The sequence below is a fragment of the Acomys minous genome (genome assembly GCF_964271855.1).
Source record: "Acomys minous genome assembly, chromosome: 5".
Lineage (NCBI taxonomy): Eukaryota > Metazoa > Chordata > Mammalia > Rodentia > Muridae > Acomys > Acomys minous.
In genome coordinates, this window is record NC_140494.1 from 104845514 (window position 1) to 104985434 (window position 139921).

Sequence of the window (139921 nt, forward strand, 5' to 3'; positions counted from 1 at the left end):
CATGGAATGTCTCGTCCCCTACCTCCAAATAAGCAAGCAAGCAAGCAAAAAAAAAAAAAAAAAAAAAAAAAAAAAAAAAGAAATAAAAAACTTTAAACCATGTGAATTCATTGCTGATGTTTGTAGTAGAGGTTATTTCTCATAATAATTCAGATTTTGAGTCTGGAGAGATGGTTTAAGAGCGCTCTTCTAGAGGACCCAGTTCAGTTCCCAGCACCCACATGATGGCTCGTCTGGGACTCTGTGGACATGAGAAATGCACATAGTTCACAGACATACATGAAGGCAGAACACTCATAAAAAGAAAGAAAATTAAAACCCATATTAAAAACAAACAAACAAACAAACAAACAAACAACCCCCAAAACTAGGTGCAAGTAAAGCGCTTGCTTTACACAGGCCACAAATATAGTGGCTTGAGTTGACTGGGCCTTCCTGTAGCCCCAGTGCTCAGGATGAGGAGACACGAGATCCACTAAGCCTTCTCAGAGCTCCTTTGTTTGTTTGCTTGTTTTGTTTACTGAGACAGGGTTTCTCTTTATAGTCCTGGCTGTCCTGAACTCCCTCTGCAGACCAGGCTGGCCTTGAGCAGAGATCTACCTCCCCAATGCTGTGGTTCAAGCTTTGGGACACATCTGCCTGGCCTTTGTCTTGTTTTTAATATGTTGTCTTACTATGTAGCCCAGGCTGGCCTTGAACTTGAGACCACCTTGGCTTAGTCTTCTGGTTGCTGGGATTGTAGGCATGAACCACAGCACCCAGCTACTTATTATCACAACTTTAATTATCCATTTTTATGGCCACCTCCTTAAGGATCAGCAATTGTTTCTGGATATTCTGTAGCCTATATTTTGCGATGTAATTCTCCGAGTCTTTACACTTAATACAAAGTTCTAGAAAGATGAGTTGGCAAGGTGGCTCAGTGGGTAAATGCACTTGTTGGGAGAGCCTGACAGCTCAAATCCAATCTGTGGAACTCACAATGAAAGGAGAGAACCTATTCTGACCTCTGTATAAGGTGCAACACACAGACAGACAGACAGACAGACACACACAGACACACACACACACACACACACACAGAGGAACTCTGGGAAGATCAATAGGTAATGTCATCAGAATTATTTGGATCACGGCCTGTGCTCTGGAACCATAGGTACCCTTCCTTAATAGGCCAATGAAAAAGGTAAATTAGTAGAAAAAATGAGGAAAAGAACATCTATTCAATATGGCCTCATCTGGACACACCTGCACTCCCTCACTCAGGCCTGTCTTTGTGTCCTGTGTGAGATTTAGGTTTAAGGTCTAGATGTGGTCTTGTGCATCACAGACCCAGCATTTCCTTGGTGCCGGCCCTCCTGTGAGTTGGTCTGATGAGTCGTCAGAATCATGGGAAATCTCTTTCCTCATAGCAGCTCCCACTTTGGCTGGCAGCACACTCTGGCCTTCTCCTTCCCAGCAGGAGATTCCTGGGGGGAAATTCCAGGTTCTTGGAGGCCATTGTTTCCTTAGTCAGCTAGCTGGACAGCCAGAAGGAGGGATGCAAGTGTCTCTTCAGAGTGTCTTCATTCCTGCCAGGCCGGTTACAGCGAGGTGTTAAGAATTTGGTTCCTGGAACCACCGTGAAGGTGTTAAGGCTCTTTCTTTTCTGTAATCTCTGCTCCCTACCTGAGAAGTCAAGGTGTGTAGAGTCAGTCCCCTGGGCTTCCTGCAATCATAGGAGTGACCACTGATGCTGGCTCTTCTGTCCAACTACGCCCTGGCAACAAGCCCTTTCTTATCGTTTGAATTACAGACACCCACTTCTCCCACCCACGACCCACTTGTCATGACACTTGTGAGCCAGCATATCTGCAGCCCCTTCTCCCCAGAAATGACTACTTGGGGAAAAAAATTACACCATCGGACTAGTTGGAGGTGGGCCGAAGGCTGCTGACGCTGAGGCCAGGGTGGGGAGGAGGATGCCGACCTCGACCTCATCATCAACTTGCTGATGAGATGGGCAAGACCCAACTTGCTGGGAGCTTCTTTAGTTCCCTTGGCTTGCGTGATTCTGTACGCCCTCTAATTTCAAGTTCAGCTTTCTTCCAAAAGCTGATGTCTGTTTTCAAAGGCAAATGCCCTGTCCCAGTGGTGTTTACGAAGTATGATGTTTAAGGGCAAATCTTTTCTTCCATTTTACCTAGCCAGGTAAGGTGCTCAAGGAGAGTCCATCTTTCAATCACAGACATGTTCTCCTCTGCTTTGCCTACTGTTTGGGTTCAGTGAATGCTTCGTGGAGCGGTGTTTGTTTTGCTCTGCTTGAACCCTTGTGTGTGTGAGCACTGTGCTTAGGTCCACTACCCCTCAGTACCACTGATAAGTCACTACTCCTTTTCCCTTTCACACTCACCTAAAATTCCCACTACTTATCAGATTCCCCCCAAATTACTAGAATTTGATGAGGTCTTTGAACACACCAGAGACTCAGCTCGATGTGTCCTTGCTGTTCTGCCTCTGGTATCTTAAATTTGTAGGGTTTTGCTTTGGTTTTAGTTTGCTTGTTTGTTTGTTTGTGAAGCTGAGGATTGAACCCAGGCCTTTGCTTATGCCAGGCACCCACACTGCCCCCTAGGCCCTGTCGCTAGCTCTAAGCTTCCTTTGGAGAGGAGAGAGTCTTGGGACTCAGACTTAAACTGCCGGGCTCCATGACTACAGCGTGATCACAGGCAGGTCCTTTGGTTTCCTCACGTCACTTCCTTGCCTGTAAAAGGATTGATAAGGTGCTTTAGGAGGTTGTGAAATATGAGGATAGTGAAAGGATTTTATGTAACTGTGTCCTTGGTCTAGTGCATGAGTACATGACAGGAATGCCAGAGCCTAGTTGTCTTCACCTTGGCCCATGGAGTCCTGCTCTTTTTTGTTGTTGTTTTTTTTGCTTTTTTTTTTTTTTTTTTTTTTTTTTTTCCTGAGACAGGGTTTCTCTTGTAGTCCTGGCTGTTCTGGACTCGCTTTGTAGACCAGGCTGGCCTCGAACTCACAGTGATCTTTCTGCTTCTGCCTCTGCCTCCTGAGTGCTGGGATTAAAGGTGTGTGCCACCACACCTGGCTCGGAGCCCTGCTCTTTTAACTGGTCCTTATTTCCCAGGATTCCTAGGTACCTCACCTCTCAACATTTTCATGTTGTCCATTGCCTGTGCACCTATGTACATCACCTGGAAATGTGATCTCTCTCTCTGTCTCTCCCTCTGTCTCTCTTTCTGTGTCTCTGTCTCTCTTCTCTTCTCTTCTCTTCTCTTCTCTTCTCTTCTCTTCTCTCTCTCTCTCTCTCTCTCTCTCTCTCCTTGTGAGGCTAAGATCTTATCATTTTCCTCCCTGAATTCCGAGAACACAGGACACCTGGCCATTGCTCGAAGCTGTTTTTGTGGTTGGTTGGCTTTTGTAACAGAAGAGCAGTGGTCCTGGGTTTCCATGAGTTTTCTCATCAGCCTCTTTTCTTTTGGGAGAGATACTGAGAAGAGGAAGAGTCTAGTGTTTATTTCACTTAACTCGGGAAGAGTCCCCAGAGGGCAGAGGAGGTAGGGTGAGGGGAATTCCTCAGCACACAGGACTGGTGGATCCTAAGAAGGGAGGTCGGTGTGGTAGAAAGCAAAGTTGGCTCAGGCGCTGACCCGCCAGTCAGGCAGATCTGGTTTTGAATCTGACTGGCTCATTAGTTATGTTACCATGGTTACACTACTTGATCTCCAAGTTTCTACTTTGGCCAGCTTTTACTCACCTTTCCACTTAGCAACTGTGTTAGACTTTCTGTCCTGAAGACGTTTGTCTGTCTCTTGTCTCCTTCCTTCACTCTAGAACAGTGACCTTTCTGTCCTGTGATACAAATAAAACAGAATAGAAACCATTAAGCGAGAACTTTTTAATTTAGGAGGATGCTCCTCGTTCCCCCCTCCCCCCCCCACCCCCCACCCCCACCCCCAGTCCAAACACAAACGAGGACCCATACTTTTCTGTCTCGGCCTTCTTGCTTTCTACGTTACCCATATTCACAGCTATCCGGGGGTTTTTCTGTCATCTGCATGGACCATACGAACTACCTTCTGGGCGGTGAAAGCAATGTGTCAGTCATTATAGTGAGATCACAGGTATAAGCCAGGAACAGCCTAAGCGACCAGAACATCCTTGACTGCTTTCAGTGGAAGGGCCACACTTTCTCCAACTGCTGGCCCATCCCTGTCAACATTTGGACACGCTAAAGCCCTCTTTGGACAAGGGTTCCTCCCCCCCCCCTTCCTCCCCTCCTTTTTTCTGTCTACCCTCAGCCACCCTCCTACTCCCCAGCTTCCTGAGCTCTTACAGGTGTGTGTCACTGACAACCTTAAGGTCTTTTGTTCCCAGAATTAACAGATCCCCCAAATTAGGAGGCTTTTTCTAGCTCAAGTCTCCTTCCAGATACCTCCTGCTCTAGCTGCCTCTGTAAGTCCTGTCCTTTGAACCAAAGCTTATCTCCAGTTCCTCCCAGCCTGCCTCCAGGTGGCCTGGCCAGCCCCACTTTTCTATTGAAATGGCTTCTCCGCAGCTCACCAACCTCAGGATCTACTGGGCACTTTCTGTGCACTATCTCTAGTAGTCACTGATCTACGATGTGGAAGTCAATCTTTGGAGGCTTTCCCACATGAAAGAGAGGAGGGACCTTTATAGGCAGAAAGTGGCTGAAGGAACTAGAAACAGGAAGGGAAAGCCAGACTGTTTAACTCTTAGGTACTTTCCTTATAGGGCAGGGATGGAGGGGAGGTCCCAGTGTCTCCTGCCCGGGTTAGTTGCATTTCTTCTAGTTGGTTGTGTAGACTCCTGGCTGTTGCCGTGGTTTAAATTGGCCCGTAGCACATCTGAGATTGGCTAAGTGGCTGCTTGCAGAGTGGCTGCTCCATTCTGGTCTGGTCTGGTCTGGTCTGTTGGTCCACCAAGCCTGATGGAGGAGGCTAATTCAAAGCAACTGCCTCTTATAAGCTTTGTTTCAACACTTCTGCCTGCCTGTCCTCTGGGAACCTTGAACTACCCCTTAGACTCTTTATTATGGAGGAGGCAGCTCCCTTTCACCTGTGCTGGCAGCCAAAGGATCAGCCTTCAGCTTTCCACAGCTGTAGCTCCCTAGCTCCTTAGTACCTTGCCAGTTTTTTTGTTTGTTTGTTTGGTTTTTTAGCTCCCCCAGTTCAGGTGGAGTCACTCCCTGACTGCTGGAAGCGGCCTCTTGCCTCCACTTACCCTTTTCCAGCCGAGCGATCTTTCTAACTCACAAATCCGACACCTTAAACTTTTTCCTTGCATTCCGATGCCTCTAGATAAAATTCAAATTCCTGAACCTTATCAGAGTGGATTCCAGATTCGATTTCCAGCCTTATCTCTCCTCATCTACTCACCTTTATCCCTTGTCTTCCACCCAGAGTCAACCTTTTCAATTGCTGCCCTTCTTTCCTGTCGCTATACTGTCCCCTACCTGGGATCACCTCCCACCTTCCCACCTCCACAGCCTAGTTCGTGCTTGTCTTATAATTGGACAGTTGGACAACTGCACTGATTTGTGATTCTGTGTTACGTGACTTAACGATGAGCTGTCTTTGGTCTTTTCTCCAAAGGAAGCCCTCGTTACTCTCACTAAATATTTGAAAAGACACAGAGACCCATGTAGCAGCCAGAGACATTGTTTAATACATGAGTTTGCTTGCTTTTATCCTGTCTAATAAACTACAGTGCCTGCTCATTTTCCTTTCTTCTCTTTTTTGGGGGGGAGGCGGTGGTGGGTGTGGTGGTGGGTGTGATGGTGGTGGTGGGTGGGTGGTGGGTGGGGAGGGTAGTGAAAATCTGTAGCATAGCTCAGCAGGTAAAAGTGCTGGCCATCAAGTCTGATGACCTGGGACTCACACGGTAGAAGGAGAGAACTGATTGCAAGTTGTCCTCTGACCTCCCACACGAGCCTCATGACAAGTGTGCATCCTAGATGTCAACAACAACAATAACCATCAAGTAGCATGGTGTTTAAATTGCAGTAACCAATCGCATTGCTTGGCAACCGTCACCTGCTGGACTCTTTCATACCCCCACCCCCACCCTTCCTGGGCTAGTGCACCCTTCCAAATGGAAGCACCCGGACCATTAAACGCTCGCTGTGCACCTCCCTCTCCCCACAGCTTCTGGTGGCCCCAGTTTACTCAATGAACTTGATATATATATATATTTTTTTCTGGGTGTACCTCCCTCACAAACAGAATCAAACATACAGATTCTGTCCTTTTGTGATGAGCTTCCAGGAATCTCAGCTCCTGTGTGTGTGTGTGTGTGTGTGTGTGTGTGTGTGTGTGTGCGCGCGCGCAAGCCAAAGAGATCAACACTGAGTGTTTCCCTCAGACATTCTCCACCCTTGTTTGTTTTAGATAGGGACTCTCAATAAAACTGTGGGCTCACAACTGAGTTAGGCTGGCTGGCCAGGGAGCCTGGGATCAGACCGTTTCTGCCCAGAGCTGCAAGTACAGGCTGCTGAGGACTGAAGCTCTTTGTGTCTTCGTGCAGACATGACGGGCTCTTACCAGCTGAAGCAGCCCTCCAGAGCACTGTGGGGCTTTTTAAATTTCTTTAATTGCCAAACTGCTTTCCGTAGTGATGAAGTAATTTTACAGTCCCATCAGATATAGGCAAGGATTTCAATTTCTTTACCTTTTTGTTAATAGTAATTTTTTGTTTTTAAAATAATAGCCAGCCGGGCGGTGGTGGCGCACACCTTTAATCCCAGCACTTGGGAGGCAGAGGCAGGTGGATCCTTGTGAATTCGAGGCCAGCCTGGTCTACAAAGTGAGTCCAGGACAGCCAAGGCTACACAGAGAAAACCTGTCTTGAAAAACAAAACATAAAATAATAGCCTTCTAAATGGGTGTGGTCTTTAATTAAGGCTTTGCTTTGTATTTCTCTGATGATTTCCTAAGCTTACGAGTTATTTTATATATTATTTGGAGAGATGTCTATCCGAGTCCTATGACCATTTAAAATCATTTTGTTGCACACTATAAAAGTGTTTTTATATTTTGGATAACATTTCTTTGTGGTCTGTAATTTATTTAATGTGGCTTGTACGTATTTCTCACGGTCTTTGAATAGTTGCCTAAGTTAACTGTGTGGCCCTTGTTGGCCTGGAACTAGCTCACTATGAAGACCAGGCTGGCCTCAGAGTCACAGAGATCTTCTTGCCTCTGTCCCTCGAATGCCAGGATTAAAGGCTTGTGCTGCCATGCCCAGTTTAAGGCAGTCTATGTGTGTGTGTGTGTGTGTGTGTGTGTGTGTGTGTGTGTGTGTGAGTGTGTGTGAGGCCCACGGGACTCCTGTGTGGTCCGCTCTTCCCTTGTCCTCTGCCCTGATTTCCGAGCCACTGTTCTCTGCCACAGTTTCCGTGGCCTCCTTGCTTCTCTTTAACCTAAGCATCCTCTGATCTTCTGCGCTCATGAGTTCTTCTTCCCCAAATACTTCTTTCTCTTTTTTCTTTTTCTCTCCCCCTCCACAGGGTTTCTCTGTGTAGCCGTGGTTGTCCTGGACTCACTTCATTGACCAGGCTGGCCTCGAACTCACAGAGATCCACCTGCCTCTGCCTCCTGAGTGCTGGAATTCCAGGCTTTTGACACGGAGCCTGCCTGGCTCTGCTCTTCCTTCTCATTTTCTTCAGACTTTTCTCAAGCGTCAAGGTGTTCAATAGGTCTTCCATGACCATCCCCAGACTCCTTTGTTTGCTGTTGTATTTCTTGTACCAAGAACAGAGTCTGACTTGTCATAGCGGTCAAGAAGTGATTATTAGTGAATGGACGAATGGTATAAGCTTGCGGTTCACCCCTATGCTGACCTGATTCCAGATCTCATGGCTGCTAGCCAACTGTGCTGGTGCTTCCTCTCCTGGGGAACCTTCCTCTGGCCTCTGAGGCTTAAGGACTTCTCTTCTGCAGCTCTCTCATCATGACTTCTTAGTCTCACCGCGTTATAACCACCTATTTATTTGACTGTGTTTTCCAACAGATATCAACTTGAGGGTAAATCAAATTCCTTGTACAACACTTAGCTCACTTGCCTGGCAAGAGAGAATAGCGGGTACTTGAATAAATCTCTCTGAGCCTTGATTTTCTTGTCTATAAAATGTAGAGGACCTGCTCACCTCACAGTTTAGGACATAAGACACAGCGTTTGTAGAATGCTTGCCACAGTGCTGGGTCCGTAGTAGGTGTTTTCTAATTGGTAGTTTTCATTTGTGAGTGATAATTTTCTGTCATCATTCTAGCCGGGTAGTGGTGGCACGTGCCTTTAATCCCAGCACTCGGGAGGCAGAGGCAGGTAGATCACTGTGAGTTCGAGGCCAGCCTGGTCTACAAAGCGAGTCCAGGACAGCCAGGGCTACACAGAGATCCTCTCTTAAAACAAAACAAAACAAAACAAAACAAAACAAAACAAACAAAAATCCCCAAAACAAACAAACATAAAACCAAAAAACCTATTACCATTCTATTAGTTGTAAGACAACAAGCCTCAAACATTTATTTAATGACCAAAAAAAAAAAAAAAAAAAAAAAAAAAAACTCTGAACGAAGGAGATAATCCCATCAACATTTTATCATGAAAAAAGATTTCAAACATGCACAAAAGAGAGGATTTTACAGTGAACAGCTGCTCATCCCACCGAGGTTCTTCAAATAACATTCTGCTGTGTTTTCTTTACTGCAAATCTATTTACCCGTCCATTATTGTTTTTAAATTATCTGTAGTATTTGCATTATCAGTAGGCCTGGCTAGCAATCAACCAAGACACAGACACTTGTTATATTTTAAAATAGCCTTGGTTAACCTGGGGCAGGGCAGATATCAATCCTCTAAACTACCTCCCATAGTGGAACAGGCTTGGGATCCCTGCCTCAATCCCACGCCATCTGCTTCCAATAACTTCTATCAAGCTACCTCCCATCCATAATCCCAAATACTTGCTAATGTTCTTCATCTGGGCTGGATTCTCGATCCACGCCATCCATGGGCTTCTCCTCCAGCTAACCCATGGTGGGCTCCTCTCTTCCCTTCAGGTCTCTCTCCTTCCTCCTCATCGCCCCTCTATTTTTCTTCTTCCCAGAATTCCTCTCTCTCCTAGGCCCACCTATCTCCTTTGCCCTGCCCAGGTGGGACGGCTTTTTATTAATCAAAAGGTGGGTCATAGAGACAGCAAGCAGTAACTAGCACCAAAATATATTAGATCATCCCCCAACAATCCATCTCCTTTCTTGGATGGATTTTAAAACTAACTCACAGAGATAAACATGTTTTCCCCTAGATAATTCAGAATAAACGAGAACTTGGTATTTTCTTATAATCCTGCTTTATCTTTTTTGTTTTTGTTGTTGTTTTTAACAGAGTCATACTATGTAACCCTGGCTGGCCTGGAATTCACTATGTAGATGAGGCAGGCCTCAAACTTTCAGAGACCCTCCTGCCTCTGCCTCCTGAGTGCTGGAATCTGTTTTTGAATGTTAGAGTTCCATTCAACCAAAAAGTGTAGGGTTTAAAGAGTTTTAACCCAGTGTATAATGCTGTATATCCACTGCGGTTTTGACAAGAACCAAGAGGAAGGTGTATGTATCGAAGGTGTGGTCCTCACCTGGTGGTACCGTGGCGGGTGATAAGTTCACAAAGCTTCTGGCCTACTCGGTGGATTAATCCATGGATGCCTTCATAATTGGATACTACTGTTAGGAGGTGTCGAAAGCAGAAGGTTACATTTAGTTAGAGGGGAAAAAGGCGTGCTCTGGGAGAGCAGACAAGTTCCTGGGCCGTGAAGTGAGCAGCTTCTCAGGCCTGTTCACCGTGTTATATCTGCCTGTCATCAGCCTGAATGAAATGGCCCTACATGACCATGGACCCAAACCTCTTAAATTACAAGGCCAATAAAGCTCTTTTTTGTTTTCTCAGTTAAAAAATATTATTATTTAAAAAGTTACTTATTTGTTTGTTTGTTCCTGTGTACATGCGGAAGTTAGAGGACAGCTTTTGGGAATCAGTTCTTACCGTGTAGCTTTCTTTCTTTCTTTCTTTTTTTTTTTTTTTGGTTTTTCGAGACAGGGTTTCTCTGTGTAGCCTTGGCCATCCTGGACTCACTTTGTAGACCAGGCTGGCCTCGAACTCACAGCGATCCGCCTGTCTCTGCCTCCTGAGTGCTGGGATTAAAGGTGTACGCCACCACGCCCGGCCGTATAGCTTTCATTTGAGTTATGGTCTCTTTCTTGTTTCTGCTGCTGTCTACCTGGCCTGTGAGCCTCAGACGCCGTACTGGCCTCTGACCTCACTGCTGGTGCGCTGGGATCACACGTTTACAGCACCGCACCCCGCTTTCTATGTGGGTCCTGGGGCTCAAACCTAGGTCACTGGGCTTGTGCAGCAAGTGCTTTTCCCAGGCTAAGCTGTCTTCCTGCCTCTTTTCAGATATTTTCCAGAAGTGATAAGAAAGTGACTACTATAGCAACTCAAATGCTTATCAGAACGTAGAAGACTAAAATAGCTCTAGAAAGTTCTTGTGCCTTGCCAGCCTCCCCAATCTCCCATTCCTCCAAGACAAAACAATCAACACCATGATTTATTTTCTCACCAAAAGGCTCTTACTCCCTTTGTGTATCTGGTCAGCCTTGAACTTGCTATGTATCCCAGGTTAGGCTTGAACTCGCTATAGTCCAAGCAGGCCTCCAGCTTGTGATCCTCCTGCCTCTGTTTTCCATGTGCTGAAATAACATGGTGAACAGGCCTGAGAAGCTGCTCACTTCATGGCCCAGGAACTTGTCTGCTCTCCCAGAGCTTGCCTTTTTCCCCTCTAACTAAATGCAGCCTTCTGCTTTGTATACCTCCTAACAGTAGTATCCAATTATGAATGCATCCATGGATTAATCCACCATGTACTACCAACTCTGGCTTTCACCTAAGGTTCTAGAAGTATTCTATAAGCTCATATAAATGGAACCAGAGAGCTACACACTACTGTGTTCTTATTAATTTTGAGATTCATCCAAATGGTTGTAGTATCAGTAGCCTGTTCATTTTTATTGCTGATTAGTATTTATTGTAGGACTATTTTTTGGTTTTGTTTTGTTTGGTTTTGTTTTTTCAAGACAGGGGTTCTCTGTGTAGCCCTGGCTGTCCTTGGCTCACTTTGTAGACCTGGCTGGCCTAGAACTCACAGAGATATGCCCGCCTCTGCCCCCTCCAAGTGCTGGAATTAAAGATGTGTGCTACCTCACCTGGGTTATTTTTGTTTTAAGATTTACAGTATTCTGCTTGCATATGTGCCTGCACGCCAAAAGAGGGCACCAGATCTCACTATGGATGATTGTGAGCCACCATGTGGTTGCTGGGAATTGAACTCGGGACCTTTGGAAGAGCAGGCAGTGCTCTTAACCTCTGAGCCATATCTCCAGCCCCTTGTTTTTGTTTTTTTTTGTTTTTTTAGTCAGGGTTTCTCTGTGTTGCCCTGGCTGTCCTAGACTCACTTTGTGGACCAGGCTGGCCTTGAACTTACAGAGATTTGCCTGCCTCTGCCTCCCAAGTGCTGTGCTAGTATGCCCAGCTATTGTAGGACTATTTGATAGCATAGTGTCCATCCTTGTGTGGATGGTCCCCTGGGTGTTTCTGGTTTGGAATATTAATAGATAAAACTGCCATGAACATTCTTCTGGAAAATCTCCTTCTGACGTAAGATTCCATTCCTCTTGGGTCAATACCTTGGAACAGAATTGCTGGGGTGGTTGTTGGTCTAGCTATATGAGACAATGGTAGGCGTCCCCCCAAAGAGGCCATGGAGAAGTTTCTTAACCATTCTCCTCAAGTAAAACCGCAAATGGCCCAAAATTTCTGAACATTTTCTGTGTGCACTGAGCACAGGACATACCTCTTTATCCTTAGACCTGCCTATGTGGGCACGTATTGTCTTTTTCCATTTTATACCTGAGATAAATGAGGAACAGAAAATTAAATAACTACTTGAAGTCACAGAGAGAATAAATGGCTGAGCTTTGAGCTGAACCTGTGCAGATTAGACCCCAGCTTTGATGGCTCATGCCTCCTACAGTTCGGTAGGGGATGTTAAAGCAGCTCTCGCTTCCCATGGGAAATGAGCGGATTTCCTAAGAATGAAAGATGATCACAGTAACCACTTTGTTTGTTTGTTGTTTTTTCAAGATAGGGTTTCTCTGTGTAGCTCTGGCTGTCCTGGAACTTACTCTATAGACCAGGCTGGCCTCGAACTCAGAGACCCGCCTGTCTCTGCCTCCCAAGTGCTGGGATTAAAGGCGTGCAGTACCGTCACCCGGCACAGTAAGCCCTTTTAATACAGTAATTAACAAGAAGAATAGAAATGGTGTTAGTGAAGGCATAATGACAGTAAGCTGTCCCTTGTCATTTTGACGCAGCATGGGTGGCTCAGGGCATGGACAAATGCTTAGCGAGCTGCTTCCAAGTTATCTTCGATGTCCCATCTCTCCACCCTGCCCATTCATCCACCTTCTCTCAGGAGTAAGTGAGAGGTTAAATTTCCAAGTCTCTTCCTTGGGCTGACTAATAAGGGAATGGCGTCTCCACTCTGTAATTAAAAGAGGAGGTTAGGGGAGAGGCAGTAAAGGATGTGCTGCAAGGATGTAGGAGAGAGTCCCTCCCTCTGCTTTCCATGGATCCATAGAGCCCAGCCTCAGCCTCAGCCTCTATTTGGAGTTTGTCTAGGATACGTAAGGCAAGGAAGAGGTGACGAAAGGGGACACACCTATTGTTTGGGGACACAGAGGCCGGCTCTCAGCTAGTACTCTGCCATCTTCAGCTCCCTTTCTTTCTTTTTATTTTAAAATATAGTTTATTAATTTATTCATGTTACATCTCAATTGTTATCCCATCCCTTGTATCCTCCCATTCCTTTCTCCCTCCCATTTTCCCCTTACTCCCCTCTGCTATGTCTGTGACTGAGGGGGACCTCCTCCCCCTGTATACGCTCATAGGGTATCAAGTCTCTTCTTGGTAACCTGCTATCCTTCCTCTGAGTGCCACCAGGCCTCCCCATCTAGGGGACGTGGTCAAATATGGGGCACCAGAGTTCGTGTGAAAGTCAGACACTACTCTCCACTCAGTTGTGGAGAATGTCCTGTCCATTGGATAGATTTGGGTAGGGGTTCGAAGGGGTATTATCCTTGGCTGGTGCCATAGTTTGAGCAGGACCCCTGGGCCCAGATCTGCCCATCATAATGTTCTTCTTGTAGGTTCCTAGGATCCTCTGGGTCCTTCTATTTCCCCATTCTCCCATGCTTCTCTCACCTAGAGTCCCAATAGGAAGTCTTCCCCTCTGTCTCACTTTCCTGGTAAGTGAAGACTTTCATGGGACATGCCCCTTGGGCTAGTGTCCAGATATAAGTGAGTATATACCATTTGACTCTTTCTGCTTCTGGGTTAACTCACTCATTATGATCATTTCTAGTTCAATCCATTTGTCCACAAAATTCGGAAATTCCTTGTTTTTAATAGCTGAGTAGTACTCCATAGTGTAAATGTACCACAGTTTCTTTATCCGTTCTTCTACTGAGGGACACTTAGGCTGTTTCCAGGTTCTGGCTATTATGAATAAGGCTGCTATGAATGTGGTTGAGCAATTGTTTCAGCTCCCTTTCTTATCTTGAATATGTTCTCTAAAGCAGGGGAGTGGAAAAAAAAAAGATGCTGCGATTTGCAGTTGGTTAGGGATGGCTGAGAAGTCTCCAGTCTTCTGAAAGTAGGTACTTTCATCCTGGCTTCTAGGCCAGAGTCCATGAGAAAGCTGGGAGACCAAGTGCTGGTTGGCATCTCAGCTTCCTTCTTCCTTGTTCACCTCAGTCCATTCTTCTTCCCTTTTCACTCCCTGTGAGTTGAGATCAGAACCAGGGAGTCAAGCATGGGAGACATGTACTCCACCGCTGAGCCATAGCCTGAGCCTGGTTTTTATTTTTTTAAAAAAAATGTCTTTTAAAAATGATGACATAGCTATTTACATATGTCTGCTTGTGGCTTTGTGTGCACGAGTGCAGTGCCTGCAGAAGCTAGAAGAAGATGTTGCATCCTCTGCGGCTGGCGTCACAGGTAGTTGTGAGCTCCTTGATGGGGGTGCTAGAACAGAACTCTGGTCCTCTATACAAACACCAAGCAGTCCTAACCACTGAGCCATCTCTCTAACCCCCAATACTTTTGTTTTTAATGGTTCTAAGAAATAGCAAAGTAATTCAACTCTAGAGAGACTTCTTCACAAACACACACACACACACACACACACACACACACACACACACACACACACACACACACACCCTGCCACATACACACACCTTACTGGTTTAGTGTGAAGGATGCTACAAATGATGCAAATGAGGAGATGTTTACGGCAAGGTGAGTGGAAAGCCTAGGGAGCTTCCATACCCTCTCTGGCTGTGCAAGGACATTACATGTTAGCCACCTTCAGCTGGGACAATTATGAGGACCACACTCCTTAGATGACCAATAAAGATGCTGCCCAAGCATGTCCAGCTTTTCCCCTGGTATGTGGCTCCTCCCAGAATTCTGCCACCACAACCCTTCCGTCAGTCCCAACAGGAAAGCCCTGTTTCTTCTTCTTTCCAGAATTCCTACATATCTTTTAAGGACCAAATCAAAAGTCACAAGTGTAATTGTTTATACCCAGACACTCTTCCAAACGCCACGGTGCCAGACCCAAATGCCTTATTCTACTGTGCATGTCTAGATTAGCATATGAAAAGCATTTTAGCACGCACACCCCCTTTCCTTCCTCCATTCCTTCCCCCCCCCTCAATGTATAGACAGAATCCCACTCAGTCTAGTTTCTCTTCAAAGTCTTAGTTCCAAACACACAGCCAAGGCCGACTTTGACCTTCTGATGCTCCTGCCCCCACCTTCCGAGAGCTGGGATTACAGGTATGTCCTTCCATGTTCAGTTTTACGCAGTGTTGAGAATGGAACCCACGGCCTCCTACATGCTAGGCAAGCATCTACCAACTGAGCTACATCCCTAGCCCATAGGAAGCGCTTAATGCATTTTTTTTTTTTGCTCTTAGTCGGACTCTGACAGAAATCTTTGAGTAAACAAATACTTTGTTTCAACAACCCTAAAAGCTAAATTATATGTTTTTTTCCTTGCTTCACAGAATGCTGACTTCGTCTGATGTTGAAAATAGCAGGTATTTTTGTTTGTGCTCGCCAACACCCCCCACCCCCCCACCCCTCCAGGATTCTGGAAATTTTAAGTTTTTACAAATAATTGGTGCTGAGAGTGTCTTTATTTTACGCCTTCTAAACCTCCAGTGCATTTCCTGAATGCTGAGGCCTAAATATTCTCCAGTTACCTATGTTGATACTTGGAACAGATGACACCTTTAACTGAGGTCACATTACAAACCTTAATGACAGTCAGACTCTTCTCTGGAAAAGTTTAAAGAAAAGCAGAATCTTTGGACATTTCCTTTTAAGCATCACATCTCTCTCTCTCTCTCTCTCTCTCTCTCTCTCTCTCTCTCTCTCTCTCTCTCTCATTTGCCTAGACATAAACTATTCCTTAGGCTGCCCTCAGCCTCTACTATTGGTCTAAGTCCTGTACACTTGGTATCTTTGGAAACACCAAGGTGCCATAGGCTTCTTATTTGTCACTTTCTCATAACAGGTTCAGCCCTTGGGTGGGGAACAGTGAGTGACTTGGAGTCTCTCCTACTAACTGGAAGGAACTGGGCGTTCCCAAGCACAAAGCCAACAACTTGACCTGGGCTGAGGAAAGGGATCCGGGCAGCTGCAGCCCTCAGAGCGCGGCTAGCTGCCAGCTCTCAGGGCTTCTGGTGACGGGAGGGATTCCTCAGCTTGGGACAACAGGCTTCCTGTTCTGTTCCTCCTGGCCTCCCTCATTCTTCACCTGCTGAGTTCCAAAGTGCCCTTCAGCTAACTCCAGCTCTCACTGAATTTTGCAATGTGCTCTCAACCTAACCTCCCCCTGGCTCTGTCTTTCCTTTTGGAACTTCGTTTGTCTGAAAAGTTGAAAGCCTACCAAGATCAAGTTTCCTTCAATTACCCCTCCCCCCTAACCCGGATTCCTGAAGCTGACCCCTTCTGACCTACATATAGGAAAGGCTACATTTTACCACCGTGAAAAGGTCACTCAACATCCCAGAATTTTCAGTTTGGGCTGCTCAGAATGACCTAAACTTTTAGTTCTAGAGGCTGATGAAGGAGCCAGACACCCTTTTATCCAGAAACACTCATTACAACAACACATTGGTGTCCGCATGCTCCTGATCTCCCTTTGGGGCAAACCCCTGGGCTCCCCAGTTTAATGAGTAGGTCAGGGTGAGTGTCTGCCAGTTTTTGTCCCACTTCTCTCCCATGCTTTTCTTTTTTCTTCATTTCTTTTTGTTGTTGTTGGTTTTGTTTTATTTTGTTTTTCGAGACAGGGTTTCTCTGTGTAGCCTTGGCTGTCCTGGACTCACTTTGTAGATCAGGCTGGCCTCCAATTCATAGAGACCCCTAGCCTCTTCCTCCCGAGTGCTGGGATTAAAGGTGTGTGCCACCACGCCCAGCTTTTTAAATTCATTTGTATAGTTTACCTCTCTTTGGGTGGAATTTTGTCTCTTTTATTTTATCACCCACTTGATAGGACCCAGGGCCCTGTGCTCGAGCTTTGTTCTTGAGCTGCATGTACCCTTAGCCTGATATTTCTTTATTTTTCTCCTTAAGCAGGCCCTTGCTTCCCCTCCCAGCACCCTTTGCTCCAAGGTTCAGCTAGAAGACTATGGACAACTGAGGACTTTCTAGACAGCTGATCCAGGGATAAGGGAAACTCCGCTGTGTTCAGGGTCCCATCCCCCATCTGGCCTACTTCTTTAAAACTTTAAATTACATTTTAACTACCCCCCCCCTCTGTGTAGGGGGGCATTTGCACCATAGCTCATGTGTGGAGGTCAAAGGACAACTTTCAGTTGTTGATTCTCTCCTTCCACAATGTGGATTCTCTAGACAGAACTCTGATGAGGCTTGGTGGCTTGGTGGCTTGGTGGCTTGGTGGCTTGGTGGTGCCAACACTTATGGAGCTGTCCCCGCCCACTTTTTAAAGTGCTGTCTTGGTCTCCTGTTTTTGTCAGCTGGCTGCTGTGCCTCTTACCAGATTAAAGCCCTTTATCTCAACATTTCATACCTCACAGATAAGTGGCTGTCCTAAAAATGGCAGTTGAGATCTGGGACACGGGAAAGGTTTTCTTTCTGGATGACTTTTTTTTTTTCCTTGAGAGTTCACTGACTGATCACCCATATCAGGGTTTGCTTTGTGGACAGAGAACACGGGTATGTCAGAAAGATTCCCAGAGGGCTGTGGGTGTTGCTCAGTACCTGAGCACTTGCCTAGTAAGTGCAAGGTCACAGCTTTAATCCCGAGTATTGCCAGAGCTGGGCAATGACACCACAACTTCAAGGTCCAGCCTGGACTACATGATGAGACTGTCTCAAACAGTAAAATGGAACACAAAAAGATTCTGGGCAGTTGCTTACCTCCCGGGCTGACACTCTCTACAATGTCAAAATGGTACCCCTTTCCAGAGGGTTGTGGAGAGAAAACAAGAACCAGAAAAATAACCAGAAAAGTTCCTCAGCTGCACTGAGGTGAGAGAAAAGAACAGGAGAGCTGTCCTGAGCGGGGAAGGATCCAGCCTTGAGATCTGGTTTCATTCTGCTGAGTCTCAGGAGAGACTGGTGGCCTCAGGGGTGGCACTGGGTTTTCCGAGGGTCTTAAGGAACTCTCAGAAAGAATGAGTGCGTGAGCTAGGCCCTAGGCTGATGTGGCCCCAACGGTGGGAATCACAGCAAGCTACTTTCAACGTTAACTTCCTAGGCAGGGCTAAAGCCTGTTTTAAAAGGGTGTGTGTGGGCCAAGCCCAGAGCAGCCTGGGACATTTCAAACTGGCACCACCTCCTCTGGCTGTTTCTGAGGCCATCCGGAGGCCAGGGCTAGGTCAGATGAACGGAAAAGTAAAGAGAGGACCGTAGAGTCTGAGACCTTTGCGCAGAGGGCTGGAGTGTGGAGGAGGGTGGGAGGGAGAAGCCGGAGGAGGGCTCTGGGTGCGGAGGCCACACCTTTCATTCCAGCGCTGCGCGGGCCAGGGCGGGATGAGTCACGACCGGCTGGCTCTGCTGTGCACCTTCCGTAGGTGAGGGACCCAGACCTCTCTGGGGAAAAACTGCGGCGCCTGCTCATCCCGGCCTTGGCTTTGGCTGGCTGCGAGAGCCCTGGGTTTGCCGGGTCTGGCCTCTGGGGCCACGGGCTGGCTTTCCCTGATGTATGGCAACAGCCCTGCTCGAGTGCTTCCACTCCTCCTGGGTTTACAGCTCACAGGTAAGAACTGGCGGGCTTCTAGGGTTTTCTACCTTCACCGCCCACTCTATGTAAAGGCAGAGCTCATGGCTTGAAGAGAGCTGTTTGGAGCTCGAGCCCCGGTTCGTTCTAGTCCAAACTTCGCCGAAACTTCCATGCGGTGGGTTGCTTGGGCAGTACTTTGGGCAAACAGGTTTAGGTGTATTTGGCCGCCCGCGTTTCAGACAGAAAGCGCTTTCTGATCTCAGGTTACACACCATCTTTGTGTGGCTGCTCTCTACCTCGGGCTGCTGGTTAGATTTGGCCCTTGTATTTCCGTGGGAGGATTTTGTCTGCGACTCCCCGCAGCACCTAGATGATCAGAGCCGGAATCCTGCTGTGGTTTTGAAGCTGCCCCAATGCACACACTGGATTTGTAAATAAGCCACGTGGTGTAAGGGTTCCAGGGGTGCAGGCTAGTACAGCAGCTGGCGTGGATTAGCTTGCGGGCTAGTAGCGGCCCCAACCCCACATGCTGAACAATTTACCTGCTTGGAGACTTAAAATATGGATTTTTGTTTCTATTTTCAATCTTCTTTGCTGATCTTGGTAGTTTGTGGTTATTGTTCTGAAGTTGGTTCCGTGAAGCTGTGAAGAAAGTGAGAGCACCAGGTCGGGTCGATTTACTTTAACTGGCCCTCGGGATGGGAGGCTCAAAGTTGTGTGTACGCAGGAGTATACAGACTCCCGGGTGAAGTGAGTTTGAAGGTTGGCTTATTTGAAAAGTGCCCGCGGTTTCCTCAAGATGCGCCCGCTGTTAACCCTCTTCCTTCTCTTTATTGCAGCCCTTTGTCCTACAGCCTCTGTGGAAATTTACACCTCCGGGGCCCTGGAGGCAGTCAACGGGACAGACGTGCGGTTAAAATGCACTTTCTCCAGCTTTGCCCCTGTGGGGGATGCACTAACTGTGACGTGGAATTTCCGGCCTCGAGATGGGGGGCGTGAGCAGTTTGTAAGTAGACCCTTGTCACCTTCCACAGGACCCTTGACTAGGATGTATTAAGGCGATCCTTTTTTTTTTTTCCTTGCCTTTCCTGCGTCAGCCATAGGCATGGGGTTAAGTTGGGAGCCAGTTCTCCGGACATAGGTCTGAGAAAAGGGAAGGCAGGGCGTGTTCCAAGGAGCCGGACCATTGGTTAAACTTGATGATGTTTCTCTTCCACAACACCCCCCCCCCCATCTCACCTCCTGCCCTGGACCTCCTCTGGGGGGGGGGGGAGGGCTCACCCTTTTTCGTCCACAGATATTCTTTTGTTTTTGTTTTTGTTTTTCGAGACAGGGTTTCTCTGTGTAGCCTTGGCTGTCCTGGACTCGCTTTGTAGACCAGGCTGGCCTCGAACTCACAGCGATCCGCCTGCCTCTGCCTCCCGAGTGCTGGGATTAAAGGCGTGTGCCACCACGCCCTGCTTTCGTCCGCAGGTATTCTACTACCACATGGATCCCTTCAAACCCATGAGTGGACGGTTCAAGGACCGGGTGGTGTGGGACGGGAACCCCGAGCGCTACGATGCTTCCATTGTGCTCTGGAAGCTGCAGTTTGATGACAACGGGACGTATACCTGCCAGGTGAAGAATCCACCTGACGTTGATGGTCTGGTGGGGACGATCCGGCTCAGCGTTGTGCACACCGGTAGGTTTGGGGAAGTGAGAGCTGAAACAGAAGAAGAAGAAAAAAAAGTGCCATCTTTTGTGAAAATGGAAGGGAGAGGAGAGGGCCTAGGTCTTAACAGCTGGGAACTTCAGAGACGGAGGAGTCCTGGGGTAAAAAAAAATAAAGACTTTGGTCATGGAGAGAAACAAAATAACACAAAGAGATGTGGGGAATCTGTGGCAAGAATGACCTTGAGGTTGTGAAAGGGACAGGAAGCGACTGATAAAAGACTCACAATAGGTCTGTTCATTCTTTCACTTGTTCAAGATGCTTATTGAGTACCTGGTGTGCTAGGCACAATCCAAAGTGCTTGGTACACACTATCTCATTGAATCCTGACACACTATCAATCGCTGTTGCCAGTGTTTACTCTCTAGTGTTTACTCTGTACACTGTCAGGAGCTTCACATGATACATTTTATTCTTTTTGTTGTTGTTGTTATTTTGTTATTCAAGACAGGGTTTCTCTGTGTAGCTTTGAGTGTCCTGGACTCACTTTGTAGACCAGGCTGGCTCCAGACTTACAGAGAACTGCCTGCCTCTGCCTCCAGAAATGCTGAGACTATAGGTGTATATTCTACCCCCGACTTTCATTTATTCTTTTAGAAACAATTTAAAAAATGATCATTTTATGTGCATGCTTGGTTTGCTTGTATGTATGTCTATGCAATGCCTAGTGTCCATGGAGGCCAGAAAAGGGTGTCAGACCCCCTGGAACTGGAGTTAAAGATAGTTGTGAGCGATTGTGTGGGTGCTGGGAATCGAACTGAAGTCCTCTGAAAAAGCAGCCAGCGCTCTTAGCAGCTGAGTTGTCTCGCCAGCCTTATCTTACTTATTCTTTACGCATCTCCTGGGTCTGTTGTATATTTAGTATCTTTCATTTTACCAACAAAGAAACCGAGGCTCACCAAGAGTAAGTCACTTGCCCAAATTCATATAATTAGTAAAGGAAGTCACTTCAGACTCACACTGAACCATCTCAGGCTCTCAGACTGTTTTCCAACTAGTACACTGGGTTGCCTCTTCTACGGGACAGCATGGAAAATGATGCCAGGTTGCAAAGAACTTGTACCATAACACTTCTGAGTTGGAGAACTGGGATTGAGCCCTGGCTACTTGTGTATCACCTATACATAAAATTTCCTTGTGTCATCTGTACAATAAGAATAAAATAACAGATTTTGGCGAGGGCAAAACGATGCAATGAATTTGTGAAAGTCTCCCAAACTTTGAACTGTACTGAAAATTAGAACAGTTACATGTACTGAGCTCTTGTCATAGGCAGGCACAATTGTTTCATTTTTTAGACACTCAAGAAATGGACATTATTATGGGTTAACATAAGAGGAAACTGAGATTCAATAAATATATAACCCAGGTCACAGAGCTAATAAGATAGCTCTCTCTCTCTCTCTCTCTTTCTCTGTCTCTGTTTGAGATGAAGTCTTGCTATTTGAAAAAAGATCTCTATATATAGCTCAACCTGGCCTCAAACTTGAGATCCTCCTGCCTCAAACTTCTGAAGTGTTGAGGTACTGGGCCAGGTGTGGTGGCGCATGCCTTTAATCCCAGCACTCCAAAGGCAGAGGCCGTCAGATCTCTGTGAGTTAGAGGCCAGCCTGGTCTATAAAGCAAGTCCAGGACAGTCAGGGCTCTGTTACACAGAGAAACTCTTGTCTCAAAAAACAAAACAAAACAAACAAAAAAAGAGCTGAGGTAGTTAAGTACTCTTTACTAACACAACACATTGTTCAAAACATCCTAGTCTGTCAAGTGGTGTGATTGTCCCCTGTCACTCCTACCCAGTTCAGTTAGGAACTTTCTTTCTAGGCTCTAACAAGAGAAAGCTGTGTTGTCTGCATAAGTCATCTGAGTATTGAAAGAAGTAGTGCAATATCTTTAGACTTCAGTTTTTCTTTTTTTTCCTGATAGGCTAGGTAAACAAAACAAAGCAAGCAAGCAAGCAAGCAACCAACCAACAAACAAAAATAAACCAAAAACCCCAATCCATCAAAAAAAACAAACAAACACCACCAACAAAACACACACCCTCACACACACACACACAAAAATCTAGCAGTGGTTTTACATATCACTAGGTTTTTTTTTTGTGGTTTTTTTTTTTTTCGAGACAGGGTCTCTTTGTAGCCTTGGCTGTCCTGGACTCACTTTGTAGACCAGGCTGGCCTCGAACTCACAGCGATCCGCCCGCCTCTGCCTGCCGAGTGCTGGGATTAAAGGTATGCGCCACCATGCCCGGCATATCACTAGTTTTTGAGAGTCTACAAAAAGCTATGGCCCTGTTTTTCTGTTTTAAGAAATGGAGGTACACCCAAAGGGACTCCCCAATCTTCATGATGTGTCTTGGTGTTTTGCCTGCATGTATGTCTGTGTGCCTGGTGCCTGCAGAGGCCAGAGGGAGGCATTGGAAAGACTTTAAAGCCTGGCGAATGACTGACAGAAGGGGGAAATGAGTGTAACAGTGCAGGACTGAGCTGGGCATAGGTCTGACTAGGTTAGCAGAAACTTGAATTACTGGGCAGTTCCACTGACTCAGTGGTTCTCAGTACTTGGGTGTCGTCATCACCGCCTGGAAAACATGTCCAAACATGGATTGCTGGATTTACACCTCCCATGTTTGGGGTGTGGCCTGAGAATTTGACTTCAAAGCTCCTTGGTGGTGCTGTCTGTTCTCGCTTCTAGAGTCACACTCAGGAAGCCCTGATGTAGTCTGTGTCAGTCTCCCCCTGCTGCCAAAGGCTATGCAGTATTCATAAAAGCAGGCAAAAGGAAGACTCTGGTTAACAATCAGATACATCGCCATGGCCTTTAGATTTCACCTAATTTACAGCAGTCTTGTCTTTTTCTCCTCACAGTGTCCTTCTCTGAGATCTACTTCCTGGCTGTGGCCATTGGCTCTGCATGCGCACTGATGATCATAATAGTAATCGTGGTGGTCCTCTTCCAGCACTTCCGGAAAAAACGATGGGCCAAAAGGGCCGATAACGCTGAGGAGACAAAATCGTAAGGCTGAGTGAGCACCCGTGGGTGCTCTTAGGATGGAGTTTGGGATCTTTCAATGGGGCCAAACAACTGTTGAGCAGTTGATTTTCTTTTTAACCAAATGTGGGGGAGGTTCCTGGTTCACAGAGCAGATCAATTAGGGCAGTTAGCCTTTACCAAAGGCTTTTTGTTGTTGTTGTTTGTTTGTTTGTTTTTCCGAGACAGGGTCTCTCTATGTTAGCCTTGGCTGTCCTGGAGTAGCTTTGTAGACCAGGCTGGCTTTGAACTCACAGCGATCTGCCTGCCTCTGCCTCTGCCTCCCAAGTGCTGGGATTAAAGGCATGTGCCACCACACCCAGCTTACCAAGGGCTTCTTAATAGAGCTGGAGAGACAGCTCAGTGGTTAAGAGCACAGACTGCTCTTGCAGAGGTCCTAAGTTCAGTTCCCAGCACCCATATCTGGTGGCTTACAATAGCCTGTGACCTCAGGCATCAGGGAAATGCAACGCCTCTGGCTTCTGTGACCACCTGAGTACACATGAGCATGTGTACAAACTTGCATTCAGACACACACATACTTGGAAACAAAATAACAACAACCACAACAAAATTCAAAAGGTTTTACAAAAGCTCTCACCATAGAATTTCACTAGTGTGTGGGATTTGGGCGGTATAAAGAGAGTACACTTGTAAGGCTTTAAATAGCCTCTATAAAGTGAAGCACACTTGTAAAAGCTACAGGGCGAGGCACCCAGCAGTCACTATTGAGTCAGTGGCTGGAAAGTTTGCTCTGCGACAGCAAGTGTTCACTGAACATTCTAAAGTGGAGATAAAAGTTATAAGCTAAAAAATTCACCTATTTGGCCCAAAGAGATGGCTTAGCAGGGTAAGAACAGTGGCTGCTTTTGTAGAGGACCTGAGTTCGGGTCGCAGCATCCATGTGGTGGCTCATAAGTGCTCTCTGCTTTCTTCTTTAGACATGGTCTCTCACTGAATCTCTCACTGAACCTGTCTCTCACTAAGTGGCTGGACGGGCTGCCTAGCAAGCCTCTGGGATCCTCAAAGCACTAGGACTAAAGGGGTTCACTACCACTCTTGGGGCTTTTTGCACCGTACCAGGAGATCTGAGCTTAGATCCTTGCACAAGTGGTTTACATACTAAACTGTCTCCTCATCCTACTTCCTTTTTTATGGCTGTATGATATTCCACTACAATGGACACACCACATATTGTTTATTCAGGATGATGGATATAGTTTTTTTTTTCTTTTTTGGTTATTATAGCTAACATCAATCACTACAAACATACTCTACCCACATTTTTGTATGCACATACTTTCAATTCTCCCCGAAATAAAGGAACATTGTCAAGTCATTGATAACTGTTGAGTGGTTGGAGGAATTGAAAAACTTTTCCCTGAACAGCCAATACATTCCTATTGGCGGCTGTATGGGCTCTAGAATTTCTCCGTCTCACCAGCACTCATTATTGATTATTGCCCTCTAGTGGACACAGGAGGTGGCATCTCAGTGAGATTTTGATAGTCCTCATCCTCAGCCCAGCCCAGCCTGGCAATTGCTCCACTCTCTGAGTTCTCTTTGCTCCTTCTTGAATATTATCCATTGAGACACAGAATTTTCTGTTTTGATAGAGGCCAGCTCTTGTAAGGGTTTTCATTTTTAGCTGCAGTCTTACAGGTATGTGTGTGGTGTATTTTGGGTTAGGTTTCATGTACAACTAAGAGTCTCCATTCATTCATTTGCATAGGGATTTGTAAGTACCCCTTTTATTTTAAGTAGTAAATATTTACTGAAATAAATGCAATTGATCGTGAAGCATCTAAGGAATCCATTGATGGCATTCTGCTTTGAAGAGACTATCAAAAAAGAGGATTTCTAGGTCAACCAAAAACACCCTTTCCCCCTTCTTTGCAGAGGGGTAGACATTGGAAGTAAGACACTGTGGTAAAGCAGAGGGGCGCACTTTAACCATCCACAGTACTATATCAGATCCCAGGGGAGTTCTCTTGCATTCTGAAAAGTGAGTTTGGACTCGTAGGTCATGTGAGGGCATGATGTATGTGGCACTGGCAGTTTAGCTCTCTATAACTCAAATGGACTTGCGGGCGTATGTAATTCTTCCTAAAGCCTTGGTTTGGGGACCTCACCTGCTGCTGCTGTGGGACCTGCCACCTTTGCTTTTTGTCTTGCTCACCTAACATTTGCCTTGTGCCTCTGTTACAGAAAAGAAGAGGAAAAGCTCAACCAAGGGAACAAGGTCTCTGTTTATTTGGAAGAGACAGACTAACACTGTGAGGTAAGGGTCACACCTGGTGACTTCTTTCTTCAGGCTACCCAGCTGTTAGCCTATCTCTGGGAGGGATCTCTCGGGTCACTCTAGATGGCTAAGGGCATTTCCTCTTCAGAAGCAGAGCTCTTGGCCAGGCAGATTAGTCTCCTATTAGCCTCTTAGATAACTTCCCGTTCAGGGTACTCGTGTATATGATTATGAGGCCAGGCTTCTTCCGTTTAAAGCTGAGAGACTTCTAATGAACTTCCAATATGTGAAGAAATCGTGTATGTGTGTGTGTGTGTGTGTGTGTGTGTGTGTGTGCGTGTGCGCGCGCGCGTGTCTTCTGCACATGCATGTGGAGATCAGACAACAACCTTCCTTACCTACCATCTACCTTGGGTTTTTGTTTTGTTTGTTTGTTTTAACAGTCTTTCACAGGCCTGGGACTTGCTGTTCAACCTAGGCTGTGCGGCCATCAGGCTTCCTCCTCTCTGCCTCCCCAGTGCTTGGATTCTAAGCATGTGCCCAGGTGTTTACATGGTTCTGGTAACTGAGCTCAGACCTTTATTCTTACATGGCAAGCGCTTTACCAATTGAACCATCTCTTCAGCCCAATAAATCTCCCCCCCCCCCTTTCTTTCCGAGACAGGGTTTCTTTGTGTAATAGCCCTGGCTGTCCTGGACTTTTCTTTGTAGACCAGTCTGGCCTCGAACTCACAATGATCCTCCTGCCTCTACCTCCTGAGTGCTGGGATTAAAAGATGTGCACCACCACGCCTGGCCCAATAAATCATTTTTAAGGAAAAGGTTAATATTTGATAGTTTGGTGTTCATTATGAATCATTTATGGCATGATGGTAAGTGGCTAAGGGTCAGAGAGATGACTCAGTGGTTAAGTGCAGAGGCCCTGAGTTCAGTTTTTAGTACCCACATGGGGTGGTTTGCAACCATCCATAACCAGTTCCAGGGGAGTCAACACCTGCTTCTGAGCTGTAGGGGCACAGCACGCATGTGCACATACAAGTAGGCAGCTCAGACATTCATAAAATAAAATAAATAGATCTGAGAAAAGAGTAAAGAAAATTTAACAAACTAATGTCAAGTATAGTCTGTGTTTCTGTCAGAAGATACAAAAGTAAACAAATTACAAAAATTTGGGGGGCTGGAGAGATGGCTCAGGTTAAGAGCACTTGCTACTCTTCTGGAGGTTCTGAGTTCAATTCTCAGCAACCACATGGTGGCTCACAATCATCTATAATGGGATCTGGTGCCCTCTTCTGGTATACAGGTGTACATGCAGACACAACATTATATACATAATAAGTAAACCAATTTTTTGTTTTTTTGAGACAGGGTTTCTCTGTGTAGCCTTGGCTGTCCTGGACTCACTTTGTAGTCCAGGCTGGCCTCAAACTCACAGCGATCCCCCTGCCTCTGCCTCCCACGTGCTGGCATTAAAGGTGTGTGCCTTTAAGGTTAGATAAATCTTAATTATTATTATTATTATTATTATTATTATTATTATTATTATTATTATTAGAGTTTGTGCTGGGCATGGTGGTAGTACTCAGTTTTAATCCCAGCACTCAAGAGACAGAGGCAGGTGGGTTTCTGTGAGTTCAAGGCCAGCCTGGTCTACAGGGTAAGTTCCAGGACAGCTAGGGCTACACAGAGAAACCCTGTTTCAAAAACCAAACAAACAGCCAGGCATGGTGGCGCATGCCTGTAATCCCAGCACTCAGGAGGCAGAGGCAGGTGGATCTCTGTGAGTTCGAGGCCAGCCTGGTCTACAAAGTGAGTCTAGGATAGCCAGGCTACACAGAGGAAACCCTGTCTCAAAAAACCAAACCAAACAAACAAAGAATATTTTTCCATCTGGGTGGTGGTGGCGCACACCTTTAATTCCAACATTAAAGAGGCAGAAATAGACAGATCTCTGAGTTTTAGCCAGCCTGGTCTATAGAGTGAGTTCTAAAATAGCCAGGGCTACAGAGAAACCCAGTCTCAAAAAAACCCAACCAACCAACCAACCAACCAACCAACCAATAGAACAAAAACGATGTCCATGAGGTGTGGATGATGCATGTCATGTGAGCATGACGGGCACTGCCGGGGATTCCTCTTGCACTCTTCTCAAGGACATTATCCTTTAAATTTTTTGTATTTCAGGAAGCTGAGGACTTTTGAGGACAACATTAGTCTCTCTTGAAGTCAATGGAAACTTTTCCAGTGATGACTGTCACCCTACAGGTTCTGCAGCACAAACCTGCCTAGATGAGCAACGCCCCTGCCTGACAGCTTAGGGCTCTACCCGATCCGATGCCACCAGACTCATGCTTACCTTCATTGCTAGGGTTTGATCTCATTCCAGAGCGCACGTGGCTATTAACTTTTGTAAACCGAGAAGTTACATCTTTGCCCTTCCATATTCCTTATGGAGTGTGCTTCCTGTATTCATGTGTATATTGGCATCTGAAGGGTGAAAAGCCAGCTAGCTTGTCTGCCAGGACATTTCTTCTCATGTTGTAGTTTCTTTAGAACAGCACAGGGGTGTGCTAAGGAGTCTGGAAAGATGGCTCAACATGTAAAAACACTTGCTGCTCTTACAGAAGACCCCAGTTCAGGTCCCAGCACCCACAATGTGGCCCACAGCCATCAGTAACTCCAGTTCTAGGGGATGTGACACCCTCTTCTGGTGTCTGCAGTCACTCCGTGCATATGGTACGCATACATACATGAAGGGAAGAACCCCATATGTAAAATGAAAATAAATCATACAAAGGTGAGCTAAACCTCCCAACCCCAAACTCACACCGGAAGTCTGATTCTCATGGCTGTCCTTAGATAATGGATATATCTTGTTTTACTAATTTTTTTTTTTTTTTAGTATCCTAGGTTTACTTTTTTAGTAAAATCCTAGGGTTTTTTTTTAGTATCCAAGGTTTATAGGTGACAGTGCAAGGTCGCAAGAACACCAGGATACCAGCCAATGCTACCAGGATGAATCACTCGTCACCGTTTTCGTATTTATTTATTTATTTTTAGACAGGTTCTCACTATGTAGCACTGGCTGTGCAGAGTTGGGCTCAAACCCAGACACCCACTTCCTGAGCTCTCAAGTGCTGCGATTAAGGGTGGACCACCACATCCAGGCCAACTGTAGGTTTGTAATGAGCACAGACTGTCACCCCCACTTCATCAGACTCTGCTCAGTTGCAGATTGGAGTCATTAAGCAGTTTACTAGAAGGCTTTCTGATCCCACACTCAACTAAAAAAAAAAAAATTTAGACTGATGAAAAAGGCCAAACTGAAAGCAAATGACCCACCCCCCCTTTTTTTATAGTTGTATATAAGTGTGAGAACTGGAAGAGATATTTAAAGTTCTTTTGGTTTTAACTCACCTTATTTTAAGTAGAATTTGATCTGGACCAAAGAAAACTACCTAAAGGGAATGAACCAACTTTATCTTCCCTTTATTTGAGTATACAGCAGACTTCTCAAGTGGGCTATGGGAACAAGAGAGAAGGCTTTCTTCTTTGCGTCCAGGTACAGGGTGTGTGAACACAATTCACAGCAGTAGTGTTTGGAGACCATCTGAAACTTTAGGCCCAGGGTGAACCTATACAATGTGATGTTTCAGTCCACATTGATTGGGCTGCACAGATGATTTCTTTTAACAAATTGGATTTTCCAAAAGATTGTATTTCTAGACATTGATATTTTACCCAGTCTTTCAAAGCAAATTGGCATAATTTACATATAAATCATGGTCTTGAAATTCATTCCATACCTCTCGTTCTGCTTTTTATACTGCCTAAGGAAGTGTTGTTCCTGTTACCTTTCCCCCTCTTAAAAATTAAGACAGGATATCAGTGTGTAGCTCTGGCTGTCCTGAAACTTACTTTATAGGCCAGCCTGGCTTTGAAATAAAGAGATCCCACTGCCTCTGCCTTTCCAGTGCTAGGATTAAAGGCATATGCCACCATACCCTAGCCTAAAGGTTTTGAGACCTACTTTGAAGCTACAAGTTAGATCTGTGTTGTTGTTTTTTCTTTTATTGTGAATCTAACACCTGAGTATTTCTTTGAACAGATGGCCCATGTATGTTTCATACTTGTAATAAAGTAGTTAAAAACTCACGAGGACCCTCCAGCAAACTTGTAGCTTGTGTCTTGTCTGAATACTCACAGGGTTTCACAGTCTTGTTTAGTGTCTCCTTTCTAACAGCACTTTTGTACTGTAACTTATTTTTTTTATTATGCCCAAAGCATTGTGTAAATAAACCTTAGTAATGAAGAATTATGAATTCTATTATTTCCTTACATACAAATCTGCAAACTTCACATAGCAGTTAATAGAAAACAAAGGAGTATGTTTTATCTTTGATCAAGTTTTCTTAGTAGAGACGGATGAGTAATGGATGAAATTAACTTCTAGTAGGTGTATATTATTTCTGTAGACTTTACACATTGCTTTGGAGAGCTGGGAAATGGGCAAAATGATACCATACATTCTTTTGTTTCTGTTTTTTGAGACGGTTTCTCTGTGTAACTGCCCTGGCTGTCCTGAACCTCCTTTTGTAGATCTGGCCTTGAAGTCACAGAGACTCTGCTGCCTCAGCCTCCTGAGTGCTGGGATTAAGGGCATGTGCCACCACCCCGGGAGATATACATTTAGAAGACTCATTCTTGAGTCTAACTCTAACCCCAACTAGGGTCTTACTATGAAGCCCAAGTTGTTCTTGGTCCTGCTTCAGCCTTGCAGATCCTGGGCCTACAGGTTTTTGTCACACTGCTTGGCTTGGTTTGGGGGACTTTAGAAGCAACGACAATAGTTTTCCACTCTTATTCTCTTCACAGAGAAAACCATCGTCTTTCAAGTCTAGTCAAGTATGCCAGTTGAAAATGTTGCGGTTATTAAATATTTCCAAAAGCTGAAGCCTTTTCCCCCTTCTATTTTCATTAACCATGGCAGCTCTAGGAGAATTGGATAACTACACTGGTTAAGCAGGGTCCTTTTCCACCTTTTTTCAGCGTGTGTTAGGCTATCTCATTTCACATCAAGTACGATGATAATGATCTTCTTAATTTTGCAATACACAGATACACAAACCCTGGTTTCCTTCCCGCAAATACACACTGCAGTGATTTCACCATCTCTGCCACAGCAGTAATTTAATAAGCATCCAGTTCTGGATGATGTAATGGCTACATTAAAAGGAACACAAATGATGAAGCTTGTGGTTTTTTGTTTTGTTTTTTCAAGACAGCGTTTCTCTGCATAGCCCTGGCTGTCCTGGACTTGCTTTGTAGACCAGGCTGGCCTCGAACTTACGGCGATCCACTTGCCTTCAGACTCCTTAGTGCTGGGACTAAAGACGTGCGCTACCATGCCCAGCTGGAGCTTGCATGTATTTACCACAGCACCCAATAAAGATTTTTTATTCTGACCCTCTATGCTCGCTAATGTCTCCCTGAACTTCAAATGTATGTGTATCTTATTTTTAGGGTTCAATTTAGAGACTCTAAGAGATACTAGAGTCTCTGTTTTACAGTCGGAGGATGAAACGTTGTCCTTCAGAATCCATAAAAATAAAACCCTTTACCCAGTCTTTAGCCAATTTGAAGAAGAGCTTAATCAGATCCTTCCAGAGTGTCAAAGAATCGCTGGTCAGGGAAAGCAGGTGTGACTCTAGTAACAATCCATATCCATGATTGAGGTAAATCCGGGTGGCTATTTCAAAGATGACTCCTGCGAAGACGTCACTTCCGGTGCCACCTGCGTGGTCCCCGGGAGGCGTAAAGAGGGTGTGCAAGTGTCGGTAGAGCTGTCGGGATGCAGCAGCCGAGAGGAGCAGCTGGAGGCCGTGGCTGCGCTCTCTTTCCACTGCTGAGCATCTTAGTCGTCCAGGGTGAGTGCGCTAGCTGCTGGGCTCCACTTCCGGCTTGGGGGGGGGGCGGTCAGGAAAGATGGTCGCTTTTCCGGTTCCGGGTTGGGGGGTCTCAGGAAACCCCCCGCTCAGCTTCTGGGAGCGAAGGCGCGGGAGAGGGCGTGTGGGCTGACGTTCTTTCCCGTCTGGCACCACCCATTGCGGAGAGTTCGTTCCGGTCTGTCTCCGAGCCCGACCACATTGTGTGACTTGACGCTATCTTGGTGATAACCAGGACGAAACCACAGCGAACTCAGGCTTTTGCGGACGCTCTCTGTTCATCGGAGATTATCAGTGGTTATCAGCCAGGGTTCTGTATAGCTGTTACACGTTGTACCCTGGTCAGAAATGGGCAATTCTGTTCGTCCCAGTTATTTCGAGAGACACAATCGTGACTGGATAGCCTGGAAAAAAAGAACAAGAAGAGGCGGGGAGGAAAATCATGACTTGGTGATTTTATTCAGGGACTTTGAAGTAAAACATTTTAGAGAAGGGGTATAGTGTGATTTTTTCTTATAGCAGGCATATTGTTGAAAAAAAAATACAACTACCTTAGCGCTTTATAAACATTCTAAAATATAAGAAAAGTCACAATCATCCCTTTGAAACTCTCTAATTTTTGAACTGTTCTCAGCACAGTGTTGACATAATGACAATATTGTAAGATTTGGATAATTTTGTTTTCATGCTATTCCAGATTTCTAAATTTCAATCCAAACTAATTAGCTTCATTTCAAGGTGCAAATATTTTCTGATTATTTCTTCTCTGTGTGTTTGTGTCTTCCTAAGAAATGAAATACTAGTATAGCTTGCATTAGAATGAATTTTTGTAGCATTTTCCTGCAATTAATGGGCATTTCTGAAAGAGGTTTTTAGTATTGTATAAATATGAACACAGTAGGTGGCTGGGTCTCATCAGGTAAGGTGAGGAAGTTTTTGTTTATCTGGTGACTAAATCTGCACACTGCCAGCACACTCCCTGATTCTTCCCAACTACCTATGTCATCATAAGTGTCCAGTTTTTCATCTGAGTTCTTTTTGTAATATAGTCAGGGCTACTGTCATTTCATATAAACTCACCTTTTTTTTTTTTTTAAAACACAGCTAGGGTGTGTGGAGAGAAATGTTCAAATATTGTCCCATTGAGAAAAAAAAATCTAGAAATGGTGGGTCTTTTTGTAAATCTAGTGTCACTTCACACAGATGAACAGATCTAGCAAAACAAATGGTTCAAACATAAGTTGATTTTGGGGGGCTGGGGAGATGGAGCAGTGGGTGAAGGTGCTTGCCACGAAAGCCTGAAGACCGGGTTCTATCTTCAGAATCTATATACAGGTGGAAGGAGAGAATCAACTCTGACCTCTACACATATATACACATTCTAAGACTTTTTGGGTTTTTTTTTTTTTTTGCTTTTGGATTTTGGTTTTTCTGAGACAAGGTTTCTCTGTGTAGCCTTGGCTGACCTGGACTTGCTTTGTAGATCAGGCTAGCTTCAAATTCACAGCAATACACCTGCCTCTGCCTCCTGAGTGCTGGGATTAAAGGTGTGCACTACCAAGCCCGGCTCTAAGAAGTTTTAAAGTTATTAATCTCTGTGTCTCAGTCCATCCAAGATATGAATAGATACAGTTTTATTTTCCTTACTCACTCCTCTAACTCTTCTTGACAAGATTTATATTTTGCCTTTAAAACGAACAAACAAACTAACAAGCAAACAAACCAGGGGGCTGGAGAGATGGCTCAGCAGTTAAAAGCACTTGCTGGTCTTCCACAGCACTCTGGTTTGAGTGCCAGCATCCACACAGTGGCTCACAATGGTTTGTAACTCCAGTCTCAGGCAATAAAATGCCCTCTCTGGTCTCCAGGGACACCAGACATGCAAGTGCTGTACATTCAGGCAAAACACGCAGACATATAAAAAAAATAAAGGTTAAAAGAAAAGCGCATAGATTTGTTTGGCTGTAGTTCACATACTTGTTCAACCATTAAATATATAGTTTACTACTTTTGTTTTGCTTCTCGTGACAGAGTTTCTCTGTGTAACAGCCCTGCCTATCCTAGACTGGCTTTGTAGACCAGGCTGGCCTTTAACTCACAGAGATCCATCTGCCTCTGCCTCCTGAGTGCTGACATTAAAGGTGTGTGTCAACATGCCCGGCTAGTTCAATACTTCTTAATATGCACTGTTATGCAACCATCATTGCAACCAATTTTGGGGCATTTTTATCATCCAAAAGAAAAATCCCACACCTATTCCTACCTTCCTACAGGCTCTGGAAACTACCAATCTACGATCTTTATTTATGCCTTTGTTTATTCTGGGTATCTCATAAAAAGTGAGCCAGGCGTGCCCCTTTGTGACTAGCTTTTTCCCACTGAGCGTGTTTGCAGTGCTTTGTCTGGTTGTTCGTTGTTCGTTTGTTCATTTTGTCTCTTTTGAATAGTAGGTGCGATAGCTTTGCTTTCCCACTAGTGCTTATTTGCCACCCCTCTTCAGAGATAGAAGCCCTTAAATTGATATCTTGTTTGAACTGGCCTTAAAATTTAATTCTGATCCTGCTCACTTCAGTTGGTTGAGTATATAGAAAGGACAGGCTGGGGGTCTGGGGACGTGGCCCAGGGTACGATGGTGCGTGCCTAGCATGGGGGGTGTGGAAGAAGGAAGTTCAGGGTGAGCCTCAGCTGCAGGGTGAATAGGAACCTAACCTGAGAAACATGAGGCCCTGGCTGAGAACACAAGAGAAGGAGGAAAGAGGTAGGGGAGGGGGAAGCAATAATGATAGAGAGCCTGGTATTGCACTTTTTTTTTTATGTAAGTGAAAGTATATTCATTTAAGATGGGAAGATTTGCATTTTTGAAAATGGGATGTGTAAAATTAGGGGCTTTGTTTTGTCATGTTTAATTTCTTCCAGTTCTAAAGTTATTTTATTAGAAGGTGATTTTCCTGTCTCACCCTCTATTAAATGGTTTAGTTAATTTTCACGATATGTATGTGGTTGGCTGTTTTATTTGGCCAAAATAGATATTAAGCCAGAGCATGGTGATCCCATCATTTGGGATACTGAGGCAGGAGGATGAGATATTGGAGGCCAGCCTAGCCTTGGATACATAGCATGATCCTGTCTCAAGAAACAAAGTAAAATAAAACAAAAATTAAATATCTGAAAGGGTATTGTGCTAAAATGGGGAACTTTGAATGAATGCAACAGGATTAGAAAGATTAAAGAATGGATTTGATAGAAAGATAGAAATATGGAGAGGGAAGAAAAGGGTAGGAGAAAAGATAAGGAGAGAAAGACAGTGAGAGGGGGAGAGAGATTGACTGATTGATTGGTTGATTGAATGATTGATTGATTGATTGAATGATTGATTGATTGATTATGGAGAGCTGGCTGGAGGAACTACAGAGGTTCTGATGTCTAACTCTAGCCCTGATCTTGTCTTCGCTCTGAAGCAGGCTTTGGCAGCCATTTCCAACAATGAAATGACAGTCAATGCTCTGGGCTCTCCAGGCACCCATTCACTGCTGTGTCATCTCAGTTTCTGCCAAGTATGCGGAAGCAGCCATAAACACATCAATGTGGTTGCATTCTAGTAAAACTCAGTTTACGGAAAGGTTGAAATGTCTTAGCTGCTCACTTGGAGACCACTGGAGAGACTGATTGGTTTAGCTGATCTGGGTTACCTGCAGAGCTGGTAGTAGGGTAACCACTAATTACTCTGAGTTTGCTTCTTTCACATGAGAGCCATTTGCTTCCACTTGAGTCATGGGTCATAGGTGGCTGACACCTGACATACTGTCTTTGACATTATCCCTTAGGTATCAAAGGGATATACACTTATGCAGAATCGTTCAGGGCTCTCCCTTACGAGCCTGGTTTCCCTCTTTCACCGAGTGGATTTTCTAAGTAGAAATGAAAGTCATCCATGACACCGTCCTTCCTAGCATCATTTTCTCGTGAGAACTGTGTGCATTTGTGTGATATTTTTTTCCTCCTTTAGTGGTGGCACTCAGCACTCAGGAGGCAGAAGCAGGCAGATCACTGTGAGTTTGAGGCTAGCCTGGTCTACAAAGTGAGTCCAGGATAGCCAGGGCTACACAGAAAAACCCTCTCTGGGGAGGGTGGGAGGAGAACTGATCTCTTCCTGACTGGGTGCGAACAGAAGCATTGAGAGAAGCATTGGGAATCTCATAATGAAGGCACAAAGGAGAGGATTAGTGGGCAGTGAACACATGTTCTGACACTGGTAACCATGCCGATCCACCCAGTGTCTCCCTGCCTGCCTCCTTCCCTCTGAATTTTTGCCCTGATGGTGCTTGCATCTCAAGGAGGAAATGGTATTTATAAATCAGGTGTAGTCATGACATACGTGCTTGGGTAATATTGCATTATGGGAACTTCGAAGAAAGAGCAGAAGAGCTTTAGGGAATTTGGAGAAGACATCACCAAGTGGGCTGGTATGTGAGTTGGTGGCAAAAGCATGTGAATGTTGGGGTGTGGTGGGGAGCAACTCCAGCAGGATGGCAGGAATGAGGAGATCTTGCCAGACAAAGACATATTCTAAGAAAAACATAGAGACATGAAAGGATGCAGTATGTTTGGAAATGACTGGCCAGCCTGGCATAGTGAAAAGGGTAGGAAAAGCTGGCAGGTGTCTGAGAAAGACCATTCTTATTTAGGTTTTAATCCACAGCCCCAACAGGGAATTAGTTCAGGTTTTTTTAGTATGTGTGGTGTCTGCTTTAATAATAAAAGTTAATATCTGTTAAAAATTTTTAATCTCGGTAGAGGTTTGAAGTTATTGTACATATTGTCCTTGGCTGGTGCCATAGTTTGAGCAGGACCCCTGGGCCCAGATTCACCTTTCATAATGTTCTACTTGTAGGTTTCTAGGACCCTCTGGGTCCTTCTATTTCCCCATTCTCCCTTGCTTCTCTCACCTAGAGTCCCAATAGAAAGTCTTCCCCTCTGTAAACTTCAAACCACTACCCAGATCTAGCCAATGGACAGGACATTCTCCACAATTGAGTGGAGAGTAGGGACTGACTTTCACATGAACTCTGGTGCCCCATATTTGATGGCACTCAGAGGAAGGATAGCAGGCTACCAAGAAGAGACTTGATACCCTATGAGCATATACAGGGAGAGGAGGTCCCCCTCAGTCACAGTCATAGGGGAGGGGAATAAGGGGAAAATGGAAGGGAGGGAGGAATAGGAGGATACAAGGGATGGGATGACAATTGAGATGTAATATGAATAAATTAATAAAATATATTTTAAAAAGTGTTTAATCTCAAGCTGGGCGGTGGTGGTGCATGCCTTTAATCCCAGCACTTGGGAGGCAGAGGTAGGTGGATTGCTGTGAGTTCAAGGCCAGCCTGGTCTACAAAGTGAGACCAGGACAGCTAAGGCTACACAGAGAAACCCTGTCTCGAAACTGCTTCCCCCCAAAAAGGTTTTAATCTCAAGAGCTCTACTAAGAATTCTGTGTGTACTTGTTTGTTTGTTTATTTATTGTGGTACTAGGGAGAGAACACAGGGCCTTACACCATTCCACCACTGAGCTGTATCTAGGCCCGTGGATGTGTACAGTGTGTTGCATGTTCACAGAGATCCTAGGAGGGTCAATCTTTCCATTCACCAAATGGACAACTGCAGCCTGAGCAGCTCAGGGAGCTGTGACCTCACTCTCACCAGACGTCAGATGGGCTGGAGCTTGGTGCCGTTGCGGCTAAGTTCAAATCTACTCCTTTAACTTCTAGATTGTATTATGTTTTAGGCTAAAAACATAGGATGAGGGCCATGTGTAGTTTGTGGGTTCATTCCACCTCTTGGGTTTTAAACCTGACTCTCCGGGACTGAATAGGAGTTCTCTTCACGTTGCTGAGTCAGGAGCGAGAGCTGGAGAATGAAGGCTTTTTCTGGCAGAGAAATGAGCATTTACAAAGGCATATACCAAGTGACAAACAGCGTGGCAGTCAGAAAGAATGCTGTATAAGGAACCAGATGGCCATCATTTTTGAGCTGGGTCGGATTCTTATTAAAGGCCTTATTAGCGAGCTCTGCCTTGGTCTCCACCTTTCAGGAGGAATGTGACCAGACTAGATTGTCCACAGAGGAGTGAGAAAATGATTCAAAGCTATCAGAGGTAAAGACTCTGGGACAGTGACTCAGAATGCCAGCGGTAGGAAAAGTCACAAGCCTAGAGGAGAAAGAGAAGGCAGTATCAGCAGGCACGGGGCGTTTGCTCCAAGTAGGTAGGCTTTCTGGGTGTTGTACGTGTTTTAACCCATTTAATCCTCACAGTGACCTGGAGGTAAGCCCCATTTCCGCCCTGTTGAGCAAACTGAAGGAGTAAGGCAACGTGCTGAGCTGCTCAGGGCCAGCCAAAGGGCTGGGGTTTGAACCAGCCCAGAGCTTCTGACACCTTTGTGTTCAATCCTTATACTGTCCTGCCTGTGCCACAAGGACAGTGGCATTCCAGGAAGGGTGTGGGTTTGCTCTTTTCTGAAATCTTGCTGTGCTCTTTGCCCTTGGCTATGAGAAGAATCTTGGCTTACTGAGCCAGAGAAGGAAGCAGGAAAAGCAAAGGATGGTGTTTTAATTTCCTAAAACATGGCTGCCCAGTGGGACAGGTATATTTTTATTCCCTGCTTTCCCAACATCACAGGGGATCGGTTGGAAGAAAGTACCAGTTTTTTTTCTCTCTTTCTTGTGGAGAGATGCAGTGCCAAAGTTGGAAAGACCACACTCTGCAGGCTTTAAAAATGATGTCTTACTTTTACATTGTAGAACACATTCAATTATATATATATTTTTTCCTCTCCATAATTTACTTTGTTTTCTTTATGTTAAGTGTAGAACCTAGGACCTTCCAAGTTAAGGCAGGTGCTCTGCCACTGAACTACACCTTCAGCCAGCCCTCCATAATTTACTTTTAATAGGTGTGTGATTCATTAACTGGCTTTAGGTAGAGGGAGCATAGCTGGGTGTGGTGGTGCATGCCTGTAATCTCAGGACTTAGAAGGCTGAGTCAGGAGAACTGTGAGTTTAGACCAGCTTCAGCTATCTAGCAAGGCTTTGTCTCAAAAGGAGGAGGAGGAGGAGGTGAGGAAGGAGAAGAGGAGGAAGAAGATGCGTTAGGAGAAGGATCATCAGTTTTGAGCACTTAGTGTCCTTCCAGAGGACCTGGTATTCAGTTCCCAGTACCCACATCATGTGACGCACAAGCCTTGTAACTCCAGCTCCAAGGGATAATGCCTCTTGCCTCCACAGGCACCACGCGTACCAGCACTCTTGTGGACGTACCCATACACAGATACAGAGATACAGAGATCACACACACACACACACACACACACACACACACACACACACACACACACACACTTAAAAAGAATAAAAAATTCTTTTTAAAAAAGAAGAGGAGGGAAAGACTAGTTAGAACCTTCTAGGACAGTTTTAAAAGTAAATTTCCGATTTGTATTTTCTATCTTCATTTTGCTGTTTGTTGAGATACTGGTAGCTTCATGCTGTGACCATCCTGTGTTTGCTTGATTCTCCTAGACCTCATAAAGGCTGCTGTATATGGAGCATGCATGTGGGGGGCGGGTTGGGAAGGGCACAGGATGGGAAGGAGTGGGTATTGCTGCCTTTCAGTTATCATGAGCAACCCTTACTAATTAACTACAAGCCTATGTTTGGAAAAATGCTAGTGTGATTAGGAGTTTAATTTTTGCTCCAGTGTTTACTATGATTTAAGACTATGAAATGATAAGTGTTATTCAAGATTATTAGATCTTAGCTCCTTCTTCCCTGTGGATTTGTCTGAAAGTTCATTGATGGCGCTGGCTTTTTAGAGGAGATCCCAAAAAATGATTCAGAACCTCTGTAGTGTTCACTCACATTTGCAGAACCCAACAAAACGAATGCATTGTAAATGTCTGGGCTTGCTCCCACTAGGTGTGCGTGCTGTCCTTTCTTTGGAGATAAGTGCAGATGCTCATGTCCGAGGATACGTTGGAGAAAAGATCAAGTTGAAATGCACCTTCAAGTCCTCTTCAGAGGTCACTGACAAACTGACCATAGACTGGACGTACCGCCCTCCCAGCAGCAGCCGCACAGAATCTGTAAGTGTGGGCTTTCCAGAAGCTTACTTGAGTACTTGGCATGCTGGCACACACCAGTAATTTCAGCATTAGTGAGGTAGGAAGAGCAGGGGTTCAAGGCCGTCCCTCAGCAGCATAGCAGGTTTGAAGCCAGCTTGATCTACATTTAAAAGAAAAGAAAGAAAGCCTGTGCCATAGTTCAGGGAGTAAAGGTATGTGCTGTGGAAGCCTGACAGCCTGAGTTCGATTCCTGAAACCCATAGTGGATGGAAAGAGCTGACTCTCAAAAGTTGCCTTCTGACTTCCATGTATACACCATAACACTATGGATCCTACGTGCACCCTCACATGCACACAGACATACACGCGTGCGCACACACACATACACACACACTCATACACATGTACACACATGCACACATACATACACGAGTATGCACACACATATCTCAAATACAGTTAAACTTAGAAAAATATGTAAAAGAAACTTTTAGGCTTCTGGAGTGAGGCAGGCTTCTGACTCATATGATATTTGTTTAATCACATAGAGCCTTTCAGTCTGACATGTAAGACTCTTGTACGTTACCTTCAAGGAAAAAAATGGTCAGAAACCAAGAGGAAATGTGGTTTAATTTTGTTGCCTTGTTGTTTCCTTCTGTGTGGCGTTACAACTTTTAGATCTGTTGTCCTAAAAAGGACATGGGCTGCAGAAATTCTCCACTCATATCACAGACATCCTTTCTCTGAGAGCTGCTCTCTCAGTGGGTGTGTCTGTCTGAGAATCCGTGCTCTGTAGCTTTACCTTGGCTTCTTCACTGGTTGTGTAAACATCTACAGTGATTTATATAGCAGCCATGAAGGAAACGGTGGCACGCTGTACTGGTGACAGATGCCATTGGTGACAGACAGATGGTCTTGCAATATTAGAAGCAATATACTTTAGTCACACTTATAAAGCATATTTATGGTTCAAATTCCATTATGGGTGTTTATTTAGCGATTACAATGCTGTAATGTGTACAACATGGTATATATTATAGTTCCGTCAGTTGCCTTAGGTCAGGATGGCGGCTGTTTAAGAATGCATTTGAATTGGGCCTGGAGAAATGGCTCAGCAGTTAAGAGCACTTGTTGTTCTTCCAGAGAACCTGCGTTCAAGTCCCAGCATCCTGTAACTTCAGTTCCAAGGAGATCAGAGGCCCTGTTCTGGCTTCCATGGGTACCAGTCGTGTACTGTACACAGACATACAAACATACGGGCAAAACACCCATACATAAAATTGTTAGAAAAAGAATGTCCTAGCCATATATAAATTGGATCTATCTATCTATGTACCTATGTATCTATCTGTGTATCTATGTATCTATCTATGTATCTATCTGTGTATCTATGTGTCTATCTATGTATCTATGTATCTATCTGTGTATCTATGTATCTTTCTATGTATCTATCTGTGTATCTATGTATCTATCTATGTATCTATGTATCTATCTGTGTATCTATGTATCTATCTACCTGTCTATCTATCATCTATGTGTATATGCATGGCCACTTCAAGGTATGGAAGTGAGAGGACAACTTGCAGAATCCTCTCCTTCCAGAGAGGGTGGAACTCAGGCCGTCAGGCTCAGGGGCAGGGTGCCTTTACTCACTGAGCCATCTCACTGTCCCTAGACTGGATTTTGGAAAGTGCTCTTTATTCTGTTTTCCTTCATTGGAAGAGAGATTACTTTTCATCTTAGTGAGTACGCTTTGAATTGTGCATTAGGAGCAGTTACTGAGTGCCTGGTGTGGCATGGGGCGAGGCAGGCAATGGTAGCGAGGGAAACAAGGCTGTAGTCAAGGTTCCTGTTGCTTTAGATTTAAAACAGTTCGCTTTATTCTGAGTTGTGGGGAAGCTATGGCTGACCTTATTTGGCTCTGCTTCCTTGGCCAGAACTAGGGCAGAGCGAGCAATAGGAGCTTCTTGGGTGAGAAACCTTATATGCCAACAGCGCTTCTAGAGTGCTGTTCTGTGAAGTGGGTCACGAGAAGCAGCGAGCTCTTCTGAGCTGCCACAGGGGCGTTTACGTGTCTTGTAACTCAGGGGTTCAGTGGTGTGCTTTGTCTGGCTGACTAAGGAGTCGGGATTGCAGCTCACTAATTTAACGTGTAATTCATGAGTTAGATTAACCTGGAAGGTCGATGAGGGACTTTTAATGATAGGCCTTGGTTTTCAGAGACAAGATTTTGCCCTGTGTGTCTGTTTTTGAACTTGGTGTGTAATCCAGGCCGGGCTCACACTCACAGCACTCCCCTTGCCTCGGCCTCCTGAGTACCGGGAGCACGGGCACTCCCGGTCGTGTTGTCTTGGTGGGCCTCTCTTATTGCCCTCTTTGCTCTCTTTGGAACACTTGTCACATATGCATTAGTGTGGTGCCCATTGCAGTCTGTTCCTTCACATACCCAGAACACGGGATGCGCCCTAAGTATCCGTGGACTGAATTCTTGATGAAATGAACCAGTAAGCGATTCATCATCTTCTCCGAGGAATTGCTCTTTATAATTGGGCAATTTGGTGGTTGGAAACATCTGCTATCCTAAAGGAGAAGGCACCAAGTAAACAAAGCAAGAGGAAAGCCTCCTGCTTTGCGTAAGAGTCCTGTCATTTGTCATATGTGTCTGTCACACCTTCTGGTATAAATATGTGCTTTTGGGGGCCAAGTGTCAGAGCACCACGTCCAAAGCAATATTGTCTTAATACAGCAGATACTCATCAGGCGTTTGACTCGAGGCTTGTGTTAACGGCTACGGGAGATAACCAGAGAGAGGTTGGATTGTGTTACACCCACCCAGTGATTAGGAAAGTAAAAATCTCCCTTTGTCACTTGCTTTGTCACTGGGCCTTTGAGTAACTTGTTCCAGGTTTTTATTTGGGTCTTGTTTCTCTTCCTATAAGTTCAGGGTAATTACACCTGCCTCCCATAGGCTGGTGTTAGAAGGGCCAAGTGAGTAAACATGTGAAAGTCATCTGCAAACTATGATAAACAAACATTGGGTGTTTCTTTAGGGTACAGTTTCCCTACTTTGGCACTGTTGACAGTTAAGCCTGTGGGACTGTCTAAAGGGAAGCTTAGCGGTGCCCTTGATTTCTGTCTACCCACTAGGTGGGTGAAACTCACACCCCTAGTTGCAACAACCAAAGTGCACCAAGGAAACAGATAAACTGATTAAGCTGCAGGAAAAAATATCTGAGCAGACATTTCTCAGAAGGAACAAAATCAATGGTCAGCAGATGAATGAAAAAAAATCTCTATGTTTCCAGTTATAAAGGAAGTAAAAATAAAACTGTACTGAGTTATCGCCTCACAGGCCACCAAAAATGCTATTATAAAATAGGCAAATTGTGGGGCTGGACAGATGGCTCAGTGGTTAGAGTGTACACTGCTCTCGCAGAGGACCAGAGTTTGGTTCCCAGCACCACGTTGGGTGGTTCCCAGTGGCCTCTAACTCTGGCTCCAGGGTATCTTGATGTCTTCTGGTCTCTGTGGGCATCTACACACATAATGATGAATAATAAAAGTAAAATCTTAGAAAAACAAATTACAATAAGGATTGGCACAGGTTGGAGAAAAGGGAAATGTACTCACGTAAATAATACAGCCGCTTTAGACAACAGCATGGCAGTTCCTCAGAAACAAAACTAGCCAGGCGAGAGCGTAGCATGCGCAAGGCCCAGGGTTCAGTTCTCAGCATCGGACCAAAAAGTCCACATTGTGTTCTACAAATATACACATTATTATTTATCAATTGGAAAGAAATACATTTAAAACTTGTTGGAAAAAAAAAAAGAATCTGTTCATTTTGTGAAATGTTTTGTGGAGAGTGAAGTTGCCCCTGCTTGAGAGAGCTTTAGGAAGAATTTATTTGTGTGTGTGTGTGTGTGTGTGTGTGTGTGTGTGTGTCTGTGTGTAGGTTCCCTCAGAGGCCAGGAGTGTGGAATCTTCTGGAACTGGAGTTGCAGGTGATTGCGAACTGCCTGATGTGGGTGCTGAGAACTGACTTGAGGTTCTCTGGAAGGGCATGCTCTTAGCCACTGAGCCATATCTACAGCCATCAAAAATATTTGAGGGTTGAGATCCCAGGACTTTCTCATCAATGCTATTTTGGATCAGTTTTATTAACCTGTCTTTCTAAGGTAGAGGTGAAAAAAGCATTAAAAACAACAACAACAAAAATCCCAACAACAACAACAACAACAACAAAAACAACAACGGGGGAAAGAAAACCCTTTTATACAATTCATTTTAACATTGGACCTGCTCAGCTTTTCATTTCATTGTGTTTCCAAGTTAACCTTTTCTCTCATGATGTTGCTTTCTTAGATTTTTCATTATCAGTCTTTCCAGTACCCAACTACAGCAGGCACATTCAGAGACCGGATTTCCTGGGCGGGCAATGTCTACAAAGGGGATGCATCCATCAGCATCAGCAACCCCACTCTAAAGGACAATGGGACCTTCAGCTGTGCTGTGAAGAATCCTCCAGACGTGTACCACAATATCCCCCTAACAGAGCTAACGGTCACAGAAAGGGGTAAGCTGCCGACTGCCAGTCTCCTGCAGTGCTGGGATTCTTCTGGTCCTTTCCAGAACACACCAGTTGACTAAGAGAATTACTGTGTCAAAGTTGTCTTCATATGCCTGTTAAGATTAATTTTTAATGGTGGCTTATGCTTTTAATCCCAGCACTTGGGAAGCAGAGGCAGGTGGATTACTGTGAATTCAAGGTCAGCCTGGTCTACAAAAAGAGTTCTAGGACACCAGGGCTATTACACAGAGAAACCCTGTCTCAAAAAAAAAAAGATTAATTTTAAAAATGTTTTTAAAGCTTTATTTTGTGTGTTGGTGTGAGCATATATGAGTGTGCACTCTCTGAGTGTGTAGGTCAGAAGACAACTTGTAGGAATCCATAGAAGCATCCTTAAACTATCTAACCAGCCATTAGGATGTATTTTAAATTTGAAAACTGATTATTCTCTTCCAAATTTGAAAACTGATTATTCTCTTCCAAAGTTATCATAGTCTCTGCAATGTCTTTTTTGCTTTATCTTCAGGTGACCAAATGTCTTGTGTTTGGAGTGTTGAGTAATTCCCCAAGTTAATGACGGTGATTATGTGCAGTGTATAAGTCATTCCGGTTGCTTTGCTAGGTTCATGTTACAGTTGTGTGACTGGTCCTGCGACGTGTGCTCCCTCTGAGGATGGGCAGCAATACATTTATTTTACGTTACAAAGAGCAGCCATTCCCTTCTCCTGTGGAGATGGGTTGCGAATGACTTTTTTTCAACATATTCCTCGGCTGATTATTAAGTGGTTATTTGAGTTTGAAACTGGATTTGAGCCAAAGTCATAGAGATACATTATGAGTCACTATAACCGCCTTAAAATTTCTTGGGGTTTCCCTCCCTCCCTCCTTTATTTCCTCCTGCCTGCCCTGCCCTTTTTCCCGCCTTTCCCTCTCTCCCCTCCTCCTTGTTTTCTTTGTCATAATTGTCATCCGGTTTGACAATAACCCAAAGCACATTATATCATCACACTGCTGGCAGGAATAGATTTTGTTTTTCTAGAAGGCAGTTTAGTAATAGAAGTCATTTTTCTTAAAATTATATTCCCATAAGAAAACAGAGCTAAACACTAGGGTTTATATAATAGGATGGTCATCCCAATATGACTTGTAGAGTCGAGGAATTTGAAATAACTTGAATGTTCAAAGTTAGAGAACTGATTTGCTTGTTGATCCAGTATGGTATAGTACTAAGCATCATATTTAGAAGGCTTTTTTTTTTTTGGTTTTTTGGACAGCATCTCACTATGTAGCTCTGGCTGTCCTAGAACTTACTTTGTAGACCATCTGGCTGGCCTTGGACTCACGGTGATGCACCGCCTCCCTCCCAGTGCTGGGGTTAACAGTAGATGCCACCACCCTGGTAGAAGGACCTTTATAATCAAGACTTTTTTTTGTTTTGTTTTGTTGAGACAGGGTTTCTCTGTGTAGCCTTGGCTGTCCTGGACTCCCTTGGTAGACCAGGCTAGCCTCACAGAGATCCACTTGCCTTTGCCTCCCAGAGTGCTGGATTATAGGCGTGTGCCACCACACCCTGCTTAATCAGGACCTTTTAAATCACACAAACTCCATATTTCTCATATATGTTAAACTAAAATAGTGTGAAAAATAGGACTCCTCCTTTTACAAACATGCATCCTGCCCCCATATGTGTGTGCTTTTATGTTTTTGGTTGTGAGCCTAGCCTTTAACAGCCGAGCCATCTCTCCAGCCCTGTGTGTGCTTTTAGACTCCTGGAAAGAAGAATGAGTTGGTAGCTTAGCAATGTATTACTTGTAGGCAATGGAATTATGTGTACATGTGTGTGCTTCTTATACTTTTTATATTTTCTATGTTGAATTTGTCCCATTTGTAATTAGAAGTGTGAGCAAAGGCATGGCATCGGAAGACACCAGCGCCCAATCTGAAGTCACAGGCCTCTCTTGGTTTTCCCTACAGGTTTTGGCACCATGCTGTCCTCTGTGGCTCTTCTCTCCATCCTCGTCTTCGTCCCCTCGGCGGTTGTGGTCATTCTGCTGCTGGTGAGAATGTGGAGGAAGGCGACAGGGGCGAACAAGAGGAGCAGGTCTGGATATAAGAAGTCTTCCATTGAAGTTTCCGATGAGTAAGTCCCACTGGAGCCCCCAGCAGCGAGCCTAGTTCCTTCCCCAGTCCTGCTCTGGGGCAGCCCTGCTCTGGGGCAGCGCCCGTACCCCATGCCCACACACATTTTTCTCCCTGGCCCCGGGACTGAGATTTCCTTCCAAATGCCATCATTCCATGAGGACGGTCAGAAGGAAGATCAGAGTGACATTTTGTGGGTATTGTCACGGAGGGCAGGACTGGCAGGGCGCCTCGGCTTCTTCACACCGTGCAGTTCTGCACATATGTTTGGAGCAAATATCCCACTCTCTCAAAATTAAAATAAAACTCCCAGTCATAATTTTCTCTTTTACTTTTTTTTTTGTACTGAGCTAATATCTCCTAACAGAATATGCATAGGCAATGAAGAGAATAACCCTGAAGGACGAAGGAAATGTAAATAAGCATGTGCTATTCTTGGTCAGTGTATGTGCTCTGAAAGGATAAAGGGCCATGGTTATGGTCTTAGTCACTGTGCTATTGCTGTGAAGAGATGTTAATGCCGAGGCAACTCTAATAAGAGACATCATTTACTTGGGGCTGGCTTTCAGTTTCAGAGGCTTAGTCCATCATCATCATGGCGGGAAGCACGGCAGTAGGCATGGGACGTCCTACTCTGTAGGCAGAGACTTGGAGACAGACAGACAGACTAGGTTTAGCATGGGTTTTTTTTTTTTTTTGAAACCTTAAAGCCCACCTGACTGAAACAACTTCTTCTGACAAGGCCACACCTCCTAATCCTTCTAATCTCATCAAAGAGTTACTCCCTGGTAACTAAGTATTCAAGCACATGAGCCTGTGGAGGCCAATCTTACTCAGAAGCATCTACTAACCACCATTCGCCATTCTGCCAATGAGCAGGCACAACCCAGTAGTTTCCCAGGAAGAGAGTTACTTCTTAAAAGGAACACAAACCTACATTAAAATGTAAAGTTCTGTAGCTGGCATGGTGGTGTCCACCTTTAACCTCAGCACTCAGGAGCCAGAGACAGGCAGATTTCTGTGAGTTCAAGGCCAGCCTGATTTATATACTGAGTTCCAGGCCAACCAAAGATACATAGTGAGACCCTGTCTCAACAGAAAAATTATGTGACTTTTCCACTGTCTGTGAAAGGACTCTTGGAGACCTAACGGTGAGGGAGTCTTTGGAAATTCCAAAGTTTTCTTTCAGCCTATGTGTATATTTATTTACTGGAGAAAGACTTCCCTTTTCAAGCAATCTGTAACACACACACACACACACACACACACACACACACACACACACATGCACACACGCGTAGGGGGTGGTTAAAGAACACACCAATGTCTGTTTCTAAGGACAATATATAAAACCCTTTGTGCTCTGATCTCAAGTCACATTGTTTTCATTTGTTCTCTCTCTCAGTCCAACTATAGTCAGCTTGTGTTTTACAGTACACATATATATTTTATAGTTATTCATGTGTGTGCAAGTATCTGTCTATCTGTCTATATCTACATATGCGTCTGTCTATTCATCCATACATTTTTTTTCTCTTCCACCCCAACATTCATAGAATCACCCCTTCCCTTTCTTGTTTGTCTGGAAGCTTTCTTACCTGATACGACCCGCTGAACTGTCCCCTTCTCATCATGCTCCTTGAGTCCTGAGCAGCGTACTGGTCCCTCCCTGCCCTGTGCAGCATGGCAGTTCCACCTAACTTTAGGACATGATCGTATTGTAATACAGTACCTGCTAGTTCTTACAGTTCTCGTCCACATGGGACTGGGAGCTCATCAACAGACCAGGTTCTGTTCCCCCTGTGCCCCCCACCCCCCAGCATGGCACCTCCGCTGTAGCTGGTGTTCTGTTCCCCCTGTGCCCCCCACCTCCCAGCATGGCACCCCCGCTGTAGCTGGTGTTCTGTTCCCCCTGTGCCCCCCACCCCCCAGCATGGCACCTCCGCTGTAGCTGGTGTTCTGTTCCCCCTGTGCCCCCCACCCCCCAGCATGGCACCTCCGCTGTAGCTGGTGTTCTGTTCCCCCTGTGCCCCCCACCCCTCAGCATGGCACCTCCGCTGTAGCTGGTGTTCTGTTCCCCCTGTGCCCCCCACCCCTCAGCATGGCACCTCCGCTGTGGCTGGTGTTCTGTTCCCCCTGTGCCCCCCACCCCTCAGCATGGCACCCCCGCTGTAGCTGGTGTTCTGTTCCCCCTGTGCCCCCCACCCCCCAGCATGGCACCTCTGCTGTGGCTGGTGTTCTGTTCCCCCTGTGCCCCCCACCCCTCAGCATGGCACCTCCGCTGTGGCTGGTGTTCTGTTCCCCCTGTGCCCCCCACCCCTCAGCATGGCACCCCCGCTGTAGCTGGTGTTCTGTTCCCCCTGTGCCCCCCACCCCCCAGCATGGCACCTCCGCTGTAGCTGGTGTTCTGTTCCCCCTGTGCCCCCCACCACCCAGCATGGCACCCCCGCTGTGGCTGGTGTTCTGTTCCCCCTGTGCCCCCCACCACCCAGCATGGCACCCCCGCTGTGGCTGGTGTTCTGTTCCCCCTGTGCCCCCCACCACCCAGCATGGCACCTCCGCTGTAGCTGGTGTTCTGTTCCCCCTGTGCCCCCCACCACCCAGCATGGCACCTCCGCTGTAGCTGGTGTTCTGTTCCCCCTGTGCCCCCCACCCCTCAGCATGGCACCCCCGCTGTAGCTGGTGTTCTGTTCCCCCTGTGCCCCCCACCACCCAGCATGGCACCTCCGCTGTAGCTGGTGTTCTGTTCCCCCTGTGCCCCCCACCACCCAGCATGGCACCTCCGCTGTAGCTGGTGTTCTGTTCCCCCTGTGCCCCCCACCACCCAGCATGGCACCTCCGCTGTAGCTGGTGTTCTGTTCCCCCTGTGCCCCCCACCACCCAGCATGGCACCTCCGCTGTAGCTGGTGTTCTGTTCCCCCTGTGCCCCCCACCCCTCAGCATGGCACCCCCGCTGTAGCTGGTGTTCTGTTCCCCCTGTGCCCCCCACCCCTCAGCATGGCACCCCCGCTGTAGCTGGTGTTCTGTTCCCCCTGTGCCCCCCACCCCCCAGCATGGCACCCCCGCTGTGGCTGGTGTTCAGTACTTTTCTGAGTGCATGGTGGTGGTTAACTGCTACCTATCCAGCCCTCACTGGCTGTTCTGACACGTGTTTCACACACGTTTATTCCTTACTTCTTCCTAACGACTCTGTTTAAGGGTTTGCAATAAAACCAGACTCCTGTGACTTCAGTACCTGAGCTGAGACATGTCCCCGGTGCTGGCAGCTGAGTTTGGTTTTGCATTCTTTCCACAGCACTGACCAGGAGGACAGCAATGACTGCGTGGCAAGGTTTTGTGTCCGCTGTGCCGAGTGCCTGGTAAGTGCCCTGCTTGGTGTTTTTTCATTTTCCTCCCTATTTGAAGAGCCCTTTGCTCTCGAGAACAACACAACATGCAAGCCAGTGCAGGGAGTATGAACCAGGGTTTCTGGGAACCCCTACCAATTCTCAACTTGATTTTTTTTTTTAAATTTAGTTTTTTTTTTTTAAAGTATAAGAATGTTTTAGGTGCATATATTGTTTACCACCTGTATACCTGGTGCCTGCCAAGGTTAGAAGAGGGCATTTGACTGCCTGTAACTGGTGTTACAGATGGTTGTGAGCCACCGTGTAGGAGCTGGGAACAAAACCAGGTTGTCTGCAAGTGCAACACGTGCTCCTAACTGCTGAGCCCTCGTCCCTGCCCCCATTTAAACAGTCACATTTATTTACTATTTATTTATTTATGTTGCATGAATGCGTGGAGGTCAGAGGTCAACTTGTGGGAGTTGGTTCTCTCCTACCATGTGGGCCCAGGGACTAATCTCATGTTATCAGTCTTGATAGCAAGCTTTTTTATCCACTGTCCATGATTTTATTTTCTGTCTCATGGGTATAAAATTGTGTTCCTAAGTTTATTTGTTTTTTTTGTTTTGTTTTGTTTGTTTTTGTTTTTTGAGACAGGGTTTCTCTGTGTAGCCTTAGGTTGTCCTAAACTTGCTTTGTAGACCAGGCTGGCCTCAAATTCACAGTGATCCACCTGCCTCTGCCTCCCAAGTGCTGGGATTAAAGGCGTGCGCCGCCACCGCCTGTCGTGTTCTTAAGTTTAAAGAGGGGGCTATGCAAGCTATTGACTGAGAAAAAAATCCAAACAAAAAGCAACCAACTAACCAAAAGAACCTCCCTCGTGCCAAAACAAACAAACAAACAAACAAACAAACAAACCCAAAACAAAACAAGCAAAACAAAACAACTCTGGTGCTTATAAGGAAGTAAGAACATACAAACTTTTAGGCACTTTGATGAATTGGCATCATTTATCACCTTATTGTAAGGTCTCCATCTTGATTTAAACCTCAAGAGGCTGTGTCCCTCTCTGAGCGCATGCAGTGACACAGGCTGGTGTAGCTGTCCCAGGATCTAAGGAGGCAGGAGACTCTGATGTGGGGCCTCGAAGTCAACTTGTGACCGGATATGAAGCATGCCTGTCATCTTTGTGCTTACTGCCAAGCTCCACAGGTCACCAGATGAGCTCAGCCCTGTCACTCACTGGGCTTCTCTTCAGTACTCTGATTTCTGTGAGCTTGATTCTCCTGTGTGAGCTGAGAAAACGTTGTTAGTCTATGTAGAAGGGCCTGGTACCAGTTCTCCATGCTTTAAATACTTTGATAACACAAATAAGAGAGCCTTTAGCCACATTTCTTGTATTAATTCATTTAATGATTATTTATTGGCATCTGACATGTGCCATGTGCACCATTATACATGGTAGAGGAAGTGAGTTAAAAAACAAAGTTCTTCTGAGGAAGGATGCAAAGAACTAGGGCAGTGGCTGGAGAGTGCTGTGTGTTGAGAGTTACTCTCTATGGTGGGCACATTTCAGTGCTGCTGTGGATGAGCCAACAGAAAAGGAAGAATTGATGCAGAGAGAAGGGGGGGTAGAATTGCTGAGTTGACACTAGGAGGTGTCCCAGGAGGACACAGTAGCTGTAGATAAAGGCATAAGAACAGTAGAGAAAAGCTGGGTGCAATGGCACACACCTCTAATTCTAATCCCAGCACTCTGGAGGCAGAGGCAGGCTTCCAGGACAGCCAGGGCTAAACAGAGAAACTCTGCCTCAAAAAACAGACAAACAAAGAAACAAACAAACTGGACAGGAGAGAGGCCAAGCAGATAAGGCCATATTAGGGAAGTGAATCTGATAATGGAATCGTGTGGACCTCCTTCACTGACTTCCTCTCTTCCCAGGACAGGAGAGAGCAGGGTCATGATCCGAACGTGGTGGTGGTGGTGGTGGGGAGGGGTCAGAGGACAGGAGGAAGGCTTTGGGTACGAAAGAGTTATTTAGAAGAACAGGAAAATTAGGGCCAGTGATGGCTCAGCAAGTAAAGGTACTTGCCACCAACCCTGAGGACCTGTGTTTGATCCCTGGGACACAGTGGAAGGAGAGAGCCTTTGTCATCTAACCTCCATGTGTGTGGGAATATACAAATACACACACCCCCGCTCTCTCTCTAAGTAAATACACACCCCCCACACACATTATCTCTAAGTATATGGGTTTTTTTTTTCTTTTTAAAAACAAGAACAACAGAATTAAGACGTAGAACAATCTGGTATACGAGGTAGCACTGATGGCCCAGTTGAGGGGACAAGTGATGAGTCTGAGCCTGAATAATGAGAGTAATAATGAGAGCAAGAAGAGCTGGGCTGGAAGGAGTGTGCTGTGCACAGCGCCGAGAAACTTACACTTTTGTTTCGTGCACATCCATGAGGTGAGTTTTTATTATCCCCACTTCACAGATGCCGAGACCCTTGTTAAATAACTACTCGATGTCCGTTAGCTACCAAGGGTCGGAGGAGGTCAGTGAGCTCCTAAGCCCAGCCCTGCACGATCTGCTGTAGGCAAGCATCTTTTCTTGTGTGTTGAGGTTCCAAAGTACAGTCGTCAAGGAAAAGAGAACCACTGGGGCTTCGAAGCAGAGATCAGCCTGGTAGACACGTTGTATTGCGGTCCTATGATGCTCCATGGAATTGAGGTGTGCTCCCAGGGATAGCCCACCATTGCTCGGCTCCATCCGGAGACCCCCATACATGTGGTCTTTGCCTAAATCTGACTGCGGCATTGTAACACACGCACACACATCTGCTGTTCTTTCTTTTCTAGGATTCAGACTATGAAGAGGCGTACTGATGAAGGGCATGTGATGCAACGAGTGTTACCAAAAACCAGGAAATATCCCATTCCCTCGGCCAGGAGCGCCACTGGCGGGGACAGCAGTGACAGAAGGTTATGAAGGCCATCAGTGAAGACTTTAAGGACCATTTATTTATTGAAGAAATGTTCGTTTTGTATTTATAAACTTTTCAGAAACTCCCAGAAGGACTCATGACTTCCCTTCTTAAGGCACTCTGATTGGGCAAAGAAATTCTTGAACAGAAACACATCCCTTGGTTTGCCTTTGCTCTTGAATGTAGTCCTTGTTTTCTTCCAGTTGTCTGAAGGAGACTGCCAACTGCCTGTCACTCTGATGATGCCAAAATCGTACTTTTTAATGATATGGAGCTTGGAGCTCCTTGATGATGTGCCAACGAACAACACACTTGTTTGGGATTGGATAGCCTTTGTTTCTTGTCTACGAATGGTTTCCGCTGCAAGGACTCAGTGTGCGCTGCTTGGTTTAATGGCCATCGGTTGTGTTTCCGTGACTTGGAGTATTTGACCCCAGTTTCTTTAGACTCAATAGGTTTACAAGTTGTGGGTTTGCTTTGACTGGGTCTTTTAAGTATTAAAGTCTTGTCGGTTTACAGTTAAGCATGGTGATGTAGAAGAATCTTTCTTATCTGTCTTGCAAGGTACACTTTGGGCCAAAGAATCTTTGTTATTTTGTGCTTTTATAGCTGATGGATTCGTAGTCTCAAGTTAGAAGCAAGGAATGCCTCTTAAGAAGGTTTATAGTGATGACTTATGAACTATTTTTTTGTAGTCCTTTGCTTTATGTTTTTTAACTTTTCTTTATTTCTTTATTCTTTCTTTCTTTCTTTCTTTCTTTCTTTCTTTCTTTCTTTCTTTCTTTCTTTTTTGAGACAGGTTTCTCTGTGTAGCCTTGGCTATCCTGGAATCACTTTGTAGACCAGGCTGGTCTCGAACTCACAGAGATCCACTTGCCTCTGCTTCCTGAGTTCTGGGATTAAAGGTGTGCGCCACCATGTCCAGCTCATTTTTTTCACTTTTCCCATGTTGTTGCTAAGAACTTTTTCTAGTTCTAAACTGCACCAGCGACAGGTACATTATTGTACCTGCGAGCTGCTTTGCTCAGTACTGGAGATGAGGGAGCGAGGTTGTGCAGGACATATCCCTGCTCTCCGCTCAGTGCCTTTCAACTCCTTTGCTCTCCTGTGGCAACAACGTATTCAACACGTTAACTTGTAATGGGTTTTCTATAAACTGTTAAGACGTAGCTGACATATCAGGAAGGACTTACATGTGTGCAAACAGTCCTCTCCCTAGAGAGAAGGGGCTCACTTCTTCATCATGAGAGTCACAGGAGACCCCTCTCCCAGCCTTGGCTGTCTCAACATGTTGGTCTTCTTCATGGTTCTTCCCAAAGTGGCTTGAGAGGGCAGCACATGACAGTGTTATATACCATGTATTTTATAAAAGTCTTGTTCTATTTACCACTAAGATCTTATTTTTGAAACTGGGATCATTAACTCTGTTTTAAAGATCTATTAATCTAGCTTGCTGAATAGGTGATAAGCATCGTGATTTACCTGTGGTCATGGAAGCCCACAGAAGTGACAGAGGACGGGCTGGCATCTTACACTTCTGGTGATTAGATAGATTCTTTGGGCTACTTGTTAAAGATGTGGTTGCCGGTGGCCATTGCAGTGAGATCCTTTCTGACGGTTCAATAGAGAGAACAAAACATTCAGGCACCAAGCATAAGTAATTTGGGCTCTTGCAGATCCGAGTGATCCAGCTGGAAGGGGCTGTGTTGCTCTAACAGAAGCATTACATTTAAACCATCATCCTGTGAAAATGAGGGACCAGTTTTGGAGTCTTAGGGGTTTTCTTGCGAGTGTATTGTGAGGTTTTAGTCCAGCTCAGGCATTGGTGATGTAGGTGCCTGGTGAACACTCAGACGTATGTTGTGTAGCCTGGTTTCAAATGGTCCTTTCTCTTTTAAATGGCAGAACAATGAAGTCTTTCATTGTAAGGGAGTAAGTTAGTAATTTTTTTTTTTTTTTTAGCTCCATGGCTTAGGCTGCCCTCAGTTTCCTTCTGTGTTGTAGCTTTTGATCCTAAGGAAAATAGGGCAGACTGGGGAGGCCTCCTCTAAGCATGGACATAAGATAAAGGGCTTTTGTTTGTTTGACTTACTGTGTTAATATCTTCTAAGGTACCATCCTCATACTCCCCCCTTTTGCTGCTCTGTGGGCTCAAACCACATGACATTGTAGCTTGAGTCTTTCGGTGTGGTTATGTCACCTTCCGAGCTTCATGCAGTGGGTTCTTAAAGCCACTGCAAAATGCGAATGTGTAAAGTACTCTGTTCTCCTGGCAACCTGTTCTGGCTACCTGAGGCCATCTCAGCTGTCTGCAGTTCCGGAGGCAGCACTGGAACTTCCCGTGTGTGTGTGTGTGTGTGTGTGTGTGTGTGTGTGTGTGTGTGTGTGTGTGTACACACATGTATGCATTTTGCAACAACAGAAAACCTGGAGGCCAAATCCTGAGCCAGAATGTTGTGATGGGTCACTGAGTTCCCGTTCCGGAGAGGGAGTCTAAAAGATCCGTGGAGAGGATTCTGATTTAATTGCACAACTCAAAACTTTGCTACCAGACGTGTCCCCTCCCGGGTTAGGCTCTTCACTGCTCTGTCTCATGGACTTAAAATTCAATTAAACTTTTGTTTGCAGGAGAGTACGAGCTGTAAGGCTACGTGTACAGACGTTGTGACTCATGGAATCTTTACTCAACTGTCATTAATAAACTTCTTTGTACCTTCTGGCTGCCCTTTTCGTGTCTTATCTATATATTAAGATGAGAAGTGCCTTGAGAAAGCGAAGGGGGTTTGTGGTTTTTAGCATTGAGAAAACTGTCCGAGCTGTGTGCCGGCAAAACCCTGCCTAGATCCTGTGGTGTTTTGGAGCCAGCATCACATAGCAGGAGCTGATGATTGCATTTCTAGAAATCTCATGAGCCAAGTGGCAAACTGCTGGTGGCACGCATTAGACTATAGGGGGAATATTTACACGAGACTCATGAAACATAGTCCTTGAGGTGAGGAACATTCACCAGTTTTCAAGACAGGACAAATTTCAAATGATGAACATCCCCAGGCTTAGTCAGTCCAAGAGAGCTAAGGGTTCATGTGTATGTATGTGTGAGAGCACTTACTTTGAAGTGGTGGTCAACATGGAGAGGCATCTTCCAGTGGGATACAGGTGGCATCCTGAGGTGTTTCCAAGGGTGGCCAAGCTTCTCAAAGAGCTTGCTAGGAGAAAAACTTGCTCTCTGTATGATGGCAACCTCACGATCATTGGAAACCTACACAGCAACACCGTGGGCTGGAGTGCTGGGCAGGCGAATCTTTGGAAGAAGCTAAAGGTAAGCAATTGGCTGGGGTGTTTCTGTGTAGTAAGAGGGGGAAAAACAAGTGAAGCTGCTGTATCTGAAACACAGCCAAAGGTTTTTTTTTTTCATAAATTTTAAAATTATTGGGCTTATCTACATAAAGCTGATTTCTCAGCAAATGCTTCATGCCATTCAAGATTTTTGTTGTTGTTTGCTTTGCTTTAGATAGGGGCTCTAGCCCAGGCTGGCTCCTCCTGCCGAGCCTTCTGGGTGCTGAGATTTCGGGCATACACCACTACACCTACATTTGATATCTTGCTTAAAGAGCTTATAATCCAGAAGGGGAGGTGACACTTGCAGGGACTGAGAAAGTGAGGGTCACTTTATTAAGTGGCAAGTCTTCTCTTTTAGAGTAAAAAAATTTAAATGTTGCAAGTGGGACATCGGTATCAATACCTCCACAACTCCCGGGTATCCCAGGAGATAGGAGTGTCATGCTCCTGGATATGACATGGTTATTGTAAGTAATCATGGCCTTACAGCAGCTGTGGTACACATACTTGAGCTCACGCATGTACAACACAGGCACACACCACACACACTCACACACACACTATACGACATACACACAAGCACACACCACAGGCACAAGGGCACACCACACACACACACACACACACACATGCATGCATGCACATGCATGTGTGCAAACATACACTATACCACACACAAGCAGCTGGGCGGTGGTGGCACATGCCTTTAATCTCAGCACTTGTGAGGCAGAGGCAGGTGGATCTCTGTGAATTTGAGGCCAGCCTGGTCTACAAAGTGAGTCCAGACAGCCAAGGTTACACAGAGAAACCCTGTCTCAAAAAAAAAAAAAAGAAAAAAAGAAAAAACCAAATACACACACAGGTACACACCACACACACTCGCATACACACACACACACTATAACAAACACACAGGCACACACCACACACACACACACACACACACACACACTATACCACACACACAGGCACACATCACACACACACACACACACACACACACACACACACACACACACACACACACTATACCACACAAATCAGACTAGTTGGGGAGAAGGAAGGAGGAGGTCAGCAAGGGTGAGACGAGGTGAATATGGCCATTATCACCCATTGAGTAACATTTGTGAAATTGACAGAACTTACTTTAAAGACACTGAAAACATAAATGCCAATTGGGTAGTGGCTGAAAGGAGAACTTTGATCAGAAGGTTCCTGTTTGTGTTTCCGCAGCCACCTCAGAAGGCACGCACACATCTGGTTCGCTTTGAGCCTCTCAGTTGCACTGTGATGCTGTGGCAGGAGGTCGTGGTGTGTTGCTTTTCCTGGGCGCTCTTATCTTGGGTAAGCAGCGACTGTGTGTGTGGTGAGCCACTGTTGGAGCTGTTCTGACAAGGAGGCTAGCTAGCTTCATCCCAGGGAAGGCTGCTTCAGTTGGCATTGTTGCAGGACTGGGGAGACCATACCTAGAGGTGAGCGAGTAGGTACAGCGTTAGTTTCTGTTGTGTACTTTGTGTGTAGGTTCTCTGCTTGTGATCAGCGGGAAGGAGGCTGTTTGAGGGCTCCAGCTTTAGTCAGAGGCGTGACTGGCTGTCCCTAAGGTCATTGCAGTACTCCTAACTCACTGTCTACCTAAGTCACCAAGGCAGGACTTCAAGTCTCCCAAGACAGTCAGATGATTGTACTCCTCACACCCTGACATAGCCCAGACCTCCAGAAAGATAGCTGCAGGCTGGATGCTGACCAGCTACATGCTGGTCTGAAGGGAGTGGGAGATGGTTCCCAAGATCTCATCGGAATAGTGTGTAACCTAGGTTGTGCTGCAAGAGCCACAAAGCAACCTCCTTTTGTCTGGGTTACATGGACTCAGAAGGCAAACCGAGGACGTATTTTAAGAGGTTTGTATCTCAGAGTGGTCATGAGGGCTTGTATACTTACTCATTTCGGAGAGGCCAAAGGTACACAGGAAGGGATGGGGCAGCTGAAGGGCGGAAGGCATAAGCAAGAATGCCACACTGTTGTCTGTCGCTGTAGTCTGTTATTACCAGGGGGCAAACCGGCTAGGAGACAGCCCCCTGCTCTCCCACCGTCTTACAGTATTGTCATATCTGAGGGCCGTGTTCACGTTCTGAGTGGCTTTCTCATTGCTACAAGTCTCTTTTCTGAAGCTTTTCCCCTTCCATAATTATACAGAGGGGAGCGGTTCCCATTCGTTATTAATAATAGGAAAGCGTGCCTGGTGGTTACACACACCCTAGGACCGATAGGAGACGTTGGCCAGGAATTACTGTGAAGGAGCTGTGAGCGTAGGGCAGAATGCTTGGCTGGCATGTGGCATAACTGGCTTTGCGGCCTCACTGAAATGTATCCACCCCAGTCTCCGGAAAGGGAGCAGGGTGGAGATGAGGGCTTAACAAACCTAGTGACAAGGTGTTTCTGGTGCGTTAGTTGGAATTTGTTTCATTTGTGTGTGTTTAGAAGTCAGAATTTTGATAATCATGTATGTTTGAAAATATATACGTGTGTATATGTGTGTGTATGTAGTTATGTACTAAATAACATTTTATTAGACAGTGCACCGACAATGGCCCTATAAGATTATGCAGCCTAGTGGCGTTGTAGCCATCTTAGTTTGTCTGATAGGGTGGTCACAAAATGGAATTTCCTGATGACATATATTCTCCTTTACTGAGTGATGTGTGATTGTGTGTGTGTGTGTCTAAAAAAGAATTTCTGAATATTTGCCACCTATACAGGAAATTGAAACTTGACTAGAAGCTTCTTAGTAAATTCCCAAGATGCCATAAGTTTGCTTGAGAAGCTGTACACTGAGGATCTCCTGGCCCCCAGCACTATGCTGGCACTAGACGCTGTCTTGATACATAGGTGCCTTCTCAGCCTCTTGTAGCTTGGCATCTTGGAGAGTGAGAGGAAGAGCAAATATTTAACCAGATGAGCAACCAACAAGTGGGTGATTAGTTCCATGAAGGCATAATGTGTCTAGGCGGCCTGTCCTAGGGTGGATGGCTGAGAAGAGTTTTCCCTGAAATGACATTAAACTTGATATCTGAAAAATGAATCAACAACAGGAGTTAAGGGCATGAAGGTGTGTGCAGTGAGGTTTGGAAGAATATCTGGTCGGGGGAGTGATTAATTTTGCTTCTCCAAATAAAGCCTGGGCAGTGAGCACACTAAGGTGTCAGCGACATTGACAGGTACGGGGCAATGTGATGATACCGGCTGGGTTTGGAAGATCCAGAAACCCAGACTCCCTGGGACAGAATTCAGGCCGTGCCACTCACCTGTACCTCAGTTTCCCCATCTGCAAAAGTGGTGAAGACTGAGCGAATTAGTGTGTAAGCTGCTCAGACAGTCCCCGGCATTACAACTTTCTCTATTTATTGCATCTCAATCCCTGTTGGTGTAGTTGCCTACCAACTAGAAAAAAACAAGTCTGAGCCTATAATGTTAACGTTGAGTTGTTAAAAAAAAAAAAATCAAATTCAATTCTCTTTCTGCTAAAAAAAAAAAAAAAAATCACTGCCTTTTCTCTCCAGTTCACACAGGGCTCTATTGGTGTATCTGAGTGTTTAGGACTGAAAACGGGCACTGTTTATCTAGCACGCTGTACAGTTCTTAGAATTGGTTTGAAGGTTGGGTGTGGCTCTGAGAGAGTAATTCAGCCCTTTTTATGTTGCTGTTTTCCTTGTAGAATAGCGTCAAGGGGCTGCAGGATGCCTTGACGCTCACTTCAAGGTAATGGTCACATTGTTGGTGACAAACATTTACCTTGCATGCTCCCAGCAATGTAGATCCCTGTAGCACAGTAGTGGAGCAGACTTAAATATGAATCAGCTTGGTGACAGACATGCAAATTAGCCATTGCTCTTCTGAGCTCTCTTGAGGCAATCCTGGGAGAGCTGGGAGCTGTTTATGAGCAGAGAAGGGGGCTCTGTAGATCCCCGGGTAGGTGACAAGGATCTTGGATGTCTGAATATGACTCGCTAGAGTTAAGGCATGCTACAAGGGGAAACCCGTTATGGCCACCAACTGTGTATGTGTCAGGGGAGGTGGGCGGCACTGAGCAGATATGTGCTTTCAGTAGGGGGCTTCTGTGTGACTCCTGACATAGCTGGAACAGTGCAGTTCCTGGCCACAGCTTCTAGTTCATCCTGATTGACAGTTCACTGTTCTCTAAAGTCACAGGCTGCTCTGGTTCTTAGTGTCTAGAAAATGGGATCCTGCCCAGCGATTCTTCCTCTTTTTCAAAACACTGTCACCTATGTGATCATATCTGATCCTTACACTGTTATCCTGGGCTGTAGGTGAGGAAGTTAAGTTGCAGTGAGTAAAAAAACACCTGGGGAAACTCTTTTCACAGTTTCCTTTTTTTTTTTCTCAAGTGGATTTTGTTGATTGGAATACAGGTAAGGCACCTTTTTGGCAACCACTTAAGAATGTGTATTTATTTTATTTTATGTCTGGAATCATGTGTACGTGTATATGTTTGTGTGGGGGTATGGGCACGTGAGTACAGGTGCCCATGGAGATCGGAGGCAACAGATGTCCCTGGAGATAGAGTTCATGAATTAGCAGACAGTGGGGTTGAGAAGCAAACTTATTCTCTATAAGAACATACATGCTCTTAACTGCAGAGCCATCGCTCAACCCCAGGCAACTATGCTTTAGAAAGGAAACGGCCAGTGTCAGATGTCCCAGCAGAGACGGCTGGTGCCCCCTGCTATTAATGCAATAAGGGACCTTTCTTAGCAGTTCTGAGTAGAATGCTTCTTCTAGTGAGGAGTTGGGCGGGCAGAGGTAATAGGTCTGACCCCCTCAAGACAGCCTGAGTTGTAACTTCTTAATGTTGGGGTTCTTCAGCTTGTCTAAGAACATTTGGGGGGGGGGACTTTCTGTAGAGCAATGAGTCATTTTCCAAGAGCCAGTGGAGATCATGACATTAGTGGCACAGACAAAATAAAGACACCTGAAGTGGTTTTATGTGCAACTCGTCTTAATTCTACCCACACTGTCCTGCCTTTTAAAGGTTAGGGGGAAAAAAGTCTTTCATGTAGGGTCTTTGTATTTTAAATTTGATAATGAGTTAAAAGGCTTAAATCTTCCCCCTTTGTGAACTGAGGCCATGCATCCGGTAGCGCAGTGCCCTAGGTCTAAACACTAGCACCCTGATAAACACAGATCGATTGATCAATCACTGTCCAGTCCATTCTTTGTCTGTTTCTTCTCCCACTTGCATGGAGCAGTCTTTACTTGCATCAAAGCAGCAATTCCGATTAGGCTGGAGGGGCAGGTAGAAAGCTGAGGCTCTGGGACTCTGCAGTGTTCCGTGTATGTGAAACATCCAGGAGTGTCTAGCGTGGCTGGCTCAAGGGCCCCTGTTTGGGAACGTGACTGTCATTAGACCTTCTCTTCTGGCCAACTTGAAGCAGACCCCCAGTGTCTCTCCAAACACCACCTGCTTTTGTTTAGCAGGAGCCCTTCTCAGCATCTGATGCCATCTTGTTCTTATAGACGCTTGCTTCTCTTTTTCCACTCTCCTTCATATGTGACTTGTAGATGTCCCAGGACCTTGTCTCCTAACGTTCGGTGCCATGCCAGCACCTCAGACAGAACCTGGCCTACATTGGCGCTCACTGTTGTTTGCTCAGTTGATAATGTTCTCTGGATATAATTTTCTGATTTTCCTTTCTTTTTTATCTTAAGAGTGAAAATTTGAAAGCAGCATGCTTTGTCTCCTGAAGCTGATTGTAGTTCCAGTGATCCTGGGTAAGTCCAACCAAGACACTAAGGACAATATGTGAATCTTCCTTTGTCTCATATCTGCATTTTTTAAAAGTTTAGTGATACATATGTTTTAGATTTATTTATTTATTTATTTATTATGTATACAGTGATCTGTCTGCATGCCAGAAGAGGGCACCAGATCTCATTATAGGTAGTTGTGAGCCACCATGTGGTTACTGGGAATCGAACTTAGGACCTCTAGAAGAGCAGCTAGCGCTTTTAACCTCTGAGCCATCTCTTCAGACCACTTCTGCGTTTTTTTCTTTACATTTATTTATTTATTTATTTATTTAGTGTTATGAGGAAGGGCATGAGGATGTCAGAGACACATTGCAGGAGCTGGTTCTTTCTTTCTACCATGAGGGTCCCTGGTTGAACTCAGATCTTCAGGCTTGGTGGCAAATGCTTTTACCCACTGAGCCAATTTGCTGGCCCTAGTCTCATATATTTTTTAATGGTTAATTGTAGGCATGTTTAATTCCCTTTGATTTGTGGGATATGGAAATCCTGAGCTGGAATTTCTTGGTTCTGATGAAACTGCTGTTTTCATCAGAACCGCAGGTGGTTGATTCTTCTTGCCTTCTTCTGTTTTTATTGGGCACAGACTGTTTTTGAGTCCTTTCTGGGTGTTCTAGGACATGCCTGTGTGATACAAAGGAAGTTTCTTTATGCATTCCTACACTTTACACTGGCGTCTGTCGACTACAGCTAGCCTCAGATCTGGAAGGGAAATTACCAAAGCAAGTGGAGGGGCTCTTCTTCTCCTCCTCCTCTTCTTCTTTTTTCTCTTCTTCTTCTTTTTCTCCTTCTTCTTCTTTTTCTCTTCTTCTTTTCTTCTTCTTCTCCTCCTCCTCCTCCTTGTTCTTCGATTTTATTTATTTTATGATGAGTGTTCTATCTGCACGTACGCCTGTACGCCAGGAGAAGGCATAAGATTCCAGTGTAGATGGCTGTGAGCCACCATGTGGTTGCTGGGAATTGAACTCAGGACCTCTGGAAGAACAGACTGTGCTATTATCCCCTGAGTCATCTCTCCAGCCTGGAGGAGCCCTTCTGTTTTTTCTTATGACTTTGCCAGGCGGATGCTTTTGTGGTTTCTAAAGACAGGGAACTCTTTCCCAATTTGTGGTTGCTTTCTTTGCCTTGAAATCTCTGTTCCTCCCACTTTTTACCCCTTTGCCTAGTACCTCACCCCAACAAACTTGCTCAAGCCTTCTGGAGTCTACAAGCTTCCTCCAAGTTTTACTTCCTCCTGGAAAGCCTGCTTTGGCTCAGTAGACCGGGAAGGAATCTCCTGTTTAGACCTTGCCCAGGTGCCCAGAGCAGCTCCTGCCGCCCACCTCCCCCTCTTTCCTTTCTCTTTCTCTTTTCAGCCTGTATCCTGTTCCTTATTCCATGAAAATAGATCTGTAGGAATTAATTTGGTGCTTTACTCTTATTTATTAATTTAATGTGTAGCCGCAGCCTTTCTATGTGAATGAGAATGAGGACATGACCGCTCCTAGGTATGGCTGAGGAGAAGGGTTTTATTGTAGACATGAGGGAGAGTACAGCCAGAGGCATCTGGGAGAGTCCAGACTAGACATGGCCAGTAGGGAGAGGGAGAGAATAGAATAGAATAGAATAGAATAGAATAGAATAGAATAGAAGAGAAGAGAGAGGGATCAGGAAACACAAACAGAGGATGAAGAGAGGGGCCAAGAGGCCAAGACAGCTGTGAAATGAGAATCCAGAGCTGAGGGAAGGAAAGTGAAGCTCAGAGGTTGGAGAGGGTTCGGGCAGAAGGGTGTCTGAGAAGGGCTGGGAGGAGCCAGGACACTGTAACAGGTGCTTGCCCGCGTGAACTTTGGCATGTTAAGTAGGCATCAGAGCTGGCCATTTGTCCAGGCTTTCTTTGGCCCAGGCTGGCTTTGAACTCAGTATCTTCTTTTCTCTGCCTCCGGTGTTGGGATCATAGACATGCATCATTATGCCCAACTCTTTCTTGCTATTTGTATTATTGTCTGTGATTTTACTTATTTACGTGGGGGTAAGAGTATGGAGGTCTGGGGACAAATTGCAGGCATGGGTTCTTGCACCATGTGGGGTCTGGGAGATTGAACTGTCGGGCTTGGTGGCATCTCACTGGCCCACTTCATTATTTTATTTATCTACTTTGAACTCAGTGAAACATGCACGCACGCGCATGCGCACACTTGCTCAATCCTTCCTCACAGGAAAATTCCGAATAGTCGTTGGAGCTAGTTTGATTTCAAAAATACCTCCATCCAAGGGTATGGGTTGAAAGGGCCTATGTACTTTTCCATCCTCCCTACTGTGTGAGCCTGCTGTTATGCAGGAACTTCTCTCTCTCTCTCCTCTCAGGGGAGACAGCTTGGATGAAAAGGCTGGCACCTCTCCTGTTCACTCCCATATGTGTTCATTTGGCTTTTTGACACGAACTGGGCAGCATCTAAATTTGTCTCTCGGTTTTGTTCTTTTTGCCAGAGGATATCTTGTGAAAACAGAAATGCCCTTGCTGTGGTTTTCCCTCTTAATGACATCTTGAAATTCTGTGAGCGGCGGCAAGTGATGGGGCTGAGGGAGACCATGCCTGGAAATGCCTCTTAAAAGGCCGAGCTGATGGCAGTGCTGGAAAGACAAGGCTGGGAGAGGGCAAACACACAGGAAACTCAAAAGAGAAAGCGGTGGCCCGCTCTGGCCCACTTAACTGTAGAAAGACTCAGCCAGCAAATGCAGAGAGAAGCTTTTGTAAAGGGACTAAATAAAGGGAAAAGAGGAAGAAAACAAAACCTCTAGTGAGCAGACCTTTCAGCTGTGAGCAAGCATTGAGCCCACTTCCTGTTTAACCTTAAGAACACTGTATGCAGAGCTAAGAGAAGTGAGGAAGTGGATGTGTAACGTCAGGATTCCCTTTCATTAGGGAGGAAGGGAGGAGGAATTCCAGAAAAGGGGAAGAAGGGACTAGCGAGGCCAAGGGAGCCAGCAAGCTCTTCCTGCAGCTTGAAGGGTGCAGAACCCTTCAGACTTGAACCGTGTTGATAAGTACAGGGCGCCTCTCCCTTTTCCATGCTGGTTTGAGTGACAGGCAGCTGAGCGCTTAGGCTATGCTGGATCATTGATGGAGTGTGTGTGTGTGTCGGGTGATGTCTAGAGGTAGACACTGAGTTTTGTTGTTGAGGTCACTTGTCTAAGTAACATGTCTTCTTGCCTCTAACCCCTGTAGGTTATTCTCAGGGCCTGACGGACTTGACCATTTCCTCCCCTGAGCTGAGAGTGCATGTGGGTGATTCAGCTTTGATGGGATGTGTTGTCCAGAAGACCGCGGGACATGTGGTCAAAGTGGATTGGATACTCTCAAAAGGGGAAAGTACTAAGGTAAGAGGAGGCAGCCTGACCATGTAGACCCGCCCCTGGCTTATGATGTCAGGATGGGATGGATGTGGGAGACTCAGCTATTGAGTCTTTGACTCAGCGCTGTAAAAGCTTTGGAGGGAGCTGTCATTGGGCCTCCTTTTAGCTTGGCCACTTGCATGTGTGTCGTCAGCAGGGCAGAGTTATCCAACTTGGCCTGAGCTTTTACCCACCTCCCCTGCTGTGAAGAAGAAGGTGACCATAATGGTGCCAACGCTTAACTGGTTCAGGGCCCATGGGAGATCTTTCATTTTGCTTTCATTGTCTCCTGCCCTATAGGGCAGGTAAGGTGGACGTGGGAGGCAATTCCTATAGTCTAGACAGAAGAGCTCTGAGCTAGGAGCAAGAATGATGGTACGGGTATCTTTCCATATGGCTGGATAGATCCTTTGAGCATTCTTCTACTCTTGCCGGGGGCGGGGGGGGGCGGGGGACGACCATGCTTTGCTTCTTTGCACCTGCTTGAAGTGTTTGCGATCAGCAGCCAGCCAGGCAAGGCCTGTGTTTTCCTGAGCTCTCTGACTGGAAACTGTCTTCCCTCTCTGCCACAGCGCCCACGGAGATGTGCGGCTGTCAGGATCGCCTGTGAAATATGGCCCAAGTAGTTTGCTGCTAGCAACGACATAGCAATATTTGCAAATCAGCGACTCTCTGCTATCCCTGCAATGCTGCTTCCCTCAGATTATAGTTCTATTTGTTGTTACGAAAGACGAAAGACGCAGAGCTAAGGTGGAAGCCGACTAAACAATTCCCCAGGGCTCCGCCCCCCAGCCTCCTACCATTCCTACAGATGACTTTTTCTTTTGTGTTAAGGTATTGCTGGCTGGAGGAAGCCGTAGTTGAGGGGAGTGGAAGCCAGCCAGCCTGTGGGGAACACCAGCCCACAATACTAGAGGAATTAGGTCATATGTTTGAATAGTATTTTACCTGTCCCCGTCATAAGACAGGAAATAAAAAAGATCTAATCCCCAGAGCAGTCATCCGAGAAGGTGTTGCATTTTTCCTTATGTTGTAAGAAACGAAAATGTGGATACCATGTTTCCTTTGTCTGTATGGAAAATTAGTCATGGGGCCTTGTACAAGCTAGACAGCTACCTGCTACATTATCATTATTAATATTCTTATTAGCTGAGTACTTTTTTGATCAGTATCGTGGTGATAGCTTAGATGTCTCCACATAGTGGTCTTTTCGACCCAGACTCGTGGGTCTTGTTCCTCTCTTGACTTTCTCCGATGTCTGCTCCTCTCAGGATGAGTACGTGCTGTACTATTACTCCGACCTTAGCGTGTCTACGGGGCGCTTCCAGAATCGTTCGCGTTTGGTGGGGGACGTCTCACAAAATGATGGTTCTCTCCTGCTCCAAAATGTTCAAGAGGCTGACCAGGGAAACTACACCTGTGAAATCCGCCTCAAAAGTGAGAGCTTGGTGTATAAAAAGTCCGTGGTGCTGTACGTGCTGCCAGAGGAGCCGAAAGGTATGTGGACACTTACTCAAAGCGGGGCCAGAGGGCAGGCGGTTGCTGTGGAACAGGAAAGGAGCCTTTAGGCTAAGTACCAGCCTTAGGGTGAGTCCTCAGTACAAGCACACCCTCTCTTCACAGAACCCCTGGGAAGCTTGCACTGTCCTTTTCATCTTGCAGAGGAGGTAACCCAGGCTTGATGAAGCTTAGTCCTATGCCTAAGGATACCTATTTATAAATGACACAACTGATACTTGAGCCATGGAGCCATGTTTCTTTTTCTGTACCTGACAATTCCTTTCAGTTGGGCACACTGATGCCACATCCATGTTTTGTAGGTGCCTATGTCAGGAGTTCTGGAGCTTAAGCAAGGGAGTGGCTTTCTCTCACTTCTTTACTTCTTACTTTCCTGTCTATAAATGGAAGGAATGACGTCAGCAGATGGGTAGCTTTTGTTTGACATACTGGGGGTTTAATCCTTGGGTCTCTGTCATGCTAGGTGAACATACTCTCACAGGAGCTATAGCCTAAGCCTTGCTTAGTGGTTTTAAGAACTTCTAGGGACATCTCTGGCAGAGTGTGAGGACAGGACAGGGGTTGGCAGGAGACCCCCACTCACAGAGGACCCCTACTTTCTACTCACAACCCACAAAAACCAAAGTCGTTTTTCTTGTTACTCTTCATTTCATGGTGATGTCAGGGCAGGCTTTGTTTAAAGTAGCATTCTACTGCTTCCAAATAGTCTGCAAACGACAGTTTGAACTGAGGTGACTAGAATCTTGTCAGGACAGACATTGAAAAGGTTTTCCTTCTCTCTGACCAAGCTGAAAGGATCCCAGGCAAGACTGTAACCCAAAGAGGCATTATACTCCAGAGAAATCTCCAGAAGTCTCATAGGCAATAGTTGGTCTTTAAAACAAAGGGGGAGGGTCAGCCAGCTGCTGGAAGGAAAATTCCCCCAGAGATGGAGGGCAGTCCTTACTTAGAGATGGTGACATTCTTTTTTCTTCTTTTAAAACATTTTTTTTTGAGGATTTATTTATATGAGTGCTTTTTTTTTTTTTTTGGCCTGGTCCCTGAGGAAGTAGTGAACCCTATGTGGGCGCTGGGAATCAAACCCCTGTCCTTCAAAAGGACAAGTGCTCTTAACCGCGAGCCAACTCTCCAGCCTGGAGGAGACGGTGACATTCTAGGCTGTGTTAGACTGAGCAGAAAATGGCAGCACAAGAAGCTGCCCACTCCATGGTGTTCTGAACTCTTTTGTTGTGTGAACAGTTTCCACACCTTTTTTTTTCCTAATAAACTAATGATATCCAAGTCAATCACACCCAGGGCATCTAACATTAGTTTGTGTATCCATATTAATATTTTCAAGGGCAGGTTTGGTGGCGCATGCCTTTAATCTCAGCACTCGGGAGTCAGAGGCAGGCAGATCTCTGTGAGTTCAAGGCCAGTCTGGTCTACAGAGTGAGTCCAGGACATCCAAGGCTACATAGAGAAACCCTGTCTCGAAAAATCAAAACAAACAAACAGAAAACAAAACAAACAAAAACCAAAAACCAAATAAACAAAAAACATTTCCAAATAAAATATGTAATTAGAAAGTATCAGAGCAGGATATGATAGTACACACCTTTAATCCCAGCACTTGGGGAGGCAGAGGCAAGTGGATTTCTGTGAATTCAAGGCCAGCATGGTCTACAAATTGACCACGCACAGACCACCACATTTGGCTAAGAATGAGACAGATAGTTTTTATGGGCTTCTGAGTTTTTGGTTGTTTGGTAGATGGTTGGTTGATTTTGTTTTTTGTTTGTTTGTTTTTTGAGATAGGGTTTTTCTGTGTAGCCTTGGCTGTCCTGGACTCACTTTGTGGACCAGGCTGGGCTCGAACTCACAGAGATCCACCTGCCTCTGCCTCCCAAGTGCTGGGATTAAAGACGTGCGCCACCACTGCCCGCCATATACATGCATTCTTTATGAGTGTGGGGTAGTGAGAACTAACACAGAGCTCCCAAGCTGGACATTGTACAGAGAGTGAGAGACTTTGGAGTACTCAGAATGGGATGCCATTATCAAAGCCCTCTTCTCAAGGCTCAGGAAACCCTGTGGAAGAAGAGACAGAGTGGTCAGAGGGGATGCATGGCACCAAGGAAATTGTCTCTTCCAGACACAGCAGAACTGACGCTCATATGAACTCAGAGACTATGCCAGCATGCACAGGCTCTACACAGCCTTTCAGAGTCCCAGACTCAGAGGGGAAAGTGGACATGGGCTCCCACCTGTAACCAAGAAGCCGTTTCAATTGGTGTCCACTGGCAGAGCATAAATCAATTTTCTTCAGTGGAGTCTTACTGGATACAGTTCTCAGGGCAGGTCCTGTGCCTAATAGATCAATGTGGGCACACACACACACACACACACACACACACACACACACACACACACATCAATGGTATTTTTGTAGACTTTTGGTCTCATTTTTCTTTGAGTATTTTTGTCGTCAATCTTTTGCTTGTTTATTTTGATTTTCACTTTTGTGGTTTTGTGGGGTTTGCTTTTGTGTGCGTTGTATTTATTATTTTTGTTTTGTCTTGTCTGTGTTTTTTTTAAGGGAAGGAGAGAAAAAAGGACATAAAGTGGGGTGCATAGAAAGGTGAGGGGGATCTGAGAGGAACTGGGGGAGACGGAAAACATGATCAAAGCCACTGCATGAGAAACAATTTTTCCAATTAAAAAGGGTGTGGGATAGAGGCTGGAGAGACGGCTCAGTCTTTGAGAGCACATCCTGGTCTTCAGAGGCCTGGGTTCTCAGCTTACAATGGCCTGTAACTCTAGCTCCAGGGGGATTCAACCCCTCTGGCCTATTTGGGCACCTGCAATCACATGCACATACCACCCCCACTACACACACTCATAATTAAAAATTAATAAAAATGAGTCTTTAATAAGCATGGCATAGAGGCCTCAGGGTCCCTTGCCTGAGAGTAAAGGGTCATAATGTAGGGCCTCTCCTGTCCCCTGCTGGCTTTAGTTCTTAGCTACTGAACACCTAACAAGCCCCCAGCACCTTCCCTGTCTCTCTCCTGATGCTATTGACACCCATGCAGTTGTGTCGTCCCTGCTTGTCTGTCTCTGACAAGCCTTTGGCATAGTGCTTGGTGGAGTGTAGGTAATCAATACACATTTGTGTAATGGATGGAATCCTTAAACTAGTGTCCCTCGTGTGAATCCAGTTTGTGAGAATAGACTCATAGTGGGTGGCCTCTGGCACCCCTCATCATTTCCCCGCCTCTTTCCCCCCTCCCCCCTTAAATCCAAAGCTTTGGTCCTCCAGGAGAAGGGAGGAAGTCTGATGTTTGCTTCCCCCGCCAAGATTCTCCTTGTGTGTCCCTTTTCTATCTTCATTCTCCGGTGCGATACCTACACACGCCCTCCTCAAGCTGCAGCTCACGAGATGGCCACCCTTTCTGCCTTAGGGACGTAAAGAAGGGCCAATAGGAGCCAACGCTGAGAGCCAAAGAAGCCAGGGCGTCCAGCTAGAAGCACATTAGGATGTTCAGGTGTTTCCTCAATCGCGGCTGAGGGAACCCACATTTCTTCCCCCTTCAGCCAGAACAGGAACAGATAGAGCTAAGCCCTAACAGTTTGGCCTCCTTGCCAGGTGCCCCGGGGCCCGCTTGTTTACAGAGGTTGTCTCTGCCTGTCTGGACACTCCCTGTACAGTCGGCTGTGATTTTTCTTTGCTGTGTGTACTCTCCAGTTTATAACCCTGTGATTCCACTACTTCATTGCCCTTTCCATAATTCCTAAGCATTTTAGGTGGCAACACCAGTTTCCAGTCCTTTTGCTCTGGCTCCTGCTGACGTGACACGGGAGAGTACGGCGCACCAGAAAGCTCGCGGTTTGTTTGCACTTGGACTCGGGTTTGAGTTCTGACTTTTCCTTTTCCTGTTCATGTGGCGCTGGGCCCCGTTCACTGTTCTTCCCTGGAAAATGGAGAGCAGTATAGTAGGACCCTAAAAACCCTATAAATTCTTCAGCCGGGGATACAGTTCTGTGGCCGAGCGTGTCCTTAGCATGTATGAGGTACTGGATGGGCTCAGGTCATAGGGACTGGACACACGTGTTATGATGACTAATTGCTACGCAGCCTATATGGTGTCTGGCACATGATCAGTGCATTAAAAAGACTGAAAACGTTCAGTTGTTACTGATTTAAAAGCCAGTGTTCAGTTCTTAATGTGCTGATATAACTGAGAGGGAGTCTCCTTCTCTCCTGATGCCCTTGGAGTGGGTTTTCACTGCCTGCAGAGTTCTTGCTACTGAGCTTAAGTTCATATTATTTTCTCTTGCCTTCTTCCCACTGTGTAGCTCTCTTGCTGGGCAGGAAGCTCATGTTCTCCCGGGCAGGGAACTTGGATGAAAAGCCTGCTTATGCACTGCATTTGTTCCCTCGGGCCCTTTGCTTAACATTCTTTCGAAAGAACTCTGTCTACTTGAGACTCAGGCCTGTGTCCCCTTGTGCGCCTTGGCTTTCATAAATGACTTCATGGTTGCTTTGTGTAAGGCAGCGTGGAAAAGTTAGCAACGTTCTACTTGCTTTCTTTTCAGGGACCTCTTAGAATGGCTTATTCCGAGAGAATATGGCGGGGTCAGTTGGTTGTACCGTCAGAAGGAAGCTCCTATGAGTTGGAGGGCTGGGAGAGCTGGAGGTGGGGGCTGGGGTCGGATGTGGAGGTGGAGTTCTGGAGAGGGCAGGATCGAAATGGAGAGAGAGAAGCCAAGGGAGAACTGCCTACTTCCTTGGCTTAATTTGCAAGGAGTCTCGTGACCTGTGTTGAAGCCAGAAGTAAGTCTCAGGCAAGACCCAAATACCCTTGTAAAATGAGGAACAGGAATTTGAAGAAAGTTACCCAGGATTCATCTGTCTTCCTAGTTAGAATAACGAGAAAGTGAAACATGGGAATGAGTTTTCTGACTTTCCACTTCTTGTTTATGCTGTGCTGATGTCCAGGAACAGAAAGTGAGGGCTTTTCCTATACTTACTGTGGACTTCAAATCTGAGAGGGATTCAGGAAAGGAGGGAAAGATAAAGGAGTTAAAGGCAAGCAGCAAGAGTTGACTGCAGTGTTCAAACAACAGACACCTCAGACTTGGTGTCTGTGGGGAGGGAGCACATTCTCGCATGCTGGGACTCCATGTTGCTTTGAGCAGAGGCTCTTAGAGATTTCATTCTCATCGTTGGTTGTGACAGTGACATTTTACCGTTGAGAATCTTTGTCTAGACTTTATTATTTATTTAGTGTGTGTGTGTGTGTGTGTATGTGTGTGTGTGTACGCGCTACATATACAAGGGCACAGTTGTATTTGCCCTCTTCCATCTCTCTCCACGATTTTACCTTGAGATAGGGTCTGTCACAGAACTAGAAGTGCCAGCGTTCTGGCTAGGATGGCTGGCCAGCGGCTTCTCAGGTCCACCTGGCTCTGTTCCTGAATGCTGGGTTTCCAAGGCAAAGTGCTACCACGCCTGGCTAGGGATCTGAACTCAGGTTCTTTGGCTTGCAGAGCAAGCATTCTTACCCAGTGAGTCATCTCCTCAGCCCCCAGACCTTATTGTCTAGAAAGTCTATCCGATTAGACTGTAATCCTGACTCAACTTACTATTTTTATTCCCAGAGCTCACAGTCCACGTAGGTGATTCAACTCAGATGGGATGTTTTTTCCAGAGCACAGGAGAGAAACGGGTGACCAAAGTAAACTGGATGTTTTCTTCAGGAGAACATGCCAAGGTAAGGAGGAGGAAGCCTCTCTGTACTAGAAACTCCTGGCCGGAGGCAGAGCAGAGCAGGGAGACTCGGTTATCAGGTACCACGTGGTGGGGGTAACATTGCAAAAGCCTGGGCCTTGGAGTTTGTCAGCTCTGGCTTCCGGCTTTAGCCACTTGGCTGGGCAACTTTGGCTTCCTGGTAGGAAATACAATTTGAAGAGAAGGAGAAGGGAGGGAAGAGAACAAGGAAGGGAGGAAGGAGGAGGAAGGAGAGAGGAAAGAGGAGGAATATGAAGAGAGGAGGTGGTGGTGGTGCAGGAAGGAAAGGAAGGGGAGGAGTGGGAGAGGGGTGGTTGCTTAAGTTTCCAAGACTCTGACGTACAGCTGGACATGGAAAGCATTTGTACATGGGGTGGCCACTGCCTTTGAGACACCTTTTCAGCAGGGAGCCGATCAGGCAGCGTTGTGCAAGGGGGACACAGTTATTTCAAGGACACTAGAGACTCAGCACACAGTGGCCCTGAGTCTAATAACTATAGCCCCTTAGGGTGGGAAGGGCTGGGTTCTCAGCATCTGGAGCCACAGTTCCCCCAGTGCCCTAGCCCCAGGCCATTAGCGCTCCACAAAACTTGTTCCTGATTTTAGAGAAGGAGCTATGTTCCTACTCCACACAACAGGGGCTCAGGCAAAGCCTAGGATCGGCCCAGACCTAGCACTGAGTCCATCTCTCCAGCCCCTGTTGTCACCCATTTATCGTCATCCATGATTCACAACAGAGGGAAGAGCTGGGGCCAAGTCTCTTCATTTGTGTTTCCATCCATAACTCATTGCCTTAACTCAAAAGGCCTCCCTCCTCCTCTTTCTTCTTTTCTTTCTTCTTTTCTTTCTTTCTTTCTTTCTTTCTTTCTTTCTTTCTTTCTTTCTTTTCCTTCTCCTCCTTCTCTTAAAAAAAAAAAAGAGGAAGAAGAAGGAGTGGTGGGGGTGGGGCTGGAGAGATGGCTCAGAGGTTAAGAGCACTGGCTGCTCTTCCAAAGGTCCTGAGTTCAATTCCCAGCAACCACATGGTGGCTCATAACCATCTATAATGTAATAAATCTTTTTTAAGAAACGAAAAAGGGTGGGGGTGGAGGTGTAGTAGCTCATTGGCAGAACACTCGTTTTGTCTGCTTAAGGCCCCGGTTTCAGCCCTTACCGCTCTCTCTACCACAATCACCATCACTAAATATCCACATGCCTTTGTATAACATTTCCACATCCATTTAGTTAAAGACCCCGTTCTGTAACAGTAAAGATGCAGGGGTATTCACAGTGAAACAGTGATGAGGTGAACATCAACAAATAATGAGCTACGAAGGACCATCAAGGAGAGTTCTGTGGTTGTTGTATTCTATGAAGACAGCCGGGGAAGCCTCATGAAGGTGACATTTAGATAGTGTTCTGAAGAAAGCGAGGAGAGACACCCGGAGGGTTTTAGTTACAGGCGCATCAAGAACAGTAGCCCTGAGAGCAGCATTCAGGAAGTAGCCGGGTCTCTGTGTAACTAAATCTAGTGAAGGAATTGAAAATAGCTGTGAGAGAGGGAATAGAGGCTGGGGGAGTTTTGTGGGTTTTTGTTTGTTTGTTTGTTTGTTTTTGTTTTTGTTTTTCGAGACAGGGTTTCTCTGTGTATCCTTGGCTGTCTTGGACCCACTTTGTAGAACAGGCTGGCCTTGAACTCACAGTGATCTGCCTGCTTCTGCCTCCTGTGCCACCATGCCCCACCCCTGGCTGAGGCTGAGGAAGATTATATATGGCCCATAGGAGGAATGCAGGCCAGAGTTTAGAGCAAAGGAGCCGGGAGGCTGGCTATTAGTTTTTTTTAAAAAAATATTTTATTTATTTTAAATTTATGTGTGTTGGCGTGAGGTATCAGAGAGTTACAGACAGTTGTGAGCTGCCGTGTGGGTCCTATTGGAAGAGCAGTCAGTGCTCTTAACCACTGAGCCATCTCTGCAGTTCCTCCCAGCCTCATGCTGCTGACCCTTCCTTGTAGGAGGAGATCGTCTTGCGCTATGACGTCAACATGTATAAAGGGTACCTCTGGAACCAGGGCCGCTTCCATGACCGTGTAAACCTGATGGGTGACCTCTCCCACAACGATGGCTCCATCACGCTTCAAACAGTGAAGGAGTCTGACCAAGGCGTCTACACCTGCAGCATCTACCTGGGGAAGCTGGAGTCCAGGAAAACCATTGTGCTGCGCGTGGTCCAAGGCAAATCTCAATGTATCTAATATTTGGGTGAAAGGGCTGAAGGGCCGCACAGGACAGCAGGGAGGGCCATGTCTGGAGGGAATCAGGGAGGCTCCAAGCATGCTCAGTGGAAAGGAGGCGTTGCTCCTAGGGGCTGGCCTTTGACTTGTGCAACCCTAAAAGGGATACTTCCGTCAACCTGGCTCACCAGATGCCTAGGCTCGCCTTGCTCTGGTTTGGCATTGTGGGAGGCCTGGGAAAGGGATATAACACCAAGTCTTGGCCAAACCTCACTGCTGTAAAGACATGGGAGCCTGGGGTGGAGCAGAGTGAGATCCCAAAACATGTTTGCTTGGCTTTGAGGGAGGTTTGCACATTCAATAACCCTAAGCTGTAAGAGACAGCAAGCAACAGAGAGAAATCAGAAAAGTTCCAGAATGAGAAACAGAGGGGCTTCTAATGAGAGGTTTTGTGTTCTGGCAAACTGTGTACCAGGGAGAAAAAAAGATGTAGTCTGAGGTAGGTTGTGCAAGGTTAAAGTTAAGTTATACTTCAGTTAGCAGTCAGGATGTGGGCTGTGGACTTTGCCCGGGGTCTCTCTAACCAGGGCCTGAAGGAGCTAGCTGTAGTCTGCCAGCTGGGTCTGAGGACGTGATTAGAAAAGGAAATGCCTCTGGGCTTCAGGCCCCCAGGCACCTTCTTGTCAGCACCAAATGGTCCCAGCTGAAAAGGGAAGCAGGGCAGGTGGGTTTCTTCAAGAATTTTCTTCATGCCTATGTGGGTTCCATTCTCACAAGCCTTCCACTCCACAGAGAAACCACACCAAGGCGAGGAGTGGGGGCTCGCCTCCTTCTGAGGCTGCCCCACCCACAGGCATGTCACACCTGCCCCCCGCCCCATTCCTGCCTCCACACACCATCCCGAGGCAGATGAGTCCCCTCCTCCCCTGGGTGCTCTGGCATCCTCCACCTCCTTCTGAGGCCGCCCACACTCACTTGTCAGGGCCATTTCCATGGTTGGTTTTGAGGCCACCTTTCTTCCAGGCCGTCACCAACCTTAGTCCTTTGTGTTTTCTCCTCTGTTTGACCTTGTGCCTCTACCCAGTCTCTGCTGTCATTCTTAGCCATCATCTAAGTCACAAGGCAGAGTGTTTCATTGCTCTGTTTGCAGATACAACTCCAACGGACTTCTCTGTGACCTGTAGCAAAAAGAAACAAAACAAAAACAAGCAAACAAGCAAACAAATAACCACCAAAGTCCTTGCTGAGGTGATGAAGCACCTTCTTGACTTGGACCCCACCATTGCTTCTCTAGCCTAAGTTCCTATCACATCTTCAGCTTTTTAGCCTTTGAACCCCACCTGTTGAGCTGTTTGCGCTTCCTCAAAACCCCCTTTCAGGCCACCTACGCGTGGCATTTTCTCAGCCTTTCTCCACATTATCAACAGCCCAACAAACCGAAAGTTTCTTTTAAAGCTCACATTAAAGTTTAACACTTGCAGCCGGGTGTGGTGGCACAGGCCTTTAATCCCAGTACTTGGGAGGCAGAGGGAGGTGGATCACTGTGATTTCGAAGCCTGGTCTACAAAGCGAATCCAGGACAGCCAAGGCTACACAGAGAAACCCTGTCTCAAAAAACAAAACAAAACAACAATAACAACAACAACAACAAAAATTTAACACTTGCTAGCAAAGGTCTCCTTCCGTGCTCTGCACAGAACCGAGGACCCCTTTCCCGGGCTCTTCTGTCCCCTCCACAGACATCTGTTGTCGTGCATGTGAGTTTCTGTTTCATGTTTGTCTTCCTCATTGGAGGCAGAAACTGGGCATCAATTGTCTTTGTAGGCATCCTCCATGCCTAGAGCTCTGGTACCAAAGAACTTCAGTTATGTCTTTAGAGTGACTAGATGAGTCGAGTGAAGGGCACCGTCGTGGGAGAAGTACTCCGAAGCCTTATAGCATTGTGACATTGTGACCACATGGCTGGACAGTATAGCGTATGCTCCTTGTAAAACAATCGTTTGCCCATAAAAATGTCACTGGCTTCAAAAATGCCCGTTATTTCTAGTCATTTGGTGAGCCAAATTTTAACATAGAATTAGTGGTGTAAAAGGCAGCCGTTTCTCTTGCCACCTTTAACCTCCGCTTTAGGGCTAAGCAAATGGGGGGTTCGGGTTAGTTCTTCCTCTAGTGGAAATGGTGTCCCAGTGTCCTGAGCTGGCTGACGCTGATTGGCACAGGGCTGCTGGGGCTCTCTGTTCTTTTCTCAAATACTAAGACTCTCGCCATGTTTTCTTCTTTTCCAAGCATCATTTTCAAAGACTCCTCGGCCTGAAGGGAGTCAGCTCGTGATCCTGGATGGCAATCAGGTGGTGGTGATCGTGGGGATTGTCAGTGCCACCCTCCTGCTGCTTCCTGTTCTGATCTTGATTGTGAAGAAAACCAAGTGCAACAAGAGGTACATGACCATCCCCACCCCTTCGGTTGGGAGGCCGAGGTGCACCCCCTCCTCTCAAGTGGGAGAGTGGTCACATCACCCTAATTGAGTCTCATCTCATTTGATCCAAAGTGGAAGAGAGTGCCGGTGCCCGTGGTGTTACGTTGGTTGTTGCACTGGATGGCATTGTAGGTGGCTCTGCCCGCTTTGCTCACCTCCCTTCAGAAAGGCTTGAACATTACTATAACATACTCGGTCTCCTTGTGTTATGCAAAGATTATCTGCTCCCTCACAAATGGAGGCTTGAGCCGAACACAGTTCAGAGATAGACCCCACGCAAGGGCTGTAACAGTACCCGTGACTGCTTAGGAGAAGTTATTAGTTGGGGAGGAGAGTGAGGCAGGAAAGCCCTGCGTAGTCCAAGCTGGCTTTGAACTCATGATCTTCCTGCCTTAATCTTTCATTTGTTGGCATTGCCTGGTTCAAAATGTGTTAAAAGGCTGAATTTCAACACTGGCTCTCCCAGTCTCTTAGAAATACCCAAATACCAGGACAGAGATGCTAGAATTTCATTCATTATTGGCAGCTCCATGCACCTCAGTTTACAGAATATTAATAAAATATGGCTGGGTGATGGTGGCGCACGCCTTTAATCCCAGCACTCGGGAGGCAGAGGCAGGCGGATCGCTGTGAGTTCGAGGCCAGCCTGGTCTACTAAGTGAGTCTAGGACAGCCAAGGCTACACAGAGAAACCCTGTCTCAAAAACAAAACAAAACAAAACAAAATAAAAAACAAAACAAAAATAAAGTATGTTGGCAACTTAAGCTAAGTTCCAGTTGAAATCACAGCAATGGGAAAGACCCCATGAAGACCAAGGAATATTGACTTTTTTTTTCTGTGCTGTGGATTGAAACCTGGATCTTGTACATTCTAGCCAAGTTTTCTTCCACCAAGTCACGTCACTTTGAGACTCACAACACTGATGTCTGAGTGACTTTTTCAAGGGGAATGAGGGTTCTACGTAAAGCAATTGTGCCTGCTCAGGAGCACCCCTACTCTCAGAGCTGTCTGATTTGCCTTTGAACTTGTTTGGCCTGTCTAAGGGTCATTGCTTGCTGCATGCATTTAAGCGTATAAGACCAAGAGCCAGACTGTGTGGTTTCCACTCCCAATTTATGTCCATACTCTGGGCCTCAGTGTTAGGGAAAGCCAGCCTTCTAAAAAAACCCCACTATCCTGAGATTCCCACATAAACACAGTCACTGCCCCTTTGCTGCTAATAAAATTATGGTGTCGTTGTGAGTACAGCATCTCTCAGAAAGGCAGTGATGGATGAGCAGGTATTCCATTGAATATAGCATTCCGTACAAGCCAGCGTGCGGAGGCATGGGATGGCAGCCAAGAAGGCTGTAAGGGAAAATGGGCAGCATGGTCTCAGGTGTAGAAAGGAAGCCATACAGTGTTCATGGCAGGAGCCTGTGCACCGGATACGTGTTGTCTGAGGCTTTACTTAGACTGTCATTGGCAGAGGTGCTGAAGGATAGTTCTGAGGCATCATCAGACAACGAAGATAAAGATCCTACCTGATAAAGGGACCACTTGGGAACCTCAACTTCCAACAGTCTAATTTTGTAGTATTTTATTCACTTAACAGTGCAAATATGCAACTTGACAGCCATATCATAAAAACATTTTTATTTGAGACAAACGTGGTTGATTTTTATGCTTATACCCCCCCCCTTTTAAAAAATTCTGCCTTAGATCAAAACAGAATAGGAAAGATACAGTTAGTGACAAACACATGAGGCACCTGGCCAAGAGCTCAGAGATGAAGGGCCTGATGAGGGAGGGGTCCGAGCACACAGGCTGGCGGTAGCTCTGTGTAGCTTGGTTGTCGACGACGACGAAGCCAAGCGTTATGGCTTCTCTCTGTTCGGTCATTTAATATCATACTTCCTGCTGTGTTCTTACTTCCCCTCCACTCCCTTCCCTTCTCCTCTCCTCTCCTCTCCTCTCCTTCACTTGTTTAATGGGGTCTCTTGGGCCAGTGAGATGCCCTGATGCCCTGAGGTCAGTTCACAGAACACAAATACAAAGTCGGATACCACGGCTTGCATTCCCAGTCTCAGCACTCTTGTGGTGAGCTAAGATTCAGAGACAGGAGAATCATCTGGAAGCTAGCCGGTCAGTTAGCCTGGAGTGTGCAGAGGGAGCAGAAACAGCAAGAGAGATTCTAGCTCAACTAGGTAGAAAGAGAACAGACTATTTAACGTTGTCCTCTGATCTGCACACACATGTTGTAGCTTGAACATGTCCCTACACACATGCAACACACATACAGAGACAAATAATAATAATAATAATAATAATAATAATAACAGTAATAGTAGTAATAATAATTTAAAATAGGGTATCTACATGCTGCTGAGGCTGGTCTTGAACTCCTGGCTTCATGCTTCAGGAGTAGCTGGGATTTCAAGATGCCACTGTGCCCAACTATACTCTACCTCCTGCTCTGGGACAGCCATTGTTAGAGTGAAAACAGAAAAGGTGAAGTCATGTTTCAGCCTAAACTATCCCCAGAACAGCTTTCCATTTTCCACCAGAAGAGCTGCTCCATGCATATTCAGTTCCTCCCAAGAGGATAAAGTGACATAAGGGTCCTAGTGATGTAGGTGTCCCACTGGATGCCAAAGTCCCAATAAGTGTACGGTTCTTTCTAGGTACACTTGAATCAGTGTGCCTTGTGAGGTTCAGAAGTTGATTCCACGTACTTCTCATGCCTTACAGCTCAGCGCATGTGATAGCTTCCTTGAAGAGCCTGGAGAACAAAGAGGAGACTAATCCTGAGGTGAGAGAACAACCCGCCCTCCAAGGCGACACAGAGGGGCACACTCCAGCAGGAAACCTGGGGGAGGCCGAGGAAGGAGGCCGTCACTTGGGAGCTGTGCCTTACTCCTTTGTCTCAGCTCTCAGCCCAAAGGCCACTGGTCTGCACAACAGTGACCCAGGAAGCCTTGGAGCTTCTGAGAGCTGGGCCAGGCCAGGTCAGCCCTGGGCAGCAGCAGATCCTGGTAGGTGCAGGAAAGACCCTGAATTTGAGAGCAGAAAGCTCTGCTACCTTCACGAACTGGGGACATAATAACTAAGTAGGTGTTCGGGAACCTTCAGAGGAGACCAAGGACTTCCCCTCCATAGAGGTCTGAAATGGAGTTATAAATAGGAGTGAGAGGACGGTTAATCTCCCTGAGCTCCCATATCCCGTCCCCTCTTTCCCCGGTCTTCCTCTCCTTCCCTTCTTTTAACTTTTAGACACTTCTCTTCGATTGGTTGGCTTCCTGAGTTTTGGGTTGCTTTTGTCCCAGGAGTTGGATTTTTCTTCAACCTGATTCCATCCTTAGGAGCCTGAGAATGTATGTGTCTTTTTCCTAAGAGCGAGAGGCTGGGGAATCCCAGCCCTCAGACCTCACAGCTGAGAGGTTCAGGGAGGGCTGTTCTTGCCGGGTCAGTCCTCCGAGAGATGCTGATGATAGTTAGCTGGTAATTAACATCTGCTCACTGTGACTAATCAGAAGGAAGTGGCCACAGCCAACAAGTTCTTCCGCAGGATGAGGGTCCCCCTACTGCCAGGTCAGTGCTTAGAGATCCAAAGATGTTTGGTTTTCGAAGCTGTTGCCCTTTCCTGGTGAGTTAGTTCAGAAGCCTGAACTATCATCTTTGGGAACAGTTCTTAGGCGCTCCATAACCCTCCTTGGTGGCTTCGGAGGCTGGTGCCCTGTGAACAGGAGTAGCTGGTCCCCTTCCTGGGGTCACACTTAAGAACTTTTGTATTCTCCTCCACCCAGAAACACGTCTACTCCTCGATTGCTACGTGGGAGGCGGAGGAGAAAGAACCAAGTGGAGAGGCAGAGGGTACCTACATGATCATGGTGAGGACTGTTCTGGGCCCTAGCTGGGCCAGGTTTCTGGAGGGGGAGGGGACTGTTGGGGAAGACACCCCGAGCTCTGGGACGCAGGAGTGGTGAGGCCACTTGAAGAGGTTGCTTGTGAGGACAGACTTTTATTGTTGTTTGTTTGGTTTTTCCAAGTAGTAGGAAGTGGGGAGAATAAACCCTGCTTCAGACTAAAGTCACCAATAGAGAGCACTAGCTGAGTAGGGAGGGAGGAGCCTGCCCCTCAGCACAGCTCTAGCTAAACTAGCTGTAATAGAGTATATTTATTAGATTATCAGACAAGGCTTGCAGGAGAGTGGAAGGTAAGATTAGGGGGCTAGGGATGTGGTTCAGTTAATAGAGTAATTGTCTCCCAGGCACGATGCCCTGGGCTTGATCCTGAGCACTGTGGAAGTTGGCTGCGGCAGTGCACACGTATACTCCCAGCATTAAGGAGGTGGAGGCACAGGGAGGAGGGGTTCTGGATCATTCTCAGTCGCATACCCAGTTATGGCCAACCTGGCAGCTGCCAATGTGAGACCCTGTCTCGAAACACAGTGGGGAGGAGGGCTAGGGGAATGGCTTGGGAAAGTGCTTACTGCACAACACGAGGAGCTGAATTAGAATCTTCAGAGCCCACCAAAAGCTGTTAGCATGCCCACCTGTAATCCCGGTGTTCCTATGGCAAGGACAGCTGCATATCCAGTATAGGTGACAACAAACAAGAAAGAGACCCTGTCTCAAGCAAGGTGGAAGGCGAGGACTGACACACTTGCACACACATCGTAAACACACAGATATCCTAAAAGGCAAGAGTAGGATCCCCTTCGGGCCATTTATTTATTTATTCTGAACTTTGTTATTACCTTCTCACACTCTAACTGCCAGGCAGGCTGCAGGCTGCATTTCAGAAGATAGGATGGAGTCTGAGTCTTACTCAGGGAGGAAAAGCACCCAGAAAGGCTCCCTGCTGTGCAGACTGTAGGGGTTGGGACAAAGGAATTGGCTCACAGTGGTACCATGCTGTCTTGTAGACTAATTAGTGGCCCCCACCCTCGTGATGGAGCTGTGTTCTGTTGAGTTCAGGAAGTCAGGCCTCCCGAGCATGTGGAATGATGGGCTGTGTTTGCTCCTGTCATACTGCACAGAAGACACATGACTCCCAGCTGATGGCAATGGAGAAAGTCCTGCCTAGGCATTGTGAGATCAGAGGGCTGGCCCTGTTCCATTAAGTAAAACATTAGCCCTTCTCAAGTCGAGGATGAATAGAGTCATTTTCTTCTTCATCCTTCTTCCATCGTTGCCATGTGATGTTCCAGCCATAGGCCAGGCCTCATCCTGGCTGTTAGAGACCTGCTGGCACGGCTGTTCATTCTACACAGTTAGTAGAACATCATGAAGTGGACCGGCAGTGCCCTTCACAGCTACCCATAAGCTGTGCAAGGAAAACAGTGTTTCTGTCCCTTTGATGTACTCGACCCCTTGATGCCTCAGGTTTGCTAAAGTATGGGTGAGGTGAGACCCAGGCTATAAACAGAGGCCTTCAGGGCTGGCTACATCGCTTAGAAACACCATGGGCTGGGCTGGCAAACCGGCTTAATAATTTAGAGTACATACTATTTGTGCAGATGGCCCAAGTTTGGATGTCATCAGTCATGTTGAGCAGCTCCTAAGATGCCTCTGGCCTCTGTGGGCACATGCACTCATGTGCATACCTCTCCTATATGTACTTAATTAAAAAAAAAAAGAAAGAAAGAAAATCTTAAAAAAAGAAAAAGAAAAGAAATACATGTCAGGGGTGGTGGTGCACAACTTTAAACCCAACTCTGGGGAGGCAGAGGCAGGGAGATCTTTGAGCTTGAGGCCAGTCTGGTCTATAACATGAGCTCTAGAACAGCCAGGGCTACACAGAGAAAGCCCATCTCAAAACAAACAAGCAAATAAATGAAACACTGTGTGTGCCAAAATTACTAAGCCTGTGTGGGGAGGGGGCTGGCAGATGGCTAAGCAGTTAGGAGTTCTTGCTCTGCCATCATGAGGACCTGAGTTCAGATCCTAGCACCATGTAGGCGGCAATCCTACAAACACCTGTATCTCCAGCTCCAAGGGACAACCCAATATCTTTTTCTAGTTCACACACACACACACACACACACACACACACACACACACACACACACACCACCTGTGGTCAAACCCTGGGCTACAGGCTCTTGTTTGAGACCTTAGCAGAGGTGTTCTTTGGTTTTTAAAAAAATTGACAATGAGGAGCCTGTCATTTTATTGCTGTTGACTTGATTAAATTGCTTTTGTGTAGTCTGTATCTTTGTTTCCAGAATCCATGGTTTCAGCCAGTCACAGATTGAAAATATTTGGGACATGTCTATGAAGAGCAATGGCAGACTTGTTTCTTGGCTTTTTTTTTTTTCTTTTTTAAGGTATCACATGAGAACACATAATTGCACAACACAGAGACATTTTAAGTATAGAAATGCATGCATGTAGGTTATGTACAAGCATCATGTCTTGAACATCCATGGATTTTGATGTCTTCCTGGACCCAGGCTCCACATGTGGTGGTTCGGGTCTCACCAGGCTCTTTGGTGTTGGCTGGCTGGCTCCAAATCCTGCCTGTGTAGCTTAGGAGGTGATACTTAGGGGCAGCTACCTCAGCGTCTGTGAGCTTGTCTTCTTACCTTAGGGCTCAGGGGCATTCTCTGCTATATAGTAAGTCTGAGGCTCGCCTGGGCCGCATGAGATGGCCCCATTGCACAAAGGAGAAATGTAATATTTGCCTCACTGGGGGTGAGGACCAAATGAGGCAATGCATGCAGAATTTAGTATTTACTCAACATATAAGGAAAATTGCAATGAATGGCTGCTACTATTATAGTTTGACTTTTTTTTTTTTAGTGGTGGGGATTGAACTCGGGGCTTTCCACATGCCAGGCAGACATGCCACTGCTGGGCTACATCCCCAGTCCCTAACTACGCACAAAATGTTTCTTTCTTCTTCTCTTCCTCCACAGCACCCAGTTTGTCACTCTTCCTACAAAGCACCCAGTTCGGCACTCTCTTCTGTCCGATCCAAATAATGCAGCTGGGAAAAACATCAGCTTGGGGAATTCCCAAAGCCGGGCAAACTTTCTGAGAAGAAAGGAGGGGGTTCTTCATTGTGGCAGAGGCAAAGACTCTATTTTTGGTGGCCCCTGAGCTACCGTAGCAGCTATTTCAGACTTCTGTTTCCCAGCTGGTCTCAGCCTCCGTCAAAGGCCTGAAGATGGAAGGCTTGGAGTCTGACAGGAAGACTGAACTCCTCCAGATAACCAGGCACTGATGGACTTCTGCCAGATGTGGTGTGCTGGCTGATGGGGTGGGGAGCTGGTTGATTTCAAGTGTGGTCTCAAGCACTCCATTGACTAGATCTGAGTTGTGAACAGTGTTTTCTTGTGGATGAGCTACTAAGAGACTTCAAGAGACATAAACCAACAAAAACAATTCTTTTGATGAATTATCCCTAAATAAATGTGGTTTGTGGGAACCATCTTTTTTTTTTTTTTTTTAATGTCCTGGATGAAGGGCAGGTGGAGAAATTTGAAGTCCTGAGAAAGTGTCCCTCTGGGAGAGCCACAAATCACTCAGCATATGGGGACTGGGGACGGTTTAGGGGTAACATGTTGGAAGTGGGATATGAAAACAGCTCTGGGATCTCCTCGTGCTGGGGATCTGCACTGCACTGGTGGCTTCATGTTAGGCCCAATGGAGTCTGGAATCTGTCTTTTTCAAATGCGTTGAACAGGCTTGCCAGAGCAAACAGCCAGTGACTGAACTCTTGGTCTGAAATACGAGGCTCCTGTCCTTTTCATTGTTATCATGAGATTTAAAAGGGTTGATCTTAGTTTGAAATTTTTTAATGGGGGTGGTGCTAGGGAAATGGCTCAGCAGTTAAGAGCACTGACTGCTCTTGCAGGGGACCCAGGTTTGATTCCCAGCACCCACATGGTGCCTCATAACTGTAACTCCAGTCTCAGGGGATCTTTGTTCTTCTTCTGTCCCCTGTGGTCACTGCATGCATATGATACATGGGCATATATACAGGCAAAACACCCAAACACATAAAAAATTTTTAAATGTTAAAAACTATATAAACATGTTTATCTCAAAAATCCTGTCTTTCTTAAACTTGACTTATGGCTCCTAGGGTCAGCTGGGATCAAATTCTGCTCACCCTTTCTTGACTGTCTCAGGCCTTTCCTCTGCCTCTGAATCTTCCTCCTTATTGCCCAATCAGGGGCAGTGTAGTTCTCCCTAAGGATTTCTCAAAGTCCTTCCCTCCCTTTGTATTACTGAGGCTTCAGCGTGAAATCTTGTTTACACCGTGCAAGAGCTCTATTATTGAGCTACATGGGCCCAGGTCCTGGGTCACTGGTTTCTTTGCTTGTCTGAGACAGAGTGTTGCCCACAACTCAGTGGTAAGATCTATTGCTTAAGGCACCGTACACTTTGGTAAACATAGAGAAATCAGCCTGGAGCTGACTAGAAATCTTCGTCCTTGTTGGCTAGCCTTCGTAGTGCCAGAAGGTGCTGTGTAGACCATTGAAGGAGGTGGCATCAGTGATCTTACCTAGGGCTGGACCAGGCACCTCCTGCACTATAGTTACATGGTCGTTCTGTGGGCAACCAAGCACTTTCTGATTGGATTTGAGGCTCGCTCCACAGGAAGAAGTTCATGCCTGATACTGTAAACCTGGCCAAAAGCTTAAAGCTGGGGAGGTGCTGGGTTCTGGGGCAGGAGGACCTACCGCTACTGTTTTGGTAAATGTTTGTGTTGTGAAACTGCTTTCCAAATATTTATGCTCTTTATTACTAGATGAGAGCCGCTGTCAGCCTTGGTCGGGAGAAGCTTCCTTTGCAGTGCGACACAGTTAATGCAGAGATCTGTAAGTGGTCAAAGAGCTGAAAACAAGTGATTGCGGAGTGCTAAGCCCTAAATGGGATGTCCATATCAAGGCCACCAAGGCTCAGGGGACATTGCTGAACGATGTAAGAGCTGGAGGGTGGGGAACAGTGTGGTAAAATGTCCTCTGGACTTGACAGCGGCAGTGGCTATCTGCAGGAGATCTAGCCAACCAACACTCCATTGGGGGACAAGTTCATGAGGTCCCAACTCTAGTTGAGGAGCTCCTGGGAGTTGATGACTATTGGGAGAGTCAACTTTCTTCAGAGTATGTCCATTAATACGTCACCCATGTCTCCAGTGGACGGCTGCGCACCAGTGTGTTTATGTGTGTACGAACAACACCAGTTTGACTCTGCGAGTTATTTTAAAAAATTAAAAATCAGGATGGAGAGATAGTTCAGTGGTTAGAGCACTTGCTGTTCTTCCAGAGGACCTGAGTTCACTTCCCAGCACCCACACGGCAGCTCCCAATCATCTGTACCTCTAGTTCTAAGGGATCTTTCTGGCCTCTGTGAGCACCAGGCATGCACGTGACGCACAGACATATGTGAAAGCAAAGCACCTATATACATAAAATAAAAGAAAATTTAAACAATAAAGAAATTAAAACAGGAAAAAAGGACATGAAGGAGACAGGGCATTGCTCTGTAGCCGAGGCTAGCCTGGACCTCGTGGGGGGTCCCTTCTGCCTCAGGCCCTTGAGTGCTGGGATAAACCCACCACACTAGCTTGCATCTCTGACATCTGATTCACTCTCAAGTAGGGCTACATTTGTAAATGATTCCCCAGACTCTCTGAACACGACATGGCTGTTTTAAGTTTATTCCGTTTTGCCGTCTGCTCTTGGGGAACCACGGTAAAGAGTCACTAAGTCTCTCTCTTTGTTCTTCGGGAGGCACAGAGAGCATCTGCTCATGTTAAACAAGGCTTGTGTGGCCATGTGCTAAAGGCAGCATCCTCTCCAGGACAGAGCAGAGGCTGGGGCTTTCCATAACTGAGTGTGGAAACAGAGGAAGGAACCTTGTGGCTTATTAAGTGACATTCTTTCTTGGGCTAAGGAGCCCACTTCCGCTTCCTTAAACAACCGTGTGTATTGGAGAATGGCTTTCAGGACACAGAATCAGGTGAATGGATGGTGATTTCACACCCCCTGTTCCGGGTCTGAAAGCAACTGAGGCAGAAGCTTGAGGAAGGACGGGGCAGCTTAACCCTCGAGGGAGGGCACTGTGCGGAAGCATAGACGTGTCCAGCTTTGCACTTGATTCGTTCCAGTTGGCTTCCGTTCTGTGCTCACCAGCTAGGACTGAGGAAGGAGGGCAAACCCTCATCTCTCCACGTCCCTAGCTCCCCCAAAGCCTTCCTTTTATAGGCATAGAGTTAAAGTTGAGGTAGATCCATAGCTATCAAATACTAATATTTCAGGAGACCACAGGAAAATCCTACTTGCTTGCTGTCCCATAGCCGCCTTCTTCTGGGGTGGGCGCGGGGCGGGGTGGCAGGTAGACAGTGTAGGGAGAAGGCTTTGAAGTTAAGTGGCTGTGTTCGAGCCCGGGCCCTGCCTTTTACTTTTTCATACCCAAAAGTTTATGTGGATGCTTTGCAGCCTATTTTCCCATATAAATGCTCTTGGCTTAGAAAGGGTTGCAGACATCATGTAGTCAAAGTGCATAGAACACACTAACCTGCACAACATCACAGCTTACCAACACCACACTACAGGGGTTTGGTTGTGATTACGTGGCTGGCTGTGGTGACTTGCCATCACTCAGCACTGAGGGAGAGGATGTTACTGCCTATCACTAGCCTGGGAAAAGATCAAACTTCGGAACTCACAGTACAGCTTCTAATGAATGCATATGGCTTTCACATTAGCATCACGTTCAAAAAAAAAAGTTGTATGTCAAACCATGCTAAATTGAGGCTTTCTTACATAAACGTGGCACTTTATGGAGTCTATTTTTTATTTATTTATGTTGTGTCTGTATTGGTCCTAGGACAGTTTATAGCAGTTGGCTTTCTACTACTATGTGGGTCCTTGGTTGTCCTGGTTTGCTTTTTGTTGCTGTGATAAACACCATGACCAAAAACGACTTGGGGAGGAAAGGGTTTATTTGGCTTATATTTCTGTGTCACTGTCCGTCACACAGAGAAACCAGTGCAGGAACCTGGAAGCAGGAACTGAAATAGAGGCTGTGGCTGAGTGCTGCTCACTGGCTTGCTTTGTTTGCTTTTTGTACAATGCAGGACCACCTGTCCCGGTGGCACTACCCACAGCAGGCTGGGCCCTCCCATAGCAATCGTTAATCAAGAAAATGTCCCACTGGCATGTCAATGAGCTAATATAATGGGGCAATTCCCCAGCTGAGTCATTTTTTCCCCCTAGGTGACTCCAACTGTATCAAGTTGGCCAAAACAAACAAACAAACAAACAAACAAACAAACAAAACCCCAGGAGACTCAGGTTGTCACGTTAGCAACAGAACCCTACCCAGTGACTCATCTCTCCAGCCCCAGTGACTAAATGAAGTAGCGTAGACAATTGTTGCTTGGGTTGAGCCCTCTAACCCTGTTTGTTTGCCCAATTTGATTCATGGCTCCAATTCTTGCCATTCAGTAACTGGTTCTTTTGTTTTTTATGTGATGTTAGCCAGTCTTTCATTCAGTCTTTCTTTTTTTTTTAAATAAATACTCTTTCTTTAAAAGAGTGTTTATTTTTATGGATATCTGTATGGATGTTTTGCCTGCATACAACATATGTGTAGTACCCCTGGAAGCCAAGAGAGGACATTGGATCCCCTGGAACTGGAGTTACAGACAGTTGTGAGCGGCCGTGTGGGTTCAGGGAATTGAACCTGGGTCCCTTGCAAGAGTAAACAATGTTCTTATCTTCCGAGCCATTCTTATCTCCCGCCCCGGCCACTCAGTCCGAATAGCAAAACTGAGTGGTAGAGATGACAGTGCCTTCTGGTGATTCGGCTCCAGTCCCTTGCTAATTTTGATTTCTATGAGCACAAAGCCATTTGAGCAGGCACCTAAATTCCTCCCTCCACCCAAAGGAGGAGCATGTAAGGAAGCCGAGCATAGGCAAGAACTTTGGGGGAGGAGGGGGAAACTGAGAGCAGACAGTCCTGAAGGGCATGAGGCTGCTGGAGACCAAGTAAGCTGGGTCTCCTCATCTTTCAACAAAACAGTTTTTCTATGTGAATTATCAGTATTTTGGGACCTGAGAACACCAGATGCTACCATGCCCGTAGGATTCCAGAAGCATCTAGGCCCTTACCAATAGAAAGCAGCCCCAAGGGTTGAGGGGGTAGGGCTGCCCGTGAACAATGGAGACTCTCTCGCGATTCTAGAAGCACCTCTTGGAATTGGAGGTGCTTGCTGGGCCTCCTTTAAAGGCTCCAGCCCTCTGCTCCTCGGTCCCTTCTTGGTATATCCTGACCTCGCCTAAGCTAGTCAATATGATCATGCATGTATATGGGTTATTATCTTTGCAAAACTGGTAGCTGTGTGTGTGTGTGGGGGGGGGCTGTTATGCTGACACTGACACCCTACTCTTTCTTAGAGACAAAGGGCTTTAGATTTTAAGCACACTGCAGTCTAACCCAGACCGGTAGTCTTCCTAGCATAGAGAATATTTCTCAGGGCTGCTGACCTAGCCAGCTGGGTTTGCAGATGTGGTTGGAGTTTCTTCAAGGGAGGTCAGGCAATCTCTAACCACTTCTGTAAAACCAGAGTCACAGAACACTTCTTCAAAAAAAGAAAAATAAATAAAATTAAGGGAACTTAGTGCTTTCCCACAAAGCCAAGATCTTTCTCATAATATCCAGAATAATGGTGATATTCCTGCTCCAAAATAGGAACTGGAGGTTCTGGAACTTTCAGAGACCCCTGTCTGATTGCACATTGTGTGTTTGTGGTCGTCTGTGTTCTGGCCCTATCTTGTCCTCTCATCTGTGCTGAACCACCATGGCATTCTTTCTAAAAAAACCAACCAACCAAACAAACAAGTAAACATGCACCTGCTTTGCCCCTTCTGCCTTCCTTCTTTTGAGTCTTGCCTGGGTTATTCTCTGCCATCCTTGCTGCCCAAATCGATATTCCTTCCAGGCTCTGCTTGGGTCTCACCTGAGCGATCTAGTTCTCGAATCTTCCAACATGTCTTTACACTTGGTCAGATTCTTATCTTGTCTTCTCTTTCATGTGATGCTTTATCTTCTCTTAGAGGCCTTAGGCCTTTTCTATGACCCTTGTGCCTCTAACTCCACATGGGTCAAGACCTTGCTAGAGACCGCGTAGGAAGTGGAGGAGCCTGCACAGGACCCTACCTGGGTAGTCACGCTGGAGGAATCTCTACCCTTTCTCCAAATATATCCCTAGACATCCTCTAATTCCCATCTGCTTCAGGGATCAGCAGAAGGGAGGAACAACACACCATCAACTAAAAGCCCACAGTCTAGCTGGGAGGTCAGTTGTGTGGTTACATAGTGGCCATATTCCTGTTAGCCCAGAGACTGCAACAATATTAATAACAATTTTGCTACTGTACTCCGGGCAGGCCAGACTGCTCTCATCACACTCAATTGTGTCTTTGTACCTTTAGCTCCCTGTCTAGAATGGGTGATCTCAGAGGCAAGGGTATCTCATTTATTTCTGGGTCTCCAGTTTCACCCAGCACTTAGCACACAGGGCTGTTGAATAGATGCTCTAGTATACCACAGCACCCGTGCTTTGGTTTTCATGGCTTTAGTTAGCGATGGTCAGCTGTGGTCTGAAAACAACAACAAAAAAAGTGTTTACTTCTGGAATTTTCCATTTAATAAATTTGAAGCTGAGTTGCATGAGGAAATCTTGTGCCTTCCTGTTTCTTCTCAGGCTAGGCGTGTACCTTTTCCCTCTGTCCAGTGTATTGATACTATATATCCATCCCCTCATTAGTCACTTGCTAGCTTTGTTCTCATTTTTCTGTCTAGGTACTGAAGTGGTTTCCACTGTCTCAGGGACCCACTGGGGGTCTTACACAGAATCTTCTGCGGATAACGGGGGGATTATAATGCCTGATTTGTGTTGAATGAGTGACTGTGCCCAGAGTCACAAGGGCACAGAATCAAGAGGCAATTAGAAGGTCCAGAGTAGATGGCTTTGGAGTGTGTGTGTGTGTGTGTGTGTGTGTGTGTGTGTGTGTGTGTGTGTGCGCGCGCGCGCGCGCGCATGTATGTGTTGAAGAGGAGTGTGCACACGCACTGTGTATTGGACTCAGGTCATGGAACGAGCTAAGCATATGCTCTACCACTGAGCCATGCCTCCAGCTTTGGAGCAGATTTTTGAGACTGTGAACTTGCTGAGTATTTGGAAGAGGAAAGGCATCCGTAAGAAACTGCCAAGGTGGAGATGTACTTGCTGTGCAGGGTTCAAAACCCCCACCTGACACGGACTGGCTTGAGAAGGAATAGAGCAACAGAGAGATTTGTGAAGCCCTATTTTATACCCCAGCAGCAGCAGCCGTGCGTTCTCCAGATCAGCCGAGGATGCCATCGGCTCCAGGCCTCCAATTCTGGCTTCTTGTTGCCGCTTGCAAACTTGGAAACTTTAATATACTCAGGACTCTCCTAGAGGGACCGTGTAAAACATTCTGCTCTTGTCTTCTGGAGTTCGTCACAAGGGCTATGACTCTATGTTCCTAACCAGTTCCCAAGTGACACCAAAGAGGCCAGCAAGGGATCAGCTTCCCAGGTAAATGCCTGTAGCCTGGACTATGCGTTTTTGAAGCAAAAGGAAATTGCCTCCATTTGGATTATTTCTAACTCTACTTCTCCCAGCGGGGTAGGTAATTGAATGCTGTCCAATAAAATCTTCAGTGGTAAATGACACCTGGCAGAAATGCCAAAACCACAGGGTGCTTCACTTAAAAAAAAAAAAAGCCCATCTTTGATTACTAGTGTCATCTGTCTGCAAAACACCTCTGAGTTTCTGTTTCCTGGGCTATCATTGGCTCCTAGGTGAGGCTTGCCCCTTGCAACAATTGACAACTGAGGGCTGGGTGGGACATGGGAAGTTCTGACACAGACCCCAGACCCCATCTCCTGGTGCCTGATCTGGTTACCCCTGGTCCTTGATCCAGGAGGTCTGAGTTGGCTCAAGGCTCTTTGAAGTCGGAGTACTTAGTAGCTCTTAGCTAAATTCTAGGGAAAAGCAGACGAATGTAGGATTATTTTCTTGCCTCAGGTGACTATTAAATACGAGCTTCGAGACACAGAATGAGGTCAAGTGAGACAGCAGAGCAGTTTCCCTTAGTTTCTGGGCCTCGCAAGGCACCATAGGCTGCATTAAGAAAAAAGGAGGAGGCCGGCTACGTCAAACTAAAAATCTACAGCGAGAGAGCGGTCTAGGCTGAAAAGTATCTGCGGCAGGCAGCAGCAGCCCGGTTGGTGGTGCTGCAGGCAGGGACTTGGCTGGATGGGCCTGAGCGGAGCGGGAGGTCCAAGCGGTGCCAGTCTGGCCCTCTGGGCACACACTTGTGAGCTGTGCACTGTGGAAGAGGCCTCAGGGCCCTAGAGTGATAGGGACGGGCACTGATGGAGACAATCTCCTGAAATTACCTCTGTTCAGGGGCCACGGTAGGTTGAGGCACTGGGTACAGCGTCAGTGCACCATGAGGACCTGTCACCTCTCTGCCTTTCACAGCCCTGCCTTGAAGCTCCAGTTGGCTTTGGGTCTTGTGCCTCCGGGCAGCTTCAGAGACCTGGCTGGACCTCTTGTTTTTCCTCTGACTTCCTCTTTAAAAACATTCACTCCTCCTGTGGTCTCCCTGGATGGTCGTCACCTCCTGATTTGTGACTCTCAAGTCTACGCTCAGCTCCTCACTGTGCAAAATAAGACTTCTTCATAGCCTGCTCCTAGACTGTCTCCTAGACTGCCTGGTGATAAACCACGTGGAATGAGGGGCCGGGGCAGGGGCAGGTTGCTGCTGCTGGTGTGTGTGTGTGTGTGTGTGTGTGTGTGTGTGTGTGTGTGTGTGTGTCTTTAAAAGAGCTGGGTTTGAATCCTGCCCTGCGCTATCACGTGTAAATTGGTGACAGTATTAAGATCAAATTGTGGTCCGTCCCTATGCATATCAATAACGATGGCTGCATAAGAACCTGAGATATGCTTGATTTTGTCCCCTTCTTTGCTTAGGGTCACTTCTATTCAAGTTCTTCTACTTGTGATAGCCTGATGTTTTTGTTTTTGTTTTTGTTTTTGTTTTTGTTTTGCCTCCTTTGAAATAACAAGTTTCAAACACGTATCAGAGCAAAGAGAACTGTACCCCAGGCATCACAAATTATCTGGGACCATCAGTGACATTACTCACGTCTCTCATCCATGTTTTTTCCTCTTTAAGAGTCTGTTTCAGTTTCACCTGTCCTTGTGTCGCTAACAGGCAAGGGTATTAAAAACACAAAGGCACTGTCTTTATGACACCTGACGACATTAGACATTATTTGTTGACGTGAGCAACGGCCAGCTTATGTTTGCTCCCCGCTCCTGTTGTCTCAGAGGATGTCCCTTTCCTGTCGGTGTGTTTGAACAGGGTCCCTCAGAGGGTCACATTCTATTCTCTTGTGAAAGTCTCTTAGGTGTTTACATTTGGCCTTCTCTGGCGTGTTCTGTTTTCTGTGGAAATGCTAGAGCAATGAGGAAGTCGTTACTTCCTGAGAACCCTCCTGCCCACTTCCCTGAACTCCAAACACCACAAAGCAACCTTTCCCTGGGGGTGGCATGTTTTTACATCCATCTATCTATCTATCTATCTATCTATCTATCTATCCATCCATCTATTTATCCATCTATCTATGATCTATCTATCCATCTATTCATCTATCTATCTTTCTTTAAACAATTTTTTAAAAGATTTATTTCTTTATTGTGTATACAAATCTCGTTATAGATGGCTGTGAGCCAACATGTGGTTGCTGGGAATTGAACTCATGACCTCTGGAAGAGCAGTCAGTGCTCTTAACCTCTGAGCCATCTCTCCAGCCCCTCCATCTATCTATCTATCCTCCTCCCGTGTGTGTGTGTGTGTGTGTGTGTGTGTGTGTGTGTGTGTGTGTGTATGTGTGTGTGTGTGGAGAGAGAGAGCACGCAGGCGTCTCACACACACACACACACACACACACACACACACACACACACACACACACACGTTGAGGTCAGATGACGACAACTCTTGTAGGGCTGAGTTCTCTCCTCCCGCCAGGTGCGTCCTGTCCCAGGGGTTCAAGCTCATGTCATCAGCCTGCAACGCCTTTTCCCAATGAATCATCTCACTGGCCTTTGTGCTGTTTTTATGAACTATAGAAATGATCCCTGAAAGTATAGTCTTTGGGCTGTTTTTAAATGAGAATTTAAATGATAAATGTAAGGACTTCCTTACAGCTCTTTGACATAAATAGATAGCTCCAACTCCAACAGTCTTTCTTTTCTTTCTTTCTTTTTTTTTTTAAATTTTCTCTCTTTCCCTCCTTCCCTCCCTCTCTTCCTCCCCTTGACTGGGTCTTGCTTTGAAGCCTAGGCTAGCTTTGAACTCACATCAACCCCGTCTTTGCTTCTCTAGGATCGCAGGCACATGCCACCTCATCTAGACCTCTCTAACAATTTTCAAAATCTAAAAATCCTTTCAAGTGCAATAGAAAGACAGGATTTGATATAGTTCTGAGTTTAGAGGGTAAAGATATCCGGCAACATAATTTCTTCCAGGAATATCTTTTTTTATGCCCTCCCACCTGCTTTCTGAAATCCACCAACCACAATATTTACTCCATCCCCCTTTTTTCCTCCCTTTCCCTTACACACCACCCCCCTCTCTTTTTAGCAGCCACATACAAGTCGGCCATATTAGAGAGATGGAAATAAAGCTTCCTTAATGTTGTATATGTCTTTGAAGTACATCGTGCATTTTCTTTTTTAGCATCTAACCATTTCTTTCTTGTGGTCCTTGGTCCCTCAATCACCCTCTCCCATAGCCCACACCCGCCTAACATCACAGTCTCTGAAAATGCACAGGGATGCCTGGCTACCTCGCCCTGCCTTCAGTCTCACGGGGCTCAGTCTGTTTTTCTCTTTGGGTAAGTTAGAACCACATCTGCATGCTCCTAAGGGTCAGAAGTGCAGCTGCATCTGAAAGAGGAGGGGGCAGGGGCGGGAGGGACAGAAGAGTGGGAGCACTTCCCTCAGTGTCCTTGGGAAGGGGTGTGCTGGGCATGCCGGACAGCTGGGACTGCAGGATGCTGGGCTACTTGGTCTCAGAAATGTTGATGGGGGGGTGGGGGCTGTGAGTGTTGTTTGGGGATGAAAATGGTCACAGTTATCAAGATGTGTTTTTCCCCCTTTGGATTTCCCTCAAGTGGACCTATGTGGGGGTGGGGCAGAGCTAGGCTGCTCTGCAATCTCTTCAGGTATTTTATTATTATTATTATTATTGCTATCATCACCACCACCACCACCACCACCATCTTCATCATCATCATCATCTTTGTTTTTAGTTGTGTCCGATGAGAGCTGGTTTATTTGTAAAGTCTCTTTTGTGAGCCCTGTTCCCTGGAATCCGGTGGATTTTAAGGGTTCAGAGAGAGTTGGGGGGGCAGAAAGTTGTCTGTCCCACCAGCTGGTTGGGATATGTAGGGGGAGGTGGGGAGTGAGGCTTGAGGGTGGGCTCTGGCGTGGGGAGGAGAGACACCACAGCGGCTGCTGATGGAGCAGGCACCCCTGGCGTGGGCCAGATGGAATGGAGAAGGGTTGAGGTGTCCAGGATCCGGAAAAAAGGAGAAAAATACACAGGGAACCAACCAGAGGGGGAAGGTGTGGTCCTTTAAAGCCAATCTCAGGGGGCCCAGCCCAGCCTTGTAGACCCCACCCTGTCAGAAGGTAGGATCCCAAAGCCTAGTTCATATGTGAACCCCCAGGGACTTCATGCTGGGTGGGCGGGTCAGAAGGTTATCTGTAAGCCTGCTCCCCGCCCCCGCCCCCCCCCCCCCCCCGCCCCCAGATAAGGTCTCACTTTGTAGCCTTGGCTGGCCTCGAACTTTCAGTGATTCTCTTGTCTCTGTCTCCTCCTGGGTGCTGGGATTATAGACAAGTGCCACCGTGCTGGGCTCTAAATCTGCTTTATAAACAGTTTTGTCCTTGCTCTTAAACTCCCTCAGCAGCGCCCAAGGGTCAAATCTGAGGATCGTAAATAGGACTATTCCCCACTACAAACTCTCTCAATCTCTCTCTCTCTCTCTCTCTCTCTCTCTCTCTCTCTCTCTCTCTCCCTCCCTCCCTCCCTCCCTCCCTTCCCCCTCCCTGTCTCCCTCCCTCATGCTGGGTATTGGGCCACAGTGCTAAACAGTGACCCGGAAAAGCCTAGGTAGCCTGCATGTTAAGGGTCTTCTATGTTCCTTCTTGTGGAACTGGACCTACATTTAAAGCTACCTTTGCTCTTTACTTCATAACAGTGGGCAAGATGCTGCCCAACCTGAGCATCACATCTCCAGTAACTGGAGACTGTCTCTTGCTTGGTGAACTTGTGACCTGACAGAGCTGGGGCCACCAGCGATGAGCCTTTTGGAATGCTTCCCATGAGCCCTGGCACGGCACATTTTGTTTAGCCCTCCCAGCAGGTGTTTGAGGTAGATACTTGTGTTCGAGGGCAGAAACTGAGGCGCAGAGAAGTTAAGAACCTCATCCAATTGGGTCATGTGACTAGCTAACATAGGAGGGAGGGGGGTGCCGAGATTTGAACTCCCACATGCCTGACTTAGCACATTCTCTTTTCATATTGGGTTCTACTGCCCCCAAAGGTCAGGAAATGCTACTGCTCTGTTAGCATTAATTGGTATGAAGTCTCAAGGGCAGGCTAAAAGAGGATGGACCTGGATGAGGAGTGGTCTGCACCCACAGAAATCCAGAGCTGGAGGACAGAGGGACGCCTCTCAGCAGTTAGCCACAGCCTCATGCCAAGACAGGGGCTGTCTTCGGCAGCCATATCTAAGTGAACAAGGCCAGGAGCCCTGGAAACAGGACTAGCCGATCTGGGCTTGAGGGCGATGGCACCCGGATGGAGGGGCCTGTGCATGAGGGCTGCAATGGGCAGTGGAAAGAAATGGATGGTTTCAGCAGGCCTGTGAGAGTGGAGACCTTGAACTTGAAGCTTCGAGGAGGCATGCCTCTGGTGGTCCATACACTCAGCAATGGGACTTGGTTGGCTGTGGTAGCACTGGTCACCGGGATGGAGGGATGCTGCAGATATTAGAAGAGGCAGAGTATCAGAGGCAAGGCATGTGGGGATGACTGCAAAGGTGGCAAGCATGTATTACCATGGCAGAAGCTCCAGAGTGTTTATCAAGACTGTTAGTTTTTCAGCCACTTGCCTGGTTATCAAGGTCTGTATTATAATTGAGGGGCCTTAGAGAGTAGAGTGTAGTCCTCACTCAGTCTGACTACACATATTTGCTGCTAAGGGAAAATATAAATAATATATTATATATAATATGTTACATATTATATAACATAATATATAATAATAAAGAATGAAGGAGAATGCCTCCCCCCACAACAAAATTTTATTGAGCAATTACTATGTGCTATATGCATTTCTGAATGCAAGGATAGCAACACAAATAAGAAGGCATTCACCAGAGTCTCTTGAGAGACACAGGTACGTAAACAACAGCAGCCCAGCACTGTGTGTGCTGTCAGAATGTCGGGGGTGTTAAGGGTAGGAACCACCTTTTGCTAACAGCTGTGTGCCACGAGCTGTGCTGAACGTTACACATACAGCGTGTCGTTTAGTTGTCCCAATAGCCTCAGAAGGATTAGTGTCCCCTGTACTACAGATGAGGATGTTGTGGCACTGGAAGGCTAATGATCTTGCCTAAGATCATACCAAGACCTCTAGAGGCCCAGGCTTGAGCACTCTGCCACTTGGCCCCCACGGAAGAAATAGAATCCTGACTGGGAGAGGACCAGACAGTGGGGAAGATGTCACCCAAGCTGTGCCACATGAGTGGGGCTTGGGGTTAATGTGGAAGAACTCCAAGGAGGAGGGTGAGCAAACTTCCCAACCTAAAGCAAGCAAGCAAGCAAGCAAACAACAACAAAACGTAAACAAGGGCCTGGTGGGAGGAAGGAAGAAGCAAGTCACGTGGAGGGATGGGGTGTGGCAGGAGAGGAGGTTGTGATGTGCAGCTGTGCCCCAGATGGGAAAAGGCCACCTGGGAGCCACACCCAGGGGCCAGAATTCTGCCCTAAAGGCAGCAGGAAGCCACTGGTGTCTAAGCAATAGGGAACACGTGTGCAGCTTGGTTCTGGCTGCCTGGGGGAAGGGACCTGGGCAGGCGGATCTGAGTGGAAAGGCAGGAGAGGATGTAGAAGTAGAGGTCACTCTTGCCTGGGAGGCGGAGGCTGTCCCAGAGGACAGTGTCTCCTCCCCTCTTTCTCCTCTTCTCCCTCCTTCCCTCTTTTTCTTTCTTCTTTTTCTTTTTCTCGAGAATAAGACAAACTTAGAGATTGCTTTAGGGCTGGAAGGACGAGTAAAAGGAATTTACTTCCAGTCTTTAGAAGAGAGAGCTTGGCAGATGAGCTGGTTGCAGGGGTCTCTGCACCACGGGCCCAGCAGAACAGTGATGGCTAGGGACAGGTGGACCCAGCTGCATGGAGTCCTGGGGTGGCACACCCATTGCCTCCTTCCTCAGAGTTGGAAATCAGGAGACCTACACCTCAGACCTGCTACCAAATAGGACTTTAGGAAAGTCGTGGTGGAGTTTCTCAATAGAATGCTGTCTGCTGGGGATCCTGCCTGAGGGGCGGGGGCAGGGCTGGAGCTGCCACGTTCATATTAGGACCCCTTGAAATGACAATGCCACCCCCTCCCAGCTCCACCTCCTCACCTCAGCCAGGCAGCGTGGGTTCAGGTTCTAGTTTCATTGCTCCCTGGCTGTGAACTTGGGGCAGTCACTCGCTTTCTCTGTGCTCCATTTCCTCGGCTGTAAGTGACTGGCGAGGGTGTTTGACAGTTACGTGTCCTCAGCAAGGTAGCTATAGAATGCTGAGATGGCAGCAGCACTGCGGTCGAGCAGTTATGATGGAAGGTCTCTGTCCGTGGGCCTGGCTGGACCAGTCTATTTTTCCAGATGCACCGGGATCTCGCTCTCGGTTCTGGCTTTGACCAATGCTTTGCTGGATTTAGTGAAAGTCTAAACTGGTGAGAGGTTCGGGCCTCAGCCTGGCACCCCTGAGATTCTTATGAGTTGGGCGGGGGGGGGGGGGGGGTTGGGGGGGGGGGAGAAGGGGGTTGCTGAGTCTTGGGCCAGCAAATGAGAGCCATCTTCCCAGCTTTGGCCTGTCCCTGTTCTCAGAGTGTGTCTCACAGCCCCTCTTCCCTTACAGGTAAAAGGATGCCACTAGACCCACAACCCTGGAGGCCCTCTTAGCTCTGGCTTCCTTTAGTTTGGGGAGCCCCCTACCCACTTCCTTCTCCTCCGCTGACGGGACTGGATAGTTGACGTATATGGCCACTAGAGGGCACACGAATCCCGTCTGCTGCCTCTTGCAGGGCTCAAGCCGGGGGAACCCGCATTGCACCTTTCTGTCTCCCTTGCCACCAGCCTGAGGATGCCTCTGGCTGCCCTGCAGCTCTGCAGCCTGACATGGAGGCATGCTGGCTTCTTCTAGATGAAGGGAGATGCGAGATGACATTCAAGTTCAACTCCTGGAGTGGGGCAGGTGGAGGAGGGTGAACTTGACAGAGCCAGCTAGTTTCATAGGGCGTTTTTGGGACCTGGCGGGGTGGGGGGGTGGGGGGGGGGAGAGTTGGAAGGTGGAAGCTCTTTCAAGGGAGGGGCTGGAGTGGTTGGAATGCCCTGGAGTGGAAGGTAAACTCAGGACAAGCCTCCATCAGTTCTTTTCCTCGGATTTCTCAGCCTCTGCAGTGTGGGGGTGGCGTTAATATCTTCTGCACACTTCCTCCTGCCTGGCACTGTGCCAGGTACTTTTAGACTCAATATGAAAGTGCGAGAGCCAGCTAGCAGGCTTTGTTCCTCTTGGGAGGAGCCCCATCAGCTCCCCCCAAACCCCCCACCACCATTGGTGTTCCCCTTTGTGAACATTTCAACGCTCACCTGGAGACACTGGCCCTGCAGGTGAGGTCCACAGGCCTCCAGCCTCCCCCCCCCCCCCGGCCATTCCAGTGATTTGGGGACTGTCCTTAAGTTCTGAGCCTTGTGGGAGCCCTTTGTGGGGGTGCTCTGAACAGCTTAGCGGGGTGGGGCCAGCACATTTGTTGGAAAACCAGGATCCTCGAAGCTAGGCTTCTTAGCTAGATCTGGGGGGGTAGTGCAAGGGGAGGTCAGGACTAGAGACTCCCCCCCTCCCTCACCTCACCTCTTAAGCCCTTTCTGTCCCTCAAAGCAGAACTTAAGGAGAATGAGGTCAGTAGCATCCTCCATTTGCTGAACACCTGGCACTTATTTTAGTCACCCTCACTACCCAGTGACAGTGTCGTGAGCCGGGCTTTCTGGAGGAGGAGGCTGAGGCCTGGATGGAGCTGGGATGGAACCTGAGTGAGGTGGGGGTGTGTGTGTCTCTGCCCATGTCAGTAGCTGTTAACTTTCCCTCAGCTGGCATCCCGGAGAGACCACAGCCCACCCTTAAACTCCCCAGAATCATCCCAGCTCCTATGTTCTGCCTCTTGGCCTGGTCCTTACCCGACTTTGACATCAGGTCTTACCTTGCCCTATCTTGCTCTTTCTCTGATGTGTGAAGGTCAATCCAGGCAGGGGGATGTGGCCCTTGATATTCCGAAATGGCTAATTCCTTCTCTTGAGTTAGATGCTGCCTGAATAAACAGCGTTCTCTCAGAGCCTTGCTCCCCGACTACCCTGAACCAAACAACTCCCCTCTGCCTTACCTTATAGCCCAGGCCCTATAACACTGCAGACAGCCACATTCTTATTTTTGTTGTTGTGATGTGCCCCCTTACCAGAATTCAAGCCCTGAAATGCAGTGACTCTGCCTTCATACTAGTGACAACTCCTAGGACCTAAGACTGGACACCTGGCACACAGTAGATAATTTACATGTATTTAGTAGGGGTGTGGTTCTGTTGGTAGCCTGCCTGCCCAAATGCATGATCCCCAGCAGTGAGTAAACTGGGCGGTGTGGCGCTCCCTTGTAATCCCAGCACTTGGTAAGTGGACGTAGGTGGGTGTTCACGGTCATCCTTAGCTACGTAGCTGGTTCCAGGACAGCCTGGGTACAAGAGGAGGCCTGCCTGACCTCCACCCCAAACCCTGCAAAACCCTGGCCTGCACTCCCTGCCCTGTTGATACTAAGCTAATATTTTAGAATGAAGTTTTAACAGTCCTGGCAGATGATCTTATAATTAAGCTCTGGCTAGTCTGAGGCAGCCCGGGGTGACATTTTCACACCTTGAAAGGGCATGTCTCTGTAGCTGCTGGGCCCTGGGCAGCTCATCTGCCCTCCCTCAGCTCTTCTGTTGCTTAGAGTACCCAGGTGGCATTTTATTTTACTTTATTTTTTTCAGTTGCAGCACCCAGGCCTGACCTACGTCTGGTGCCTCTTACAGGACTTCAGAGAGATCTCTGTTCCCACCCTGCCACCTGCCAACTTGAAGCAGCTTTTTGCCACAGGGTTTCCAGGACGGCATTTCCCAAGGGGAGATCAGCCCCGTAGGTTGAGCGGCAAGTCCTCAGAGTGGCAGCCTTTTTCTTGTGGGACAACTCTCCCCGATATGTGTGCCCTCTTTCTTCTCTGTGCGAGCCTGGGGATGATCAGTGGTCTGTGCTGGGTGAGGAAGGGGTGAGGCCCTTCCCTGGCTGCACTGTGGGGACACTGGTGCTTCCTTCCCCTGGAGGGACTTTGGCACAGCAAAAGTGATCTGTAGTGGATGGAGAAGGAGAAACCGAGGCAAGCGCAGTGAAGCCTCTGGCAGAGAAATGGCATTTGGGGTAGGTAGGGCCAAGTCCACTTTTCTAAGTGGACTTAGAAAAAGGCTGAGGCCTTTTCTGTCCATGGCCTGGTAGACAATTTGACGGCTGTGTTCTATACCCGTTCTGTTCACGCTCTCCTCCTAAGAACCACGTCTAGTGCCCCTCACATGCTTTGCCTTCCTAACAGCAGCTGAGAGGAGCCTGGCTTATTGCCCCCTAACTCTGCTCTGCCTCTCTCCATCTGCTGCCTGCTGACTACAGAAGGGTTGCAACCCTCCACTTCTGTCACCGAGCATCCTCATCCGGTTGTGGTTTTGTCTGCAGTGCCCCCAGGGCGGAGTATGGAAGTCACGGTCCCCAGCACTCTCAGTGTCCTCAACGGGTCTGATACACGCCTGCCCTGTACCTTCAACTCCTGCTATACCGTGAACCACAAGCAGTTCTCTCTGAACTGGACTTACCAGGAATGTAATAATTGCTCAGAGGAGATGGTAAGTTCCCGTCAGGGAGGAAAGTGGAGGGAAGCAAGAGCCCCAAAGTGTGAAGTCTACATTCCCCCTCCCTTCTCCTGCATTGGACCAGGACCCCAGAAGACCCTGGGTGGGGTTGTCTAAAACAGAGGGCATGATATCATCACCACTGGATGGCCTTTCTGAGGCTAACTCCCTTTCTTCCCATGTTAAAAAAAAAAAGATGCATGCGAAAAGAGTGGTCCTCATGATCCCCAAAGCCCCTTACCCACCCAGCCTCCCCCACTGTCTGACCCTCCTTCCTCCCAGTTCCTCCAATTCCGGATGAAGATCATTAACCTGAAGCTGGAGCGTTTTGGAGACCGTGTAGAGTTCTCGGGGAACCCCAGTAAGTACGATGTGTCAGTGACGCTAAAAAACGTTCAGCTAGAAGACGAAGGCATTTACAACTGCTATGTCACCAACCCACCCGACCGCCACCGTGGACACGGCAAGATCTACCTGCAGGTCCTTCTAGAAGGTAAGAGTGACTGGGCTGCTGAAAGAAACTGACCCTCCTCCACAGCTTAGCTCAGGGCACTTCAGGGAAGCGGTGACTCCTAGCTCATCTTCAGGTGCTTGCCCTGGTAGAAAGCCCAGGGGTGCCTTCCCCCGGGTCCTTGAAGGAACACGTCAATTGTGATCATAACTTTAATAATAACCGCAGCTCTCATAGGCTTTACCTCAGTTCATCCACTCAGAACCCATTGAGAGACGGCCTGTTGCACCCATTGTGTGGATGAGGAGACTGAGATTCAAGAGTTTAAGTTTCTCAAGATCACATGATTGGGGCCTGGCGAGATGGTTCAGTGGTTAAGAACACTGCCTGCTCTTTCAGAGGTCCTGAGTTCAATTCTCAGCAACCACACAGTGGCTCATAGCCATCTATAATGTGACAATAAATAAAATAAATAAATCTTAAAAAAAAAAAAGGACCACATGATTCCTAACTTCTAGAATCAGATTTAGGTCTGATCTTAAAGGCCATGATTTTAAATACTCCATTCTAGGGGTGAAGGGACTTTTTGAGGAGACATGGGGGAGGGGTTGGAACACTTCGAGGTTAGTGGTCTAGGCTGCTGTGATATTGTCTAATGCCATGTCTATGGAGAGGAGCCGAATTGGATCCCCTCATATTTTGGGGAGCAGGGGCATCAGAGGGAAGTTCCTTCCCGGCTCCCTGATTTCTGCTTTCTTTCCCCCCCAGTGCCCCCAGAGCGGGACTCCACGGTGGCAGTCATTGTGGGTGCCTCAGTGGGGGGCTTCCTGGCTGTGGTCATCTTGGTGCTGATGGTGGTCAAGTGTGTGAGGAGGAAAAAAGAGCAGAAGCTGAGCACGGATGACCTGAAGACTGAGGAGGAGGGCAAGACGGATGGCGAGGGCAACGCGGAAGATGGCGCCAAGTAGCTGGCAGCCTGCCCTGAAGCCCCTCCCTGGGTCCCGTCTCCTCTCACTCTCTTGCCCTGTCCAGTGTGACCCTGCCTGCTCTCTCTCTCTTGGTGTGCTTCTCTTGAATAGGCCCCCAGGATCCACCTGGGGACTCACTTCCCATCCTCCACTCCCCCACCCCATACCAAGGGTGACCACCCTCCCTTCCATTTGAAAACTGCCTTGATGTCTGAGATATGTGAGTCCCAGGGAGAACAGAGAAGGGCTGTGGCCTGCCAGTCTTTGAGGAAGAAAGACACATGTGTGAGGTCCCAAAGATAGGATTGGGGAGGGAGGACAGTGGGAGAAGAGGTCGGCTGCCTCTCTTGTCTAGGGTTTGGTCTGGTGTTGGTTTAAACTGTGGGGTTAGCTGTGTGTGTGTGTGTGTGTGTGTGTGTGTGTGTGTGTGTGTTGGGGCTCTGAGGCACCATGGAAAGGATCCATGGTGGTTTTGCTGTGTTTCTCTGACTACTCCCAGCCCAGAACAGCCATCAGGCTGGGTGTGAAAATGGGGTCCTATCATGTGTGGGGGCAATGTGCATTTCCAGGGCACTCAAAGAAAACTAGGGCTGAGGCGCTCCTGGTCATGAGCCTTGGTCCAGAGGACTGTGGTCTGGCCTCCTTTCTATCGCTAGCTGCTTCCAGAGAGGCTCTGGTTCACTGTTGACTACTGCTTTCTCGAGGATGCTGGCAGGAGCAGCTCTGGAAAAATGGCGCCCGGTAGGATCATACCCTACCCTAGAAGAGGTCCCCTCATCAGGAGACCCGCGTCTGCTGAGGCATGAGTGGTGCCGGTGGCTGCCTTCTCCAAGATGGCTGATGACCTTGGCTCTAGCCAGTAGCACCAAGGCTCAGAACCGGGGTGTTGGGAGGCTGTGTATAGGGGGTGACTGCCTGCAGGGCTTTAGTTTGGGCGTTTCTAGTTGCCCTTGCCAGGGTTTCCGTCTGGCTTTTGGCAAGAAGAAGGAGGAGAAAGCTGGAGGGAAATGTGGGAGCTTTACTGGAAGAGCCTTTGAGCCCTGCCCCCAAAACTCCCTTTGGTGGGGAGAAAGCCACTCTTGTGGGACGCCAACTTTCACTGCCGTTTTATTGTCTTATAAGGAACTTATCTAAGTCCAGAGCTAGGGAGAAAGGCGGGGCAGAAACGGCTCGTCAGAGAGCACAGTGTTGGGAGATGCTCAGAGGAGAATTAGCCTGGAGCCTCCTTCAGATGGAGAGTTTGAAGTTCCCAGTGGCTGACAGAAGCTGGAAGTATTGCCCGTGTTCTAGCTCCTTGGTCCCCAGTTAGAATAGTTAGAACTTCCTGGTGGGAGAACCTCAAGCCTAGGAGGTATTCTTGTGTGGTGGTAGTGAGGTTCAGCCGGCCCTGCTCCCCTCCCAGGAACTCAGTCCCTACTAGCTCAGGGAGTCAGCTGTCCAGGGTAGGGAATGAGTGTGGTGGAGACAGGACCATGACAGTCTCAGGGACCAATACTTGCCTCTGCCTATCGGAGAGCCAACTAGAAGAGACAATGATAGCAGATGGGAGGGTCGGTTTAATTCACTTCAATTCAACAACCATTTATTGAGCATATGCTCTATGCCAGGCACTGTGCTGGGTGCCAGGGGTGCATATAAAGCCATAACAGAGTCAGGGACTGCCAGATTGCACTGTAGGACCAAGATTGTTGTTGCTGTTATTATTATTGTTGTTGATTATTATTATTATTATTATTATTATTATTATTATTATTATTATTATTATTATTATTATTATTATTGCTATTACTATTATTATTATGCATCTACTTCCACCTCTGTAGCCGCACCTCCACAAGAGAGTCAGGGTAGAAAGAAGAGACTCTCGTATCTGGGGTTTGGGAAAGTGAAATTGCAAGGGAAGAGGGAAAGCACCACTAGGAGGGCTGCAGAGGTCAGGTAGGTTGGGCACGGATTAGGGGATGGGAAACCAGCCAGAGAACTCCCGGGTAGGGTAAATCTAACCCTTCTGGAAGTTCTAAACTCCTTGGCTCAGTATCTAACTGCCAATCAACACACTGCCAATGGGAGTGGGCTAAGCCACCCGGATGCCTGGAGCAGGTGGATACTGCCTACCCTTGAAGCCAGCCAACTAGGGCTAGAGAGATGAGCACTCAAGCCGTCTGAAACCGAAGGCGGTGGTGTATAGCTCTGCAGCTTGGAGTTTCCTCACTTCACACATGCCGTCTCCTTTCAGAGTGCACTGATGAGGGACTTTGCTTTTGCTAAGTGTCGTAAGGTTTGGGTGAGTCACTGTGAGATTCCCCGAGGGCTTTTCTAATAAGCTGCCTCTTTAAGAAGCTGACATTTCTTGGGGTCTTTTTCTTTTCCACCCTGACGGAATGGGATCCAGGGAGAGAGGTGCCTATCTCTGGATCTCCTAGGCTGGGTCAGGAGCCATTTCTGCCCCATGTACTTGGCCCTCACGCGCACTTTCTTTTGGAGCAGCTTAGTCCCTCCTCTAGGGCCTCAGGGCTTGAGGTTGGGAACAAAACTGGGCTTTCTGTGAGGTGGGATGGGAAACTGTGAGACGTTTGCTCAAGCTTGCTCCCTAGCTTATGTCAGCTGACTGCCCTCTTGCTGCACTGTGGCCTTTGAGCTTCCGGCTGCATGCTCCCACCACCTTGCTCTCAACCTGCCTCTCCTGCCCTCTAAGAACCTCCCTCCACACATCCCATCTGCCTCTGCCTCCCAATTAAAGGCCACTGCATAGAAAGGCTGGCTAACCCATGGGATTCAGCTTATGGGAACAAAGCACAATTCTTCAGGACTGAAAATGCCTTGCGGTGCCTTGGAACTGGCTTTGGAACTGGCTGCCTGCCCCTCCAGCTATGGGCTCATCAGTTATTCCTAGTTTATAAAAACAGAAGGGCTGATTGGCTCTGTGTTCCCCTGTGAGTCTCCTTGGGAAAGTTGGGCCGCTAAATATCCACAAGATCGGGTTAAGCAGGTAGATGGTGGAAATAGCAGCCAGGTCCAAAGAAGTTAGTCCCAAGCCACAGAAATGGTTTGGTGCAGTTATAACGGGTGATGAATTGAGAAAACTTTCTTCCTATGTATGTCTTAAGGATAGACGACAGCCTTGTTGTGCCTCTTGCTGATGTCTTCCTTTATTGAAGCTTGCTGATGCGATTGTATATAGTCTTTCTATATAGGTAGAGATATATTATATATACAGATATAAAACACTTCACTATGCCCACCCCAAAAGTTACATTGTATGTGTCTGTCGGGTGTGTGTGTGTGTGTGTGTGTGTGTGTGTGTGTGTGTGTGTGTGTATGTGATCATGTCTCAATGTTTCCAAGTAGATTTACCAAAGGAACATTATGGGATGTTCTCCACATGCTTTTTAGGGGAGAACCCAGCTGCACAGCAAGCGCTTTTGCAGATCTAGGCTCTGTGTCCTGTTTGGTGGTTGGGGGGCTGGGGGGAGAGAAACGCTTAAACAAACGGCCTTCTGTGACCTGACTGCTGGGAGCAGGCTGAGTTTCTTTAGCAGTTTGTCTGGTTGTTTGGGTCTATTGGCTGCAATAAACATACTGTCTCCCCTGAACCTCTCTCCAGTGTGGCTTTCTTCCCAAGGTGCAGACTGGGGTAGGGGAAGGCTTTGCTGGGAGCCCGATGGGAAGCCCTTGCATACTGATGGGCATGAGGCCTCAAGGCACTTGCCTTGCAGAGAAGAGTGTACCTACCTGCCTCGCTCTTGTTTGTTTGTTTGTTTGTTTTTTCATCTATTTGCCCTTTCAGCCGCTGGAGGACTCTGCCTTCCACCGTAAGGTCTTTGAGACAGGTGTCCAAGCACCCGCTGCTGGGGAGACTTTCGTTACCTCCGGGATGAAGACGACCCTCGAGCACCTATTCTTTCTGTAGGCAGATTGGCCATCCTTCCTGCTCCTGGGTTCTTAGCAGGGTCTGACTGGGCAGACAGCTCTCAAACCTGCCCTGGATTCTGGAGAGAGAGGATGACAGCTGGTCAGAGTGGCCCAGTGAGGCTTCAAGAGGAGGGTGGCTGGTGGGAGGTCAGGTTGCCTCTGCCTCAGCTGCACTTGTATCAGCTTTGTATCCTAGTCACCTAGAGTGCTGAATCAGCCTTAAGACATTCAAGGACCAGTGAGATGGCTCAGTGGCTAAAGATGCTTGGCCATGAAACCCAGCAACTTGGGTTCCATCCTCTCTCTCTCTCTCTCTCTCTCTCTCTCTCTCTCTCTCTCTCTCTCACACACACACACATACAATGTGAACAGTGTTAAGACCAAGACCAAGGCCAACCTTCTGTCTGGGGTCTCCTCTGTCTAGAGGCTTAAACTTTCTGAATGTCAAGGAAAATTTATAAGAAATGGGTCATTTTTCTCTCACATTTCTGCCTGTTGCCTGGTGACCCATAGACCCTCCTTGGTGGTTAGTGGTCAGGGCTATTGCAGGAAGATCTCAGGACCAGAAGCCCTAATGCTTGTGGCCACCACAGGTGTCAACTAAGTGAGACCCCAGGAAGGAAACAGCAGTGTTAAGCAAAGATGGCCGGCTTTGACAGAGCTAGAGGGCCTTGGGTTAGGAGGGTGCCTAGTCCGTGGAGGACCTGAGTCCTTCCGAGGGTGGGATGTCAGAGAGGGTGCCTAGTTCCTTCAGGGTGGACATAGGCCTCTCATGTCTATTCATGTCACCATTCTCCCCCCCCTTTTTTTTTCTCTAAGAACACTTGGTAGGTTTGGACTGGGCGTGGCTTCCAGGAGGCGAGAATTCAGGTATTTATCATAATTTGATGTGTTTGATCTGCTTGGCGTTGGATGGGATAGTTCTGATTACAGCTCAAGTCGCTGTGTGGGGGCGAAAACTTTCGCCATCCTACCTCCTACTCTGGACAGGTCATTATTGGCTTACTGACTTCCTCAGCCAGGCTGAGAGGACCAAACCAAGCTTCGCGACCATCATGGGGAAAGGAGTCTGGACCACAGGAATGGAGCAAGCACATAGACACGTATAGCTTCAGAATACACTATCAGGTCCCCTCAATGTCACACAGGGCAAACGAAGAACCAGGATTTGCTTAAGGCTGGATGTTGAATCAGTCATAGAGAGGGTTTGGAGTGGGCTCAAAAACGTCCATGCTTCTCTTCCTATAGCCTCCATCTAGTGCTGGGCTGGTCCAGCTTAGTACAGAAGCTCATGGAAACCCAGCTCCTACCCTACCCCTTGCTAGTGGACTCTGCCAGTATAGAAGAGGCCTCTGTTTCCTTAAAGGCTTGATTTTCAGAGCAGAAGTCCAGGGAAGGGAAGTCATGGGTCGGCTGATGGCATGGCTAGAGCCTGGGTCTTTCTTCCTCAGGCTAGCCTGATGGCCACGGGGGCAGGAAGGCCACTGTTCGTTAATTACACTTCTCAGGGTCAGCATCCTATTTTCATGCTTTCTAACCAGGCTTGGCCTTTATTGGTTTGTATGCCTGTTTTTTGTTTTGTTTTGTTTTGTTTTGTTTTTTTTTGGTATGGATCGCCTACTAATATTACAGGGGAAGGGTGGCCTACACACACTTAGGTGAGAGAAACCTGGAGCAGGGCCTGGTAGGGTGCCCACTGGGCACCTAGATGTATGACAGATGGACAGGAACCCATTGTGTCTCTTGGCCTTTACTTCTTCACCATCGTTACCTTGGGGGCTCCCTGTTTCTGGCACCTCTACATGAACTCTTCCAGAGAGCCCTGCTGGCTTGTCCTCCTTCTCACGGAGTCCCACCATGAATCTACCAAGGCTCCAGTCACTTCTCATATCCAAGGTGCCAGCCACCTCTCAAGAGAGGCTCCAGCCAGCGGGTGAGAGTTCCGCCGACCGAGGAGCAGAGTGCCCAGCTGAAACCCATATTTTGACTTCTAACATGGCATACAGAGGAATTAGCCAAGAACCCCCTTCTCCCATTGGACAGAAAAGACCCCAGGCAGGCTAAGATGGGGGAGAAAGGCTGGAGGTAGAAGGAGAACAGAGGATCAGAGAACTGGGTAGTGGGTGCCCTGGAGATGCAGTTTTTCTTTTTCTCTGGCAATAATGACTTTTTTCAGAAGGTGTTACAGGGAAGGGAACTGAGCAGATCCCGGACACTGAACTTGGCTACTTGGGATTATGTGGAAGGGGCCATTCCTTATTGTCACAGCCAAGCCACGTTTATCCCAACCCCAGCAGCCTCTGCTTCTTAACTGGGTCTACAAGCCATTTATCCCAGCCAACTGAGAGGTCCCCTGCCCCACCTCTCCATGGGCACAAGGGCAGAGGAAGATGGAATGCTCAGCCAGGAAGAGAAGTGTGCATTCTAGCTGTTGGCAAACACAGTGAGGGAAGGCTGTGGTCACAAGGATCAGACCGGTCTCATGCTGCCTGAGGTGAAACACTCAGACTGGCTGGCGGAGGCAATTATTGATCCAGTGGAAGGTGGCTGCTCAGGTGACGAGTTTCCCAAGGTAACGGCATCTCCATTCTGGAAGGTACTCAAGCATAGCTTAGCGGTGTTGAGAACCCAAGTATCTGACTGTCCCTTTAGATAGCCTTTCAGACTACTGACCATGACCCTCACAGCCCTCATTTTAGGAGTCACATGATAGAAGCAGGATTAACCCTTGCTTGCTTGGAAATAAGTAAGACTAATACTAATCCCTTCATCTTTCTACCCGGCCATGCTCTTCCCCAGACCTTCTCCGTACCTTTGTGCCCCACTTTTCACATTTATTTATTGATTGGTTGGTTTATTGATTGCTTGTTTGATTGATTGTGCATTTGCCTCTGTGTACGCATATGAAGGTCAGAGGACAACTTGCAAGAATCAGTTCTCTCCTCCCGCCACATGGATCCTGGGGGATTGAACGCAGGTCCCATCTCACCCACTTATGTTCCCTTACTGACATCTTCTTTACATGACTTAGAAGCGGTGGGGGTGGGAGTGCTGGCAAATCCCTAAGAAAATAGGCTGGAAGATGGTGAGAAATTTGAAGCCAGGTGCTTCTGTGGAGTTTCTTTCCAAAGACGGAGCCAAGTCTGACTTGCCTTCTTTGGCCTGCCAGCCAGGGCTGTGGGTTCTCCTGTCTTACAGATAAGACTATACATAAAAGATGAAAGTCTTCACCCCTCCCCCATGGGTGTTTCCTTCCTTCTTTCCTTTCCCAGCGTTGCCAATCTGCCACATTCCTGCTGCTGTCGCATATATGCTGTCCCCTGGAGCTGTCCCTGGTGACAGGACCGGGGATTAAACGGGCTTGAGTGAGGGTTGGAGAGACCCTATAGGAACAGCCACCCTTTATTAAGTACCTGCTGTCAGTCCAGGTTAATCATAAAAACACACCCCAGATGTTCATCCCTTTCTTATTTCTGCAGACGAAAGAACAAAGTTCTGCTGCAGTAGGCATTTGTCCAAACAAGCCCATGTGGCCAGGAAACTGCAGAGCTGACTTAAAAGCCCAGGGCTTTGCAAAGCCAAAACCGTCACTTTGTATCATTACGACTGTGGACCACCTTCCTCTGGGGCAAAGACATAGGGGCAGGTGGAAGGAAGGTGAGCTGAGCCAATTCCAAAATGCTCATAGGTAATGTAGGGGTCAAAGGGAGCAGGGGCGGAGCTTTCCCAGGGGCCTCCATTGTCCCATTTGAACCTGGCGCTCTGACTCCCTAGACCTGTCTGTACAGTGGCGGCCTCTGCTGGCCACCTTCTTCCCTCTTGGCCTTTAACTCCTCCTGTCACCGCTGAAAGCCTGTGAGTCCTTATCCTCTTGGTCTGAGTTCTCTCAATCCCTGACCTTTTCTCACAGCCTGTCACACCTGGGAAACTCCCTCACCTCCCATTCCCACGTTTCCTTCCCACTTCCCCTCTTCCATTTTCTTCCTCCTTTCTACACCATCCTTTCTTCCCCTCTGGGCATACCTCGTCTCCTAGCTGTCCCCCCTCTCGCCCCCCCCTCCCCAACTAAAATGTTCATGGAGAACACAGGGTTAGAATATTTAGGGAGACCTGACTGGAACTCAACACAATTTTGTATTTTTGTATCAGGTGCCCATTTGAGGGGCAGGACAAGGTCCTGGTTTCTAGGAGCACACATGTGGCCACTTCGTAAACGGGAGAGCCGTACAATGGACGGCAGCTGCAATGTATGACAAACCTTCCCAAAGCCTCCACATCCCGTGCCTTGTGAACCCAGGAAACAGTTAAACATAGCTCTGGGGTGCTGGTTAGGGTGGCTAAGATTCTGCTCAGGGGCTTCAGTCCCCACCCCAGGGTGATCCCCAAGAAAGAGATGCCCAGGACTCACCTATCTCTGAGCTGCTTCTAGAAGTGGGCACACACCCCTCTCCAGCTTGGGGCTGTCCGGCCAGCATGTCTCCTCTCGGGATGGTTGCGGCACCCTCCTCCCTCTGCCCTCCTCCTTCCAATGAGCTCATCTGTCTGGGGCTCCCCATCCCCCTTTGCCTGAAAGGATGTTTGGACAGAACCTGGCAGAAGGCTAAGAAAGGCAGGATGGAGGGAGAGACTGCTTACCTGTCTATGCCCTGAGCCCCTAGGAGGTGAAGGCAGGCAGGAAGAAAGGGAGAACTCTCCTCAAAGGGAGGGAGGGCTCAGAGAAAGTTTAGCTTTATACCAAACTCACTGATGCCCCAGGAGCCCCGGCTGAGCTGAGGTGGCCCCGCAGCATCCTTTGCTGGACTGTTCAGCCACGTGCCTGCGGGTTGGTTTGGTGCATGGTGTCTTGTTAACTCTCTCAGCACCTGCCAAACTTCCGTGGATGCTGAGAGGGTGGCTGAGTGAGACAGCCAGTCTGAGCCAAGGAGGAGGGGTTGTGAATAAACTCAGCTACTATAGACAGAAGCTGCCAAACACTGGTCTGGACAGCACCAGCCCAAGCCCCTGCCCAAGTGGCAGAAGAACTTGTGAGCTTTCAACTTTAATGTAGAGAATCTAGTTGCTCTGTCTGAGATGGGGGCCTTGTTTACAAGCGGAGGGAGGTGGGGGGGGGCCAGGGTAGGCAAGATGCAGATGCAGCTCCTGGTAGAGATCCAAGGCCCGAAAGGAGCCATACGGTGTAGGTGAGGGTGTAAGGCCAGCTCCCTGCAGAACTCACAGTCTCAGTCTCAGTGTCACCGCGCTTAAATGCCTGCAGTTACCTGCAGTGTCCTGAGAAAAGTGTGCAAGGGCTTCTGGGGGAGGAAGGTAGTAGGCAAGGGGAGTGGGGGGAGCCAGAAGGGGAGGAGATGCCCTGCCAGGCTCCTGCCATGTAGGCAGAATGCCTCTCAGAATAGCTCTGGGGACCTCATCCTTTTCTCTCACCCAGGGTCCTGGCCCACTTGCTGGGAACTGACAGAGGAGGGAGGTCTCCCATCTCCTGTCCTGTAGGTGACTCTGTTGAACTAGGGAGTGTCGTCTGGTGTCAGACACACTCTGAGGCCACCATTACTGTGATTGATCCCACCTCCCTCTTTCCGTGGCTCCGCTAGATGCTCCCCTGTCCCCAAACTAGGGACCCCTCTCCTCCCTAACTCTAGTCTAGCCCCATAGGGAGCTTAGAGAAGTGGGCTTTCTGCTGAGTCAGTTGTCTGGTCAGGCAGGATTTGGGGCCTTACCTACCTGAATTCCCAAGGAGGCAGCTCCTTCCATCTAAGCCTGGGCTGCCTCAGCCAGCCTGAGACATGGATGATTCTCTGACAGCTATTTGGCTATGCTCCACCCCATCTCAATGTTCCAGCAAACTTCAAGAGATTTCTGAGCCAAACTACCCAGACCTGTGTGTGTCACCCATTCCCAGGGAGAAGAGATGGCCAGGGACACTGCTGGGGCTGTGCCTCTGGGATGCCCATCTCCCTAGAAGGAGTTGTATATTTTGTTTGCTCTTCCATGACCCCTGAGAGGAGAGAGGAGCTGATCTGGTGGGACTCCTTAAGAGGTTTCCAAGGGTGGGGAGACAGAAGGGGACCTTCCCCGCCCTGTCCCTTGGCCTTCTCAGGAGGGCCTTCTTAGCCCTGTCACTGCCTGCAGTGGCTTCCTGAGGCTCCTGGGAGGGATGTGTTCTATAAATGTAAAACCCTCTCACTCCACCACTGCTTAGTGTTTCCCAGGTCCTTGTTCTGCCCAGCCGGGGGCCCTGCTTAGTGTTCAGAGAGCAGCCAGGAGTGTGAAGTGTAGAAACCAAAGAGCAGGGAGGCAGCAACCTGGGTTTACCTGAGACTCTGTAGGTGACCTTGGCCCATACATACTTTTTCTTTGGCCCACATATACATCTGGGGGTGGGGTGAGGGCCCTCTCAGCTAAAGAATTAGGGGAACAGCAAGAGGTCTGGGGAAATGGGGGGGTGAGGCACTCAGGGGAATTGGTCGCCTCCCTCTGCCACCAGGGTCTAAAGATATCTCTGGGGTTCTGTTCCCCCTCCCTCTCTGTTCTCTGGGCAAGGGTCACTTTCTTTCCCTTTGGCTCATCTCCTCTGACCTCAGCCTACTGCTGTAAGAAACATGACCCTGTGGTAAAAATAACAGGCAGTGTGTGGATGCCTGGCCTCGGGTGCCTGGCGGAAGCCTCTCCTAAAGGTCAAACCTCTCCCAGACTTGGCTTTGCCTCTGGGGCCCCAGGCTTCTCTGAACTCGGATGTATTGTGTCCTTACCCTGTGTGCCTAGCACTCTGCTAAGCATGTTAGCATGTGTTTATCTCTTCTGGTCTTCACATCCGGTTCCATTTCTAATGTTGGCAAGGCCTGGGGTGAGGAACAAGTGCAAAAGACACATGAGTCTAAATGTAGGTTATAAATCACAGTAATCAATCTGGCACTGTGGAGCACACACATTCTCAGCACTTGGGAGGAAGAGGCAGGTAGGTCTGTGAGTTCGAGGCCAGCCTGGTCAACACTGTTGGTCTGCAGGGCTACATAGAGAAACCTTCTCAAACAAAACAAAACAAAGAACAGCAGCAACAACATCAACATCAACAAAAAATCAAGACAGTAAGGAAAGTCTATCTCCCACCCTCTGCTTTTGACTGCTTTTCCTTGATGACCTAGAAGTTCAGGTCCAAATTGGGATTTTTTTTTTCAAGCTCTTCCCTAGTCATTTTGCTTCTGTGGCTGGTCCTGCAGCAACAAGGGCTCTGGTGCATGCACAGAAGCCACCCACCTGCTCATCAAGCATATTCACACAGCTGCCTTTAGTCCACTTCTTGAGTCTGTGGGCACACTCATCCTTTCAGAGGACAGACGGGAGCGGAGCCCAACTCAGACAGCCCCGAGGAGGAAAGCCTAGGTTCTTGGATCCCCAGAACTGTCTAGAACGGAGAGGAGGTGGTCTCTATTGTGTTCCCCCGGACTCAAGGGCCAGCATGAAGTCCTCTAAAACTGGGAGCCCAGGGCTGTCCTCCCTGTTGCCAAAGGCTGAGGATGCGGCTGTTTTGCATGACCCCAGGAAGTAAATATCGTGGGGTCACCATCTGGCAGACAGTGTAGACTTCTCCAGAAAGTTGTTTGCTTTTTTTTTTTTTTTTTTAGAGTTCTCCAGCAGCAAACCGCAGGCAGACATTTAACATTTAACATTCTGCATTCAAGGGTCTCTTATGGCGCTGAAACCTACCAGGGACTCCAGTTTTGAAGGTGGGTGTGGTGGTGTGCCTGCAGTAGGATTGGAGGGCTATTTCCAAGGTTTAACTGGTCTCCAGTTAGCAAGGAAGATTTGTCCTGGAGGGTTGTTTGGGTAGTTGACTAGGGGTCTTGAAGGGGACATCCCTTGTGTTTTTGATTACCTCCCCCTCCATCTCCCATTTCTTCCCAGCCCCCCCTTCCCGCCCCCAGCACTGGAGGAAAAGCAAGTTGTCAAGTGTCTGTCACCTAGCCCTGTAACATGCAAAGAGTCTGTGCAGAAATGGGTTGGTGGGCGGTGTGCAGGAGCAGTTTGCAGGGAAAACTCGGTTTCCCACGGCCTAAAAGGCATCCGCAGAGCGACTGAGCCGCTAGTCTAAGGCTGCACCCGGTCGTCCGCAGCGGGCAAGCCGGCACACGCCCACCGGCTGCGGCAGCGCCCGCTGCGGACGTCCTCCCTGTGGTCCCGGGAGAGGCAGCGGCTGCCCTTACTCGTGTTCTCCGAGCCGAACAAAACAGCCTTCCAACAAACCTAAAAGCTCCACCTCTACTCCCCCGTGAACTCTTCTCCTAATTGGCAGCTCAGCGCTTGGGATGATGCGGGCGGCTGCGGGCCGGCTCTGCAGTGCCAAGCCGCAGCATCCCGGTCCGGCTAGAGAGGGAGAGGGCTGATCAGGCTGGACCCCACGATCGTAATCCTCCGTGCGCCCCGGTACTGTGTGAAACCGGCGGGGACGCCGCCCCTCCTGCGGCTGGAGCGCTTCCAAAGCAGAGGCGCATCGCGGTGCCGCTCGCCCGGGCGTCCTCCCTCCAGCTCCGGCTCCTCCTCCTCCCCTCCAGCCCCGGCTCCCGCAGCGGGCTCCAAAAGGCAGGCGGGCGCGCCTCCCCCTCCTTGTCCTCCCCCTCGTCTCGCTCTCTCGCGGCTAACTTTCCGGAGCCCGACCCGCGGCGAGGAGCTCTCCCGGCAGCTGCGGGGCCCAGGGCTGATCTCGGGCGAAGAGCTCGGCTGTGCCCACTATCCCATCCCAAGCCCTCGGAGCGCTCCGGAGAGAATAGGACCATGTCCCGGTCTGGGGACCGAGGCGGTATCTCTGCGAGATGGCTGGGCACTGGGCTTTTGGGTAAGATAGCCCCAGCTGTGTCTTTTCTCTCGCCTCTCTTATCCCCACCCCACCCTGAAGGAGGGGACACAGGAGAAGAGAGGTGCCTTAGACAAGGTGGCACCAAATGAGTGGGATGACGACGGTCTTCCTGCAGGACGCTTAGATTTGAGACTGTGCTCCCGGGGAACCCTGTGCATCCTCCCCCCACCCCCACCCCCAGCCACCCTGGCAATGAGTTTTTTGCTCCCTCTGGTGCCTTTGGAACCAGGTTTTGGGTCCTGCAGCAGAGGAATGATCCTGAGCCCCCGAGTTAAGGCATGCTGGTGGTGGGGTCCACTGCCTTGAGAGTAAGAGTTCCAGGGGTTGCGGTTGCCGGTGTAGTGGTGTCAGCCACTCTTGCTGGGAGCTATTGGCTGGCTTCCCTGGCAGCAGGGATGCACCACAGGGGAACAAGGGTCTTTCCCCAACCCTTTGCTAGGTTCTCCCACCTACTGTCTTCTCTCGTGTCACTAGCACTCTTTGTCAAATGCTGGAAGGGCTCGGAAAGACCTAGAGGACCATTCCAAAGCCACCTTTTAAGAAGGACCTTGTCCCTCGTCCGATATAGGGTTTCTTTGGGGGAAGACCTGTCTGGCCTGCTCCTGGCTCTTCATTTTGGAGAAGACTGTGGAGAGAGAGAGAGAAAGAGAGAGAAAGAGAGAGAGAGAGAGAGAGAGAGAGAGAGAGAGAGAGAAAGAAAGAGAGAAACCAGGTCCAGAGGACACAGAGGGTATAAACTATTGCGATTACCTATTAATATTCACATGATGGTTTTGAGTGTCAAACTCCAAGAGATTAGGCAATGGTATTTATTAGTCCTGAATGCAATCTTCTACACGGCCTGACTTCCAATGTAAGCTGACTCTGTCTCTGGCACCTGTGCCCCTTCCTGTTTATATATGTCAGATTTGGTTTTTAACAGCTTGCCTCCCCTGCCCCCACCTGACCCCCCGACATTGGGTCAGGCACGTGGTAGAGGTATTTGTGTGGAAACAGGGGACAGAGTCCTCTGAGAGAAGCCAATGCTGCTCTTGCACCTGAAAGCCATGTACAGACCTGTCCTATGGGTACCTGTCAGCTGTTGGGGTGATGGTGGTGGGGACAGTATTTACATTTATTTATTTATTTCCAAGCTCTGCTTTACTCACCTCCCTGAAGCCATGTACAGACCTGTCCTATGGGTACCGGTCAGCTGTTGGGGTGATGGTGGTGGGGACAGTATTTACATTTATTTATTTATTTATTTATTTCCAAGCTCTGCTTTCCTCACCTCCCTGAAGCCAGATATAAGATACTGGTGTTTTGTCCCATACCATTGGCACAGATGTTATTATACAGGTTTCATGGTGACTCTTTAAAGCCCAAGGCTCCTCTTTGTGGGATGGTATAGTGTTGTTCCCATGGAGTCGCCACTTGGATCATCCCAGGCCTCCCCTGTGGCCGTAGCACAGGTGAGGGATCTCTGAGGTACCAAGACTCCAGCCATTAAGCCAGACCCTGGTACCTCATGGGTTGCCTTACCTCTGTGTTTGGTTGGCCAAGGGAGTGCCAGGCCTAGCACTACTAGAATTATTCATGGAGCCAGGCTTCTGTGGACAACCAAGAGGGCTGTGGGAACTGGGGGTGTGGTGAGTGGAGAGCAGGGCAGGGACTTTGAAAAACGAAAGCATGGAGCTTTCCAAACATTGAGGAGTGTTGTCGTCCAGAGCAGGATGATAACCTGCCTAAGGGAGCATGACCATTTATTTAATGGTCAGGTGGGACAGAAGCCAGCCTGGCTGGCGAGAGGGAAGGCGAGTGGGGTTTGTGTTTAGGGCTTGAGCATGCATGAGGCCCTGGGACATGACGCGGAAGGCTATGGTTGGCCTTGAGCAGTGATCAGAGCTGTGTCTTCATAGTTGGGGACACTGTGCCCCAGAAGTCCTCTCTCCATCTCAACTCAGTTTCATAGACTAAAACCCCGATGGTTTTGAAAACACAAACACGATAGCCTTTTCTGAGCCCGAGAAGTGGCTGGCAAAGCCATATCGCAGCGGCTGAGGCTTGTATGGGTTTCAGTTTTTTTCCTAAGTATGTAACTGGTGGCGTGTTGCTCTTGCCCGCCCCTTCCTTGCTCCCTCATTTGCTTAATTGCCATGATCTGTGTTTAATTATCACTTGTGAGGGTGCTGTGTCGCACAACCCTCTCTCCCCTGGTATGTATTTATTACGGGCTTGTTTAATGAGTGCACAATTAAGGAGAGGGTGTTGAGTCCCACTCAGAGGAAGAAACCAGCAAGGCTTAAACTAGGAGATCTTGGGGAAGAGGGGAGGAGGGGCAGGGGCCAGTCTGCATCTGGAAAAGATGATTAACCCTCAGATCTGCAGGAGGCTGGCTTAAGGGAACAGGCAAGGCTGAGTCCCTAAGCCCTTAGGAGTGGCTACCTCCTAGTGAGATCATCTTGCCTTGTAGCTGCTTCTTGAGGGGATGTAGGTGTTTCCTCATAAGCTGTGGATGTGGTGGGCCAACACCATTGCCCAGTGGCCTCTAAGAAGGGGAACAGCCCCATTGTTTGGACTTGTTTGTAAAGCTGGTTTCACCGATCCAGTGCTGTCTCAGGGGCATGCTTCTATCATGGCAAAGCTCCTGGGGGGGTGGGCAGGAAGCAGGCAGGCAGGTTGCCTAGGGTGAGGGAGCAGAAATCTTTCCTTTGCCATAAGACCCAGGAGCCCTGCCTGGCCCAGCCCTGCTTCCCCAGTCTCCGAGGCCTCTCTCCCAGGAGGGGTCCTTGTCTCACTGCCCTCGGCCCACTTTCTTCCTTCAAGCTCTAACTCTGAGCCATTTTTCCTCCCTGGGGCCAGAAAGTCTCGGCTGAGCTTTTGCTTGCCATGCCCCGCAAGTCCTTGGAGCTAAACTTAGAGCGGGCACCACTCTGCCTGCCTGGGTGTGACTGATCCCTGGGTTTGGGAAAAGATGATGGGATGTTTATGGGATGCTTCCAGCCTGGCATCGACCTTGAAGTGGATGGTAGTAACCACCAGATTCCTGCTGGTGTGACTATTCGATAGCATAGCCATGTGCTGGATGGTTTTTGTATGTGCGCGTGTACATGTGAGTGCAGGTATGTGTGAGGAAGCCAGGTGTTAAGCCTGGTTGTCAGTCCTCAGGTGAGGCAGGGTGTGTGTCTTTTGACCTGGAACTTTTAGATGAATAGTCAAGGCTCGCTGGCTAGTGAGCCCAAGACATGCCCCTGCCTCTGTCTTCTGGAATTACAAACCCATGTCACCATACTCCCCCGCACCCCCCAAAGGTTTCTGGGAATTGAACTCACTGTTGCTAGTAAACACTTTGCTTACTGAGTCATGTCCACAGCCATAAATACTTTTCAAAATTTTTGATACAACTTGTGAGTCCCAAGTCTGTCTTTCTCCATGGACAAAGTCCCAGAAGGGTGGCAGGAGCTAGGGACTTTGGAAGATGGCCGCTGAGAGTGGCTTAATGACTTAGGAAAAGCCAGGTTGTGAGGGTGAGGTGGACAGAGGAGACTCCATGGGTCCCACAGTGCCAGCAGGAGGCCCAACTCACAGACACACACCCAACACCTGTGCTGGCATTAATGAGGTAACTTTTGGGCCAAGCAAGAAAGTCCTTTACTTAGGGAAATAGCCACATGGAAACAATCCAAGAGGTGGTAGAGGGTGAAGGAGTAAATCAGTGCACGAGTAGCCTGGAGACAGACTTGGCTGAGGACAGTAGTCTTTAAGAGGAACCAGTGGCGCCCTGCTTGTATCCAATGCTGGGGCAGGGACAGCCCTGTCCTCCTCCCCTCCTTCAAACGATATCCTCTCCCCTAGGAGGTTCCCTGACTGAAATCCTTCTTGGGTTTTACACAGCTTCCTGTTTTGGTTTCCCATCCAGCTCGAGATAGGTAGGAACTATCCTACCTATCTCATGGAGGATACCTCCATGTGAGCTATCCTCACATGGCTCCGGGGCGGGCGCAGGCAGAATGTGGCACCTCCGACTTTGTCAAGGTCAGCAGGCAGACTGGGACTTGCTGACCAGTCCAATCCAGCTTTGGCCAACCTGCTGAAGTAGCCCTGCAAGGGGCCTGTTAGTGGATCCTGACCCGCGTTCTTTCTTCCCAAGCTCAGTCTCTCCTGAGCTTGTGCAGCAACCTCCCAGACAGCTGGCAGGACTTCCCCATGCCTGACGGGGTGGGCTGTGTGTTGCAGAAGCAGCCAGGCGTGCCTACTACTGTCTCTCAGGTTTCCACCTGGGCAGGGATGACTCTGTGGAAACCATTGATTCTGGTTGTCTTTGATCCCCTCCAGGCTAGCGAGGACATGAGGACGCTGGCAGTGCTTCCATCAGAGTCCTGAGCGAATTAGATAGAGTTAAGTCATCCGCAGCAGGCAGAAATGCAGTGCTGTGCGGTGAGCCAGAACTTAAAGAAATAGTGTTCTTCCTTCTGAACTTTCCGTCTGCTCTTCTCTGCTTCCACCTATTTAGAGCAGTCCAAAGCACTGTCTCAAACCTGGCTTGTAGTCCCCGCACCTCAGCAGGTGGAGGCAGGAGGATGGGGAGCTCAAGGTCATCCTTGGCTGCGTAGCAAGTTCTAGTCTGGCCCATATGACTCTATCTCAATGCCAGGTGTGGTGGCGCACGCCTTTAATCCCAGCACTTGGGAGGCGGAGGCAGGCCGATCATTGTGAGTTATAGGCCAGCCTGGTCTACAAATCGAGTCCAGGACAGCCGAGATAACATAGAGGAACCTTGTCTCAAAAAAACAAAACAAAACAAAACAAAAACAAAACAAGACTATCTCAAAAATAAACAAGTTATCCTCACCCCTTTGATGTGCTTCTGTGCTCTGGAATTGCTCATTTGAGTTGAAGCTGAGAAGGAGGAGTTTGGCCCCTGGAGCCAGGGTACCCTCCAACTTCATCAGGACCCTTGCTGCCGGGTCCAGTCACTAAGCTCAGAAGAATTACCAGGGAGCTCCCTCTTTCCTTCCTTCCATTTTTTTCTTCCTTCTCTCCCCCCCTCCCCTTCCTTTTATTTATTTATTTAGAGACAGAGTCTTATGCTGCAGCAGAAGCTGGTCTGAAAGCTGCAGCTATTCTCCTGCCTCTGCCGAGTTCTGGGAGTCCAGGTGTGAGCCACCGCACGCAGCTTAGAGAGCTTCTTTTTTTTCTCCCTCCTTTATAACCGTAGAGGTGAGTTTGTGTTTTCACTCGTGAATGTGGGCATGCAGCAGTGTGCACATGGAGGTCAGAGTTCCCCCTTGGTCTTTGCCTCCCACCTCGTTTGAGACAGTATCTCTCTGTTGTCTTCCTGCTGCACATACCAGGCTAGCCAGCTCACAAAGCTTCCTGGAACCCTCCTGTCTCTGTCACCCACGTCCCCGTGCCATGGGTGCTTTATGCTACACACTGGCTTTTCTACGGGTGCTGGGGATTTGAACTCAGAACCTCAGGCTAACATGGCAATCACTGAGGCAGCTCGTCAGCCCAGAAGCTGCTGCTCTTCACTGTTTCCATGTCTTCTGCTCTGCATCCTGGTTCTGGGCTTAGGGGGCTGTGGGAGGCATGGAAAGCAGAGCTTTGGGCTCATAGCCTCTGGTGCTGGATCTAGGCTGGACAGTGGACACGTATGACTGTTCCTGTCTCTAGACCTCGGGGGAGAGTTAGGGTAGAGGACAGCAGAGATAAAACAAGAACCCCAAACTCCAGGGAGCATTGACCCCCATCAGAGTGGCCCTTGGGAAAAGCAGGTCTATTTCTGAGAGCTGCCTACTTACTTCCTGGCTATGTGGCCTTTACAGGGTTTATTTCTTTGGGAGATTTATTGGGAATAAAAGGAATAATGACTTTATAGGTTAAGGATGAAATGGGCACAGTCTATAAAATATGCCTACCTATCACACAGTTAAGTACTGAGCTCCGAAGAGGCCGTTTGCTGTGTGACTGCTGGGAAAATCACTTGACCTCTCTGAGACTCCATTTCATCATCTATAAAAGGATAAAATGTGTACCTGCCATTTAATATTCTGTTAGAAGTGGGGGTGACTGTGTGGGATCCCTCTAGCAGAGTCATTTTCAAATTGTGGTCTGCGCCCACACTGCTCCCACTGTTCCCTGGGAGCTACAGGGAGAGGCCAGTTCTGAAGACTCACACAGCTCTGAGGCCCGACCCACTCTTGTCTATGCCTGTCCTCAGTTGATTCTGATGGCTCTCGGCATGGAAAACCATTGCAACAATTCCTGGTGCACTGCATGCACACACACACACACACACACACACACACACACACACACACACACACACACAGTTGCTAATTGAGGTAATCTAGCAAGAGCTGGAGCCACCTCGGGCAAATGCACCTATTTTAAGCATGTGAGGAGGGGCTTCTGCCTCCCTCTGAGGTCTTAAAGGAATGGCTGACTTCTCTAGGCTTAGCTTCCTCTTTAGTGTGGTCTATAATCTTAGACATGATGGGGTAGCTGCAGAAGGTTGAAAGGCGCCAGGCACACAGGAAATGCTTCATCAATATCTGCTTTATTGTCATTACAGGAGTGATGACACGGCAGGAGTCAGGACTGGGTTACTGGGCCATAGGGTGCAATTTCTGACCGTGTGTGTGTGTGTGTGTGTGTGTGTGTGTGTGTGTGTGTGTGTGCGTGCCAAAAGCAGAAGAAGGTGACGGGCCTCTAGAGAGCGGGAACAGGGCCACCAGCACGCCTTGAAGAGCCTTGTCTGTCATTTGGTAACATGATCATTACCTTTTGTGGGCAAAACAAGAGGAAATTGATTTATGATGCAGCGTGAGGGAATTAAGTTAGACAACAAAAGGAAAGGGGTTTCCTGAGAATCAAGGTGGGAGTGTGTGTTCATTTTCCCAATGGGCAAAGAAAGGTAAGGGTTCGGTGTGGCTTTTCTTCCCTGTGGATCTCTTCCCTGGGAACGACCTTGAGGCAGCGGAGTTTCCCTGAGGAATGTGCCAGAAGAAGGAAGGTTAGATTCTTTAAGAGCGCTTCGGAGGCGGGCTAACGCGAGGGCAACGCCTCCGGAGGCAGAGGGATGTCCTGTGGAGGGAGAAGGATGTCCTGTGGAGGGGGTTGGGGCGCCCGCGGTATGTGTATGTGTGTGTGTGTGTGTGTGTGTGTGTGTGTGTGTGTGTGTGTGTGTTGGTTTCTAGTGTGGAGGTGAGCAGTGTAGCTATGGGGTGATGGAGAGTCTGCGCTTCACCAGGTCCTGAGGGGACAAGCCACCGCTACGTCCCGAATCCTGCAGCGTGCCCTCCCATGGTTCCAGTGGCCTCTGCAGAGAGCTGAGCTCTGCTTGCTCCATTCTGCGTCGCTAGCAGTCTGTGTACCCCAAGGCCATAGCTCTATCCGGAGGGCTGGGTAGTCATCCTTCTCTCCTTGGGATCTCTTTGTGTGGTCGGAGGCGCTGGACTCTCTAGCCAGCTAATGCCCAGCCCTAAGGTGTCTTTGCCGCTAGAAGAGCAGGGGCTGCTGCGGCGCCTTTCCTTTCCCCTGACAACGCCTTGGCCCCTATCCTCAACCCTCAAACGTCACCAGGGGTGCGCCCCGACCTAGGGAAGTCTCTTGGGTGCAGGTGAAAGGGAGTTCTGGCACTTCCAACCGGTGTTGGACCCCAACCCAGGTGAAGAGGTGGAGTTGCAGGTTCCAAATCAAAAAACCAAACCAAACCAAACCAAAAAAAAACCCCCGAACCCTACCAGACTTTCCTTTTCTTGGGTTGGGGTGACCCCTCGTGGTCATCTTGAGTACCACATGGGCCACTAAAGCTCAGAATTCAGTTCTATTTAGGCCAAGTGGATATTGAAATGCATGGTCCAGGCTGTGTAGGTATCATGTAGAGACCCGCCGTCCCTCCTGAGGATGCCAAAAGCGTCTTCGCATGGCAGAGTCACTCTTCTCCGAGAGTGCCCTTCCAGAGCTTTTCTTGGCATTTTATTAAGGAAGGCCTTGTCCCTTGTACAGGTCTCTTCCTGCTCCCCATGTCGCTGTCGTTGGAGGTGTCTGTGGGAAAGGCCACCACCATCTACGCTATCAACGGCTCAGCGGTCCTGCTGCCCTGCACCTTCTCCAGCTGTTTCGGCTTTGAGAACCTCTACTTCAGGTGGACCTACAATAACAGCGAAACATACAGGATTGTAAGTGGGGTGCTCATGTCCTCCCCATGTCTTCCTCACCCATGGATGCCTTCAAGCCCAGACTCTGGTCCCTTCTCATGATCCCAAGAACCCACCCCAGGAGGATTGTTCTGATGGTGATGCCAGAATCTGGGGGCTGTTGGAAAATGTGGCTACACCTTGTTGTCCTTTCTTGAGGGAAACCTGCAGCTTGGATATCTGCAGAAGTCATAGCTTAACAATCAGGAGAAAGAAGCCTTTCAAAGGGGCGGAGAGCGGAACTGAGCAGTGGCTGAGGACTGCGTGGAAGGACAGGAGAGGGGACAAGAGAGGAGCAGTGGGGCGAGTGGGTCACAGATGCTGAAGGAATTCTGTGCAGTCTGGCAGAGGTTCTTCTTCCCGAGTAACTGTGAAAGCTCCAAGAGTGCAGCTCTGGGCAGCATTAGAGACTAGCCTTAGAGGATGCTCATGGTGAGGCATTAATTCAGGTCTTGACTGAAGGACAGGGTTCAGTGGAGTAGACATACAGTGCAGTGAGGAAGTAAAGGCTGTGTGGGACATGCAGAGATAAGTGGTGTGTGTGTGTGTGTGTGTGTGTGTGTGTGTGTGTGTGTGTGTGTGTGTTACGTGCGTTGTATGTTGTGGCGGTGTGAATGTGTGTGTGATATTGCGGTGTGTATGATATTGTGATGTGTGTGTTGTGTGAGGTGTATGTGTGCGTTGTGGTGTGTATGTGTGTGTGGTATGTGTGTTGTGTATGTGTGGGGTGTGGGGGTGGCATGTGTGTGTGTGTGTGGTGTATGTGTGTTGTGTGTGTTGTGTATGTGTGTGTGGTGTGTATGTGTGTTGTGTGTGTGTGTGTGTGTGTGTGTTATTTGCAGAGGCACTATGGGGGAAAAGGAACACAGCCAGTGTGCTGTGCTCCAGGGATTCCTTGAACAGAAAAGAACAGAAAAGAACACAGGCTTAGTTTGAAACAGGCAGAATTCAGGTGAGGCAGAGCTATAGTCAGCTGTCAGAGAGAGCAGAGGAAAATGAAGGGTCTTTCTGGGCATGGACATGGCTGGTGCTCTCTGGAGGGCAATGTGATGCTCGACTCCTTTGATCTTTCCCTGCTCTAGCTCATCGATGGGATCGTGAAGAGTGAAAAGTCTGACCCTAAGGTGAGGATGAAAGACGATGACCGCATCACCCTGGAGGGCTCCACTAAGGAGAAGACGAACAACATATCCATCCTGTTGAGTGACCTGGACTTCAGTGACTCAGGCAGATACACCTGCTTTGTGAGGAACCCCAAGGAGAAGGATTTGAACAACTCTGCCACCATCATCCTCCAAGTGGTTGATAAATGTATGTGGCAGGGTGGGCGTGAGAGCGGTAGGGCAGGAAGAACTTGGGGTTGCCCGTCTCAGCGTGGAATTGAAATGGTGAAAGCGGGCCACGCTGGCGATTTCTTTACCCTTGCAAGAGTTACTGGAGCTGTATATGGAGGCTAGAAAAAGCCAGCTCTGGAGCGAGTTGGGAATGGCACTGAGCATCTTTGAGCCTTGATTTCCTAGTCCATAAAATGGACATCACAGCCAGGCTGGCTGTAAGGGACAGAGGAGCCAGCTGAGAGAGTTCAGTGGCATTAGGCTCTCTCCATGTAGGTGGATTTTTGTTGTCTTTGTGTACTGAATTCGCACGTGTTGGATGGCTGGGAGGTGTTGTAGTAAAGGGTGCTGTGGCTGGTACACAGTGTTCTTTTTTTGAGGAGTGTGTAGTTCAGAGTAAGACAAACAGATGGGTAGCCCCCCTATGAATAGTTGAGATACAGATGCTTTCCAGAGAGATAGAGTGAGGTGTGGTCCTTCCCCTGTGGACTTGGATGCAGGTGGGTCAATGAAGCAGTGAAGGTACTAAAGACAAGAAGCCAGGTAGTCATATACCTCCACTCTATGCAGGTGGGCAGAGATGCAAAAGGGAACAAATAGATGAGAAATTAGGTTAGGCACCTTGCAGCTGAGGATCCTGGAATTTAGCCTATTTCAGGGGCAGAGTCTGAGGCCATGCAGGCAGTTAGAACACAGATGGCATCATCTCTTCCACCAGTTTAGATTCCCGTCACTCTACTCTGTGCGTGGCCTTTGCAGGAAGAGAAGGGAAAGGTACCAAGGCTGGCCCAGTGTTTGTGGGTGCCAGGCTCTGAATTAGCTCTGTGGGTCCTCCCAGGTGACTCTCGTCTATTTATAGAGCGTTTCAGCTGTCCGTTTACATGGTGGAGGTAATGCAGGGTGCTGGGGTCCAGTGTGACCAAGATGGGAGCTTTGTCCCTGACACTAGCTGAGGGACCAATGCAATTAAACAAAGGGTGGCGCTGTAGAGAGGAGATAAAGCAACAAGGGGGGTGCGGGTGGCGGGGGGGGGGGGGGGGGGGAGCCAGGAGGGCTCACAGGACGGCCAGGGAAGGCCTTGCTGGGGAGGGTGAGAGGGCAGGCGGTCTGAAGGCAGTGGGAGAGGAAGCAGGGAAGATAGCCGAGGAGAGAGCTTGTGACTCAAAGGCAGGCGCTGTGGGTCTCGCTCTGATTTATGCCCCAGTGAGTAGGCACTGGGAACAGTGAATGGTAAGGGAAGGTATAGGAAGAGGTATTGGGAAGGCTGAAAGGAATAGGACCCCCGCTCCCCAGTGTGCTTAACCTTCCGCGTTCCAGCCTCTTCTGTCCTGGTTGACCTGAGAGGGTCGTGGCCTGGAGGCGAGGCTGTCAGCTCTGCACTTTGTGTTGTGGCGTTACATGATTCTTCCCTCCCTGCTCTGCCCCTCCTCCAGTGGAAGAAGTGGACAACACAGTGACACTCATCATCCTGGCTGTGGTGGGCGGGGTCATTGGACTTCTCATCTGCATCCTAATGCTGAAGAAGCTCATCACCTTCATCCTGAAGAAGACCCGGGAGAAGAAGTGAGTTGACTCTCCATCGCTCCCCGAACCTGGTGCCCCTCCCCTGCGGCCTTCTCGCTCTGCATCCGTTTACCCTTGCCAGCTGGCAGTGCCATCTCTGTCTCTTCTTTCTCCACCTCCTTCTGATGCCACCACTGTTCTTTGCTATCCCTACATCCCTTGCCCCATCCCCTGGTCCCCTCCCAACCTCTCTCCACCTGTTCTTCCTCATCCATTTCCGCTCCATTAGCTTTGCTCTTCCCATTTGTACCACCTGTCCTAAAGCCTGCTATAGGATTTAGGAAGCCTAACCTTTTTGTTGTTTGTTTGTCTTACGAGACAGGGATTTTCTGGGTATCCCTGGCTGTCTTGGACTTACTTTGTAGACCAGGCTGGCCTCAAACTCACAGAGTCTGCCTGCCTCTGCCTCCTTGAGTGCTGGGATTATAGGTGTGCCCCACCACGCCTGTGTAGGAAGCAAGTTTATTTTAATTTTTATCAGAGAAAATGCTACTTCATGTATAGAAACTCTAGAATGGAAAGACTCTTTTAGGGAGATGAGAAATTCCAGGCATTCTAATGGGAGCGGCAGAAACAACGCCTGGCATCCAAACATGGTGGCTCGTGCCTGCAATCCCAGTCATTGAGAGTCAGGCTTAGAAGGATCCCTTTAAGTTTAAAGCCAGCCTTTTCTACCCTGTGAGGCCTTGCTTCCAAAGCCAAAGCTAAACTAAACTAAGCTTAAACCTGAAAGGATGACATGGCCCCCAGGAAATCTTAGTATAAACTCAGTTATAAAAATAAACATCTAGGATCAGGGATGTCGTTAAGAGGCACAGTGCCTACCTAGCATGTGTGAGGATTTGGGTTCAAGGTTGAGAAAGATGGACAGGTATAGAGGGTATGAGGCCAGGCCCAGGATTTTCTCGAACAGTGTCGGGCTGTCTTTAAATCAGGAGGTGGGGAAATCTTGAAAAGCCTGAGCAAGAAAAAAAGGCTTAGAAGGGAATAGATGTGTTCTGGGCAAGACAGAGGATGATGCAGGCTATCTCTGGAGCAGCAGAACAAAAAAAGAAAAGACCAGAGAGAGGGTGGGCATGGGGAGCCATGCACCTAGCCCTTTAACCCTGGTTCCTCTCACCAGCCTCTCTCTCTCTCTCTCTCTCCTTCCCCCTTTCTTCCTTCCCCTCTCTTTCTCTCCCTTTCTCCCTCTCTCCCTCTCTCCAGGAAGGAATGTCTCGTGAGTTCCTCTGGGAATGACAACACAGAAAACGGGCTACCTGGCTCCAAGGCAGAAGAGAAGCCACCCACAAAAGTGTGAGGCCCTGCTTGGGGCCAAGCAGTGCAGGGAGCCTCACTTTCTGATGGTGATACTGATGGCGAGTTCTGTCCGTAGAACCCACCTACTGAGATGTGTGTTGCTTGGCCCAAACTCCAGTCTTTCAGAGCAGGATGGACCTGGTCCCTCCCCAGCCTGTGCTTCCTAGGGGCAAGGGTTGGCTGTGGGAGGAAGCCTAAGGGAGGCTGAAGAAAGAGAAAGGAAAGGCTGGAGCGGTCTTCTCACCGCAGCGAAACCTCACTTTCCCCTCACTTTTCCTTCTGATCTTTCACTGGGAAATTGGGGTGATCAGTGAGGGCTGCTCCCAAGGCTGGGGTTTGGAGATGGGTGGAAGGTGAGCACTTATGCTGGGAACATGCCAGAACTCTGGGATGGAGTCTGCTGAGTGTGGGGCCAGTTGTGAGGGAGAAGCTGGGCTTTGAAGAACATCAGGCTTCCTGAAGTCCGTTCAGAAGGCACTTCTTCCCCCGACCCTGAAATACCCGCACAGTGTCCCGGCGGCTCCCTGTCCAGCCTTCTGCTCTGAATCTGTAGACCTTCCAGCTAGACCTGGCTACCCTGGTCTTCAAGTGTCCCAGCCTACCTAGCTTGTCTTTGCTCTCTGGGCTGCAGCTGCTGAGGAGGCTTGTGGGGAGGGGCGGCCTCCATTCTTCCTAGAGCACTGGGGTGCTAGACGCATCTTTTTTGTTTTTTGTTTTTTGGCTTTGCTCTTTGGGTTTCAGAGTTGGGAGAGCAGTGTCCTCGACCTCCCAGCCTTTGAAATGTCTACTCCATCCCTACAAGACTGACAGCCCTTATTCCTGGCGTGGCAGGACCATGCCTCTCTGGTACTTCTGGAGCTCAGTTTCCCACATTTCTCCCTTCTCTCGAAACAGCTGGCATCACCATCTTCCTTGAGGGATGGTTTCCTACGACCTCTCATCCTACACCTTTGCTCCTTCTATGTCCCTCCGGCATGCCTGGCCTTCCCTTGTCCCCCAGGTCTGTACACCCCCAGCCCTGGGCCTGCCGTTGCCTCAGGGACCTTTGTTTCCAAATGAGAAGGCCCTTGGCTTTTCCAGCTTCTTTCTGCCCAGCTGGGCCAGCTTCTTGCCTAGGCTGAGGCTGAGGAAGAGACGGAGAGGGTACTTACACCTTCTCTCTACTTTCTGCAGAGCCGGTTTGCACACCCCTTGCGTGTGGGGCTAGATTGTGCCTTAGCTCCCTGAGTCCTGGCTCTTACCCCATTTGCTGTTGGATCACACTCCCTCACTTCATTGCGCAGTTTGGTGTGATGCTTGTTGGGCTCCCCAGCGCCCTTCCCCAAGGTCGTGGAGGAGACCATGAAGCTGGTGTTGTGCAAACGATGGCCCTGTGGCTGGTGGCTGTCTCAGCGACACCTGTGGGGTACTCTTTTTCTTCTCCCTGATATTAGATCAGATGGCATTCAATGTGGGACCTCTAGATAGGTGTGATTGTGTGGTCCTTGTGATAGACAAGATGTGATAATACGGGGTGCTCAACCTCTCTCTTCCTCATTAGACTTCTGATACCCTTGGCACCAGAAGATGGAGACTAGTCTTCTTTCCAGGGGATGTAGGAAGTGCTTCAGGCTCTACCCAGGAGTAGCTGAAGGCACCTCCAAAGTGGACGTTGGGCAAGACTAAGGAACAGTAGGGCCTTTAGAGTGCCTGTGGCTATGGCTAATGTCTCTTTCCCAAGCCAAGGCACTCATGGGTCCTTGCCTCCTGTCCCCCTGTCTTTCTTTACCCAGAACCCATTGTGAGCTGGGATAAAAATTACCCTTCTCCTGCTTTTTATACATTTATTTGAGCAAAGTCTCATGTAGCCCAGGCTGGCCTCCAACTTCCTATGTAGTGAAGACTGGCCTTGAACTCCTGATCTCTTGCCTCCATCGCCCCAGTGCTGGGATGACAGGTGTGAGCCCACACCCTGAGAGCAATCATGGCACCAGAGCCTCCAGCCATTCAGGAAACTTCCAGCTGCCTTCACATAAAACTGCTTTCTTCCTCAGCATTGGAAGAGGCGAAGTGCTGTGGGCTCTTCTTTGTTGACTGCCTCCCCCCACCCCTCCCTGAGAAAGCCAAGGCATACAGAAGGAGAAAGGAAGGGAGCCACCCTCCCCTCTTCCTGTTCACTTAGAGGTGGCTCTCTGTAGCTTTCCCCATCTACCCAAAGGGTGAAATAATACCTACCTCACAGGACTGTCGTGAGGCTTGGCGAGTTTTCTTTTTCTTTTTTTTCCCCTTCTTCTTCTTCTTCTTGGCTTGGAAAGATATTGGGGAAACTGGAGAGAGTGGTCCATGTCTGTCTGGTCCTCATCTCTGGGTTGCCTCCTTAAATACACACACCGCCTCACATTCTTCCTCTTCCCTTGGTAACCTTAGGCACCTGGACTCTGACTGATGCTTGAAGCATCTTTGTCCATGACACTAGTTTTTTTTTAATGGAGGTGGCTGGGACTATGGGGGGGGGGTACATTTTTATTGTTGTTGTCCCAATGCCTGCGATACTACTGGCACTTAATGGATAGGGATTAAGAGCACAAAAAGTCAGTCATCTTAACAAAGAATGCCTGGTCCTAATGCTAGCCGCATGCCTGTGCAGGCATCGCCTCGGATTGCATCCGAATGTGTATTCACAAAGCCATTTCCTCTAGCCAGTCCTCCCCTTGCCGGCAAGTCTTCAATAGCAGTCTCAGGGTTGCTGAGGGTGTTTCCTGATCCTCCTACACAGTTGACTTTGGGAAATCCGGGCCCATGCAGTTGTGCTGACAATTATGTCAGTGAGACCAAAGACAAAGCACAAATCCCTTATTCTTGACCTCCAAATAGACATCTGCATCCGAGGGCCCGGATCCCTTGGTGTAGAAGCTGAGCAGAAGGCACCTGGAATCAATCAACCTGCAGTGCTGGAGGGCCCGAGAGATGGACAGACAGGAGGCAGAACGTCACGTAGCTGACTGACTAGCGTTTGTGGAGCCAGGGAGGCAAGAGCACCTTTCAGATGGTGGGAGGTGAGGGTGAACTGGTATGGAGTTGGGGTGTCGTGTGGGGGTGTGGAAAGGTGTGCCTGGTCAGTGTGCGGGTGCAGAGGCTCAATGGATGAGGGTGGGCTGTGCATGCAAGGGGTGATGTGAGGTTGGGGGGGTGGGGGGCATGGAGGGGGAGGATTGAGGAAGGGTAAGAGACAGCAATGACCAGCCATGCTCTTGGATTCTACTAGGTGACTCCATGTCAAGCTAACAGACAACTGCCATTGGGGGGTTGGGGCAGGGATGCCCAAAGGAGGGATTTGTGGGGGAAATCCTCTAGCTTGCTGCATTTTATTTTGTCCCAGGTTGGTCCCTGCTCTCCCACCTCCCACTGGATATGCAGTGCTTTTTGACTATCTTATGCATGGTTTATTCCTCTGGCTTGGATGGCAGTACCTATAGTCAATTTTCCTGTAGAACTTTATAGATCAAACAATATAGTGATGGGCTGTGGGAGCCTCAGGTCCACCGTGCCTCTGGGAGGCACCGATGTACACACGCCCAGCGCTGACTTGTGTTTAAGCACAGATTGAATGCGACTAGGTTGCCTTGCCTCCAACAGCACATTTTGGCATTGCAAAATTGGATTTAGCTTTGCTTTGGATGAAATAAAAATTATTTTGTAATAATTTCAGACATGAGTGTTTTTATTTTGGGTTGCCTTGGAGTTGAGCTTCACTTCCCCTGAGCTGACATGTTTACTACTTGAGTTGAAAATGTTACCTGTGCAGGTGGGATAGTACATGTCAAATGCCTAAGGTTTGTTTGTTTGTTTGTTTTTGACATATCCAAGACATTGTGTTGTTTTAATTCTGGTCCTTTGAAAAAGTGTCCCTTGGGCTCAGTGCTTAAGAGTACCACCTGCTCTTCCAGAGGTCCTGAGTATAATCCCCAACAACCACATGGTAGCTCACAACCATCTATAATGTGGTCTGATGCCCTCTTCTGCAGATAAAAAGCACTCATATCTAATAAATAAAATAAATAAATCTTTTAAAAAAGTCTTTTTAAAAAAAGAAAGAAAAAGCGGCCCTTATGCCAGACTCTGTGTGCTGGTGACCCCAAAACCCTGGAGCCACCAGGAAGCATCCATATGAAGGACACAAATGTTAAAGTAGGGGTGGAGAGCTTGAAGAAGGGATGTTGCTAATACATTGGTCTTGCAAGCAGAAGGACCTAAATTAGAGTCCCAGACACTCATCAACAGAAAAGGCTAGATGTGGTGATGTGCTTTAATAATCCCAGCACTGGAGAGACAGAGACAGGAGGATCTTGGGCACAGCTGGTCTATTGACAAGCTCTAGGCTAGTGAGAGACCCTGTCTAGAAAGAAAAACCAAAACCCAACCCACCAACCCACCAACCAAAACGTGATGCATGCTCCTGGGGAGCAACATTTGATTTTTTCCCCCCTGGTCTCCACATAGGTTCTTATATCCACACACACATGTGCCTCTGCACACTCATGCACATATACATGGATGCGCGCGCGCGCACACACACACACACACACACACACACACACACACACACACAGGATTAACTAACCATCAGGAGGGTTCCTGTCTGTTATGTGCAAGGCCCAGGTTCAATCCCACCCCACCCAAAAGCTAGTCATCACAACCAGTGCTATGGTTTAGATGTAAAATGTCACCTTAAGCCCATATACCAAGTGCAGTGGTCAGAGGTGGGCTCTTGTGAACTGACGAGTCATAGGGCTGTGATATCGTTGGTGGATTCATCCCTTAATGAATTCATGGTTTGGTGGAATTATTGGGGAGAGGTGGAAATGAGGAGAAGGGGAGGCCGACCACTGGGGGTGTGTCCTTGAAGGGTATACTTTGTCTTTGACTCTTCCTCTGCTTCCTGGCAGCCATAAGGTGAGCAGCCATTCTACCACGGACATTTCTACCTTGCTATGGGCCAACCATGGATTGAAGACCCCCAACACTTGAAACTAAAGGAAATCTTTTTTCATTAAGTTGATTTGCTCAAGTATTTTTGTCACAGCAACAAAAAGCTGACCAATACAAGCAACCACCAGTGACATGTCCCTGATAAGCCAGCTCAACTGTCTGTGCCTCAGTTGCCTTGCCTGCAAAGTGAGAGGAGTTGTGTCTATTTCATGAGGACCCTGTGAGATTATGCATAATTCAATATGTACGAGGCACTTAGAAAACTACCAAGGGGTGGCTATAGCAGGAGGAATTTCAGGACCAGGTGATGCTTTATGAGTGTCCCTAAAGAGCCTGAAGGTGAAGTCCATTTGAGGCCATGCCATTGAGGCCAATGGCTGAACTTACATCTCTTGCCCCTGGTTGGGAAGGGCTGTCAGCTCTCTGAGGCAGATGTGGGGGAGGAATGGTTTGTGCTAAGAAGTAACTCGTTGGCTGATGTGGTTATGACAGTTGTCCAAAACCTCATTCTGAGGTGTTCACCCCCAGTGTTCCGACTCTACCATGACACATATCTTTTCTCTTACTCCTTAAACAGCAAATCCCCTCAGCTCTATACCAAAAAAAAAAAAAAATACCTTAGCTTCCTATGGCATGACCAGTCTTACAGTCACAGCCCAGGAAACAGCCATCCCATACTCTTCCTTGTCTCCTAGAAATGCCCACATCTTTCTAGTCTATTTGTGGACAACACGAATACACTCTTCCTGGTCCCATGACAGCTCCAGGGACTGGTCCCTCTAATTGCCTCTAATTTGAAGTTGTCATATGTGTTGCCTCATATAATCCTCATGGGAGTCTTATGAAATAGGTATAAATACCCCAGCTTTGCAGGCAAGGGAGGTGAGGGAGTCAAGGCACAGAGGGTTGAGCTGGCTCCTCCAGTTGGCTCTCTCAGCCCCAGGCATGCCTTTACAGGTAGCCAAGGACTCCGAGCGATCCTTTCCAGATCTATGAGCTCTCTTTTCTGTGATACTCTCATTTCTGGCTCTCTGCCTGCTGAATTGTATCTGCTTTGGCTTTCATGGACCCCCAGTTCTGTCTCCATAGTCATTTAAATGAGAATGTCCCCCATAGGCTCGTATGTTTGAATACTTGGTCCCTGGTTGATGGAGCTGTTTGGACAGGATTAGAAAGTGTTGCCTTGTTAAGAGGAGATGTGTCATCAGGGATGGGCGTTCCAAGCCATTCCCAGTCAACTCTCTTTGCCTCCAACTTTTGGATCAAGATGTGAGCTCTCAGCTACTGCTCCAGTGCCTCTCTGCTACCATGCTCCTCGCCATGGTGGCCATGACTCACCCTTGGAAATTACAAACCCCAATAAACGATTTCTTCTGTAAGTTGCCTTGGTCACAGTGTTTCGTCACAGCAAATGAAAAGTCACCAAGGCAGCGGTTCTCATTTTCAGGAGGGCGTGGCATTCTGCCACAGAACACTTTCCCTGCACGTGGAGACGATAAAGCTGTCTTCCTATGTTGCTCCTCTCAAGCCACACTGACTCGGGTTGCCTCATCTCCTGTGTGTTAAACATGTTTGTGGTATTTTCCCCCTAATGTTTCATTTGCTTCAGGTTGTGGGGTAGATCCATCCCTTTCCTGTCATTTTATTCTTGTTAGATGAAACCCATGAAAAAAATTTTTTTCTTGAGACAGGGTCTCTCTGTGTAGCCTTGGCTGTCCTGGACTTACTATGTAGACCAGGCTGGCCTCAAACTCACAGTGATCCACCTGCCTCTGCCTCCCAAGTGCTGAGATTAAAGGCGTGCGCTACCACACCTGGCCAAAAAATGCATTATCTTATAAAAACTCATTCAGAGATTTTTTAAAATAGACATTGTATTTTGTTATCATCCAAAGCAAGAAATAACATGAATGTCTTTGGACTGGTAAGTAGCTGTAATATGTTGCCTTGTGTTCCTATAACAAAACACCAGATCCTGAGTACTATGTAAAGAAAAGAGTTTTATGTAGCTCACAGTTCTGGAGGTCAGAGAGCATAACATTGGTGTGTGGTGAATTCTGGCCAGGGCCTTCTGGTAGACTGCATTACAGTGGTCAAAGTATGTGCTAAAGAGAGACAAACAGTGTACTAGGAGAGCCTCCAGGGAGAAGCTAGTTTTGCTTAGAACAGTCCACTCTTGAGGCACTCCCAAGCAGTAACATGAATACATTCATGAAGATGGGCCCTCCATGGCCTAATTACTTCACATGAGACCCAAGCAAAATTCTTTCACATTCCAACACCAAACACCAGGGACAAAGTTTCCAGAACATAGACCTCTGGGGGGGGTAGGGGCAAGTCAGCATTGGATGAACACACTGTCAGAGATGCCAACAATAAATATCCTTCAGTGATAAACAGTTCCAGGGACCTGCAAGGGTTGGTCTCAAAAACATTAAGCTAAGAGAAGGAATTGAGATGAAAAAAGGGTCTCTACTTCTTCAGCTGTGACTGCTGTTTCACTCTGGTGAGGGGCATGGATGGTTAAGGAGGCTGTGTGTGTGTGTGTGGGGTGCGGGGGCGGGGAGTATATGGGAAGTCATTTTACCCTCTGCTCAATGTTTCTGTGAATTCAAAACGTCCCTAAAAACTAAGGTCTTAAAAAAAAAAGGTGCTATATCGGTTACCTTTTCAAGGTGGACAAGTTACCTCACAAAAGCTTAAGAAAGGAAGGAATGAAGGAAAGGCATCTTGGCTTACGGTTCTAGGGGATACAGCCCACTGTGTCAGAGAAGGCATTGGAGCGGGAGCAAGACACAGCTGGTCACATTGCATCCATGTCAGTAAACAGAGTGTGAGGAATGCTGCTTCTTTATAGCTTGCTTTTTACTTTTCTTTCAGTCCTAGACCCCAACCCATGAAATGATGCTACTGGTGTTTAAGGTGGCTCTTCCCTCTCCAGGGACATGCCCAGATAATCAGAGACTTGTTTCCGTGAGGATCCTAAACTAATCAAGCTGACAACGAAGGCTAAGCAACAAGTAATACATAGTTCCATCTCTATGACATTCTAGAAAAAAAAAATAACAAACCACAGGGACAGAAGGATAACATGACAGTGATTGCCATGGGCATTGGATGGGGGAAGCATTGTCAGGGAGACTTTTTGGGGAGGATGGAGTCACTGTGGTGGCTGCTTGCCTGTATGTCTGTCAACACTGGCAGAAGTAGACACTAAAGTAGTGAATATCATTGTGTATGAAGTTTTACTTTAGAAAACACTATCATTCTTTGGCTCAGAACTTTCTGGTCTTTCTTACTCAGAGCAGCCTAGCTCTGGCCCCAGTGCCTCTAACACTTTCTTTTTCTTATCTTGCTGTCTTATTCTTTTTTAGCTGCATTATTATTTTTCCAAACACCAGCCTCCCCAGAATACCATGTTTCCCGCAATTAAAATGACCGTCTACAGAAGTGCAACCAGATGATGCTACTTTGAGGTCTTTGACTCATTATGAGGCTGCCCTTGGAGGGGATGTACCTCTGCACCCTCCACTTCTTCCTCTGCTATGTGTTTCTACTGTGATATGCTGCCTTATCATAGGCCTAAAGGAAACAACTGATCAGGGACTGCAACTTCCAAAATTGTGAGCCAAAAACCTTCTTTTATCTTTTTAAGTAAGTTATCCCAGGCATTGTAATAAAGTGACAGGAAACTGACTAATGCAGTTGGTGTATTTATAATAGTACATTCTATCCAGCTCATTTATTTTCTCATTATTTTTATTTAAAAAATTAAAATTAAGGCTAGGAGTGGTGATGTGTGCCTTTAATCCTAGCATCTGGGAAGCAGAGGCAGGTGGATCTCTATGAGTTCAAAGACAGCCTGGTCTACAAAACGAGTTCATGACAGCCAGGGCTACACAGAGAAACCCTGTTTCAAGAAAAAAATAAAAATAAAATCGTGTGTGTGTGTATGTGCATGCATGCATGCATGCATATGTGCATGTGTGTATGTGTGTGTCTGCACACATACAATTTCACTTATGTGTGGAAGTCAGAGAACAGTTGTGAGAGTCAGTTTTTTCCTCCCACCAAACAGTCCTGTTTAGTGTTAAAATAACAAAGTGCTTAAGGCTGGATATTTTATAAAATAAGGAGGTTTATATTACTCATGATTTTAGTGCCTGGTTGGTCCAAGATGCCAGTGCCTTACCCAGGGATGACTGGATTCCTCACAGCATGTCAAGAATCAGGAGTTGGGACAGCTATGTGCAAAGGGAGAGGTCACATGATGAGATAGGAAGGCAAAGAGATTCGAAAGCTAGACCTGTTCCTTTATACAAACTCCTTCCTGTGGGAGCTAACTGGGATCGCCTGAGAACTACATTTCGTGACCCCTTCATGGGCCTGCCTCAGTGACCTCACTTCCTTCTGCTAGGCTCCCAGGACCTCGCAACGGTGTCACAGTCTGCAACACAGAGTCATGTGGGGGGATTCAAGATTGAGGTTATAAATATAAACATAAAGGTATAGTCACTTCCTCCCACGTCGTCTACCCCGGTATCAGTTGACGAGTTTTAACATTTATTATGTCTGCTGGCAATTTTTCTAATCTCTCTTACTTAACAACAGATCCACCCTCTCCTTTCTGTTTCTTCCTCCTTCTTGTTTTGAGATTGCCTGGCTTTTTAAAAACATCTATTTCTTCCAGTATCATTTTGGAAGTAAAGTACTTTAGTTCCATTCTTTTGATAGTTAATTTTTGGCCACTTGGAGTGCGCACCTTTTATGGACTCCTGTCAACAGTTAACGTACTTGAATAACTTAAGAAAGTTAGACTATTCTAACTCCACCTGTCCCCGCTGATTCATGTGCTGTTGTTGTCCCACAGTTCAGCTGGGCTTTGGAAGTTGACTCATGGCCTTACCTCCATTCCCTGGGAATTTTGCCTCTCAATGAAGGCCTAGGACCTCCCTTAGTTCTTTTCCAGCATCCCTTTCAATCTTTCCTCCTAGCTCATTTACTTTCCTTTGTGTCAATGGCCGTCAGAAACACTTCATACTACTGTGGCTTCAGTGGCCACACTAGGCTGGGACTCACATCGGTGTCTTGGTCACAGAAGCATCTTCTTGCAGTAGATGGGAGTTAACACAGGGACGCCCGTCTGGACAGTGAGCTGAGCAGAGCATGAGAGATCTTAGCGCACTCGGCCCTAAATGGGCTATCTCAAGGCTCAGGGATCTATGCAGAAGAGGAGACAGAAAGATTTTATGAGTCAGAGGTGGTGGGTGACTCCAAGAAAACAGTGTCCTTCAGATACAACAGGACCAGTGCACATATGAATTCACAGAGACTGTGGCAGCACATACCAGACCTGCATGGGTTCAAGCCTGATGGGGTCCCAGGAAGTGGACAGAGTCCCACCCCTAACCCAGAAGGTATTTGCAATTGATATCCATTGGCAAAGAGAAAATCAGTCTTCTACAAAGGAGCATCCCTAAATTTATCAAGTATAATCTAGGGCAGGCCCCATGCCCGGAAGAGTTGACCAACACAAAACAAACTCCATCATTGTTTTCTGAGGATACTTTTTGTTTTCTTTTAGCATTTTTATTGTTGTTGTTGTTGCTAGATTTTTGCATATTGTGTGTGTGTGTGTGTGTGAAAGAGAAAGAGAGAGAGAGAGAGAGAGAGGAGAGAGGAGAGAGAGAGAGAGGAGAGAGAGGAGCGAGAGAGAGAGGAGCGAGAGAGAGAGAGAGAGAGAGAGAGAGAGAGAGAGGAGAGAGGAGAGAGAGAGAGAGGAGAGAGAGGAGCGAGAGAGAGGAGCGAGAGAGAGAGAGAGAGAGAGAGAGAGAGAGAGAGAGAGAGAGAGGAGAGAGAGAAGAGAGAGAGAGAGAGAGAGAGAGAGAGGAGAGAGAGGAGCGAGAGAGAGAGAGAGAGAGAGAGAGAGAGAGAGAGAGAGAGAGAGAGAGGAGAGAGAGGAGCGAGAGAGAGAGAGAGAGAGAGAGAGAGGAGAGAGAGGAGCGAGAGAGAGAGAGAGAGAGAGAGAGAGAGAGAGAGAGAGAGAGAGAGAGAGAGAGATATCACATAAAGTTGGGTGGGTAGAGAGGTGGGGAGGATCTAAGAGAAGTTGGGAGAAGGGGAA

At 47.7% G+C, this 139921-nt stretch overlaps 5 protein-coding genes and 1 long non-coding RNA gene across 11 annotated transcripts; 5 read left to right on the forward strand and 1 right to left on the reverse strand.

Moving 5' to 3' along the window:
* The first annotated feature begins 17981 nt into the window (after positions 1 to 17981).
* MPZL2 (myelin protein zero like 2) lies at positions 17982 to 29529 on the forward strand. Its single transcript, XM_084784282.1, has 6 exons — positions 17982 to 18424; positions 19228 to 19394; positions 19862 to 20072; positions 22970 to 23117; positions 25341 to 25413; positions 27559 to 29529. Exons 1-5 carry the CDS (start codon positions 18367 to 18369, stop codon positions 25402 to 25404), a joined length of 648 nt encoding a protein of 215 aa, XP_084640408.1. The 5' UTR covers positions 17982 to 18366; the 3' UTR covers positions 25405 to 25413; positions 27559 to 29529.
* An 852-nt stretch (positions 29530 to 30381) lies between these two features.
* Positions 30382 to 55171, forward strand: MPZL3 (myelin protein zero like 3). 2 transcript variants are annotated; one of them, XM_084784277.1, is made up of 6 exons: positions 30382 to 31301; positions 39288 to 39454; positions 43814 to 44009; positions 45978 to 46143; positions 49438 to 49501; positions 52330 to 55171. In XM_084784277.1, exons 1-6 carry the CDS (start codon positions 31226 to 31228, stop codon positions 52354 to 52356), a joined length of 696 nt encoding a protein of 231 aa, XP_084640403.1. In that variant the 5' UTR covers positions 30382 to 31225; the 3' UTR covers positions 52357 to 55171. The 2 variants fall into 2 exon arrangements, with proteins under 2 accessions (XP_084640403.1, XP_084640402.1); XM_084784276.1 differs by having other exon boundaries at positions 30860 to 31301; positions 43799 to 44009.
* A 1852-nt stretch (positions 55172 to 57023) lies between these two features.
* Positions 57024 to 84579, forward strand: JAML (junction adhesion molecule like). 2 transcript variants are annotated; one of them, XM_084784273.1, is made up of 10 exons: positions 57024 to 57137; positions 61518 to 61580; positions 64825 to 64976; positions 66263 to 66488; positions 72153 to 72265; positions 74276 to 74507; positions 76781 to 76931; positions 79702 to 79762; positions 80757 to 80840; positions 83873 to 84577. In XM_084784273.1, the coding sequence occupies exons 2-10, from the start codon at positions 61538 to 61540 to the stop codon at positions 83936 to 83938; spliced, it is 1128 nt and encodes a 375-aa protein (XP_084640399.1). In that variant the 5' UTR covers positions 57024 to 57137; positions 61518 to 61537; the 3' UTR covers positions 83939 to 84577. The 2 variants fall into 2 exon arrangements, with proteins under 2 accessions (XP_084640399.1, XP_084640400.1); XM_084784274.1 differs by having other exon boundaries at positions 57129 to 57265; positions 83873 to 84579.
* A 10062-nt stretch (positions 84580 to 94641) lies between these two features.
* SCN2B (sodium voltage-gated channel beta subunit 2) lies at positions 94642 to 107283 on the forward strand. Its single transcript, XM_084784283.1, has 4 exons — positions 94642 to 94910; positions 102099 to 102265; positions 102554 to 102764; positions 103491 to 107283. The coding sequence occupies exons 1-4, from the start codon at positions 94841 to 94843 to the stop codon at positions 103688 to 103690; spliced, it is 648 nt and encodes a 215-aa protein (XP_084640409.1). The 5' UTR covers positions 94642 to 94840; the 3' UTR covers positions 103691 to 107283.
* LOC311598835 lies at positions 96140 to 112086 on the reverse strand. The gene is made up of 4 exons (XR_014779679.1): positions 112011 to 112086; positions 107423 to 107679; positions 98715 to 99003; positions 96140 to 97065 (listed from the first exon to the last, which is right to left on the reverse strand). It is a non-coding gene; the product is annotated as an uncharacterized lncRNA (long non-coding RNA).
* Positions 112087 to 115190: 3104 nt separating this feature from the next.
* On the forward strand, positions 115191 to 132511 carry SCN4B (sodium voltage-gated channel beta subunit 4). Of its 4 annotated transcripts, none has more exons than XM_084784279.1 (5): positions 115191 to 115323; positions 124443 to 124615; positions 125716 to 125944; positions 127401 to 127530; positions 128737 to 132511. In XM_084784279.1, exons 1-5 carry the CDS (start codon positions 115287 to 115289, stop codon positions 128828 to 128830), a joined length of 663 nt encoding a protein of 220 aa, XP_084640405.1. In that variant the 5' UTR covers positions 115191 to 115286; the 3' UTR covers positions 128831 to 132511. The 4 variants fall into 4 exon arrangements, with proteins under 4 accessions (XP_084640405.1, XP_084640404.1, XP_084640407.1 ...); XM_084784278.1 differs by lacking the exon at positions 115191 to 115323 and adding an exon at positions 115731 to 116429; XM_084784281.1 differs by lacking the exon at positions 115191 to 115323 and adding an exon at positions 121521 to 121585.
* Positions 132512 to 139921: the final 7410 nt, after the last annotated feature.

What these genes read in the sequence shown, in the direction of transcription:
- MPZL3 (XM_084784276.1), top strand. Translation starts at nt 31,226, where the DNA reads ATGCAGCAGCCGAGAGGAGCAGCTGGAGGCCGTGGCTGCGCTCTCTTT. An exon ending in GAGCATCTTAGTCGTCCAGG is followed by an intron (nt 31,302 to 39,287) that starts GTGAGTGCGCTA and finishes TGCTCCCACTAG; the next exon opens with GTGTGCGTGCTGTCCTTTCT. An exon ending in GCAGCAGCCGCACAGAATCT is followed by an intron (nt 39,455 to 43,798) that starts GTAAGTGTGGGC and finishes TTGCTTTCTTAG; the next exon opens with ATTTTTCATTATCAGTCTTT.
- SCN2B (XM_084784283.1), top strand. Translation starts at nt 94,841, where the DNA reads ATGCACAGGGATGCCTGGCTACCTCGCCCTGCCTTCAGTCTCACGGGG. An exon ending in CAGTCTGTTTTTCTCTTTGG is followed by an intron (nt 94,911 to 102,098) that starts GTAAGTTAGAAC and finishes TTTTGTCTGCAG; the next exon opens with TGCCCCCAGGGCGGAGTATG. An exon ending in CCTGCAGGTCCTTCTAGAAG is followed by an intron (nt 102,765 to 103,490) that starts GTAAGAGTGACT and finishes TTTCCCCCCCAG; the next exon opens with TGCCCCCAGAGCGGGACTCC.
- SCN4B (XM_084784278.1), top strand. Translation starts at nt 116,369, where the DNA reads ATGTCCCGGTCTGGGGACCGAGGCGGTATCTCTGCGAGATGGCTGGGC. An exon ending in GCTGGGCACTGGGCTTTTGG is followed by an intron (nt 116,430 to 124,442) that starts GTAAGATAGCCC and finishes TCCCTTGTACAG; the next exon opens with GTCTCTTCCTGCTCCCCATG. An exon ending in ACAGCGAAACATACAGGATT is followed by an intron (nt 124,616 to 125,715) that starts GTAAGTGGGGTG and finishes TCCCTGCTCTAG; the next exon opens with CTCATCGATGGGATCGTGAA.
- JAML (XM_084784273.1), top strand. Translation starts at nt 61,538, where the DNA reads ATGCTTTGTCTCCTGAAGCTGATTGTAGTTCCAGTGATCCTGG. An exon ending in AAGAGGAGACTAATCCTGAG is followed by an intron (nt 79,763 to 80,756) that starts GTGAGAGAACAA and finishes TCCTCCACCCAG; the next exon opens with AAACACGTCTACTCCTCGAT. An exon ending in AGGGTACCTACATGATCATG is followed by an intron (nt 80,841 to 83,872) that starts GTGAGGACTGTT and finishes CTTCCTCCACAG; the next exon opens with CACCCAGTTTGTCACTCTTC.
- MPZL2 (XM_084784282.1), top strand. Translation starts at nt 18,367, where the DNA reads ATGTATGGCAACAGCCCTGCTCGAGTGCTTCCACTCCTCCTGGGTTTA. An exon ending in CCTGGGTTTACAGCTCACAG is followed by an intron (nt 18,425 to 19,227) that starts GTAAGAACTGGC and finishes TCTTTATTGCAG; the next exon opens with CCCTTTGTCCTACAGCCTCT. An exon ending in ATGGGGGGCGTGAGCAGTTT is followed by an intron (nt 19,395 to 19,861) that starts GTAAGTAGACCC and finishes TTTCGTCCGCAG; the next exon opens with GTATTCTACTACCACATGGA.